Source organism: Podarcis erhardii (genome assembly GCF_964252035.2).
Source record: "Podarcis erhardii genome assembly, chromosome: 9".
Lineage (NCBI taxonomy): Eukaryota > Metazoa > Chordata > Lepidosauria > Squamata > Lacertidae > Podarcis > Podarcis erhardii.
The window spans coordinates 78,501,146-78,631,810 of NC_138512.1; the positions used below are offsets into that span (position 1 = coordinate 78,501,146).

A 130,665-nucleotide genomic window follows, 5' to 3' on the forward strand; every position below is an offset into this window, starting at 1 on the left:
GGTACCACCAGCCTTGCTTCTGATGCTGATGGGACCGGGAGGAGGTGCCTACAAAGAAGTCGCTTCCCACAAAAACATATGTTTGTTATTAAGAAGAATAATTTAAAAAACCAACAGTAAAACTTTGCAAGACAAACAAGCAAACAATTTCAGTCCCAGTAGAGAAAAACTGGATGGGATTAGAAACTTCCAAGCCTTTAAAAGTCTTGCAAAAAGAAAAAGGGAGGAGGAGTTTGCAAAGGAAATGGTAAAGATGGTACCTACCTCAATATGCAGTGGCAGGGAGTTCCAAAGGTTGGTGCTGCTATAGTAAGTTTCCCCAATTTTTTTCAAGGAATCCGGGGACACTTTTCAACTCCGATGGATCTTGTACGGGGACTGATTTGTAAATCTGGGGATTGTCCCTGGGAAACGGAGACGTATGGTAACCTTAGGCTCTAGTCAAGGTCCAGTTCCTGCAAAACGGCCTTCTGGATATTTGCTTGTGGAAAACTCTGCAATTCCTGGGGGTGGGGGTGGCTATAGGGGTGTGTTAGCTTTTGTCCTGAGCTCATTTTGTCTTTTTGCCTGTGGGTCACGGAATCTGCGATTGGGGTTGACGGTTCACTTCCCTAAGGATGCTGAGCCTGCTTGCCCACTCCTCCTCCTCCTCTTCACCCCCCCCCCCATGAAGAAAATTGTTGGTATGGGCTTGGACATGTCAGCCCTTAGGACCCAGAGGGAACACTTCGGAGAAGTGTTTGGGCAAGGCGGTTCCCTACCCTGTGCAAGATCTTTTGTCGGGGAGAGAGAAGTCTCTTAACTGTGGCTCAACCTGCCTGTCTTCTTCCCCTCTCCTGCTCCCCTTTGTGCACCCCCTCTTTGTCTTCAGAGGCAGCCCGCTGCACCCCCTCGGAGCATGGCCCCTCGCTGACAGGGCTGGCCGAAGTTCAACGCAGAGCAAGCCGGAGGAACTTCTCCCTGGGTCAAATGGCGACTGCAAACAAGGGTGAGTGGCCGGTGTGTGGTACCCGAGTGGGGCTGGATGCCCGTTGCCACGGCGACCTGAGCATCCTGGGTGGTCTTGGGCTGCTTTGGCCCTTCCGTCGGGCATGTTCCTTGAGTGCAGGGTTCCTTGCTCTTAGTTTGAATGCCAGAGCTTCCCTGCTGGATCAGGCCGAGTCCAGGCAGCTGCAGTCCCTCAGCCTGCAACCTGGAGGGTTGCTAGCACAGCGTTCGCCAACCTGGTGCCCTCCAACTCTTTTGGATCCCAGCTCCCATCAGCTTCAGCCAGCGCAGGCCTACTTTGCAGGGTTGCACAGGACGCAGAGACGATGCAGAGCAGTCTGAGCACAAACGATCAGGATTGCGCTTGAAACGTTACGTGTTCTCTATTGCAAGTTTGGGGAGGTTGCGGTGGTCCTGTGCTGGGCGAAATTCCTGCCCACACTAACCCAATGCCCTCCAGAGATTTTGGACTACGACTGCTGTGCTGGCTGGGGCTTCTGGGAGTCGTACAGTGGTACCTCAGGTTAAGTACTTAATTCGTTCCAGAGGTCCATTCTTAACCTGAAACTGTTCTTAACCTGAAGCACCACTTTACCTAATGGGGCCTCCTGCTGCTGCCGTGCCGCTGCTGCACGATTTCTGTTCTCATCCTGAAGCAAAGTTCTTAACCTGAGGTACTATTTCTGGGTTAGCGGAGTCTGTAACCTGAAGCGTATGTAACCTGAGGTACCACTGTAGTCCAAAACCATGGCATTGCTCCAGGTTGTGCTATGCAAAGGCTGTGCTATGCCGACGTCGCACGAATTCTGTCTTGAGCCTTTTTGGTTGTGATATGTCCAAACGAACATCCATCACTGAACCCGGAGGTAGGAAAGGTGAGGGAATAATATTCTTTGCAAATAAGCCTTGTGCCCATCAAAGGGCAGTAGAGCTGTTCTCGGGCAAGGGGGCTGTTGTGTCCAAAACATACAGAACGGAGCTGGCTGAGATACCTGGCAGAGTTGCTCTATTTCTGCCTGCCTTTCTGTGTTTTGTATTCAGTCCTTGCCTCCCTTTAATAATCCGTTTCAGAAAGCGGATACAAATCTGTTCAGAACGTCTCCGGCGAGGAAAATCCGCATGCCGCAGCAAAACCTGAATGAAAGGGGTTTGAGCCAGTTTGGTGCAGAGGGCAGCGCCGTGACTGCCTGAACTGGGGACGGGTTCAAATCGCTATTGTCTCTGGCTTGGTGGGCAGAGGGCTGCGTCTCAGGCTTGCCTTCCTCGCAGGGTCGCTGGAGGGTCTAAGACTGGATAGCCCCTGAGCTCCTTGGAAGAAGGGAATGCTTCTATGCAGCTCACTGCCCCACAGGTGGTGGTGGCCCCAACCTGGATGGCCTTAAAAGATGAGTAGAGAGATTCCTAGAGGAGGAGACGGCTATTGATGGCTACTAGCCATGATAGATATAAAACAGCTCCACAGTCAAAGGCTGCAATGCTTCTGAATCCCAGATGCTGGAAGCCACAGGAGGGGAGAATAGCTCTTGTGCACGAATCCTGCTTACTGGTTTCCTATTTGGGCATCTGGCTGCCCATTGTGAGAACAGCATCCTGGACTAGACGGGCCATTGGCCTCATAGAATCATAGAATCATAGAGTTGGAAGAGACCACAAGGGCCATCGAGTCCAACCCCCTGCCAAGCAGGAAACACCATCAGAGCACTCCTGACATATGGTTGTCAAGCCTCTGCTTAAAGACCTCCAAAGAAGGAGACTCCACTACACTCCTTGGCAGCAAATTCCACTGTCGAACAGCTCTTACTGTCAGCAAGTTCTTCCTAATGTTTAGGTGGAATATTTTTTCTTGTAGTTTGGAACCATTGCTCCGTGTCCGCTTCTCTGGAGCAGCAGAAAACAACCTTTCTCCCTCCTCTATGTGACATCCTTTTATATATTTGAACATGGCTATCATATCACCCCTTAACCTCCTCTTCTCCAGGCTAAACATGCCCAGCTCCCTTAGCCGTTCCTCATAAGGCATCGTTTCCAGGCCTTTGACCATTTTGGTTGCCCTCCTCTGGACACGTTCCAGTTTGTCAGTGTCCTTCTTAACTGTGGTGCCCAGAACTGGACACAGTTCTCCAGGCGAGGTCTGACCAGAGCAGAATACAGTGGCACTATTACTTCCCTTGATCTAGATGCTATACTCCTATTGATGCAGCCCAGAATTGCATTGGCTTTTTTAGCTGCCGCGTCACACTGTTGGCTCATGTCAACTTTGTGGTCAACCAAGACTCCTAGATCCTTTTCACATGTACTGCTCTCAAGCCAGGTGTCACCCATCTTGTATTTGTGCCTCTCATTTTTTTTGCTCCCCCCCCCAATGTTTTTTTGTCATCCGGCAGACCCTTCTCACATTCTTACACGCTTATAAACTCAGTGACCAGATGCCTCAACAGACCAGCTCTGCAGCTTTGCAAGGCACGCCTGCCTTTTTTTGCAAAAAAAATATTAGCAGACGTCTGGAGTCTCCTAAGAATCGCTGCTTCTAATTCTCCTGCCTTCCACTGCTGAAACCTCTCTGCATTAACAACCCTTTTCTCCCCCAACTCCCAGTGGCCTCAACCCCCATTATTTGGCCTTATTGACAACACAGTCATGTACAGCGGTACCTTGGTTCTCGAACTTAATCCGTTCAGGAAGTCTCCTGAAACCATTCAAAAACCAAGACGCGGCTTCCGATTGGCTGCAGGAGTTTCCTGCCGTGTCGGACGTTCGGCTTCTGAAAAACATTCGGAAACCGGAACACACACTTCTGGGTTTTAGGTGTTCGGGAGCCGGTTTGTTTGACAGCTAAGCTGTTCGGGAACCAAGGTACCACTGTATCTCCTTGTCTCTTCAGAGGTAAGGGGCTTCTTGAGTTCAGTGGGGCAGAGGGAGGTTCATGTAGGATTGCATTTCAGGGGGGTTGGGATAGATGACCACTGCGGTTCCCTTCCAACTCTACAGTCCCATGATTGCAGCCTCAGTGGCTGATCCATGGCTAATGGGCAGAATTTGGAATGTGCTACCTCCCTCCTCTTTCCTATTCCTTATTTGCTGGACAGGAGTTTCTGGAAAGGCAAGTCCATGTACTTTGACCTGGGAGGGGGACGCGGAAAACCTTGCTGGACAGGAGGAGGGAAGCCTCCCAGAAGTTAGTCGCCTTGCTTGGGGCGTAATTGTAAACTCATCAGCACCAGAGGGGACTTCAGCCATTGCAGAATATGCTTTTTTATTGCACTGTATTTTATTGGGACCCTGAAATCCACCAACTGGCGTCTGGTATAGAAAGACATACGCTTAGGATTCAATAATTTTCAGCACAGGAGTGATTTTGAGGACCAGAACTGAATGGAGCCCAGCCCTTACACACACACACACACACACACACACACACACACACCATAAACATGGTCTGTCCTTTCCCCCAACTTTCTTCATTCCAGCTATGATATACTGTCAGTGGGTGAGTCATTTCTGTTGCAATTGCTGAACAACCGGGGAGTCAGGAATCCTTTGCTTACTCGGACATTAATACGAGGTTAGGAGAGAAAGGTGTAATAGTAAACAGCCAGCTGGGAGATCCGGGTTCAGATCTTTGCTTGCTGTCGTGAGTAGGCTGGAGTAGTGGTTAAGACTAGGACCTGGGAGACCAGGATTCAGATCCTGGCTCAGCTATGACTCTCACTGGCTGTGACCTTGGGCTGCCAGTCCACTGCCTTGCAGCTTAACCTACTTTGCAGCATTGGTGGGATTAAACCAGGCACAGGGCCTTCTCAGTGGTGGCACCCACCTCGAAACCCTCCCATCAGATGTCAAGGAGTTGAGTAGCTATATACCTTTTAGAAGACCTCTGAAGGCAGCCCTGTATAGGGAAGCTTTTTAAGGTTTGATGTTGTTTGCTGATGTTTACATATATGTTGGAAGCTTCCCAGAGTCGCTGGGGCAACCCGCTCAGATAGTCGGAGTATAATTAATAGAAATTATTCCTTGGATGAGCTCCTTGCAGAAGAAGGATGGGATTATAAGTGCAGTCACTAAATAGCGAATTGCTTCGCTTCTAAACTGTCTGCATTTCTGAATACAGTGAGCAAGTTAGAGGAAGCTTTTGGCTGCTGAAATAAACGACTGCTGTGTCTTGTATCTGCTGAACCGGCAGCCTCATATTCTTCCTCTGTCACTGGTGCCCCCAGATGCCCCACAAGGGGGTGGAGTGGCTCCTCTAGGGCCTTTTTAGTTTAGAGCAGGGTTTCCCCAACTTGGGTCTCCAGCTGTTTCAGAACTACAATTCCCATCATCCCTGACCACTGGTCCTGTATCCAGGGATGATGGGAGTTGTAGTCCCCAAAATAGCTGGAGACCCGAGTTTGGGAAACACTGGTTTAGAGAAAAGGTAAGAGGCCACATGATATTGTTGGCATCTGTCTTGAGAGACAAAAGAGGAGCGCTCCTTTTGGGGGTGAGGTCAATCAGTTGGAGAGTTGTAGCGCCTGCTGTGGCCGCAGAGACCAATAGGGGAGAGACATGTTTTGTTGCAGCTGGGGCAGATGAAGGCATCTGGTTTTGCCGCTGCAGATGCACCAAGGCTAGGGTTACCAGATGTCCCCGGTTCCCTGGGACAGTCTCTGGATTTGCAAATCTGTCCCGGGACAAATTCCATCTCTGGAATGTCCCCAGATTTGCAAAACCGAAACTTCTGGCAAGAAAAAATGGCGGGCGCCACAGCAGCAAGCAGCTCCTGAAGCCAGCCAGAGCCAACTGCGCTACCTGGCTGGCTCCGGGCTGCTGATTGCTGCTGCCGCTGCCAAAGGGGAACTGGGGGCGTCCGGCGGTACAGATCTCCTGCCTCCTTCCCCCTTTGTTTTGACTGATCAGGGGAGGGTCGGGAGTTGCGGGCGGGCAGCCGTTGCCCAGTTTTTAAAAAACTCTGCGCATTTATGTTTCACAAGGTGCGAAAGAAGGGCTTTGCACCTCACCATCCCCACTACTGACTCCCTGTTGCTGCTCGGCTTCAAAAAAAAAAAAAAAAAAAAAAAGAGAGAGAGAGAGAGAGAAAGAAAGTGTCCCCGGATTCATTGAAAAAAATCTGGTAACCATAACCAAGGCCTTTCTTCTCTCTGTGCTTCTTCCAGTGGTCATTTCTCCTCTGGTCACTGCTACAGATGCACAACCCGACAGTCTGTCTTCAGGCACTGCAGTTGCCTGCAAAGGGATTCCCACACGGTGTGGTTGATGTAGCCATCATCCGTGCCACTTTTGCACACATCTTTGTGTCACAGAGTTGGGCCTGGTGCCAGAAGCCAGGAGCACATCCTTGGGGATACGACAGGAGTTTATGATATGGTTCATGGCATGGAGAAACCTGAAAGGGGATTTCGTCTCGGTGAAAAACAGGCCCTATTCCTACAGTTTAACAGACGCAGCATAAAAGGAAAAGGCAACAAGGAGGGAGGAGAATGGGGGAAAGAGCAAATTTAGGGTACCTGTGCTTCAGGTTACAGAGCTCTTGCAGCGAGCAGCTAGGTTGGAAACAGTTCAGGGGAGCCTGATAGAATGGCTGTTGCTTGGGATCAGATGCAGGAGAGCCAAGGACAGCTGGCCTCTGCCTTTGGTGCAGCCTGATGGAAAGTTTGCTCCCAGGTTGCTGGGCTCAATGCTCTGCTAATGCTGAACCCCACCCTGGCGGTGGAGAGGACTTGACCACAGCTATGCAGCCCTCTCCCTCCAGCTATCAGCACCGCCTTCTTGTCTGGGCTTGCTGGGGCTCGTGTCCCTGACCTTTTGTTTTTTAAGCACCTGCCCAATATCATGTTTTCCGTCCATCAGATACGCAGTGACCCGTTGCTCTGAACTTTTCCGCATTTTTCAAGAAAATAACTGCGTGATGGGCTGATATGGGCTGTGAGTGGTGCTTGCTGGGTTGGTTTGGGGGATGGGGGAATCTGCACAGGTTTGGCTGTAGAGGCGATCAGGCTGGGTAAGGCAGTTTAGGACCTAGGCTAACAGTTTATTGTCGGTGCTCAGGTGTGGAAACGAAAGACTCCAGGCAGGCTTTTTATTTTATTTTATTTTTTCAAAATGATATTTTATTAATTTTTTAACAAAAAAAGAGTTACAAGACAATAAACAAAAAACACAAAAGTACAAAAATACAAAAAATTAAATTTAACATAAAAGGAAAAAGAAAAAAGAAAAATCCCTCTTTTTAATTTCTCACCGTTCATTAACTTGTTTTCCTGACTTCCATACACCTCCCTTTTTTGTATTCCATTTAAAAATTGGTTCAGCAAATTCATACCCTCTTGATTTATCCTTAATTATTTTCTTCACATATTATAACTTCAAATTTTCGTCTAATATCAATCCATTCTTGCATATTCTTATTTTACCTTATTACTAGAACCACTTCATTTCATTTCAACGTCATCAACATTCAAAAATTTTACAATGTTTCTGTAAATAAATTTTAAATTTCTTCCAATCTTCTTCCACCAACTCTTCTCCCTGGTCTCGGATTCTGCCCGTCATTTCCGCCATTTCCATGTAGTCCATTACTTGCATCTGCCATTCTTCCAAGGTGGGTAGGTCTTGTGTCTTCCAATGCTTTGCGATGAGTAATCTTGCTGCTGCTGTAGCGTACATAAAGAACGTTCTATCCTTCTTTTGCACCAATTGGCATCTTCAAAATAAATATATTTTTAAAATATAATTTGTTCCATTAGAAAATGTCTTTTTCTTCTTCCTTTGTCTCTTGGTCTTCTTCTCTGTCTTTGTCCTCTTCTTTGCCGTTGTCTTTGTCTTCTTCACTTTTCTTCGTAGCGGAGGCGCTTATCCAAAGTGGGCTCCCTGGAAACATTTATAAATAAGTTTCCGTGGCAGAAACCCTCTGCAAAAGGAAGAGCTGGATCTTTTCCACTTGACACGCCTCTGCTCATCAGTCGAACTGTGCACCCTTTTCACCGTCTCCTGAGCACCAAACTTATCTCTGCCATTTGGTGCATTGTTGTCTCTGAGAGCTGCAGCTGTTGCCTGTTGATAGCAAGCCCAATAAACGCACGAGACGAAACCGGCTGTGTTCTTAGATAAATAAGGTATACTATTCATAGTATCAAATTATAAATTTCAACGGAAGTAATTCATAAAGTTCAACATACGAACAAAGCAGAAGACCCAGTGGATCAGATCATTCTCTAGTCAGTTCATGCATAAGGTTGTTTATGGTTTTATATTACTTTTGCTGTAAAATGTGTGAGATCATGATATTGTATTTATTTGCATTACAAATAAATAATCACTGCAGATGGTGACAGCAGTCACGAAATTAAAAGACGCCTGCTTCTTGGGAGAAAAGCAATGACAAACCTAGACAGCATCTTAAAAAGCAGAGGCATCTCCTTGCCAACAAAGGTCCATATAGTTAAAGCTATGGTTTTCCCAGTAGTGATGTATGGAAGTGAGAGCTGGACCATCAAGAAGGCTGATCGCCGAAGAATGGATGCTTTTGAATTCTGGTGCTAGAGGAGACTGTTGAGAGTCCCATGGACTGCAAGAAGATCAAACCTCTCCATTCTGAAGGAAATCAGCCCTGAGTGCTCACTGGAAGGAGAGATCCTGAAGCTGAGGCTCCAAGACTTTGGCCACCTCATAAGAAGAGAAGACTCCCTGGAAAAGACCCTGATGTTGGGAAAGATGGAGGGCACAAGGAGAAGGGGACGACAGAGGACGAGATGGTGGGACAGTGTTCTCGAAGCTACCAGCATGAGTTTGACCAAACTGTGGGAGGCGGTGGAAGACAGGAGTGCCTGGCGTGCTCTGGTCCAGGGGGTCATGAAGAGTGGGACGCGACTAAACGACTAAACAACAACAGCATTACTTAGAGCTTTAAGTACTGATGAAGCCCAGGACGGCGAAACAAGGCCAATATTCTGGAAATCCTTGTCTAGACTGTGTAAGGATTTTGTGGAACTGTAACAACCTTTCATGTGGGCTTTTTGGACTTTACGGACAGACAGATGGAATAGGCACCATTATACAGATGGACCTGACTAAGGAATGATCTGATCCACTGGGTCTTCTTCTTTGTTCATTTGTTGAACTTTATTAATTACTTCCATTGAAATTTATAATTTGATACTATGAATAGTATACCTTATTTATCTAAAGAACACAGCCATTACGTCTCGTGTGTGTATTGAGTATGCTTTACGTGACCATAGGTCGTTGTTTTGCTAGTGTTGATAGCATGCCGGCATTGTGGTGAAAGCCTCTATAACCTCAGCTCCTTGGTGTCTTTTGTGCAAGCCTCTCTTCCCTTCCACCCACCCAAATGACTAATAATGATAGTAATAATAATTTATTTATACTGCTTTCCTTGCTTGGCTACAAGACCAGATGCTGAAAAGGAGGAGGAGGAGCAGCCTGGTGTGGCTTTTAGTGCAAAGCCAAATCTGGTTTTCTCAACCCAGCCTGAATGCTGGGCAGATCAAACTTGCCAATATTATACAAATAATAATAATTTATTATTTATACCCCACCCATCTGGCTGGGTTTCCCCAGCCACTCTGGGTGGCTTCCAACAAAATATTAAAATACCGTAATGCATCAAACATGAAAAGCTTCCCTAAAGAGGGCTGCCTTCAGATATCTTCTAAAAGTCAGGTAGTTGTTTGTTTCCTTGACATCTGGTGGGAGGGTGTTCCACAGGGCGGGTGCCACCACCAAGAAGGCCCTCGGCGCTGGACCTCAGTGTCTGGACTGAACGATTTGCAACATAGGGGTTTAATTCTTTGGTTACCTATTGTTGTACAATCCTATTGGGGCATCTGGTTATCCACTGCGAGAACAGGATACTGGGTTAGGTGGGCCTGATCCTGTGTTCACCCGACCAAGCCAGCTGTAAATCAGCAGCTCCAACTTCTGTCTAACGTTGCTAGTGGATTCCTCTTCCTGAAACTGGCACCTGATCCCTGTTTGGCTTTGATGCGTCTCCTCTAGGCACCAAGTCCAAAGTGGGAGGTGTCCGCTTCGCCCCACCTCAACCGGCAGAGGGGACTTCCAGCCATGTGCACTTTGACGAGAAGCTCCACGACTCCGTGGTCATGGTCACCCAGGAGAAAGATGGCAGTTTCTTGGTGAAGGTAAGAGTGCACTGTTGACTTACGTCATACTTGTGGTCCACTGAGACCCCTAGATCCATTTCACAAGTACTACTAGTTGGGATGCGGGTGGCGCTGTGGGTTAAACCACTGACCCTAGGGCTTGCCGATCAGAAGGTCGGCGGTTCGAATCCCTGCGACGGGGTGAGCTCCCGTTGCTCGGTCCCGGCTCCTGCCAACCTGGCAGTTCGAAAGCACATCAAAGTGCAAGTAGATAAATAGGTGCCGCTCTGGCGGGAAAGTAAACGGTGTTTCCGTGCGCTGCTCTGGTTCGCCAGAAGTGGCTTAGTCATGCTGGCTACATGACCCGAAAGCTGTACACCGGCTCCTTCGGCCAATAAAGCGAGATGAGCGCCGCAACCCCAGAGTCAGCCACAACTGGACCTAATGGTCAGGGGTTCCTTTACCTTTTACCTTACTAGTAGGCTAGGCGTCTGTTTTTGCATCTGGAGTCTAGAGGTGGGACTGCATGTTGGTGCTCCCATCATGTTGTTATTTAGTCGTTTAGTCGTTTCCTCCTCTTCGTGACCCCCTGGACCAGAGCACGCCAGGCATTCCTGCCTTCCACTGCCTCCCGCAGTTTGGTCAAACTCATGCTGGTAGCTTTGAGAACACTGTCCAACCACCTCATCCTCTGTCGTCCCCTTCTCCTTGTGCCCTCCATCTTTCCCAACATCAGGGTCTTTTCCAGGGAGTCTTCTCTTCTCATGAGGCGGCCAAAGTATTGGGAGCCTCAGCTTCAGGATCTGTCCTTCCAGTGAGCACTCAGGGCCGATTTCCTTCAGAATGGAGAAGTTTAATCTTCTTGCAGTCCATGGGACTCTCAAGAGTCTCCTCCAGCACCATAATTCAAAAGCATCAATTCTTTGGCGATCAGCCTTCTTTATGGTCCAGCTTTTACTTCCATACATACCCCATCATAGTCCCTCGCCTACCAGAAACCCTGCCTGTATGCTGCCGTCCCTATCTGTGCAGTATTTGTTTATTTCCATTCTCTTCCCTCCCCCTCCCCTTTTATGAAGATTACCCACTCTGAGACCCCACAGCTAATTCTCCCCTGGCCTCCTCGCTGGCCCAAGTAGGACCAATTCAGCCAGCTAGCCCTGGTGACTATCAAATGCTTATTAGATGGGTTTCCCCAAAATTGATTTCTGAACTTTGAATTTTATTGTTATTCATGTTTTCATACTGTGTTTTATGCTGCTTCTACAATTAAGTGTTTTAAATTTGTCGTTAGCTGCCCTGAGCCTGGTTTTCTGAACCGGGAAGGGCGGGGTGTAAATAAAAATTTATTAGTAGTAATATTAGTGAGGACTAGGAACACACTTTAAAAAATATAAAAAAATATTGAGTTTTACATAAGATATTTCAATTTACACATATGTTCACCATCGCATTTAGGATTCTCAGAATCCCTAGACCTCCCACCGCCCTCTGGTTCCCAATGTCAATCCCTTTTTCTTTCAGTTTATCCATTTTTCATCTCATTTGTTAACAATATTACTAACTTTTTCCATTGTTACGCTTTTTAAACCCCACAAACCTAGCAGCAGCAAAACGCTGAGCTCTTCTGAATGCAAAACTCTTCTGTGTCTAGCATCGCACCCTGTGTTTCTAATGAACTTTCTGCAAGAGGTTTTTTTCTCTCTCGACTTTATTCTTTGACCCCTATAACTGAGGTCCTTCCAGGTTCCCAGAGGGGACCCTCGCTCCCAACAATGCTCTTTCCAGGAAGGGCGAGCTATATATAAACCCTATGTGTCCAGATTCTGCCTTGATGATAGCATATTGAAATTAGCAAGTCCTTTTCGTAGCTCAGGGAATTACCGGTTTAATTCGCTTTTGCCCTTGGTGCTTGGAAGCCGTCCAAGCAAGGGGGATCAGGCAAGATTTTCAGCCTGGTAGCGTTGATGGCTTAGTTGCTGTTGACTCAGAGCTTACCCAAATTAGCACCAATTTACCAGGACTTCCCCTGCTTCCTTCTCCTGCTTTGGCTAACAAATTGTCAGGAGACGGAAAGCATCCAGTTCTTTGTAACTCTTGAAGCAGGGGCAATAAACAACTATTTTACTTTTAAAAGACAACTGAAGGCGGCCCTTAATAATAATAATAATAATAATAATAATTTATTATTTGTACCCCGCCCATCTGGCTGGGTTTCCCCAGCCACTCTGGGCAGCTTCCATAGAAACCAAAAATACACTAAAATATCACAGATTAAAAACTTCCCTGAACAGGGCTGCCTTAAGATGTCTTCTGAATGTCAGGTAGTTATTTATCGCTTTGACATCTGATGGGAGGGCATTCCACAGGGCAGGCGCCACTACCGAGAAGGCCCTCTGCCTGGTTCCCTGTAGCTTTGCTTCTCGCAATGAGGGAACTGCCAGAAGGCCCTCGGCGCTGGACCTCAGCGTCCGGGCAGAACGATGGGGGTGGAGACGCTCCTTCAGGTATACTGGGCCAAGGCCGTTTAGGGCTTTAAAGGTCAACACCAGCACTTTGAATTGTGCTCGGAAACGTACTGGGAGCCAATGTAGGTCTTTCAAGACCGGTGTTATGTGGTCTCGGCGGCCGCCCCCAGTCACCAGTCTGGCTGCCGCATTCTGGATTAGTTGTAGTTTCCGAGTCACCTTCAAAGGTAGCCCCACGTAGAGCGCATTGCAGTAGTCCAAGCGGGAGATAGCTAGAGCATGCACCACTCTGGTGAGACAGTCCGCAGGCAGGTAGGGTCTCAGTCTGCGTACCAGGTGGAGTTGGTAGACAGCTGCCCTGGATACAGAATTGACCTACGCCTCCATGGACAGCTGTGAGTCCAAAATGACTCCCAGGCTGCGCACCTGGTCCTTCAGGGGCACAGTTACCCTATTCAGGACCAGGGAGTCCTCCACACCAGCCCGCCCCCTGTCCCCCAAAAACAGTACTTCTGTCTTGAATGGATTCAGCCTCAATCCATTAGCCGCCATCCATCCTCCAACCGCCTCCAGACACTCACACAGGACCTTCACCGCCTTCACTGGTTCTGATTTGAAAGAGAGGTAGAGCTGGGTATCATCTGCATATTGATGGACACCCAGTCCAAACCCCCTGATGATCTCTCCCAGCGGCTTCATATAGATGTTAAAAGGCATGGGGGAGAGGACGGAACCCTGAGGTACCCCACAGGTGAGGGCCCAGGGGTCTGAACACTCATCCCCCACCACCACTTTCTGAACACGGCCCAGGAGGAAGGAGCGAAACCACTGTATGACAGTGCCCCCAGCTCCCAGCCCCTCTAGACAGTCCAGAAGGATATTATGGTCAATTGTCTCAAAGGCCGCTGAGAGATCCAGCAGAACTAGGAAACAACTCTCACCTTTGTCCCTAGCTCGCCGGAGATCATCAACCAGCACGACCAAGGAGGTTTTTAATGTCTGACGCTGTATTTTTTTTCATATTCAGTTGGAAGCCGCCCAGAGTGGCTGGAGAAACCCAGCCAGATGGGCGGGGTAGAAATAATAAATTATTATTATTATATACAGGTGAAACTCAGAAAATTAGAATATTGTGGAAAAGTTCATTTATTTCAGTAATTCAACGTAACCACGATATTCAAATTTTCCGAGTTTCACCTGTATTATTTTCACTGTGGGTGTCGGAGGACATTGAGACACAGCAGATCAGGAGGTTTGTGTCGTGCAGAAAGCTTCAAAATGGAGAGGCTGGGAGCCTTGCTTCGGGGTGGGGCTCAAGGCCTTCTCAATGCGCTGGCTCTGGGATGCTCTCGTGAGATTTCACGACGGCGCATGAATCCCCACGAGAATCCCTGGCTTCTCCCGCTAGCTAAGGGGTCGGATGTGCACAGTTTTCCTGTATACGCGAAACTCCTGGTGCCAAACCCCCTGGCTAAGATGCTCTCACACTGGGATCGATAAAATAAACACTCCGAGGGCACCACCTTGGCCACCCCTGCTTGGGGTTCCCTCTGTGAGACTTAATCCATGCGCAGACACCTGCTGCTCCCCCTATCTCTTCACCCACACCACCGGCTCCCAGCTGCTCCAGATGCCTGCAATGGCTGTTTCCTTTATGCAAAAGGGAATCAGCCCGTTTTTTGTTGTTTTTTTTTAAATTAACAGTCCTCAGTGTAGACTTCAAGGAGGCCCCCCGCTCCCCATCCCACTGCCAAGAACTTTGGATCCTATTCTGGAAGCAGTTATCCCTCTCGTTTTCATTCTCTTGCCAACATTTTGTCCCCCTGAAGCACAATCACATCTGGGGAAGAGACGGGATGTCAGGCTGGTGGAAAGCCGCATGTGCGGAGAGATCTGTCGCCTGGCTTGTGGCGTTGCTTCCTCAGGTGTGGGGGTCTCTTCCTTCCACAGCACCAGGTTTTGCGAGCAAACCCAGTGGGAGTGGGAGTGGGTGAGGGTAGGTGGTTTTTGCAGTGTAGAGGTAAAGGGGCCACTGACTATTAGGTCCAGTCGTGACCGACTCTGGGGTTGCCAGCGCTCATCTCGCTTTATTGGCCGAGGGAGCCGGTGTACAGCTTCCGGGTCATGTGGGCAGCATGACTAAGCCGCTTCTGGCGAACCAGAGCAGCGCACGGAAACGCCCTAGGCTCTGTGGTTTAAGCCACAGCACCACCCGCGTCCCTTTTACAGTGTGGGGCCCTTCTAATCCCTATTACGTTTCCCGCTCTCAGAGCAGCCATAGATGGAGTCTTTGGCCTGGTTCAGACTTAGCAGCAAGCCGTGGTTTCCCTGGTAAAATCACACAACCAAGTTTTGGGGTGCCACGGCCCAGTGTATTCACCCTCTCATCAATCAGCCCTGAGTGCTCACTGGAAGGACAGATCCTGAAGCTGAGGCTCCAAGACTTTGGCCACCTCATGAGAAGAGAAGACTCCCTGGAAAAGACCCTGATGTTGGGGAAGATGGAGGGCACAAGTAGAAGGGGACGACAGAGGGCGAGGTGGCGGGACAGTGTTCTGGAAGCTACCAGCATGAGTTTGACCAAACTGCGGGAGGCAGTGGAAGACAGGAGTGCCTGGCATGCTCTGGTCCATGGGGCCACAAAGAGTCGGACACGACTAAATGACTAAACAACAACAATCATATCTCCTCTCAGTCTCCTCTTTTCCTGGCTAAACACACCCAGCTCCTTCAACCGTTCCTCGTAAGGCTTGGTTTCCAGACCCTTGATCATCTTGGTCGCCCTCCTCTGCACACCTTCCAGCTTATCAACATCCTTCTGAAATTGTGGTACCCAGAATTGGACATGGCATTCCAGGTGTGGTCTGACCAAGGCAGAATAGAGTATTGTTAGAGTACATCTCCTCTCAGCCCTGGCCAAATCTGGCGGTGCTACATGTTGGATACCCCCCTTGTTGCATCCTCTTAGTTGTGTAAGGATATTTACATTGTGTGTTAGATGTGCTGCGGCCTTCAGAGGCAGCTGGGTGTTTGTATGGCACACACCCACACAAAGGTGCATGCCTAGCTAAAGGAACTCAAATCTCAAAACTGCCTTCGGTCTTTGAGCCTCCACGGGTCTCTGAGCATGGGCAGAGCGTCTCCTCAAACACAAAGGGCCACGCCTGCTGACATGAGGGTTTTGGGAAGTCGGGGCCCTGCCTGCGAGGTGGCGAGGCTGAGGCTGCTTGACTTGCAGCATTTTTGGGAGGCCTGCAATTACGAGATGGCATCAAGCTCCCTTTCCCCCCATCTCTGCCAGGCCTTCCCATTTTTATCTGTGCGGCACTCCCGCCAAGCCTAATTACTTCTGGCATTTTGGACATAAAAACCAATTATCCAAGTTTCATTCCAGGAACAGCCTGATTACAGCAGCCTCTTCCGCCTCTGCGTTCTTATTCTTCCCTTGCTAGGCGTGAAACCAACAGGGTGGAAAAAGTGAAATTGGAGCTAGTTGCTGGGTATTACCTCATTCCTTGCTCTCTAGTTCTCCAGTAACGTACGGAGGATGGGCTTTTTCACTTGGTCGTTGGGTGTGTTTTTTAAGGTTATAATCCCTCTCAGCCCCCCAATCCCAGAGCTTTCGATCCTAATTTCCTTCTGCTCAGAGAAAGCTATTGCAGCTACTATTCTGTCTCAGGCAGGATTAAATGCCGTTTCAAGGGCACTAAAATATTTATCGGTATAGATCTTGCCTGCTGGCACAACTACGAAGCTGCCTTTATTGGAGGACTATTTGGCGGTGGGTTGGGGGAGCGGCACCTGTAGCCCTCCAGATATTATCAAATTCCTTGGCTCCCGTCAGCCCCACCTAAATTGGCCAGTGGTCAAAGAAGGCAGGTGGCCCTGTGGGGCCTGTTTGGATAGCCAGCTGCTCTCCAAGTCCATAGTTGCTTCGAGCACCACTCTCCAAATTCCCTTTTTTGCTGAAGGAGCGTCTCCACCTCCATCGTTCAGCCCAGACACTGAGGTCCAGCGCCCTGTGGAACGCCCTCCCATCAGATGTCAAGGAAATAAGCAGCTACCCTATTTTTAAAAGACATCTGAAGGCAGCCCTCTTTAGGGAAGCTTTTAATGTTTGATGCATTACTGTATTTTAATATTTTGTTGGAGGCCGCCCAGAGTGGCTGGGGAAGGCCAGCCAGATGGGTGGGGTATAAATAATAAATTATTATTATTATTATTATTATTATTATTATTATTATTATTAGCCAGAGGTTCTGTGTGTTCAGCCTGGGGCCTCCTGTGTTCAAAGCACTTGAGTTATCTCTCTGCACAATGCCACTGAATTCTTTTTATGATGGATATAGGAAGCCCCAGGTTAGGCTAGGCTGCCTTGGAGCGCCACCCTAAACCATGGCAGAGAGAAGTGAATCAGCCTAGTCCCCTCCTCCCGAGTTAACTGTGATACGTTATGTGGCCCAGATTGACAGACAGTCTGTCTTTAATTGCGGTTAGCTTAAAGCAGGCCAGTGCCATTTCACAGTTTCTGAAGCCTGTTAACTAACTATAGTTAGATAGCCATTGCTCTGGGTTTCGATAGCACAGGAAACTGTGGCTTGCCGAAAGCGAAACGAAAGATTCTGAACTCCCCCCATGGCTTGCTAAACTATGGTTTATTTAGCATGTTGCCTGTTCATGCCCACTTTATCTGCTCTGAGTGTTAGTGGCTCTCCTTGGTCTTAAGTGAAGTGAGGTTTTAACTGGAGCTGCTAGGACTGAACACGGGGCCATCAGCATGCCAGATACTTGCTCTGCCCACTGAGCTAGAGTCCCGTGACGTATGGAGTGTGTGATCTACGTCGGTTGCAAAATGACACTTGACTTGGGCAGGATCTGGGCTGCTTGAGTGCAGCCTCCCTTCATCAAGGCTCTTATTAAGCAGACCTAAGTGTTATCGCAGCAAAGCATTTATTGGGAAGGCCTGTGAAGTACATCTTATTATTAGTATTATTAAACTGCTTTTAGTCTTCAGCCACTTTCTCAACCTGGACGGAGGCGTTTCTGCAGAAGCAGATCTGCTTCCCAACGAGTCGCCCAGATTACTCCCCCCCCCCTTTCTGGGCTCTTTTCAGGCACCGAATCTCATTTACTGATGCGCGCCGTTGCTAACACATTAAGGCCTCGCCGCGATCAAAGAAACTGCGAAAGCAGCCAGGCTGGTGCAGCTTAACGGCTGCCGACGTGCAGCTGGAAATGTTTTGGAACATTCGCAAAGCAGTTTTCGCCGTCCTCATCTTTGCTTGTTCGTAATTGGAGCAGGAAACTGTATGAATCTGGCATCATGAGAGAGAGAGAGTGATGGAGAGAGAGAGAGATATTTGCTCCAGGTCTGGCCGTTGCCACATCTGGCTCAGAGCAGGGGGGTGCTTTAGTACCTTAAGGGTAGCATTCCCTGGTGTGCCACTTTTGGGGTGGGGGCACATGGCACTGTTGGGTGGGGCAGAGGCATCTTATGTGAAGACGTGGCTCAGGCTGGAAAGGGTTTCGCCAACCCTGATTGGGACCCACGTTGGACCCACGTACCTACGGGACCGCCTCTCCTGGTCTGCCCCGTGTAGGACCTTAAGGTCCACAAATGACAACATTTTGGAGGTCCCAAGTCGCAAGGTGGTTAGATTGGTCTCAACTAGGGCCCAGGGCCTTTTCAGTACTGGCCCCGACTTGGTGGAACGCTCTGGCACAAGAGACTAGGGCCCTGCGGGACTTGACATCTTTCCACAGGGCCTGCAAGGCGGAGCTGTTCCGCCTGGCCTTTGGTTTGGACTCGGTCTGACCCTTATGTTGCCCTCCCCTTATGGTTTTGACTTTTAAAATGAGGCTGCATTTTAAATTGCATTTTAACCTGTTTTTTAAATTGTTTTTTTTCTTTTTTTCTTATTATGTTTTTACTTAAATTTTACTGGTGTTAGCCACCCTGAACCCGGCTCTGGCCGGGAGGGCAGGGTATAAATAATAATAATTATTATTTGTACATGCTTTGAGTGGCTTGTTAGGAAATGGAGGACCCAACCGCCCTGGTCCCAGCCATAAAACCATAAAATAGTTGGAAGGGACCACCAGTGGACATCTATTCCAACCCCTCAATCCAGGAATCACAGTCAAAAAATCTTGGACAGATACCCAGCCAACTTCTCCAGTGAAGGAGACTCTGCCACCTTCCACCCCCCCAAGGGCAGTCAGTCTCATTCACTGCCAGTCTGCTCTTGCCGTTAGAAAGTTCTTCCTACTGTTTAGTCTGAATCTCCTTTTGTGTACAGTGGTCCCTTGGTTCTCAAACTTAATCCGTCCCAGAAGTCCGTTCCAAAACCAAAGCTTTCCCAAAGCAAGGCGCGCTTTCCCATAGAAAGTAATGCAAAATGGATGAATCCATTCCAGACTTTTAAAAACAACCCCTAAAACAGCAATTTAACATGGATTTTACTATCTAACGAAACCATTGATCCATAAAATGAAAGCAATAATCAAATGTTCTGTGCTATAAAATAAAGAAGACAGTATTGTAGATAATTAAACTTAATTTTTTTTTCTTACCTGCGCTGATTATAGTCATTGTTTGGATGGGGGGCTTTTATACATTTCCGCAGTCACACAATCAATCAATCGATCATAAAACGAAAAACAAGCCATAGACACAAAAATGAAAAAGCCACACAAACAAAAACGCAAGAAATAGCAAAAACAAATGCACTGAATATCACCTCAGAACATTGCAATCAGAAGTGGAAGGCTTGAATTATGATGGGGACGGACGGATTAAAATTAGCTGCTTAAGGGTAAAACGGGAGCAAATAAGCCTTAATTAGGGTTGGGGGAGGAATGACTTAAATTTGCCGCTTAAGGGTAGAAACGGGAGCAAATAAGCCTTAATTACTATGCGGGGGACTCAAATTTCCTGCGCAACAGGAAAAATGGAAGCTCAGGAGCATGTTCAGCTTCCGGGACAAAGTTTGAAAACCAGGACACCTACTTCCGGGTTTGCAGTGTTTGCGTTCTGAGTTATTAGGGAACTAAGCTGTTCGAAATCCGAGTCACCACTGTAATTTGAATCCATTGATTTAGGTCCTCTGGAGCAGCAGAAAGCCAGCTTGCTCCATCTTCCATGGATCCAGCCCTTCAGATATTTGAAGATGCCTGTCCTATTTCCTCTCAGTCTCCACTTTTCGATACTATACGATACGATATCTTTATTGTCATTGTCCCTTGCGGAACAATGAAATTGAAAAACTACATAAAACTACATAAAAACTACATAAAACTACCACAAAACTACATAAAACTACATAAAAACTACATAAAACATTCAAAAACCCCTACAAAACTCTAAAACCCCATTTTAAAATACACTATACTACAGAGACCCCTTATGCTGTGTTTAGAACCAGAATTGCATTAGCATAGAAACTGTTTTTCAGACGGCTAGTCCTGGTCTTTATAACCCTATACCTTCTTCCAGAAGGCAGAAGCTGAAAGAGATCATTTCCGGGGTGCGTACTATCATGTGCTATCTCTGCCGCTTTCTTATGGCACCTGGCAGTATAGATTTGATCTAAAGTGGGAAGAGTGCACCCAATAATTCTCTGCAGTCTTTACAACCCTGGATAGCATTGTTTTTCCCCTGACCGTGCAGCTCCCAAACCACACGCACAGACCATAAGTTAGTACGCTCTCCACAGTGCAATGGTAAAATGCCATCAACAGGTCCTTTGAGAGATTGTTTTTCCGGAGGATTCTCAGAAAATATAACCTCTGCTGTGCTCTCTTCATCAGGTCTTTGCTGTTCTCTCCCCAGGTTAGGTCGTCTCTCAACTCCATTCCCAGAAATTGAAACACTGAGACCTGTTCCACGCACTTCCTCTCAATAATAAGTGGCTGAATATTCAATTTACATTTCCTAAAGTCCACAATGATCTCTTTTGTTTTCTTTAAGTTAAGCAGTAAGTTGTTTTTCCTGCACCACTCCCCCAACTGCTCAACTTCCTTCCTATACGCCGTCTCCCCCTCTCCAGCCGTAATTAAACCAACCACCGTTGTATCATCTGCGAACTTAATGATCTTATTACTGGGGTAATAAGCTAAACACTCCCAACTCCTTCAGCCCTTCCTCAAAAGCCTTGGTTTCCGGACTTTTTATGCAGGAACCAGCTTTCAGCGGCCTTAACCAGGCCTGCGTCTGATTCACATCCTATGTCTGGGTAGCGCAGTTGGTTAGAGCATGGCACTGATAACGCCAAGGTTGCAGGTTCGATCCCTGTAAGGAACAGCTGCATAATTCTGCATAGCAGGGAGTTGGACTAGATGATCCTCAGTGTCCCCCGTTGGGGGTTCCTGGCTGAAGATGCCCGCTCTCTGCCAGCCTGGTGCCCTCCAGATATTTAGCTCCCATTGGCACTACAGTGGACCCTCTGGATATGCGACTTTTGGTTTATGAATGCGGCAAAGCATGCACACATGCGCAGAAGTGCTCTGCGCACCGTGCACGTACACAGAAGTGCTCAATCGCGATGTACGTGTGTGCAGAAGCGGCACCTCTGCCGACGGACTTTTCGGGTTGTGGACGGACCCCTGAAATGAATTTAATTCGTATCCGGAGGGTCCATTGTACTTTGTGTTCTCATCGCCTGCCGTTCATTTTAAAAAAGGACCACATGAGTCTTCCCGCGGCCCAAGACGTCTTCGTCCCCTTTCCCGCTGCCTCAAATCATTTGCCCTGGGAAGCCAAGCTCTGCGCTCGAAGCAATTATATAAATTATGCTTAATTTCTGCCTTTCGGATGTAATTGCGCGATTACGCCTAATGTGCCGTGCATCCAGGTCTCTCCACCTGCCATAACCGGGTGATTTGTTTCCGCTCCAAGGCAAGCAGGGAGGGCTGCCAGCCTTACACCCTCCCAGGCTGGCTCTCACACTGACCCTGTTTCCAGTCCGCCTCTTTCATCAGGGGCCTCAAATCTGGGCGTAAACTTCTTGCCAATGGCCTTCAGCAAAAGGCTGTCCCGTATAACGCAACCCGCATGCCCCGGTTTAATCCCGGTTCACCGTTTCCCCTGAAAATCTCATCAGGAAGAAAAGTCAGTGGAAATGGTAAAATCCAGATTTGTACAAGACGACGGTGTTTTGTTGACGGTGGTGTTTTGCGGGGGTGCCGCAGAAAACATTGGTGTGCACGAGTCGCAGAGGGTTGACAGCCAACCGCTGTGTGGGCGTCCCTGAAAACATTGTGCGTCAGGATAAATTGTTGCCGAGTCCTTCAGGGCCGTTAAAACAAAAAGAGATTGTGGAGAGCTCTAGAAGGGCCTCTCCAAACGGAACAAATGGGTGGAAAAGCAGGAAATGATGTTTCATGTCAACAAGGGCACAGCGTTGCAGGTCGGGGCAATGAATCTTAATTTTGCATATTTGCTCAAGGGGTCTGAACTGGCGATGATGGACCAGGAACGAGACCTTGGGGGCCCTAGTGGATAGCTCAATGAAGATGTAGACCCACTGGGGGGGGGGGGCTGTGAAAAAGACAGACTCCACTCTAGGGATTACAGTGGTACCTCGGGTTACAGACGCTTCAAGTTACAGACTCCGCTAACCCAGAAATATTATCTCGGGTTAAGAACTTTGCTTCAGGATGAGAGCAGAAATCGTACGGTGGCGGCACGGCAGCGGCGGGAGGCCCCATTAGCTAAGATGGTACCTCAGGTTAAGAACAGTTTCAGGTTAAGAACGGACCTCCAGAACTAATTAACCCGAGGTACCACTGTATAAAAAGGGACGCGGGTGGCGCTGTGGGTTAAACCACAGAGCCTAGGACTTGCCGATCAGAAGGTTGGCGGTTCAAATCCCCGTGCCGGGGTGAGCTCCCGTTGCTCGGTCCCTGCTCCTGCTAACCTTGCAGTTCGAAAGCACGTCAAAGTGCAAGTAGATAAATAGGTACCGCTCCGGCGGGAAGGTAACTGGCATTTCCGTGTGCTGCTCTGGTTCGCCAGAAGCGGCTTAGTCATGCAGGCCACATGACCCGGAAGCTGTACGCCGGCTTCCTCGGCCAATAAAGCAAGATGAGCGCCGCAACCCCAGAGTCGGCCACGACTGGACCTAATGGTCAGGGGTCCCTTTACCCTTTACCTTACCACTGTGTAAAGAAAGGAATTTGAAGTATAACTTGACAATATCATAATGGCATTAGACACCCCCTGATTTGTGTGGGGGTTGCATTCTGGGTCATCTTGTGGAGTGCCCCCCCTTTCCTGTCACTTCTGAGTTTGTGGCAATGCACTTGTGCAATTGTTGTTGTTGTTGTTGTTATTATTATTATTATTATTATTATTATTATTATTATTAAAGTGGTACCTTGTTTCTCTTGCCCCTTCTCCTTCTCCAGGTTGGGTTCTTGAAGATCCTGCACAAGTACGAGATCACTTTCCACCTGCCCTTCGTGCAGCGGCTGGGGCACGATGTCTGTGCCGCTCAGCTGGCCAACCTGAATCTCCGCGTGACCAGCATAGCGCCTGCAACCGAAGGTAAAAGCTTTCAGCCTTGCGTCACCTTGCGAGACGATGGGTATATCTGAAGGGAACCCTTTCCAGCGGTTTTGAGATTCTCCATTTCCAAAAATGCTCTTCCTTATGTCCTAAAAACCCTGTTTTATTTTAATTTTTTTCAAAAGAAATTATTCATTTTATGACACAAATAAACAACACAAACAGAAAAAGAAACAATACAAACAGATTCTTGTCTTATCCTTATTTTTTTCTAAACATTGTTAGGTGGGCTTCCCCAAATCCCCCCTATCTGATTTTCATTTTGCCTCATCTTTAGCAGTTTACATATCATAATTTCTAACCATTTTTTTTATCGCACTTACTTTAACCATAAAAATCTTCACATTTTATCACTTACAAATGATACTGTTTTAAAATACACCAACTTCTACTTCTAACCCTACAGCCTAAATCCAGTTCCAAAGCTGTTGTAAGATTTAAATATTAACATATTTTTTCAAATATTCCTTAAACTTCTTCCAGTCTTCTTCCACCTGTTTTATTGATCCTCTTAAACACACACACACACACACACACACACACACACACCCCCAGTGTTTCCCCTCTTGGTTCTGACTTCGCCTCTGAATGAATCTGTGCTACAATCGCATTTGGAATATGCAAGGTACAGTTCTGGCTGCCTTGCCTCCAAAGGGATGTTGTGTAGCTCAAAAAGGCTCAGGGCAACCTGGAAAACAGCTACTAAAATGACCAAGGAGGTGGAGCGATTCCTCTCTAGGACTTTCTGCTTTGGAGAAAAGGCAAGAGGCAACTTGAGAGCGGTTTATAAGATTAAGCAGGGCACTGGGGATGAGTTCATGGAGCCAAGCAGGCGGTGGGTGCCCTGAAAAGAATTGGCGGCAACTGGTACAAGCAGTACTGACCAGTGGTCTGACTCGGTCAGAGAGAACGCTGGGAATCACAAGTGGGGAGAGTGTTCTTGTTCTTGGATTTTCCTTGTGGGCTTCCCCTAATGGGCATCTGGTTGGCCACTCGTAAGAAGAGGATGTCCATACCTCATAGAATCTCAGAGCTGGAAGGGACCCGAGGGTCATCTAGTCCAACCCCCTGCAGTACAGAAATCTAAGCTCAAGCATCCATGGGAGATGGCCACCCAACCTCTGCTTAAAATCGCCCAAGGAAGGAGAATCCATCACCTTCTTAGGGAAACTGTTTCACTGTTCCTGAAGTTCTTCCTGATGTTCAGTCGAAATCTCCTTTCTTGTGCAGTGGTACCTCGGGTTACAGATGCTTCAGGTTACAGATGCTTCAGGTTACAGATGCTTCAGGTTACAGACTCCGCTAACCCAGAAATAGTACCTCGGGTTAAGAACTTTGCTTCGGGATGAGAACAAAAATCGCATGGCAGTGGGAGGCCCCATTAGCTAAAGTACCTCAGGATAAGAACAGTTTCAGGTTCAAAAATGTCAGATAGACTAAGAGAAAAAGACAACAGAGACTTTGAAAAAGATTGGGATCCATTCATATTATATTTGAAGAAACAAAGAAAGTCAACAGACTTGATGGCAGGATTTAAATAAGCATTCACATTACAGTGGTACCTCGGGTTACGAACTCAATTCGTTCCGGAGAGCCGTTCTTAACCTGAAACTGTTCTTAACCTGAAGCATCACTTTAGCTAATGGGGCCTCATCCTGAAGTAAAGTTCTTAACCCAAGGTACTATTTCTGGGTTAGCGGAGTCTGTAACCTGAGGTACCACTGTATTAGCATTAGAAATTGTTTAGAAGATAGTGAAATATGATGGTGTATTTACTGTTATTTTTATGTCTTTAGGCTTGAAGTTATGTTATTAATAACTTTTTCTGTTAAGAGATAGCAAAGTGGGTGAAAATAGAAACAAACCAGAAGCGGAAGTTGGGGGAAGCCTTGGAGGGGAGGGAGGGAGGAATATATAGTAAATGTTAAGAATTTGAGATGTATGTGATGAATGAAAAAGAAAAATGAATAATATATACCGTATTTTTCGCCCTATAGGACGCACTTTTTCCCCTCCAAAAATGAAGGGGAAATGTGTGTGCGTCCTATGGGGCGAATGCAGGCTTTCGCTGAAGCCTGGAGTGCGAGAGGGGTCGGTGCGCACCGACCCCTCTCGCTCTGCAGGCTTCGCGGACCTCTCCGCAAGCAGCGGGAGCGCTCCCGCTGCTTGCGGAGAGTTGCCTGCATGCCGAAGCCTGCGCGCACTGAGCTCAGCGCATCCAGGCTTCGGACCTCTCCTCAAGCAGCGGGAGCGTTCCCGCTGCTTGCGGAGAGTGCTTGCATGCAGAAGCCTGCGCGCGCTGAGCTCAGCACGTCCAGGCTTCGCGGACCTCTCCGCAAGCAGCGGGAGCCAGCGCTGGGCTCCCACCACTTGCAGAAAGCTGCCTGTTTGGGGGCTGGGGCGGGGGAAGCTCAGGCCTCCCCCGCCCCAGCCCCGCACCTGGGGGGGGGGGGAAATATTTTTTTCCCCTCCAAAAAAACTAGGTGCGCCTTATGGGACGGTGCGTCCTATAGGGCGAAAAATACGGTATATATTTTTAAAGAACAGCTTCAGGTTAAGAACGGACCTCCAGAATGAATTAAGTTCTTAACCCGAGGTACCACTGTAACTTGAATTCACTGGTTCGAGTCCTACACCCCCACCCCCGCGAGCAGGAGAAGACAAGCTTGCTCCATCTTCCTTTGAGATACTTGCAGATGGCTCACATATCTCCTCTCAGCCTCCTCTTTTCCAGGCAAAACATACCCAGCTCCTTCAAGCGCTCCTCATAAGGCTGGGTTTCCAGACCAAGGCAACCAGGCTACAGTGGTACCTCGGGTTACATACGCTTCAGGTTACATACACTTCAGGTTACACACTCCACTAAGCCAGAAATAGTGCCTCAGGTTAAGAACTTTGCTTCAGGATGAGAACAGAAATCGCGCTCTGGTGATGTAGCAGCAGCAGCAGGAGGCCCCATTAGCTAAAGTGGTGCTTCAGGTTAAGAACAGTTCCAGGTTAAGAAAGGACCTCCAGAATGAATTAAGTTCTTAACCCGAGGTACCACTGTATAAGGCAACTTCCTAAGAGGCCAGACTCTGCTCACAACAGGTTTGGGGGCCTTTCAGACTGGTTTGCAACCTCCCACATTGCAAGCACTGTTATCCCCGGGACATTATTTCCTACGGGTTGCTCTCGCCTGCCTCTTCCTGGGGAGGAACAACACAAGATTCGCTTTCTTTGGCATTTTGCAAGAGAGACACAGCTGGGGGTCTTACTTCTCCTCAGTGAGAAGTTGTGTTGCTGTGTTGAAGCCTACGATTTTAGGCGTGCTGTGCCCCCAGGAGACCGGATGCGGGAAACATGCAGCCTCTGAGAAAGCTGTGCAGGGTGAAGGGACACGATGATGGATGTGAGCGATCAGCTGCCCACTTGTTTTCTCCAGCCGGTTGGAAAACAGGGAGGTTTGATCTGGGAAGCGCAAGCTGCCCTGCAGAATCCGGCTGGGAAGAAAGAGCCTTGTCTTCCTGTTTGGGATCATCTCTTGCTTGAAACAGGGTGTAGGTCGGGGTTTGTGGGGATAGCAGGTGTGCATCTCCACCCCCATCCAGCTCCGAGGGCCTTCTGTAATTTGCTTTACGCGGGGCTGCCCTTGAAGCTGTCCCAGAAACTCCAGCGGGTGCAGAATGCTGTTTTTCCAGTGCTTTTCCAGCTGCACTGGCTCCCGGTGGAGTACAGGGTCAGATTTAAGGTGCTGGTTTTGACCTTTAAAGCCTTTTACGGCCTAGGACCCTCATACCTATGGGACCACCTCTCCCAGTATGCCCCACGGAGGACCTTAAGGTCCATAAATAGCAATACCCTAGAGGTCCCAGGCCCTAAGGAAGTTAGATTAGCCTCAGGCAGAGCCAGAACCTTTTCAACACTGGCCCCAGCCTGGTGGAACGCTCTGTCTCATGAGACCAGGGCCCTGCAGGATCTGATTTATATCCGCAGGGCCTGTAAGACAGAGTTGTTCCGCCTGGCCTTTGGCTTGGAATCAAGTTGACCCCCTTCCCCTCTTTTTCCTTTCTCCTTCTGTGATGGGACCCCTATTTGGGGACTTCCCTGGCTTTTCTGTCTTACAGGCCCTGCAGAAAGAAATCAGATCCTGCAGGGCCCTGGTCTCATGAGACAGCTCCCCCGAAGTGCACTCCCTTGAGAGATGGAAGCCATCAACGAGACACAACCCAGCAAGGCCACATCCGGTGCCATTTGAACCCACTTCGCTGTCTTGTGGCCACCTGTCAGAGATTCCTTCACAGTGATTCTTGCATTGCAGGGGTTTGGTCTAGATGACCCTTGGGGTCCCTTCCAGCTCTACAATCCTATGATCCATCTCTATGAGTCTGTACTGGTGCCCTCCCTTTGTCTTCAGGATGGGACAGGCTGTGCATTTAACTAAGTCAGCAACATAAGGAACCCGGGACGTCCCTTGAACCGGATTTGGCTGATGAAGGCACACCTCTCTCGCCCTGACCTCGCCACTGTGATCCACGCGACGGTCACCTCCAGGCTTGATTGTTGTAACTCGCTCTACCTGGGGCTGCCCTTGAGTCTGACCCAGAAACTCCAGCGGGTGCAGAATGTCGAGGCGAGACTCCTTACGGGGTCCTTGCTGTGAGATCACATTCACCAGGTGCTATACCAGCTGCACTGGCTCCCGGTGGAGTACAGGATCAGGTTTAAGGTGCTGGTTTTAACCTTCAAAGCCCTATACGGCCTAGGACCCTTGTACCTACGGGACCGCCTTTCCTGGTATGCCCCACGGAGGACCTTATGGTCTTCAAACAAAAACATCTCAGAGGTCCCGGGTCACAGAGAGGTTAGGTTGGCCTCGACCAGAATCAGGGCTTTTTCGGCCATGGCCCCGATCTGGTGGAACGCTCTGTCACAAGAGACTAGGGCCCTGCAGGACTTGACATCTTTCCTCAGGGCCTGCAAGACAGAGGTGTTCCACCAGGCCTTTGGCCAAGGCACAGCCTGACCCCCTCTTTTGGTAATCCTCACAGAACTCTAGCCCAATTGTTGCCATTAATTTGATTTTGAATTGATTTTAGAATGAATTGATTTTAGAATACTGTGTTACTTTTATTGTTGTTAGCCGCTCTGAGCCCGGCTTCGGCTGGGGAGGGCGGGATATAAATAAAATTGTATGACTACTATTATTATGATTATGATTATTATTATTATTAAGTTCCTTTGTAGCATCCTGCTGCCTTCCAGATGTTTGGGGCTATAGCTCCCATCGCCCCCAGCCAGCACAGCTTAGAGCAGCAGCCGCAAACATCTGGTTGGGAAAGACTACTCTTTTGGGTCTAAGAACCATAGAATCATAGAATCATAGAGTTGGAAGAGACCCCAAGGGCCATCGAGTCCAACCCGCTGCCAAGCAGGAAACACCATCAGAGCACTCCTGACATATGGTTGTCAAGCCTCTGCTTAAAGACCTCCAAAGAAGGAGACTCCACCACACTCCTTGGAAGCAAATTCCACTGTCAAACAGCTCTTACTGTCAGGAGGTTCCTCCTAATGTTTAGGTGGAATCTTCTTTCTTGTAGTTTGGAACCATTGCTCCGTGTCCGCTTCTCTGGAGCAGCAGAAAACAACCTTTCTCCCTCCTCTATGTGACATCCTTTTATAAGAACATAAGAAGAGGCTACTGGATGAGGCCATTGGCCCCATCTAGTCCAGCATCCCATTCTCAGAGTGACCAACTGTAGGAAACCCGCAAGAGGGATCCGAGCACAATAGCAACTCTCCCTTCTTCCCACTGGAATGGGAAGAAACTGGAAGAAATCTCCAGCAATTGGGATTCAGAATCATTCCTGCCTTGAACTGTGGAGGCAGCGCAGAGCCATCTAGCGATTTGTGCTCTGCAAAACTGTCTCTTTCCAACCCCAATTTCCTTGAGATGCTTCTAATTATCAAGGGATCCTGCCGTGCGCCGTGAAAGGAAGGCCACTTGGGTGCGCAAGTTTTAATGTGACAAGATGAGTCATCGGTTTGCATGTTTACTCTCTGCAGCTGCTGGCAAAACGGCTCGGCTCGCATCTCTCCCTGCTGTTGCAGCGGCTGAAACAGGGTGCAGGTCCGCTCTCTGCACAGAATTGGATAATTAGATCATTTCTGCAATCTTTGCTGTGGCTTTGGCTGCATCATCCGTGGCAGGTTGGATGTGTTGTGATCCCAGAAGTGCCCAAGATGTGCTCTTCCAGCCCCTCTGGAATTGCCAGATCTCTGTGGAGTAATCAGTCACTCGGCTAATTTTCTCTCTCTCGCTCGCTCTCCCCTTCCATTTTCTCTTGCCAAAATATATGGGGCCGGCTTTGCCGTTATGCAAATTGCACATTTTGCCCAGTTGGGGGCACCTGATGCTTTGAGCAAGGGGGTTGTGTCGCTTGCTATCTTTTTACTGTAAAGCTTTCTGCTTTGTTTTATAAAGGGCATAAAACGGAGAGAACAATTAGAGCAACAGACAAAAAGCAAAAGGTTAAAAGCAAATCCATAAAAGAGGAGTGCAGGATGAGTGCACACGGGTTAAAACAACTAGGCTGCCCGCGCTGTCAGATTATCAGGTCTTGTTCTGGACCTGCCAGGCCTTGTGACGAGGGCTGCCTCAAAAATGGCGGTTCCGCTGTGTGAGTCACAAAAGATGGCCAAATCAGATAAAAGGCGCCTGGGGGTTCTAGTCCTTGTCGAAGCCTCAAATTACGTTTTCATGCTTTATTGTGCATTTTGCTCAGCTAGGGGTACCTGGTGCTTTGTGCCAGACAAGGCCAAGGGGATTGTGTTGTTGAGTAGTTCTTTGTATTCCTGTCTGCACCTGGAAGAGCCATCAAGAGATGCTCAGGTGGCCTTTTCTGGAGGGTGGAAGCGATTTGTTTTCGAGGCCAATGGTTGACTGTTTGGATCTAGGGAGGAGGGGGCACAGTCAGATTTGGGAAGGCAATACCATACTTCAGGGTAGCTAACTCCCAAGATACTGTTATACTCACAGAGCTAAAAACTGGCAGTGATATACCTCCTTTTTGGGAGTTCAGGTCAAAGTTGTTGAGTTTTTGTTAGGAAGGAAAGCCCCATTTTTTAGGGGTGCAGGGAAAAGTTGTTGAGGTAAAAAAAGTTGTTTTTTTAGGGGAGCCAAAGTTGTGGAGCTTCTTTGGGGGAGCCAGTGATCTACCGCAGACGTCCAGTGATCTGCTGGTAGATAGATACCTGCTATACATCGTCCTTTAAGGGTGTAAAGGGGGACGCGAGTGGCGCTGTGGGTTAAACTACAGAGCCTAGGACTTGCCGATCAGGTCGGCGGTTCGAATCCCCATGATGGGATGAGCTGCCATTGCTTGGTCCCTGCTCCTGCCAACCTAGCAGTTCGAAAGCATGTCAAAGTACAAGTAGATAAATAGGTACCACTCCGGCGGGAAGGTAAACGGTGTTTCCGTGCGTTGCTCTGGTTGTGCCAGAAGCGGTTTCTTCATGCTGGCCACATGACCCGGAAGCTGTACGCCGGCTCCCTCGGCCAATAAAGCAAGATGAGCTCCACAACCCCAGAGTCGTCCGCGACTCGACCTAATGGTCAGGGGTCCCTTTAACTTTACCTAAGGGTGTAAAGCTGCCCTTGCCATCCCGGTACCCTCCTGATGTTGTTGAACTACAACTCCCATCAGCCCCAGCCAGTATAGACTCAATGTTTTCTTGTCTTCAATGTCTTCTTCCAGCCTCTGGTTGTGATCACCTCTATTTTCTGTTCTTGGTGCCTTCGTTTTTTCAGTCTTTGCCTCCACCTTGAAACAAACCGAATGAATGATTCAGCTGTTGGGGCCTTGCCTTGTTTTCACGCGCAAAAACACACGCAGTCCCAGTGTGGCAAAGCAGAACCCACCTGCCTTCTGATTCAGTGCATCTTTTAAAATATGTACTGGAAGCCGCCCAGAGTGGCTGAGGAAACTCAGTCAGATGGGCAAAGGTATAGATAATAAAGTTAGTATTATTCTGTGTAACTCACGAAGGGGTGAGGAATTTGATTCGATTTGCGTGGAAAGGGGGGCCTTACATAATCGGCTCTTCACAAAACAAGATGTAAGGTGTGACCCTCCTTCGAAACTTTTGCATCTCTCAACATTGCAATACACTTCTCCAGCCAAGTCATATTGAGTATATGAGTGGAAAGGGCAGATATCGGATGCTGGTTCCCTTCTGGGGTCTTCTTTTTAGAAAGAATAATAATAATTTTATCATTTATAACCCGCCCATCTAACTGGGTTGCCCCATCCACTCTGGGCGGTTTCCAAAACATATAAAAACGTTATAAAGCATTAAACATTTTCTTTTTAAAAACCCCTTCCCTATACAGGAAGCAAGCAGCAATGTCTGCAAGGGACCCCATGAAAGTGTAACATGATAAAAGATTAGATCAATGTATATTAGTGTTGCCATATTTCAAGAAGCGAAAATCCGGACACAAAAGTTGTTGGGTTTGGGGGTCTAGGGTTGTTTTTTTTTTTAAGCTGCTTTTCAGAAATTCACCCCAAAAATCAACACTTTCGAGATGAGCTGCCATACTCCCAGTTTCTCTCCCCCCCCGATATTTTAATTAACTTCCGAAAATTCCGCCCGGATGCCAGCTATGTCCCGAAAATCCTGATTGGATCGCAGCCCTAACCTATATGCCGAATCCCGCTTTGCTTATTTCCCAATTACCCCCTAGAAAAAAAGAGTGGCCGTCTGGCTCTGGGAGAAAGCATTCGTTGACAAAACAGGAGAAGCTTCCATTTGTGGAGGTTTCTCTTCAGTCGTGACTCAAACGGGGTAGAAGGATTCAAGATCGTGAAGCCTTCTGGCTTCTATGCAATGAGTCTGTCTGGTGGATCCAGTCCAGGAACTCCTGAGTTTGTTTTTATATTTAGCCTCGGAGGGTGACTAATGATACGCTACATGGAAGAGGATTGTGATGACAGGAAATTTGGCGGCATGTTGAGATACACCCAGCAGCTCACAGCCGCTAAACACAGCCGCCCCTCCCAGGCTTCTCATTCCCTGAAAGAGTTGCTGCCAGAGGTGTGCTCAGAGAAGCCTTCGCCAATCTGGTGCCCTCCAGGCATTTGAAGAACATAAGAGGGGTCTCCTGGATCAGGCCAGTGGGCCGTGTAGTCCAGCATCCTGTTCTCACCGTGGCTGAGCGCTTGCCCCGGTGGGAAACTCGCAAGCAGGACTCGAACCCAGAGCGCTGTCTCCTCCTTTGGTTTCAGAAGCATTGCTGCCTTGGACTGTGGAGGGCAAAGCATGGCTAGGAGCCATGACTAGCCGTCCCTTCCAAGAATGTGTCTAAGCCACTTTTAAAACCATCCAAGTCGGAGACTCTTGAGAGTCCCATGGACTGCAAGAAGATCAAACCTCTCCATTCTTAAGGAAATCAGCCCTGAGTGCTCACTGGAAGGACAGATCCTGAAGCTGAGGCTCCAATACAGTGGTACCTCGGGATGCGAATGGGCTCTGTTCTGGAGCCCCGTTCACACCCTGAATAGAACGTAAGACGCGACTGCGTGTGTGGGTCGCGTTTTGCTGCTTCCACGTATACACGCTACGTCATTTTGAGCGTCTGCGCATGTGCGAGCGGCGAAACCTGGAAGTAACACGCTCCGTTACTTCCGGGTTGCTGCGGAGCGTAACTTGCAAACGCTCAACCTGAAGCACATTCAACCGAGGTATGACTGTACTTTGGCCACCTCAGGAGAAGAGAAGACTCCCTGGAAAAGACCCTGATGTTGGGAAAGATGGAGGGCACAAGGAGAAGGGGACGGCAGAGGACGAGATGGTGGGACAGTGTTCTCGGAGCTACCAGCATGAGTTTGACCAAACTGCGGGAGGCGGTGGAAGACAGGAGGGCCTGGCGTGCTCTGGTCCAGGGGGTCACGAAGAGTCGGACATGACTAAACGACTAAACAACTACAAAGTCAGTGCCCATCAATGCCTCCTGTGGCAGCTAGTTCCACGGTTTAGCTGTATGCAGCGTAAAGAAGCTGGCATCTGCCTGCCTCGAGAGACAATGGAGTGTGCCTCCAGGGGTGAAGTCACAGAGGCAACGTCCTGGTTGGGGGGGGGGGAAGCCTGGGCAGTGTGTCTCTTTTTTCTGAAAGGGGGAGCAAGGAAGAGCCCCCTCCGACTCCTAAGCTCAAACTGCTGGGGGGTGGGACTAGAATAGATGCCCCCTCTGGCCCATTCCACCTCTACCATGCATTGATTCAAACATTGCTGCTCCTTTTATCTCTTTGCAGTTTTCCTTGGCTGCCTCCCCCCCGCCCTGTGGCTTCTTGCAGCAGGAAAACAAAGCGCATGCATTTCTACCCCTTCTGAGATGGATTAAGGGTGCGCCGTACATTTCACCTGCCGCACAGGGCTACATCTGATTGGCACAGAGAGGCAGCCCTCTGGCATTTGAGTCAAGGCATTGATCTTCTTGCAGAGTGTTCCGGACGTGCCAGGAATACTTTGCTCGGCGATGCGCTGCCCTTTTCAGAAGGCTGGCTTGCAGCAGGCGGCAACGCCTTTCTCCACCCCACCCCCCATTTTGGAGATGGCGCAAGGCTGCAGTTGGGCACCCCTCCTGGTGGCAACAGCTTCAAGCTGGCAGCCAGCTCCTCCAAGGCTGGGGAGGGTCCTTCTGGCCTGCCAAGCAAGGGGCTGAGATGCACCGATGGGGCACCCCGTAAATGTCCTTGCGATACGTACATTCTCCTCCGCAGGCACCCCAGCCGACCTAACGGTGGGCATGTTGCTGTAATTACGGCTTGCGACAGTCAGTAGTATGATGCAGCAGAAAAAGTCTGCTGCGAATAAAGGCTGCGTCTGCAGAAGTCTAGTGTCCAGATCAAAGGAAACAGTAGTTCCTCTCTGTATTCTGACTCTATTCTGCGGTACCATGTCCAGTTCTGGGCTCCACTGTTTAAGGAGGATATTGACTGTTAAGTCAGTACAGTGGACACTTGGGTTGTGAACGGGATCCGTGCGGGAGGCACGTTTGCAAGCCGCAGCACCACATCTGCGCACGCGCGGGTCACGATTCAGTGCCTCTGTACATGCGCAAAGCGCAATTTAGTGTTTCTGTGCATGCGTGAGCACCGAAATCCGGAAACAACCCGTTCCGGTACTTCCGGGTTTTGGCGCGTCCGTAACCCGAAAACGTGCAACCTGTAACCTGAGGTATGACTGTATTAGCCAAAATGCTGTGCTATTGAGTTTGTTACGCAAACTGCGAATACACTGCAGGATCCGTAAATGTGCTGATGCTTCTTGGTATCAGTCGCTGTGATGTTTGGGCAGAAGAAAGCTTTTGACGCTCCCGAACAATCGACCAGGAGGGAGAGAACATGCCAGCTTGGGCATGTGTCTCTGCCAGGGTCCTACACGAGAGTAGGACGCTCCTGACATTGACAAGCTGTGCAGAGAAGGGCAACCGAGATGATAAAGGGCAGACTTGTGGGCTGGGGTGTTTTGTTTCATAGAATCATTGAGCTGGAAGGGACCACCAGAGTCATCGAGTCCAACCCCGCACAATGCAGGAATCTCAGCTAACGCGTCTGTGACAGACGGCCACCCAACCTCTGCTTAAAAACCTTCAAGCAAGGAGAGTTTGTGTGCTGTCTTTATTTTAGCTGTGATGGATATGGAAAGTGTTGAGTTTGGTTGTGTGTTTTTATTTTTAATTTCCTTATGTTTCAGTTGTGTATTTTTTTCCCATGTTTGCAACTCAACATCAGGAAGAACCTTCTGACAGTAAGAGCTGCTTGACAGGGAACGGACTCCCTTGGAAGGTGGTGGACTCTCCTTCCTTGGAGGTCTTTAAGCAGAGGTTAGATGTGTTGGGATGCTGCCGGGAGACGGGGGCAATTGGCAGGCCCCCAGCTGACTCCAGCCCACCGGCAAAACTCCGGTTCTCGGAACAGCATCAAAACTGCGACTGAAGCCTCAGAAACCTTTAGAGATTGAGCACCACAATCCAGCAGAGATAAGAACTCTTTGCAGCAGAAGTAGTGGACAGAGACATGTGTAAGCATATTTGGAGCATTTATTCAGCAGCGGGACAAAGGAAAAACATGTCTGCTTCCCTTTGTGTCCAAGCAAAACAGCAGCATAGCAAAAGCAATATACAACGGAAGTTCCCAGCAAACTGTGCTGGAAGTAAACAGACATGTGACATACAACAACTCCACATATCTGTTCCTCTTAAGGCGGAAGGGAACATCAATATCCTAAAAGGATGGCCATCTGTCATGGATGCTTGGATGCTTGAGCTGAGATTCCTGCATTGCAGGGGGTTAGACTAGATGAATCTCCAGGGTCTGTTTCATCTCTACAATTCCATGCATTCCCATCATCCAGGATCCCTGGCCTGGAAGATTATTATTATTATTATTATTATTATTATTATTATTATTATTATTATTATTTATTTATTTATACCCTGCCCTTCCCAGTTCAAAAACTGGCTAACAGGGTGGCTAACAACAAATTTAAAACACTTAATTATAAAAGCAGCATAAAATACGGTATAAAAACATGAATAACAATAAAATTCAAAAATCAATTAGATAATCCCCAGGGCTAGCTGACTGAATTGATCCTACTTGGGCCAGCGAGGAGCCCAGGGGAGAATTAGCTGTGGGGTCTCAGAGCGGGTAATTTCCATAAAAGGGGAGGGGGAGGGAAGAGAAGGGAAATAAAAGATCAGGCTGAATTCTAATTAAAGGCCAGGCGGAATAGCTCTGTCTTACAGGCCAGACAGAAGGAGGTTAAATCCTGCAGGGCCCTAGTCTCATGGGACAGAGCATTCCACCAGGTCGGAGCCATCACCGAAAAGGCCCTGGCCCTGGTGGAGGACTTCCCTAGGGCCCGGGACCTCTAAACTATGGTTGTCCTCTGGGGGGCATACCAGGAGAGGCGGTCCCGTAAATACGAGGGCCCCCTAAGCCACAAAGGGCTGGTGTGGGTTGGCGGCTGCAGGACCCCCATTACTATTTAAGTTCCCCTGGCAGGGGGGGTCTTATACCTTAGCGCACAGGAGGAGAGTAGAAGGCTTGAAGGAACTGCTGTCCTTGAGCGTAGAGGTAAATTGAATAGCTGGTAGCTGCCCAAAGGCAATTAATCCAAATATCAAAAATTCCCTGGACTTTTTAACATGCCAGAAGGAAAAGCTAGGTTTGGTTTATTAAAAAACCCACATCGTATAAGGTGTAATAACCATTATAGTGAGATCCTTCCCTCTACCAAAGACCTCTATATTCCAAACCTCAGTTCCCTATTGAAAGCCGGCCTCTATATTTAGGCAAACCCCATTACCTCGCTCCCCAAATTAATGTGTTCTTTAATGGCTTATAGTTTTAAGTACACCCCTCCAGCTTTGCAGATTTAACACGTAGGAGGCGAGTCATTTGTGAAAAATTTCAAAGCGCTGTTCCCACGCCCAGCAAGTCCCGTCATTGTTCAGGTGCGGAAATTAGGCATTTTTCCTGATCGTTGGAAGCCTTCCCCCCACCCCTTGAATGCACCAAATTATTATGCTCCTCCCCAGATGAATGACTGTGTTTATCTTCCTCTGAGTCAAGCGAAATTATTAGCGGTGGCAAAAAAATAAAAAAGGTTTTGCTCTGCTGAAAAGCTTGGTGTGTGTGTGTGTGAGAGAGAGAGAGAGAGAGAGAGAGAGATTCCCCCCCCCCCAATTGCTGGAGATTTTTTTTGGGGGGGGGGCTTCATTCCCAATTGTGCCCCCCTCCCCGCCTATGTGGGCCGAGTGCTTGAATTAGGAAGCATATTTTATTAAAAGTGTTTGATGGCTTTTTAGGAAAGGCACCTGGCTTTGCACCTGTATCAGCTAGAAGAGGCGCCCCCCCCTTTCTCTCTCTAAAGAAGTGGGGTCTGTAATTTGGGGGGGTCGGCCTGGATCTGCCGCTTTGACCAGAGCGCTGTAGCATCAGTTAAGAGTGCCGGACGAAGACCTGGGAAGAGACTTCAGTTCGAATCCTCCCATGAAGCTTGCTGGGTGTGAGCTCTGGCCGGTCCCTGCCTCTCTGAGCCTAACCTACCTCCCAGGGTTGTTGTGTGGATTAAATGGGGGGGGGGGAAAGCCGTGTTTAAACCATTGTTTAATGTTTTATTGTGTTTTCATATATGTGTAGGTAAGCTTTTAATGTTTGATGCATTACTGTATTTCAGTATTTTGTTGGAAGCTGCCCAGAGTGGCTGGGGAAGCCCAGCCAGATGGGCAGGGTATAAATAATAAATTATTATTATTATTATTATTATTATTATTATTATTATTATTATTATTATGTTGGAAGCTGCCCAGAGCGGCTGGGGCAGCCCAGCCAGATGGGTGGGGTACAAATACAGACGTACCTTAGTTTTCGAACAGCTTAGTTCTCAAACGTTTTGGCTCTCGAACGTTGCAACCCGGAAGTGACATTTCAAGTTTGCGAACAATTTTTGGAAGCCGAACGTCTGACGGGGCTTCCGATTGGCTGCAGGAGCTTCCTGCAACCAATCATAAACCGTGCTTTGGTTTCTGAACATTTTGGAAGTCGAACGGACTTCCGGAACGGATTCCGTTCGACTTCCGAGGTACGACTGTAATAAAATTATTGGTGTTATCTTCACCAGCATCATTATTATAATTATGCATGACAACATGAGCTCCTTGGAGGAAAGGGGTACAATATAAATACGTGGTTCTCAAGTAGGGCACATGCCCTATGGGGGGGAGCAATTTGGTTTTTAAGGGGGGGCAATTCGAGAATGAATTATTAACAGAGAATGGCTTTTTCCTTTCTATTTTACTATTCCCCAGTATTCCTGAGCTAAGCATTTCTCTATTCACTTCTATCTTAACCTGAAATACATCAGAAATAACCTTTATAATCTTTTTCCAATATTCCTTTACACACATACACTCCCACCACATATGTGCATATACCCCTAACTCTTGACCACAATACCAACACTTAAGACTCAATCCTTTAACTATATATGCCAGTTGCACCCGGGTTGTATACCTGTGTGCTTCCTTTCTGACGTCACAGTACCGCTGCAATTTTTTGCCTGAAGCAAAACCAAAGCTGTCGCCTAGTCCCAGGGCATGTGCAGAGTTGCAGCTGAGCTGAGCTTCTGCGTAACAGTGGCAGGGAGTTCCCCGGGTTAATGACCTGCCGTGTCAAGGAAATGCTTCCCTCTGCCTCTTTGTCTGCTGTTTCTGTGATCCTCGCGGGGGGTTTATATGATGACGCTTGCCTCTCTTGTCTCCCCCAACCCCTCAGGTTACAACATCAAATGCGAGTACACCGCCCACAAAGAAGGGGTCCTCCGGGAGGAGATGGTACTGCACAGCCAGGCCAATGACAAAGTCTCCATCAAGGTGGTTGTGCAAGCCAGGGTGATGGGTAAGTGTCCGTCTTCCTCAAGCCTACATTTTTTTGGGGGGGGGGAGCTGGGGAAGCCGTCGGAGGACCTGAAGACTCCCACCACTTTCCCACCTAAACATTAGGAAGAACTTCCTGACAGTAAGAGCTGTTTGACAGTGGAATTTGCCGCCAAGGAGTGTGGTGGAGTCTCCTTCTTTGGAGGGCTTTAAGCAGAGGCTTGACAACCATATGTCAGGAGTGCTCTGATGGTGTTTCCTGCTTGGCAGGGGGTTGGACTCAATGGCCCTTGTGGTCTCTTCCAACTCTATGATTCTAGGATTCTATGATTTTCCATGAAAGAGAAAGACCTACATTGGCTCCCAGGACGTTTCCGAGCACAATTCAAAGTGTTGGTGCTGAGCGTTAAAGCCCCAAACGGCCTCGGCCCTGTAAACCTGAAGGAGCGTCTCCACCCCCATTGTTCTGCCCGGACACTGAGGTCCAGCTCCGAGGGCCTTCTGGTGGTTCCCTTGCTGCGAGAAGTGAGGTTACAGGGAACCAAGCAGAGGGCCTTCTCGGTAGTGGCACCTGCCCTGTGGAACGCCCTCCCACCAGATGTCAAAGAGAAAAACAACTATATGACATTTAGAAGACACCTGAAGGCAGTGAAGTTTTTAATGTGTGACATTTTAATGTATTTTTAATCTTTGTTGGAGGCCGCCCAGAGTGGCTGGGGAAACCCAGCCAGATGGGCGGGGTACAAATAATAAATTACTATTACTTACTACTACTCCTTCAAGCAGCACATAGTTAAACTGTGGAACTCCCTGCCTCAGGAGGTGGCTGCCAACTTTGAAAGGAGGCGGAGCAAATTCCAGGAGGAGAGGGCTGTTCATCGCTGGCGGTCAGAATGGCTGTGCTCTGGAGGCAGTAATGTGTCATGGACTGGTTGGGGGAGTGGGGGGGGACACCAGCTAGGGAACCCCCAAGGGCACCCCCAGGGGGAGAAGGCTCAGAGCCAGGGGAGCGGTGATGGGACGACGATGAGTGGTCAGAGGGAGAAGACTGGGAAGAGGGGAGTGGCGGAAGATGAAGAGGTAACAGGGCTCTGTGAGCGGGGAGAGTTGGTGGCAGAGAGCAGTTCAGAATCAGGAACAAGAGAACCCGCAGAGGGGGCATAGAAGGGACTTGAGAGCCTCAGATATTAGAACACCCGATTGATGGATAGGACACAATGGTGTAAGGACTGACATCATCCGAAACCAGGAAGAAGGGACATTGGATAAAATCAGAATGAGAATTTCTTTTTTATAAATCTTTTTTTTTTTTTTAATTAGTGTAATACTAATGAAATACTAAAATGTGCTAGAAAGGAAGTAATTGGCTTTAGCAAAAAGGTTTGAAGGAGTTAAGTTTAAATATGGTTTAAATTTTGAAATTTTAATGTTTCGAAGGTATGATAAGGTTATAGAAATTAATGGTAAATTGAATTGTAAAATTTTCAAAGGTTAATGATGTTGAAATGAAATGAAGTGGTTCTAGTTATAAGGTAAAATAAGAACTTGTAAGAATGGACTGATATTAGATGAAAATCTGAAGTTATTACATATGAGGATAAACAGTTAAGGGTAAATTAAGAGGATATGAATTTGCTGAACCAACTTTTAAATGGAATACAAAAAGGGAGGTGAGAGGAAGTCAGGAAAATAAGTAAATGAATGGTAAGAAACTGAAAAGAGAGATTTTTATTTTTTCTTTTTCTTTTTCTGTGTTAAATTTTTGGCTTTTGTATTTCTCTTGTGTTTTTTTGGGTTGCCGTTCTGTGGCTTTTTTCTTGTTAAAATCTAATAAAATATCATTTTTTAAAAAAGGAAAAGAAAAAGATAAATAAACTTTTGTTTCAAAAAAAAAAAAAAAAAAAGAGAGAGAGAGAGAGAGAGAGAGAGAGCAGTTCAGAATCAGAGGCAGAAGATGAAGCGGGAGAGGAGGGGGACCAGGAGGCAGAGAGGAGTCTGGCTGAGGAAGACTCCTGGGTGTCTCCCCCTCCTGCTGAGATAAGCTCCCATCTCCCAGGACCAGAAGAGGCATGAAAAGGGCAGAGGAAAGGTTTAGCCTACAGGTAGGCACAGTCTCCGATTGCCTGGGGAAAACCCTGGAGAGAAGGGGACTTACACAACTGTGGAGAGTCAGGGACTTTTAGTCTCATGGGGGCAAGACCTGCTGGAGATGAGGGGCTGTGCTCATTAGGCCTGACTCTCCTGTGCAGATCCTTCTTTTGCTAATAAAGAATCAGCTCCAAATGGCCTGGTGTGATTGAGCTTGCTCCTTTCACAGTGCTTCTGAATCCCAGTTGCTGGAAACCGCAGAAGGGGAGAATTGCCCTTGTGTTCGAATCCTGCTTGTGGGTTTCCCATCTGGTTGGCCATTATGAGAAGAGGTTGCTGGACTAAGTGGGCCATTGGCCTGATCCAGCAACCAGCTCTTCTTATGTTCCTGGTTAAGTGTCCCCTTTCCCACAATCCATCCTGAGCTTTGCACATCCCTGGATGACCAACTTTTCTGGGACCCTTCAGCTGTGAATCCCGCATTGCAGGGGGTTGGGCTGGATGACCCTTTGGGTCCCTTGCAGCTCTGCAGCTCTGTGATTCTGTGACTTTTTTTGTGGTGCAAAGTCGCAGCAATTTTGTGGTGCAAAAATTCAGCTCTTCGGCTGTGCACAGAGAGTCCTGCTATCTGCTTGGACTACTGCCATGCGCTCTCCGTGGGGCTACCTTTGAAGGTGCCCCAGAAACTACAACTAATCCAGAATGCGGCAGCTAGACTGGGGACTGGGAGCGGCTGCCAGGACCACATAACACCAGTCCTGAAAGACCTACACTGGCTCCCAGTACGTTTCTGAGCACAATTCAAAGTGTTGGTGCTGACCTTGAAAGCCCTAAACGACCTCAGCCCAGTATACCTGAAGGAGCGTCTCCACCTCCATCATTCTGCCCGGACACTGAGGTCCAGCGCCGAGGGCCTTCTGGTGGTTCCCTCCCTGCAAGAAGCCAAGCTACAGGGAACCAGGCAGAGGGCCTTCTCGGTGGTGGCGCTCGCCCTGTGGAACGCCCTCCCACCAGATGTCAAAGAGAACAACAACTACCAGACTTTTAGAAGACATCTGAAGGCAGCCCAGTTCAGGGAAGCTTTTAATGTTTAACAGACCACTGTATTTTAATACTTTGTTGGAAGCCGCCCAGAGTGGCTGGGGAAACCCAGCCAGATGGGCGGGGTATAAATAATAAATTTTATTTTATTCTATTCTATTCTGCTGTGACGTTGCATGGGATCCTTAGGCATCCTCTCTCGGCAAGCGTTGGTGGATCAGCCCTGGCCTCCTGCCCTCCCCCATTTCAACACATAAATCTCCTGTTTAACTGCACCCACACACCGGCCGGGTGCCCCTGGGACATGCCAACTTTCGGCATCTGAGCCCATATATCCCCAAATTAATATCCTCCTCTGGCGCAGAGCCTCTGCTGCTCAGGAAATTAAACTCGCTTGCTGTGTGTTGGAATATTTATCTCTCAGGTTAATGAGTGTTTGCTGGAGGGGGGGGCGTCAGCGATAAGGACCCCGAACGCTGCTCTCCATCCCTTGACTGCAGGAGATCAAAGCAAAGATTGCAGAGGGCGAAATGACTGGCGCTGTTTTTAATAAGCACAGGAAAGGAGATGAAATAATAAAAGGGAATTGCTAGAATGGGTTTCATGATGGCTATAACTGCCCCCTCGAGGTAGGGGCATGAAGTTATTTCCCAGCTACCCAAAATAACTTTTCTTTTACAAAAGGCATGATAGGTAGTTCTGCCTACCGACGATTTTTGCAGACCCTTTATAATGATGATGATGATGATGATGATGATGATGATAATTTATTATTTATACCCCGCCCATCTGGCTGGGCTTCCCCAGCCACTCTGGGCGGCTTCCAACACAATATTAAAATACCACAATACATCAAACATTAAAAGCTTCCCTAAACCCTTCCCTGTGCGGCTTGGCTCGCTTGCGTGAGTCGCCTCAACAGTTTCCTCTCTGCTTTCTGGCTGCCGCTGCCTTGCATAACAGGCCAGAATTAGGAGGTAGGTCCGGTCTCCCCTTAGCTCCCCTGAGCAGTGTTTCTTTCTTTCTCCAACACCGCCTCTCTGCTTTGCCTTGCAGACCGCCACCACGGGACCCCCATGCTGCTGGAAGGGGTGAAGTGTATCGGAGCTGAGGTGGAGTACGACTCGGAGCAGAGTGAGTGGCACGGCTTCGACTAGGCCTGCCCCCCAACCCACCGCCTCCTCTTCCTCCTCCTCCTCTTCTTCGAACCCCGCTCGTCCTTCGAAGGCTTTTCTATGTATAAATATTTTCCGGTTATAAAGAGCTTGAAACGAGAATGCCCACCCCAACCGTTCGCTGGCTGCCTGACGCAGATCGTGCTTGTTTTGTGCCCGCCCCCATGGCGCTTGTCTTGTGGGTTTTTGGGGGTGCTGCGCTTTATCCCACCCATCCACCCTCCCGCCGGTTTCGAAAAGGCAGTTCTGTGGCTTAAGGCGAGAGCCGTCTCTCCGGCCTTCAAACTGCGTCTGTGGATGTGTGGCTTTTTGTCGAAAAGACCGTGCGCACCCCAATTTTTGCAAGCGGGTGCACATGCGCGGGGGACCCCCAGAGACCAGTTGTATGTGTGTTGATTTTCCTCCAGGTTTTAGCATCGTCTCGCTGCCTGCAAAAGCGCTTCCCATGGCCGCCCTTTCGCGAGCCTCAGTTTCCCAAGGGTTGCGCAGCGGCCGAGCGCATCAGCAGCCATCTCTAAACAGCCAGCAACTGGCTGCTCCCAAACAGCTGTTTCGGCTGGCTGCTCGAAGGGAGAGAAACCTGTGTTCCTTCAGGCGTTCGGATAACTTAAGGTTTCCCTGCCTTGCTGTAGATAGGTCAGGATTAGTTAGAGAGCCTTTGCCAAGACGGCGCCTTCCTGATGTTTTCGGACCGCAACTCCTGGCTGATGGGAATTCTAGTCCAAAACATCTGGAGAGTGCCGGCTTGGCGAGGCGCTGACTTAGGGCTGCATCAGTTGCTGGGGACCAATTTTACACAGCCCCCCTGCCTTTGGGCTGGGTGCTCTTATTTTCTTTCGCCTCCCCCTTCCCCAACCTCAGGGCAAACAAGCCTTCAAGGCGATACTTTCCTGGGAAGGTTCCCCCACGCAGATCAGCCTCTGGCCAGAGCCAAACAAGGCAGCCCATTATTACGGTAAAGGTGGGGCAGCCCCCAAAGGAGGAAAAAGTTGCCCGGTTGCCCTGCAAGAGTGTGTCTCTCCACCCCCCAAAAAACTCCTGTTTCTTCTTTGCTGTAGCCTGGGAAGGTTTGTTCCTTCCCAAGGCTTGAACCCTCCGTTGCCTTTCCAGAGATGCCCCGAGCGAATCTCTTTTTCTTGCAAGCCATACGGTGTCTTGAAACCCCCGCGTCACAGAAAACGTGTGTTTTGTTCTCTCTTCCTTCCTGCTGCAGTTTGTTTGCTTTTTAACGTCTTTTTCATGTTCAAGATTCGGAACCTCCGCTCCCGACACGATCTACCTACGGTCATTAGGATGAGGCGGCGTGGCTTAAGAGGCCAGGTTGAAGAGCTTTGACTTTTGGATTTCGCCCCCCAACCCCAAAGCAGTCCCCTGCAACTGGAAAAGTAGCTCTTCAGGGAGCTAGACTGCCACAGACTGATGTGCTAGATTTTTTACTTTCTTCTCCTTTCTCTTTTAAATTTTAAGTTTTCCACTTCCTGCAGCAGAACCTCCTGATTTTGAAATTTAAAAATCTGCTCCGGCGGTAGGAGGGAGGCAGTCTGATGTGCTCCTGCCTCGGCAACCCCATAACTAGACCACTGCCCTCTCTGGAGCAGCAGGGAGGTGAGGGCGCAGGATGAGACCCAAGGCTCATCCATTCTTCATGGCTGACACCTGTTTCATCTGTCTGAGGTGGGCACCCCTCCAGTGTTGCTCAACTCCCATTGTCCCTAACTATTGGGCCACGCCGTCTCAGGCTGCTGGGAGCTGAAGCCCATCGACATCTGGAGAGCTGCAGATGTTCTGTTCACTTGTTGGAGCCTTGTCTTTAAACACGGCGCTTCCTCTCCCAGATGTGTTTTCTTAACCATTCTCTTTTCTCTCTCACTTTTTTTTTCTTTTTTCAAAAAAGATTCATAGTTCAAAGACCAGGAATGTGATATAGTTAAGAAAGAAACCAATGGGTTTTTTATGTGCCTATATACATATACATATATACATAAATATATATATTCAAATAAACTTGTGTGTTTTGGGGGTTTTTTAAAAGCAAAAAAATCTCTAAAGGAAAACAATAAACTTCAGTTGGAACAAAAAAACCTCCTCTGCTGTCCTGTGTGGAATGACTGGGGATGAGGTTGGGGTTTTAAGTTTTCTCTTTTGCAATGAGGTCTTTTGTCCTGTGCACCCGGCTACCTCCAGCCTGTGGCCTTCCAGGTGGACTACAACTCACATCAGGCTGTGCTCCCATCAGTACTGCAAAGCGCCTGAAGGGGGCGCCCCGTTGGCAAAGTCTGAATCTTGTGGGTGGGAGGCCAGGAGTTGCTCTGCTGCCACCTACAGGCTGGAGCCCAGTCCAGCGTCTCTTCTGGAGCCTCGTCTAGGTCCCCAAACTGGGTGGCACTGCCCCCTGCAGGTGGGAGGGTGTGTGGTTTCCCCCTTGTTTTAATCATGCATTTTGCGTTTTATATTTTATTTTTATGTTGCGAGCCATCCTGAGATCTACAGATGAAGGGCAGCACACACATTAAATAAATAAGGTGAGGGGACATGATTAGCAGACCTTGAAAAGCCAGTATCGCTGGGTCATCTATTACTACTGGAAATTTATTTATACCTTGCCTTCTTCCCTGATGGGGCTCAAGGCGGCTTACAGATAAAAACCAAGAATTGCCAAAACATAGAAACAAACAAACGAACAGTGCAAAACAGTTTATCCTTAGCAGAGTAATTAAAACTATACGCACAGCTAAGTTTGCTGAAATAAGCAAACTGGCTTCAACTGGGCTTTGAGTAAATGCTGCAATTAATGGTTGTGGTTTCAGATGTTTACTGTGCGCGATTATCTTCCTCCATGGGTTGCGCAAACTGCTATTTCGGACCATGCTTTTCGCAGTGGAGGCCCTGGGGGTGCGGAACCAAGATGGCCGTGGCCTCCAAAACTTGGGGGACCCCGGTCTAGTTTGTTCAGGGTCAGGCAGCAAGAGAGCAATTTTACCTGTTGTTATTCCCCACCTATCCAGCAGAATTCAGTTGACTGGCGTCACTTCACTGCCCCCAGAATCACTCCTGTATATGTGAAATTGCTTTTCTGCAAATTGCTGGCCCCCCAAGCCAAACTCCCTCTGGATAATGGAGGCTCCCCAGTAATGGAAAGTCTCCCCCAGCCATCCTCTGCCTGCATCCTTTTAGCTCACCTGCTGGGGATCCTTTAACTACAGTTCCTTTTTAAATAATAATAATAATTGTTTATTTATTTATATGCCACTCATCTGACAAGCTTGCCCCTGCCACTCTGGGCAGCTTCTGACAAATTAAAACATCCACCTTTACTGCTGTTCCATGGCAGGTGAGTAAAGGTACAGGTTGAGCGGAGGAGTGCTGGGACGCTAGTCCAGAACCCTTTTAAAAATAATTGCTTTAGTGCATTCCAGGCTCTCTCTCTCCTAGGACTGCAGGAGGAAGTGGGAGGGTGGTGGCAACAATTCCTGGAGAGTTAGACCCATGGAAAGCAGGGCTGTTGCAATGCAGTTGGGCAACAAAGGGCGTGTGAGAAGCTCTCAGAGGCGGCCAGAGATCAGGGGGAAATGCATCTTTCAAAATGTGACGGAACCTTTTAATATATGTTCAAATAAAATTGGGAAAGGTCCAAGAGATTATACATCTTCTCATCGCTGATATTAGAATTTTTTGTCATATTGATGCAAAACTTAAAGCTTCTACTAGGAGATAATGATCCTTTCACAATGTGCTGCAGACTGGAATCCAGAGGGGTAGCTTACTAGGCAGCCATTTGTCTAAAATTTACATTACAAAACCCACAATAAGGTTTATTTCCTAAACCTTGAATCTTTTGAAGGAGGTGGCAGTGTCTGAAGAATGATCACAGGCAGCGATGTAGGTTTTCCAGGAAATTTGAACGGGCTCACTTAGAGAAATCAGAAATGCATTATAGTGATATAAAGGGGGGGAAATGAAATTGCCAGCTTGTCTAACACTTATTTTTTTTATTTTGTTTTGACTATGGCAGACCAACACGGCTACCTACCTGTAACTTATTTGTAATTGACATTCACAGTTACTAATTAATCTGTGAAGCAGAACATTTTCCACAGAAAAAAGGGGATCCTTTAACTCCAGTTCCTGCATTGCAGGGGGTTGGACTAGATGACCCTCGGGTCCCTTCCAGTCTTCGAGGTCTGCAATTCAGGAAGCCAAGAGCTGATCTGCCTGCCAAGCATTCCTCCTGCCTGACAAGGAATTGTAGAGTTGGAAGGAAAACCCCCCAAGGGGAATCACAGCTGAAGCCTCCATGCCCACTCACATCTGGGCCCCACACACTCATCTCACAGAAGAGAAAAGCAAAAATCACTTCCGTTTATTTTTCTCTAATAAAGCCACATTGGCCGCAACAAACTCATGAATGTCCACCCGTTCTCCCGAGGGAGAGAAAGAGAGAGTGAGAGTGCGGGTTTATACACAATATAGAAAAATAAAATTTTGGGTGGGTTCCTACAAAGCGACATATTACAAGCATTAAGAAGTGGAGGCAGAACAGAGGCTCCAAGGACAGGCCAGAAAAGCTTTTTATCACAGTTTGGAAGGGGCAGGGTGGCGATGTGGACAGTTTATTCAGCCAGATCTTCCAGAGAATGGTGCAATCCTGCCTGGCTAGTTGGAGGGCAAAGATGGTTGGTGGAGCAGTGAGCAGGCCGGTTAAAGGGACTCTGAGCTGTTGAGGGTGGGGTGTCACTGGAGGCAGTCAACTTATTCTGATTTCCTCCCCATCCTTTTCCTTTGCAAAGATGCAATAGACACAAGCAGTTCTCAAGACTTGAGCATCAGTTGTTTAAAAGCCCAGACTCTGAAGAGACAAGCTGGACACTTAGAAAAAAACTCCCATTTCCAGGAAGCAACATCCAAAACCAAGATCAGGGGTCAGCCACCTATTTCAACAGGGGGCCGGTCCACTGTCCCTCAGACCTTGTGGGGGGCCGGACTATATTTTGAAAAAGAATACAAACGAATTCCTATGCCCCACAAATAACCCAGAGATGCATTTTAAATAAAAGGGCATATTCTACTCATGTAAAAACACGCTGATTCCTGGACCGTCCACAAGCCGGTTTTAGAAGGTGATTGGGCCGGATCCGGCCCCCGGGTCTTAGTTTGCCCACCCATGACCCAGATATACCTGTGATATCCACCCCCCTCCAGTTCTGCTTACATCAAGAGAACTAGACGGAAAAGACCAACAAGGAGCCGCTCACTGAAATGACTTCTAAAAAGTGAATATAGCTCTGAGGGGCTCAAGACGGCTGGGCTACAGCTTTGGGTTTGGGGGAGCAGGCAAAATATTGCCCTAGTGACCAGCCTCTCCCCTTGCCCCCAGCTGAATGAATCTCGCCCTTCCGCTCTGGGCAGGCTGGTGAAAGCTGAGCTGGGCTTTTATTTGGATTAAGGCACGATAAGTAGAGAAACTGCTCCACCTGCCGTTCACACTGGTACCCACTGGATGCTGCCGATGGGATTGGCAGTCCAAGACAGAGGTTGGGGAGACCCAGATAAAGCCATGCCAGTCTTCCTCTAAAATGGAAGGTAGGTCGAAATATACATACAGTGGTACCTCAGGTTACATACGCTTCAGGTTACATATGCTTCAGGTTACAGATTCCGCTAACCCAGAAATAGTGCTTCAGGTTAAGAACTTTGCTTCAGGATGAGAACAAAAATCGTGCTCCGGCGGCGCGGCGGCAGTGGGAGGCCCCATTAGCTAAAGTGGTGCTTCAGGTTAAGAACAGTTTCAGGTTAAGAACGGACCTCCGGAACGAATTAAGTACTTAACCCGAGGTACCTCTGTACTTCAGACATGCATTGTTATTCACCGTTGCCTTAAATGCCTGTCCTGTTCCCCATGCAAAAGCACAGAATCTTTCCATTTTTTGCTCATGCAGTTGCTTTAATTATCCAACACCTTGTGCATTGAGATGCTTCATTTGTGTGTGTGTGTGTGTGTGTGTGTGTGTGTGAACCCAACAATATTTAAGGATATTATTTTGTAAACACTTCATGTTTCCAGAAGGCATCGCTTTGTCCTTGATCTTAGGCAAGACAATTGAAAAATTGTGGTGTTTTTTGGTGTTTTTGTAAAAAAGAATAAGAAGCTTAACAACTCTGGGGTTTTCCAGAATGTCCTAGTTTTTACTTTTTGAAATATGGCAATTCTAGGAGTGGGGGAGTTGCATGGAATGGAATGTGGATACAGTGGTACCTCGGGTTACATACACTTCAGGTTACAGACTCCGCTAACCCAGAAATAGTGCTTCAGGTTAAGAACTTTGCTTCAGGATGAGAACAGAAATCGGGCTCTGGCGGCGCGGCGGCAGCAGGAGGCCCCATTAGCTAAAGTGGTGCTTCAGGTTAAGAACAGTTTCAGGTTAAGAAAGGACCTCCAGAACGAATTAAGTACTTAACCCGAGGTACCACTGTATTGTATTTCATCTTCCCATGGTGACACTGCTAGGTGAAATTTCCAGCTCCCCAGCTAGTTCAATTATGGTCTTGAATGAAGGACTGCTGCTGCTGCATCCTGGACCATTCCATCTGCAAGGCCCATCATTGGACGCAAATTTGTCTCTCCAAAACCTGAAGGAAAATGGAAGGGAAGGTTATGGGACCAACCTCTTCTGTGGAATTTCTCTCCTTGGAGTTTTTTTACCGCTGGCCTGCAAAGCTGCCCACTCTTTTGCTCTCTTCTAGAGTCCTGAGAAGATAATATACGACTGTGATCCAGTTGCCACCACCAAAGACCAAGACTAATGATGGGAAAGATGAAAGGGTCCACCTGGTATTCCAGCTTGCCTTTCTTTGGCGAGTTGAAGCAAAGAGGATGTGTTTCTGGAGCCTGACCTGTGCTGGATTTCTTCCCAAGTCTGACATGACTCAACCAGAAAAATCCACAGAGGAGAGGAGGAGGAGGAGGACCTTAGCCAAACCCTTTCCTCCTCCTCCTCCTCCTCCTCCAAGGCCTCAAATGTCCAGGGCATCAGTTGGAAAGGAAATCGATGGAAGCTCTCACGGTCTTTGACGTCTGGACGTCCATGGCTGCCACCTTGATCTCAGTGTCTCCAAACTGCATGCTGGCTCGGATCTCCCTCCTGTTCTTCTTTGGAGAGCTGGGCTCCTCCAACTCATCCAGGTCCAGGCTGATGGTACCGCATTTCCTGACCCCGGGGTCGGTGATGTAGACCACGTCGTCGGTGCCACAGCAGTAGATGTTGATGATGATCTTCCGCTGCCCCACACGCGCGGGGCAGTAGCTCCTCTGCACCACCTCGCCCAGGGCCACGGACTGGTCCACGGAGACAAACTTCTCAAAGATGTCGGTGCACCAGTTCTTCCCTTCCTTGACCAGCAGCTTCTCCCTGGGGTGCTTGCCCTCCACAAACTTGTTGAGCACCCCCACACCGTAGGTTAGAGGGGAGCGCCTCACGCGGACGATGGTGGGGTCCAGGCCGAAGAGCACCGCGCCTTTCAGGATGGTCAGGCCCACGTCCTGCGGGATGATGACCCGGCAGACGGCGCTGAAGGCCGACTGGACCGCGTACTGCAGCATCGAGGACTCGGCAAAACCTCCCACCAGGAAGAGGAACTTGATATCTTTGACTTCCGGCTTCTTCATGAGGTCACCTGAAGGGAGAGAGGGGACAGTGGAGGGAGGTGGATAGGGGCAAAAGGAGGGTGGAAAAACTTGGCAAGGTTCCATTTGGAGCCAGTAACTGTCAATAATAATCATAATCATAATCATAATAATAATAATAATAATAATAATAATAATAATAATAATTTATACCCCGCCCATCTGGCTGGGTTTCCCCAGCCACTCTGGGCGGCTTCCAACAAAATACTAAAATACAATAACCTTTTAAACATTAAAAGCTTCCCTAAACAGGGCTGCCTTCAGATGTCTTCTAAAAGTCTGGTAGTTGTTGTTCTCTTTGACATCTGGTGGGAGGGCATTACACAAGGCGGGCGCCACTCTGCCTGGTTCCCTGTAACTTGGCTTCATGCAGTGAGGGAACCACCAGAAGGCCCTCGACGCTGGACCTCCGTGTCCGGGCTGAATGATGGTGGTGGAGACGCTCCTTCAGGTATACAGGACCAAGGCCATTTTGGGCTTTAAATGTCATCACCAACACTTTGAATTGTGCTCGGAAACGTACAGGGAGCCAATGTAGGTCTCTCAGGACCGGTGTTATATGGTCCCGGTGGGCACTCCCAGTCACCAGTCTAGCTGCAGCATTCTGGATTAGTTGCAGTTTCCGGGTCACCTTCAAAGGTAGCCCCACGTAGAGCGCATTGCAGTAGTCCAAGCAGGAGATAACCAGAGCATGCACCACTCTGGCGAGACTGTCTGCGGGCAGGAAGGGCCACAGCCTGTGTACCAGATGGAGCTGGTAGACAGCAGCCCTGGACACAGAATTGACCTGCACCTCCATGGACAGCTGTGAGTCCAAAATGACTCCCAGGCTGCGCACCTGGTCCTTCGGGGGCACAGTTACCCCATTCAGGACCAGGGAGTCCTCCACACCCGCCCGCCCCCTGTCCCCCCAAAACAGTACTTCTGTCAAGGCTCCGGGACAGAGCTGAGGCTTTTCTGACCCTCCACACCTGTCAGGTAGGCTCACTGTCAGCAGAAAGAACCTACGAGGTTCCCTGCAGGATCAGGGCAACATCCTATCTGGTCCAGCATCCTCTTCTCACAGTGGCCAGCCAGATGTCTGTGGGAAACCAGCAAGCAGGATTTGAACACAAGACCTCTCCCCGCTCCTGCAGTTTCCAGCAACTGGGATTCAGAAGCATTGCTGCCCCCAACTGTATACCCTCCAATGTTTCTCTGGTGAAAATTGGAACGTCCTGTTCCATGAGAATAATAATTTTATTACTTGTATGAAACAATCCAACTGGGCAGCTTCCAACATACAGTGGTACCTTGGTTCTCAAAAGGCTGAGTTGCCGAACAAATCGACTCCCGAACGCCGCAAACTCAGACGTAATTGTTCCAGTTTGTGGACGTTTTTCGGAAGCTGAACGTCTGACGCGGTTTCCGCTTGAGTGCAGGAAGCTCCTGCAGCCAATCAGAAGCCACATCTTGGTTTTCGAACGGTTTCGGGAGTCGAATGGACCCCTGGAACAGATTAAGTTCGAGAGTACCACTGAATATAAAAATATAAAGGTAGAAGGTAAAGGGACCCCTGACCATTAGGTCCAGTCGTGGACGACTCTGGAGTTGTGGCGCTCATCTCGCTTTATTGGCCGAGGGAGCCGGCGTACAGCTTCCGGGTCATGTGGCCACCAGTACTAAGCCGCTTCTGGCGAAACCATAGCAGCACATGGAAATGCCGTTTACCTTCCCGCTGGAGCGATACCTATTTATCTACTTGCACTTTGCCGTGCTTTCGAACTGCTAGCTTGGCAGGAGCAGGGACCGAGCAACGGGAGCTCACCCCATTGTGGGGATTTGAACCGCCAACCTTCTGATCGGCAAGTCCTAGGCTCTGTGATTTAACCCACAGCACCACCCGCGTCCCTTATATAAAAATATAATAAAGCATTAAACATTTAAAAAAACGCCTTCCCTATACAAGACTGCCTTCTAAGAGTGTCTTCTAAAAGTTGTATACTTGCCTATCTCCTTGGCTTGAGGGTCGCATAACTCCATACCCACCAAGAGATCTCTGATGAAAATAGGGAGGTCCAAGTGGGACATTTTGGGATCAAATCAGAAACCGAGGTGGCTTCTGTAAGTCCGAGACTGTCCCTGGAAAATAAGGACACTTGGAGGGTAGCAAGACCACAGGAGAGGGGGATCCTGGGAGTCTCACACTTGGACGATGCGGCCGTCCACAGGATCAGGCTGCAAGCTGGTGGAACTGACCAGCAAAACGATACAAATACAGAATTAGACGGGACTCTGAGGATCATCTGGTCCAACCCCTGCAAGGCAGGAATCTTCTGCCCAGTGCGGGACTTGAACTCACAGCACTTGAGTTTAAGCGGTTCATTCTCTACCAACGAAGCTATCCACACTCACAAACTGACACACTTCCCCCCCCCTTTTGCCCATTTCAGGGCATTGCCCACAGGGGGAAGAAGGTTGGCATTGAGTGGCTGCATGCAGCCGAGCTCTCCAACTGGGGGACTCACCGATGTGTGTGATAATCTGGCTGATGGTTGGCTGGAAGAGCTCGTTCATGGCTTCAGAGGACATGCGCAACATCCCTTGCGAGGACCACTTCACCAGGTTCACGCTGGAGATGCCAGAAAAGAGATTACTTATACATTTTTATTTTTATTTTTATTTGTTTTGTTTTTTTGCTGTTTATTTATTTATTGGTTTTCACATATTACATTACAATACAGACGTACCAAAACCAACACCATTTCCTCCCCATTACATTTATATTTCTTCAATTCATCATATTATTCTTTTCTCCCTCCTCCCACTTCCCTCCGCCCCCACTCGATTTCCTCCACATTATACAATTTACAATAATCTTTGCATTCTACAGTCTTCTCAAATCATCTACATATTCTTATTATCTTTCCTTACTAATTTTTCTTCCATACAGTACTTCACATTTTAATCTAGGCATATTAGCGTATCTTTTTTTCAGCAATATTTTGCCATATATTCATCAAAACATTTCCACTGTGGTGTAGTGGTTAAGAGCGGTGGACTCGTAATCTGGTGAACCGGGTTCGCGTCTCCACTCCTCCACATGCAGCTGCTGGGTGACCCTGGGCTGGTCAGACTTCTTTGAAGTCTCTCAGCCCCTCTCACCTCACAGAGTGTTTGTTGTGGTCGAGGAAGGGAAAGGAGAATGTTAGCCGCTTTGAGACTCCTTCGGGTAGTGATAAAGCGGGATATCAAATCCAAACTCTTCTTCTTCACTCCTTTTAAAATTTTTGATTTGACTGATTTCTTATTATAGCAGTTAATTTTGCCAAAATTAAATACTCATTTGGTTTACAAATCTATTACTCATTTGTGGGTATAGTTTGTGACTTCCACCTAGCAGCAATCACTATTCTAGCAGTTGTACTTGCATATAGAAAAATTCTTTCTTCCCCTTGTGGTATCTCTTCATCTATCAGTCCAAGGGGATATGTCTCTGGTTTCTTTGTTATTGATATTTTCAACATCTTCTTTAGTTCTTCATGTACTACTATCCAGAATTTCTTAATTTCCTCACACCTCCACCACATATGTATTGTTGTTCCTGTTTCTCCACCACATCTCCAACAGAGGTTGGATTTCAATTTATATATCTTTGCCAACTTAACTGGCGTTAAGTACCACATATAGAACATCTTTACAAAATTTTCTTTAATTGTATATGAGGCAGTAAATCGTATATCCTCTCACCAGAGTTTCTCCCATTGCTCTAGATGGATAGTGTTAAGTTGTGGGTGAATGTTTCAGACGACACAGCGATTCTTCAAACAGCTCTTGTTTATTCACAGGCCAGAACAGAACTGAACTGAAGGGTTCAGCCAGCCTGCTTATATAGAGCTCCAGTACAACGCAACTGTAACAACTTTCTGTAACTATCCAATCACTGAACGTCACTTTTGATCCCTTATTTGCATATGTGGGTCTGAGTGAAAACTATCTACAGTATCCCCTTGCTGGCCCAGGGTGAGAACTTCAGTAAATAACAGATAGTATGTCCAAGATCCTGAGACCATTCAATCTTTCTGCTTCATTTTATGCTGTTTTAGTCTAATTGCAGTGTCCAATCTACACTGCCCTGATGGAGTTCTACTGAAAGAAAGCCTCAAATTTTTAACAAAAGGGGAAAGAACTTGGGGTGGGGCAGTGGAATTGTGATCCTTTTATCCCTGCCAGGGCCAAGGTCGTCCTTGGGACTCCAAATGTCATCTATCCCAACCTCCATTTTCATCCAACCCTCTGGGACCCTCACCTGCTGCGCTTCAGAGCCATCTCCACGTTCTGTCCCCGGTGCTTCCGGTAAAAGTCAATGAAGGAGAAGGGCAGGGAGATGTTGAGGGAGTTGGCGCGGTGCGGGGCAGCCGTCCGCTTGCGGGCCTCGAACGCGATGGTCAGGTCGACCCAGGCTGCTGGGCGCTTGGCCTTGAAGGTGGCGATGAAGTCCTCGCCAAAGATCTGGCAGAGAAGTTTCTCGAAGGCCAAGTCCACCCCCACGGCCCCGTAAGGACCTCCTGGAAGGCAGTGATGGGAGAGGGAAGGTCAAAGGAGCAAGGGAGAGGGGCAGCGCGGCACAATGGCTAGCGGGTCAAATTAGGGCTTCAGGGGACCAGGGTACGAATCTCCGCTTGGCATGCAGTTCACTAATTGGGACCTTGGGCTGCCTCTCAGCCTAGGCTGCTTTGCAGGGTTGTTGTGGGACAGAATGAGGAGATGGGAAACCATGTGTGCCTTCTTGAGCTCCTTGGAGGAAAAAGGTGGGCTAATAATAATAATAATAATAATAATAATAATGGCATGAAGGATATGGGGCTTTCAGGGCCTATGAGAAGCTCCTCTCTCTCTGTGTTTTCTGCCCTCCCAAAGGTCAGGGTACATCAACAATACAGAACAGCAAACCCCTGTGTTGCAAACCTAACACAACAAACAATACAAGCAACACGCAGGCCAGTATACTAGATAGTATTCTGTAATTCTTATTGCATAATATACATGATTTAGTAACAAAAACAAAACGTGTGCACTTGTAAATTCTCTAATATGTTTGAAATCAAATGAACGCACGCCTGTCAATCTTTGAAAGTAAGTAAGTGAATAACGTATTGCATATCCACACGACCACTGCTCCTTGTGCATTTTTCTAATCTATGGGTTGTGCTGAAGAAGATTCCAGCGAAACAGTCAGATTATTCGGGATCACTGTCCGTTGTTATTCACCTACTACTTCGGCACCATGAACGCCTAAAAAAAGTTTTACCGCTTAGCCCACAGGATAGCATCTATTACTTTGTTTCAACTATAGACTTATTATACTTCTGCGGACTTTCAAAGATTGACAGACATGTGTTCAGTTCAAATATATTGGAGAATTTACAAGTGCACACATTTTTGTTGTTGTTACTAAATCATGTATATTATGCAATAAGAATTACAGTGCTATCTAGTATACTGGTCTGTATGTTGCTTGTATTGTTCGTTGTTCTCCCAACGGTCAGGGCACTGTCTAGGGTGGCCCCCTGAACTGAGGAATGCACTTCCTTAATGTGTTGTTGCAAATATGAACAACCTATCCGAAGAATGCAGTGAGTCCCAGACATTTGCATTTCCACCTTCAAGCAAAGGCTTTGATTTTCCTTCTTATTTTGCTTCTAGCTTGCTATTTCAGTTTCAGCCACTGGGTGGAACTCTAACATCAGAACACCAAAAGGGGAGGCCAGCTTCAGACAACCCTGGAAACCCAGGAATGGCCGTTCTAGCCAAAGAGCTGGGTGGGAGACAAACTTGGGCACAGCCTTACAAAGCTGCAAAACTGCACGGCTTACATGAAAGTTCAGGGCTGCGGTCATACTTGTGTGGAATTTTGCCAAAGACAGTTGTACCTTGGGTCCTGAACGCCCTGGAACTCGGACGTTTTGGCTCCTGAACACCCCAAAAAGTGACTGTTCTGGTTTGCGAACATTCTTTTGGAACCCGAATGTCCAACGGGGCTTCCGTGGCTTCTGATTGGCTGCAGGAGCTTCTTGCAGCCAATCAGAAGATGTGATTTGGTTTTCAAACGTTTTGGAAGTCAAATGGACTTCCGTTCGACTTCCAAGGTACGACTGTATGCACATTTCTGCAAAGCAGTTTCCCCCAGTATGAAGCGCTTCTTAATGTCGTTTTCACTAGCAGTGTGATGGCCTGGGAATCGGATTCAGAGGCTGAACCTGAGGAATCCCAGCCTGCACAGGAGTCCCCGCCTCCAGGGCCGGCTTCGCCGGGGCAGGGCCTTGAACCTGAAGGGCCCTCACCTGTGCCAGATCCTCAGGAGCAGACACCAGCTGAATCCGCTCTGGCTCCGGAGGTGATTGAGGACCCACTGCCTGCAGGTGCTCCACTCTCAGCCCCGTCAGGGGAAGCTGAGGTTGCCTCTGGGTCCAGTAACCCTCCAGCCTCTCCGGAGCTGCAGAGGCTTAGGGCAGAGAGGCGGAGGGAACTAAGTTCTCGCAGGAGGAGTGCTCACCTCCAGGCCAGGAGAGGCGAGTCACCTGTGGACTGGGACCGCCCTATGCCTCAGAGGAGATAAAAGCCAGCCAGCCCAGTCCCAGGTTGCGGGAGCAACATCGTTGGTTACCTGTTCCTGCCAGCACCCTGTCCTGCTTTCTGCCAGAGTTCCTGACCACGCCCGATTCCCTGCCTTGGACCCCACTTCAGACTCGGACCGGACACGGACCTCACCGCACGGTAACCCCCCCTCCCCCCGGGACCAGCACAAGCAGATTCCTTTCCCATGCTCTCCTTACCATAGTTATATGCAGTTTTATCCACGCTTTACCACAGTCACGTGCATTCTTGCACGCATTGTTTTGCCGGAGAACTGCACCGCAAAATTCGGAGAAGTATGAATTCTGTGTTTCCACAGGGTTTCGGAAAGCGTGAATGAGATAAGTTTGCCTTTCTCCTCCACCTGCAGCCCTGGACCTCCTTGCAGGTGGCCTTGCTCTGTGGACTCTCCCCAGCCCCCCCCTCACCTGACGCTTTGTAGAGCTCCTTGAGGGTCCCCTGCGGTTGCTCAATCTGGTGCACGGTCAGATCCACCGTCCCTCCGCCACAGTCGGCCACGATGTAGCGGTCCCCTGCGGGATGAAGAAAAGAAGGTGTGATGCCAGGTTCGGGAAAGGAATCACAGAATCACAGAGTTGGAAGGGATACCTGAGGGTCATCTAGTCCAACCCCGTGCAAGGCAAGAATCTCAGCTGAAGCATCCATGACAGAGGGCCACCCAATCTCTGCTAAGAAACCTCCAAGGAAGGAGAGTCCAGATGTATGCAACAACGGCCGCGAGAGTCCTAATAGCACAAGGATGGAAGACTGAAGAAACCCCAACTATAAAGAATCATGGCAAGAAAAATGGATGGACTATGCAGAACTGGCAAAACTGACATACAAGCTATGGGACAAGGATGAGACTTCAAAGATGAAAGGGAACCCTTTACAAAGTATTTGAAGATGCAACAAAGCGAACTGGACTTGGCTGGCTTTGAATAAACATTCACAAACTTTTTATTGATGATAATCAGCTAAATAGTTTGAGGATCTATACAGCTGTGTAACATGCAGAAAACAGATCATGGCCACTGGTCCCATCACCTCCTGGCAAGTAGGAGGGGAAGAAATGGAGGCAGTGAGAGATTTTACTTTCTTGGGCTCCATGATCACTGCAGATGGTGACAGCAGTCACGAAATTAAAAGACGCCTGCTTCTTGGGAGAAAAGCAATGACAAACCTAGACAGCATCTTAAAAAGCAGAGACATCACCTTGCCAACAAAGGTCCATATAGTTAAAGCTATGGTTTTCCCAGTAGTGATGTATGGAAGTGAGAGCTGGACTATAAAGAAGGCTGATCACCGAAGAATTGATGCTTTTGAATTATGGTGCTGGAGGAGATTCTTGAGAGTCCCATGGACTGCAAGAAGATCAAACCTCTCCATTCTGAAGGGAATCAGCCCTGAGTGCTCACTGGAAGGACAGATCCTGAAGCTGAGACTCCAAGACTTTGGTCACCTCATGAGAAGAGAAGACTCCCTGGAAAAGACCCTGATGTTGGGAAAGATGGAGGGCACAAGGAGAAGCGGACGACAGAGGATGAGATGGTGGGACAGTGTTCTTGAAGCTACCAGCATGAGTTTGACCAACTGCGGGAGGCAGTGGAAGACAGGAGTGCCTGGTTGGACACGACTAAACAACAAGAAGTTAAGATCCATTTCTGTTCCTGTATATAGTAACACAGCACATGATATCATGGGCTATCCCCTGAGACCGCTAGATGACATCGCAAGGGATCATTGCCTTAGGAGAGCGAGAAAAATTCCAGCAGGCTAAAAAACAGTTTCTATCCATGGGCTGTTAGGCTGCTGAATGGAAAATAATATGTTGTTGTTGTTGTTGTTTAGTCGTTTAGTCGTGTTCGACTCTTTGTGACCCCATGGACCAGAGCACGCCAGGCATTCCTGTCTTCATTATTATTATTGTTGTTGTTGATATTTTAGGGATGTTTAAATGAATACAGTCATACCTCAGGTTACAGACGCTGCAGGTTGCGTTTTTCCGGGTTACGGATCCGCCGAAACCCGGAAGTACCGGAATGGGTTATTTCCAGGTTTTGGTGCTCACGCATGCGCAGAAACACCAAATCGCAACCCACGCACGTGCAGACGCGCCGCTGCAGGTTGCCAACGCTGGGGGTTGCGAACATGCATCCCGCATGGATCACGTTTGCAACCCGAGCCTCCACTGCATTCTAAATTGTAAAACAGAAAATTCAATAAAAAATATTAAATATATATATATATATATTATAAAAAAGGAAAAAAGGAAACTCTTGAATCCTGATTTTCTTTTCTTTATGGGAAAGCACGTCTTGGTTTAAGTCCGCTTTGGTTTAAGACCGGACTTCCGGAATGGATTAAGGTTGTAAACCAAGATACCACTGTAATCAATCCATCAGTCCTGCAAACTGCAGAATATTTTGCTCCACACACACACACATCCCAGCTGACTTGTGAATTCTTCGTAAAAAAAATATCAGTTGAATTTCCCTTTTTACCTCGCCTTTGAATTACCCCACTGGCTTCTGTATGCCACAACAGCTGTGAGAATATTACTAGCGAAGAATTTGAAGAAACAAGATTTACCAACTATCGAAGAATGGCAGATGAAGATGATGGACTATATGGAACTTGCCGAACTGACTGGGAGACTCCGAGACCAGAGAGAAGAGACGGTGGAAGAAAATTGGAAGAAGTTTAAAGGAATATTTGAAAAAATATGTTAATATTTAAATCTCAGAATAGCTTTGGAAGTGGATATAGGCTGTAGGGTGAGAAGTAGAAGAAAGTGTATTTTTAAAATAGTATTGTTTGTAAGTGATAAAATGTGAAGATTTTTATGGTAAAAGTAAGCGTGATTCTTAAAAAGGTTAAAAATTATGATATATGTAAACTGCTAAAGATGAGGTAAAATGAAAATCAGATGGGGAAAATCAGACTTGGGGAAGCTCACCTAACAATATTTAGAAAAAATAAGGATAAGACAAGAATTTGTTTGCGTTGTTTGTTTTTTCTGTTTGTGTTGTTTAGTTGTGTTATAAAATGAATTAAAAAAAGGAACTTTTTACCACATGTGGTGGACCTGTCCCAAGGTGAAAGACTTCTGGGAAAAGATTTATAATGAGTTGAAAAAAATGTTGAAATATACATTTATAAAGAAACCAGAGGCCTTTTTTCTTGGAATAACAGGTCTGGAACTGCCCAAGAAAGATGTTAAATTATTTTTGTATGCCACAACTGCTGCTCGAATTTTACTAGCTAAAAAGTGGAAAATGCAAGAACTACCTACGGTGGAAGAATGGCAGATGAAGATGATGGATTTCTTGGAGCTAGCCAACCTAACTGGAAGAGTCCGCGACCAGAAGGAGGAGGTGTATCAGGAAGAATGGACAAAATTTAATGATTATTTAGTTAAATATGTTAAGTTAAACTAATTGGGAAAAGCTTGCAGGTACTTGATTGGCTTAGGATTTTACATAAGTTAAGTTAAGAATTCACATGTTTAATCTAGAAACGGAAAGAATCAAGGATGTTAATTGTTCAAGTTAAATTTGTAAGAACTTTATTTGGAAAACCGTTAAAAGGCTATACATTGAAATTCAACCAAGGGGAAACGAGGAAGTCAATTAACAATGTTAATAAGTGTAACTTTAATAAGGTTATGATTTATGTTTGTTTGTTTGTTTATAATTGTGTGAAAATCAATAAAAAAAATGGGGGGGGATTTGGAGGGGGGGAAATGAATTGCCCCACTGGCTCTTCCTACCTGTCTGCATTTCGGACCAGAGCTCTCCCATCCCGGATTCTACTAGGAAGGTGCGGCTGTGTCTGGAACGGCGGAGTTGTTCTCGGGCTGCAGGGAGACGAATCGGAAAGTAAGGCAGGAGCAAGATGGGGAAAACACACACACACACACACACACAGAGAGAGAGAGAGAGAGAGAGAGAGAGAGAGAGAGAGGGAGAGGGAGAGGGAGGGGGAATGGAATAATCCCTTTGTTGTTTTGTTTTATAATCATAGAATGGACCCTGAGGATCTTCAATGCCCTGCAATGCAGGAATATGCGATTGTCCCACACAGGGATTGAAGCTAAAATCTTGGCATTATCAGTACCACACTCATAACCGACTGAGCTAAAGGTAAAGGTAAAGGGACCCCTGACCATTAGATCCAGTCATGCAACAGGAGCTCACCCCGTCGCGGGGACTCGAACCACCGACCTTCTGATCGGCAAGTCCTACGCTCTGTGGTTTAACCCACAGCGCCACCCGTATCCCTATTCTTTTATTTTATTTATTATTTATTTATATCCCGCCGTTCCTCCAAGCAGCACAAGGTGGCGTATGGCTCTCCACCTCCCTATGTCATCTTCAGAACAAACCTGGGAGGTTGGGCTGAGAGCGAGTAGCTGGCCCACAGTCACCCAGGGAGTTTCAGTTGGACTAGTTGTAGGTGAAAGTACAAGGTGCAAGCTTCCAGATCACACTGAACTCTTCGGCGGGGGAGCTAGGACCCTCGTACCTACAGGACCGCCTCTCCCGGTATGCCCCACAGAGGACCTTAAGGTCCATAAATAGCAACACCCTAGAGGTCCCGGACCCTAAGGAAGTCAGATTAGCCTCAACCAGAGGCAGGGCCTTTTCAACACTGGCCCCGGCCTGGTGGAACGCTCTGTCTCATGAGACCAGGGCCCTGCGGGATCTGATTTCTTTCCGCAGTGCCTGTAAGACAGAGTTGTTCCGCCTGGCCTTTGGCTTGGAATCAACTTGATCCCCACCCCCTCTTTCCTTTTTCCTTTCTCCTTCTGTGACGGAACTCCTATTTGGGGACTTCCTTGGCTTTTTTCTGGCCCACATAGGACCAGTCTGGATAGTTGGCCTTGGTGAAGACTTGACGTTTTTATCCCCCCAAAAGTTTTTGATTTGAGTTTCCACTGAAATGAGGCTGCATTTTAATGTTGTATTTTAATCTTGTTTTTAAGTTGTATTTCAATCAATTGCTTTTATACCTGGTGTTAGCCGCTCTGAGCCCGGTCTTGGCTGGGGAGGGCGGGGTATAAATAAATATTATTAGTATTAGTATTAGTATTAGTATTAGTATTAGTATTAGTATTAGTATTAGTATTAGTATTTATTATTATAGTTGAAGGTAAACAATAATTGAAAGCTGAAAGAAAACACAGTGTGTGTCCAGGTATGGTTTTAACTGGACTCTTGGGCTGGCATTTCACACAGTTCAGCTTAGCTGTAACTCCAGTGCTCCAAAGGGTCCTAGAATTCTAGAGTCGGAAGGGCACCCAAAGGCCATCTAGTCTGGCCCCCTGCAATGCAGGAACTCTGCCTCTGGCCTTGGGCACCATCTTATTAGGAAGGGTACAGAAGGGAGCTGGAGAGAAGCAGACACACAGAGGGGTGTTCTTGCCTTCAGAAACCTCTCGGGCTTAGAATCATAGAACCACTGCTTTTTTCCTAAAAAATATATATATACTCTCATTTTGACTCAGGAAAAAACCAACATTTTATAATTCAAATCGGGAAAAATAAATACAGTAAATGGACAAAGGTACAAAGATACAGAAAATGTTTAGGGGGGTGCGTACCCCTGTGTCCCCCCCTGGGAAAAAGCGCTGCATGGAACTGTAGAAATGGAAGGGCCCCCCCAAGAGTCTCGGTAGTGGCACCCGCCCTGTGGAACTCCCTCCCACCAGATGTCAAAGAGAACAACAACCACCAGACTTTAAGAAGACATCTGAAGGCAGCCCTCTTTAGGGAGGCTTTTAATGTTTAACAGACCACTATATTTTAATACTCTGTTGGAAGCCGCCCAGAGTGGCTGGGGAAGCCCAGCCAGATGGGCAGGGTATAAATAATAAATTCTATTCTATCCTATTCTACTCTATTAAATCCACATCGTTTGATGCATTACTGTATTTTAATATTTTGTTGGAAGCCGCACAGAGTGGCTGGGGAAGCCCAGCCAGATGGGTGGTGTATAAATAATAAATTGTTGTTGTTGTTGTTGTTGTTGTTGTTGTTGTTGTTGTTGTTGTTGTTGTTGTTTTTAAGTCCAACCCCCTGCAATGCAGGAATCACAGCTAACACGCCTAATAAATGAGGTAGAGATTCAAGACCTGCGATTGGGAACACTCCCAAGAAGTCCAGGAGCAATGCTCAGCAATCTGGAGTTGTTCTGGAGTTGCCACGAGCAAGATCTGGAGCGCCTTGGGTAAAAGCAGCATTGCAGTGCAGGCCGGATGGTCCATGGTGGGGCTGAGGGCAGTTAGCCTTCCCACACCCACCCCCCCAAGGCTAAACAGATGTAGGGAAGCTCCCTGACCTGGCCAAGGTTTCAGGAAACAGGCCATTTCCCCACAACTTCCCTCTTGAGAGTCTCCTGCCTTCCGGCTTCCCTACCTTGGCTTCAAGACGGAAGCCTTCCTTTAGAATTACGGACCTTGCCTCTCGCACAAGCATGCACAGATCTAAAAGCAGCCTTCAGATTAGCACCTCAGAGTCACTTTTGGAGAAGACAGCATTTGAAAACCAAAATCCCTCTGATCTCTTTCAGCTTCTGCCTTCTGGAAGAAGGTCCAGGGTTATAAAGACTAGGACTAGCCGCCTAAGAAACAGTTTCTACCCAAATGCGATTTTGGTTTTAAACACAGTGTAAGGTAGTCTCTATGGGAGTACATTGTATTTAATTATGGGGTATCAGAGTTTTTAGGGTGCTAACCAGGTTGGGATAGCTGGGATAGCAGGCTTGTTGGGTTTTGAATGTGTTATGTAGATTTTCAATTTCGTTGTTCTGTATGGGACAATGACAATAAAGATTATCGTATCGTATTGTAACTCGGAAGGTGTATCACCTGAGCCACTCAGCCTGAGCCACAAAGAGAAATGTTTTGCCTCAGCTCACACCTACGGAGGGCTTAGCTTTGTTCTGGCCCTTTGGGCCCAGTGCCTCTGAACATGTACAAAGTGTAGTGTAACGGTTAGACCAGTGTTCTGGGCCACAACCCTGCTTGGTTCCATAAACTCAGCCCCAGCGCCTCCTTGCTCAAAACAGCAGTTTGCACGACCCATGGAGGAAGATAATAATAATACAGTAACAACAACAACAACAACAACAACAACAACAACAACAACAACAACTTATTTGTACCCCACCCATCTGGCTGGGCTTCCCCAGCCACTCTGGGCGGCTTCCAACAAAGATTAAAAATACACCAAAATGTCACACATTAAAAGCTTCCCTAAACAGGGCTGCCTTCAGATGTCTTCTAAAAGTCTGGTAGTTGTTCTTCTGTTTGACATCTAGTGGGATGGTGTTCCACAGGCGGGCGCCACCACCGAGAAGGGGATAGACAGGAAGTCTAGTGTGTTGGTATGTATATGATTTTTTTTTGGGGGGGGGAATTGTTTTTGTTTTTTCTCTTTGTTCTTTCTTTAGTTTCATTTTCTTTCTAGGTATATAAAATTTGTATATAATTTTTGTATGGATGTTGGAAATTATATTATAGTAAGTCCTGTAATGTAATATGAAAACGTTTACCAATGTAATATAAGAATGTTAACAAATAAATAAAATTCAAATTTAAAAAAAAGATAAAGAAAGATATAATGTCACGATAAATGAATCCCAGAATCATAGAGTTGGAAGGGACCCTGAGGGACATCTAGTCCAACCCCCTGCAATGCTGGAATATCAGCTCAAGCATTCGTGACAGATGGCCATCCAACCTCTGCTTAAAAACCTCCCCGCTTCCTTGCAAGACGGTCACAGGGGGCTTTGTCAAACGCCTTGCTGAAGTCAAGATACGCTATGTCCGCAGCATTCCCCTGATCCACCAAGCTTGTAACTCCATCAAAAAAAGAAAGAAATGAGATTCGTGTGACATGACTTGTTTTTGAGAAGCCCATGGGGTTTTTTTAGTAATCGTATGTACAATACTCCCTTCCTGAGCATGTGCAGAATGCCTTTGCTTTGTGAGGCAGACCAGGTTTTGTGTTCAGAAAGGGTCCTAAGGTTGTTGATCTGAGAGAGGGGTTGAATACTTCTGCTTAGAAGGAGAGGGAGGGGCATTGTGATTCAAATCCTGGAAACTTCAGGTGTGGCACTCGCTGGCTCCCTCAGCTCTCCTTCCTACAGGCAGAGCTGCAGAAGACTCTGCAAAGCTGTTTGCAGTGAGACGGGTTCTTTATTAACTGTGGTTTGTTCTGCTAATAAAATCAAATGAAGACCAGATGCGTGGAAACCTTAATTTAAACCACTGTCTTCTGATGCTTTCCCCTTTTTCTTACTGTTTTTAAAACGGCTCCGTCAGAGAATAGGCGGCCCAAGAGGGAAAACTGGGTGGAGCTGGGTAGAAGATGCACATACCACCTGCGGAACTCAGTGCCACAAGATATTCTCCCATCTCTTGCGGGGGCGCAATTAGTGCCAGCACCGTCCGTTAAGAGTTTGGGTGTAATCTTCGACACCTCCCTTTCCATGGAGGCGCAGATTGCAGCTATAACAAAGGCGGCATTTTTTCATCTCCGCCAAGCTAAGCAGTTGGCTCTTTACCTCTCTCGCCCTGACCTAGCCACTGTGATCCACGCGACAGTCACCTCCAGACTGGATTATTGTAACTCGCTCTATGTGGGGCTGCCCTTGAGTCTGACCCAGAAACTCCAGCGGGTGCAGAATGCTGCAGCGAGACTCCATACGGGGTCCTTGCTGTGAGATCACATTCATCCGGTGCTATACCAGCTGCACTGGCTCCCGGTGGAGTACAGGATCAGGTTTAAGGTGCTGTTTTTAAGCTTTAAAGCCCTATACGGCCTAGGACCCTCGTACCTACGGGACCACCTCTCCTGGTATGTCCCACAGAGGACCTTACGGTCTTCAAACAAAAACATCTTGGAGGTCCCGGGCCACAGTGAGCCAGGGCTTTTTCGGCCGTGGCCCCGATCTGGTGGAACGCTCTGTCACAAGAGACTAGGGCCCTGCGGGACTTGACATCTTTCCTCAGGGCCTGCAAGACAGAACTGTTCCACCAGGCCTTTGGCCAAGGCACAGCCTGACCCCCTCCTTTGGTAATCCTCACAGAACTCTGGCCCAATGGTTGCCATTAATTTGATTTTAGAATGAATTGATTTTAGAATGCTGTATTATTTTACTGTTGTTAGCCGCTCTGAGTCCGGCTTTGGCTGGGGAGGGTGGGATATAAATAAAATTGTATTATTATTATTATTATTATTATTATTATTATTATTATCATTATTATTGCAAAGGCAACTGACCGCATGGGTATCAGCCCATCTCACATTGGCTTAATGTGGATTGTGCTTCCTTTTAATTCCCCCAGCTACTGCTCCCCCCCAACCTTTCTCATCCCTATGCAGTCAGTGGCCTAGTGCGTATCTAGAATCATAGAATCCTAGAATCCTAGAATCCTAGAATCCTAGAATCCTAGAATCCTAGAATCCTAGAATCCTAGAGTTGGAAGAGACCACAAGGGCCATCGAGTCCAACCCCCCTGCCAAGCAGGAAACACCATCAGAGCACTCCTGACATATGGTTGTCAAGCCTCTGCTTAAAGACCTCCAAAGAAGGAGACTCCACCACACTCCTTGGCAGCAAATTCCACTGTTGAGCAGCTCTTACTGTCAGGAAGTTCTTCCTAATGTTTAGGTGGAATCTTCTTTCTTGTAGTTTGGAACCATTGCTCCGTGTCCGCTTCTCTGGAGCAGCAGAAAACAACCTTTCTCCCTCCTCTATGTGACATCCTTTTATATATTTGAACATGGCTATCATATCACCACTCCTCTTCTCCAGGCTAAACATGCCCAGCTCCCTTAGTCGTTCCTCATAAGGCATCGTTTCCAGGCCTTTGACCATTTTGGTTGCCCTACTCTGGACACGTTCCAGTTTGTCAGTGTCCTTCTTGAACTGTGGTGCCCAGAACTGGACACAGTACTCCAGGTGAGGTCTGACCAGAGCAGAATACAGTGGCACTATTACTTCCCTTGATCTAGATGCTATACTCCTATTGATGCAGCCCAGAATTGCATTGGCATTTTTAGCTGCTGCGTCACACTGTTGGCTCATGTCAACATTTAGGGAGGGTGCCACACCGACGAGGGGGTATTGAAGGAGGCTAAAAGGGTCGTGATACGAATTACGAAGAGGTCACCATGATTTAAGAAGGATGTTGACAAACTGGAAGGTGTGCAGAGGAGGGTGACCAACATGACCAGGGGTCTGGAAACGGAGCCTGATGAGGAACAGTCGAAGGAGATGGCTATTTTATTTTATTTTATAAATAGTTTTTATTGATTTTTACATTTTTATCTTCATCACAAGAACATCATCTCAGATATGAATCCAACCCAAATACCCCCCTCCCCCCTATGACTTCCCTCAGCTTCCTCCTCTGGTTTGTTGCATAATAATTTCCCTGCTTTTTGGTTATACCACAGTACTGTATTCTCTAAATTAGGCCATTTCTTTATTCTGGGGCTACCTTTGAAGGTGACCCGGAAACTGCAATTAAGCCAGAATGCAGCAGCTAGACTGGTGACTGGGGGCGGCCGCTGAGACCACATAACACCGGTCCTGAAAGACCTACATTGGCTCCCAGTATGTTTCTGAGCACAATTCAAAGTGTTGGTGCTGACCTTGAAAGCCCTAAACGGCCCAGTAGACCTGAAGGAGCATCTGCACCCCCATCGTTCTGCCTGGACACTAAGGTCCAGCTCTGAGGGCCTTCTGGCGGTTCCCTCATTGCGAGAAGCAAAGCTACAGGGAACCAGGCAGAGGGCCTTTTCAGTAGTGGTGCCTGCCCTGTGGAATGCCCTTCCAGCAGATGTGAAGGAAATAAGCAGCTATCTTATCTTTAAAAAACATCTGAAGGCAGCCCTGTTTAGGGAAGTTTTTAATATTTAATGCTATATTGTTTTAACACTCGATTGGGAGCCGCCCAGAGTGGCTGGGGAAACTCAGCCAGATGGGCGTGGTATAAATAAATAAATTATTATTATTATTATTATTATTATTATTATTATTATTATTATCATCATCATCATCATCATCATCATTATCATTATTAATAATAATATTATTATTGCTAGTTGTAAGTCTTTAGTCAAATCCTGCTATGGAGCTCATTTCTTTACAATATTTCTGTAAGTACATCGTAAGGAGCTGGGTATTTTTAGCCTGGATGAGAGGAGATATGATAGCCATAACCTCTGGAGGTTATGGACTCTCCATCCCTGGAGGTCTTAAAGCAGAGTTTGGATGGCCATCTGCCATGGATGCTTTAGCTCTGATTCCTGCATTGCAAGGGATTGGCCAAGAAGACACCAACCAATTTGACCTCCACTGGTCCTTTTTCAAAACCACCGAAAGGCCATCACCGTACACGGGTCTGACTCAGTAGGAGCAGCTCCCTAAAAGCTAGGTACTCTGTGTCTTTACACAAAACAAATGAAATACCGTGAAAACCCCTGAAACGAGAAGTAATCGACTAATTACCTTATAAAGGTAAAGGGACCCCTGACCATTAGGTCCAGTCGTGACCAACTATGGGCTTGCGGCGCTCATCTCGCTTTACTGGGCGAGTCAAGCTTCTGGGTCAAGTGGCCAGCATGACTAAGCCGCTTCTGGCAAACCAGAGCAGCGCATGAAAACGCCGTTTGCCTTCCCTCCGGAGCAGTACCTATTGATCTACTTGCACTTTGACGTGCTTTCGAATTGCTAGGTTGGCAGGAGCAGGGACCGAGCAACAGGAGCTCACCCCGTCGCGGGAATTCAAACCGCTGACCTTCTGATCAGCAAGCCCTAGGCTCTGTGGTTTAACCCACAGCGCTACCTGCGTCCCTTAATTATAGAAATAAACTAAATAATAAAAAACAAAAAGTTTAAGGAAAAAATTAGAAAAACATAGAATTGTACAAAGCCTTAATGAGATGCCGGCTACAAACCTCATTTTACTGAACTATTCAGTTTCCTCAGAAGGAAATAGAAAAATCATAAACCTTATATGACCAAAATTCAAAAAAGGGGGTTAAAACTCCCAAAAATTCTGATGTATTATAATCCTAGCTCAACTTAGGTGAAGCAAAGCGCAGTAATAAAGGATTAAGGACTCAAAGGTACAGTTTCTAATCCTAAATTTACAAAAAAGGTTTGAAAACCTAAATGGCAAGTTTTAGACACAGCCCAAAGCCAAACGCAGTAATGATCTGCCCTTTTGCTCGCTCCAGAGCGCAGGATCCGTGCGCCTTACCCTGCCTGAAGCTGGAGTCGATGGGCAGATCCGACATGAGTCCATTGGCCTGGGGCTTGTAGCTCAGGTCGATCAGCTGGTTGAGGCGGAGCTTGCGGCAGTAGATGGAGGCCGCTTCCGGCTCCAGGGCGATCAGAAGCTGCTCAGGGTTTTCCGAAGGAACCAGCCCAGCCTGGAGGAAGGAAAAGAAAGGAAGTCACTGGGAGGAAGGAGTCGTTGCAGAAGACAGCCCCCAAATCTCTCTGGAGAGCCCGTGGCAAGACCCACTCCTGATTAACATCATTCATAGAAATATACAGTGCAGAATTCACTAGGGCAAGGCAGTTTGCATGCCCTCCAACATTTCATATATATATATATTATATTATATGTGTGTGTGTGTGTGTGTGTGTGTGTAATTTTCAACAATTATTAAACATACTTTTATATCTTATACAATTTTTTGACTTGCATCAATCACATCTGAAAATTTTGCAATCTTTTCACTTAATTTACATTTCTTACTTTCACTATTACATTTAAATCTCGTAACTAATGTCTCTCTTTGTTATGTACTGAGTTGAATAGGATCCAAAATGCAGCAGTCTGATTGGTCCTAGAACAATAGGATCCAGAATGCAGCAGTCTGATTGGTCCGCAGGAGCCACCCAATCCAGCTCCAGGTGGAAGTGAATCCGTAACCTGATTGGCCTACAGGAGAATCCCAGAATTAGCCAATCACTTGGGGCCCATTGTGTAAATAATGCACAGTGGTACCTCGGGTTAAGTACTTAATTCGTTCCGGAGGTCCGTTCTTAATCTGAAACTGTTCTTAACCTGAAGCACCACTTTAGCTAATGGGGCCTCCCGCTGCCGCCACGCCGCCGGAGCCCTATTTCTGTTCTTATCCTGAAGCAAAGTTCTTAACCTGAAGCACTATTTCTGGGTTAGTGGAGTCTGTAACCTGAAGCGTATGTAACCCGAGGTACCACTGTAAATAAAGCAGACATTTTGGGGAAACTTCCATTCCTCACTACTCTGAGCTGAATAAAGAGCATGAAATCCACACTTGACTCCGAGTATATTTCACTCTTCTTTCTCTTCTTTGCAATATTTCATATATTTCTCCTTACAAAACTTCTTGTAATCCTACTAGCGTAATTTGTTGATTACAGTTGCTCTTCAAATAGTTCGTATACTTCTTCCAGTCTTCTGTAAATCTCTGGTCCTGCAGGTTTCGAATCCTTCCTGTCACTTTATCCAATTCTGTGTAGTCCATTAATTTTGTCTGCCATTCTTCTTTCGTCAGAATTTCTTCTTGCTTCCATTTCGGGAGCAACAATACTCTTGCCACCCTCCAACATTTCTCTGATGAAAATAAGGACGTCCTATTCCATAACAGCAGTTTTACTATTTATACCTCTTCCATCTGACTGGGTTGCCCCAGCCACTCTGGGCAAATTCCAACATATATAAAAACATAATAAAACATTAAACATTAAAAAAACCTTCCCTATACAAGGCTTCCTTCAGATGGCTCGGAGGTCTGACAACTCCATACCTTCCAACATTTCTCCAATGAAAATAGGGACATCCTAAGACATCACCTTGCCAACAAAGATCCGTATAGTTAAAGCTATGGTTTTCCCAGTAGTGATGTATGCAAGTGATGCCCGAAAGTGAAGGCCTTTTGGGAGATGATTCATAATGAACTAAAAAAGGTACTTAGATATACCTTACCTAAGAAACCGGAGGCCTTTCTTCTGGGCATTGTGGACCAGAGAGTACTTAAGAAAGATAGAACTTTTTTTATGTATGCTACCACAGCAGCAAGGATCCTGATTGCTAAGCATTGGAAGACACAAGATTTACCCACGCTGGAGGAATGGCAGACGCAGTTGATGGACTATATGGAACTGGCTGAAATGACTGGCAGAATCCGAGACTTGGGAGAAGAAACAATCGAGGAGGATTGGAAAAAATTCAAAGACTATTTGAAAAAACATTACAAGTTGTATGAATGTTAAAAAATGCTCTTTTCAGAAATTTTTGCTTCAGCATTGGTAAACTAATGAAATGGAAATTAAGGTACAAGAATTTAAAGGTGGAATAATAAAATAACTTTATTATGTTTAAGTCAAAACATATAAGATTTGAATTACAACAGCTTGGAAATTAGGAAACATGATAAAATGAAAGATACAATAAGTTTGGAAATAAGTTAACAAATTGCTGATATTCTGTATTACAGAGAATGCAGGGTTTGGAGGATGTGGGGAAGTCCAATAGATGGAAAAAAGGATTATGGAAATTTGTAATCCCTCTATTGTATTTTTCTCTCTATGACTTTATTTCTTTTTTCTGTACTTTATAAACTTAATAAAAATATTATATATAAAAAAAAGTGATGTATGCAAGTGAGAGCTGGACCATAAAGAAGGCTGATCACCGAAGAATTGATGTTTTTGAATTATGGTGCTGGAGGAGACTCTTGAGAGTCCCATGGACTGCAAGAAGATCAAACCTCTCCATTCTGAAGGAAATCAGCCCTGAATGCTCACTGGAAGGACAGATCCTGAAGCTGAGGCTCCAAGATTTTGGCCACCTCATGAGAAGAGAAGACTCCCTGGAAAAGACCCTGATGTTGGGAAAGATGGAGGGCACAAGGAGAAGGGGATGACAGAGGACGAGATGGCTGGACATTGTTCTCGAAGCTACCAACATGAGTTTGACCAAACTGCGGGAGGCAGTAGAAGACAGGAGTGCCTGGCGTGCTCTGGTCCAGGGGGTCACGAAGTGTCAGACACCACTAAACGACTAAACAACAAAGGAAAAGGGGGACATTCCAAGATAAAATCAGAACCTGAGACAGCTTATGTAAATCAAGGATGTCCCTGGAAAATAGTGAAACTTTGAGGGTCTGAGTTGGAGCATATTACAGCAGTAAGAATGTTATTTGCCCAAAAATGGGAAGAAGAAGAAGTCCTAAGGAAAGAAGAATGGATGCAAAAACTTATGGAATATGCAGAAATGGCGAAACTTACCGGAAAAATAAGAAATCAAGATAACAAACTTTTTTATAAAAGAATGGAAATGGTTCATTGAATATCTACAAACAAATTGTAAACAGATAAGGACATTGGCAGGGTTATTGTAACAACCTGCAGTTATACAAGAGTATATAATTAAAGTAGTTTAATAAAAGAATAACTTAAGTTAATTTAGAATATGCAGGAAATGATAAAAATAAATTTAAGGAACTACAGAAAGAGGAGGAAGGAAGTCGTGTTTTGAAATGTTAAAATGACTGCAAAACTATTGAAATGTACTGTATATAACTGAAAACCATATTTTTTTTTAAAAAAAGAAAGAAAAAACAGCTCAATGGCAGCCAAAACCACAGAGGGGGGGTGTGAGTCTCACAGGCACCTGACATCCTGAATTTATTGTGTGAACGCCAGACTCCTGACCTGAAACACTTGGTCTTGCTGCAAGACAGACCCCAAAGAGAAAATAACAGAGCACCACTAGTAATCACATACAGTGGTACCTCGGGTTACATACGCTTCAGGTTACATACACTTCAGGTTACAGACTCCGCTAACCCAGAAATAGTGCTTCAGGTTAAGAACTTTGCTTCAGGATGAGAACAGGAATCATGGTCCGGCGGCGCGGCGGCAGCAGGAGGCCCCATTAGCTAAAGTGGTGCTTCAGGTTAAGAACAGTTTCAGGTTAAGAACAGACCTCCAGAACAAATTAAGTACTTAACCCGAGGTACCACTGTACAGCTCCCAAGTTAAAACAGTTCAGTGCATCATCAGAAATTTACAACATCTCCTAGACAATGACAGTTCTCTTTCTCAAGCTCTGGGAGGAAGACCTTTCATTGCCTACAGACAGCCACCCAATCTTAAACAGCTCCTCACCCACAATAATACAACAACCAGAGTTAACATGGACACTGGTACCAGAGCCTGCAATAAACCCAGATGCTAACTTTGCTGCCACATACACCCAGACAACACCATCGTTGGACCCAACAACATCTATAACAATACCATCTCAGGCCTATTTAATGGCTCATCTTCTAATGTTTATTCGGAATCCCCTTTCTTGTAACTTGAAGCCACAGGTTCAGGTCCTACCCTCCAGAGCAGGAGAAGACAATCTTGCCCCACCTTCCATGTGAGGGCCCTTTAGATATGTGAAGATGGCTGTCATATCTCCTCGCAGTCTCCTCTATTCCAGCCTAAACGTACCCAGCTCCTTCAACCATTCCTCATAAGGCTTGGCTTCTAGACCCTTGATCATCCTGCTCGTCAACATCCTTCTCAAATTGTGGTGCCCAGAACTGGACACAGGAGGACTCCAGGTGTGGTCTGACCAAGGCAGAAGAGAGCAGGACTATGTCTTCCTTTGATCAGGACACTAGACTTCTGTTGGTGCAGCCTAGAAGAGCATTGGCTTTTTCACTCACCAGGTAGGCAGCCTCCCTCATGAACTGCTTGGCAGGCTGTTTCCAGATGGCCGGCACAGTGATCACCCACCGGATAGCATCTTTCTCTGGCAAGGCTGGGCACTGGTCCTTGAGTTCCTGGAAGTCACAGGGAACAAAGCAGGAGGCATTGACTCTCCACTGGCTCCAAGAAATGGAGGACGAAGGGAGCAGCCATAGGAAGGAGAGGCAAACTTATTCACTGTCATGGCTAAAAAATGGCCGCTGTTTCTTTAATGCTAAAAGAACTAAGTCAGCATGAGTCAGTGGCCTACAATGACTCATGCAACCTTTCACCAAATTGTAACGGTATATATAGAGTGGTCAATGTTAGTGTTGGGTGTTGGGTTGGTTGGTTGGATGGATGATAGAAAGCTGGTTGCATTTGGTGTTTGTAAAAGCTGTCAGTCGTGGTTGGAGAGGAAGACTTTTCAAGAATAAAAGGAGCAATACTCTGCAAGAATACTCTTTCTCAAAGACTCTTTTGTGCCAACTAAGATCTGAGGACTAGGCAAAGGGGTAAAAAGGAGATCAGAACCTTTTCCTTTTCCAAGCACTGACATTCACTGCTACTTCTAACTGGAAGGAATGCAGATTGTTGCAAGGTAACATGCAGATAGCTGCCTGGCAGCCAGGTCCCAGGCCAGCCCATGATATTTTGCTGCCTGAAGTGGAGCCCAAATGCTGCCTCTTCCACACAATTTGGACCACCACCTTCAAGGTCCTCCTGTGACATCCAAACACCAATTCTTCTCTCTTCTCCGCCCACCTCTCCCTGGCACTGCCTGAATCCAGTCACTCTTCTGTGCTGCACCAGCCCTGGAAACTGCCATATTGTGGGTACCTCCCAAATCTGTTTGGAGAGGGAGATATCGGAGATGTGGGGCCATCACTGAAAAGGCTGCTTATCCAGTTGGCACCTACCTCAGCTTGGAGAAGGGTCTGTGTAGCTGATTGAGCTTCGTGATCAGGCAAGCTTATGGGGAGAAGGTGGCTACTCTGGTCCCAAGCTGTGTATGTGTGTGTGTGTCTCCATGCACAGGGGGCCTGCAAACCCATCCCACAGTGTCTCTCCCTCACCTTGCTGTTCCCTGCTTGCATTAGAACGGGAAAAAGGCTTTCTATTGCAACAAAGGGCTTTTTCCAAGCCTAATTGCAGCACACAAGTAATTGGGGGGGTGTGAGCTGCAATATAGGGCATGGATGCCCCTCAAGAGGGCAACAGTGCAATAACATTGGGGGAAGCACTGCAGAAGAACTAATAAAGCAGAATGATGAACTGGCTAGATTAACAGAGGCAATTAGAGACCACACTAGACAAGAATTTCAAAAAGCATGGGGGAAATGCAGAGAATACTTCACAAAACAGTGCCCTAAAATTCATACCAGCACTTGTTTTGATTAATTTCTGCTGGAGACTTTGTGGATATTTAAGTTATAATTAGAAAAATCTTAATAATTATTCATAGAGGAAACAGCTTATAAGTATTTACTTCTTATAAGGAGACCAGATACAGGATAAAGGAAGTCTTTTATTTGGTTGTTTGTATTGTTGTATGTTATGCTTATTGTTTGTTATGTTTGTGTTTAATGAGGGAGGATTTCTGTTTATGTTATGTTGTAAATAAAATTTCCAATAAAAATTAAAAATTAAAAATATAATAAAGCAGAATAATGTCCGGTGTATAAACCCACCTCAAATGCACTATTATTGCATCAGTAACATGTTTCAGAAAACCCCTGCAAAGGAACTGCCATCTACAGGGGCCCCAAGTCGGCGAAGAAGAAATATTAGCAAAAGAAGGGTCTCTGAGTGGAAAAGAAACTGTGGGAGAGGCTAAAAAGGAGACTGCAACAAATTATTACAGTGGAGGAGAAACACCAGCTGGTCAAATGCCTTCTCCAGACAAGTGCAGAAAGTTATTTCATGACCAGCCGAATTTTGTCTCTGTGTGACTTCTCTGCATGACGGACATGCACCTCTGGGTGTCTCCCCCCCCCTTCCCTTACCTGCAGTGCTTGTCGCTTAAAGAAGTGGAGAGCATGGGCAAAGACCTGCAGAGCCTGCACTTTCTTCCCATTCACTGCTTCCAGTTCGGTTTTCATGGTTAAGTCCTAGCAAAAGAGGAGGGAAACAGAGATGGATTGCCCTCAGTTCATTCAATAGCCCCCGTCTTGGTCAAGATGGAGCTGTTCCACCATGCCTTTGGCTGAGGCACAGTCTGCCCCCCCCTTCTGTAATTCTCATAGGGGTTAGAAATCTAGCTCAATGGTTGCCATTAATTTGACTCTGAACTGATTTTAGAATGAATTGATTTTAGAATGTATTTCAATTAATTGATTGTGATTTTATGTAAACTTTGTTATTTTTACTGTTGTTAGGCCCTCTGAGCCCGGCTTTGGCTGGGGAGGGCAGGATATAAATAAATTATTATTATTATTATTATTATTATTATTAGTGGCAGCAGCTCTCCAGGATTCCAGGCAGGAGTCTCCTCTAACCCTATGGGAGATGCCAGGAATTGAACCTGGGAACCTTCTGCTTGTAAGGCAAACACTCTACCACTGAGCCATGGTCCTTCCATGGTGAAACCCTCTCAGCTTCAGGGCTATGAAGTCCCACTCTTGGCTTTGGACACCCAGGGAAGCAAGCTTGTCCTTTGTTTATTCCCTTGTAGGCTTTCTCCACGGGGAACTGACCAGGGTCCTGAACTTTTCCCATCGACACGCCCTGCCCCCTTGTTACACCTCACCTGGACTCCTGCTGGCTTCTAGCCTCAAGGGGACATACACATGCCCCTTGAGCTTCTCATAAATATTCCCTTCTCCACCTGCATGCTTCCACCTAGACCACCACCCCGTGACAGACTGCCAGGTTTCCCAAGGGCATTGCAACTCCATTTTTAAGCTAGCCTTAAGGATGTCTTTGTAACCGAATAGTCCTTTTCAGCCTGCCTGAGCAAAGCTGCTCTGTTACTCTTCAAGAAGTATTCTGAGTGAGTAAATGTAATTTTACCTTGTTTTTGATTGTTATTTTAAGAGGGGGAGATGGAGTAATGCTAGGAGAACCCAGTCTGCCTTAAAGCATCCCGAATTCCTAATGTCTCAACAAATGAAACTGATCTGTAAAAATGTTACATGGGGGAAAAAACACAAGAGAGACATTGCAAACACTTTTGTAAAACAAGAAAATCTTTAATAAAAAAAAGCTTATCAATTCAGTATATTTTCTTTTAATTGTTAAATAATTCTGTGTACATTGCGCAGCCTTTGGCTATGTGCAATAAAACTGACTGAGACTGGGACTAATAAAAAAGCAAACAAAAATTAAACGCTAAAACTAGCCTACCTAAGCTGCCCTTTTAAGATGGAAAGGGATACCATTCTGCTGAACTCACAAACATGAGGGAGGAAGGACAGTATCTAATAAATATATCTTCTCTTAGCATCTATCCATATTCCAACATGACCATCAGCTGCAAATTGCACATGGGAGTTTGAAGATCACCTGGGAGATTATCTGTCTCATGGCCCAATGGAACAGACAGAATCTCCCTGAAGGCAAACGGGTTTCCTCTTAAGTAGCTTAATTCAAAGTGTTCACATGGCATTCTTAACAAAACAGATGTGCACAAACAGGTTAGAATCACCAACTCCTGCCTTTAGGTTATCAGAACCTGCCTAACTTGTTCCTGGTCATCTCTGAGAGCTCAGAGTTTGAGATATCAACACCAATCATCACACCTCTCTTTGCAAAGGAAAAAAAAACCAAACAACTGAGAGAGGCTGCTTTTATTTTGGATAAAGAGCACCCAGCGTCCAGGAGAGGCTTGTGGGCGACTGAAAACTGAAGGTCACTTTTGTTGCGTTGTTCTCAACGAAGAATGCAACAAACATCTTGCAAAATAAATACAGCAGAATAGATGGAAGCCTCGTGGATACAAATTGCACAAATTGCTTTCCTTCACTGGAGGTTTTTAAGCAGAGATTGGGTGGGCATCTGTTCGGGATTCTTTAGCTAGGATCCCTGCATTGCAGGGGCCATCTAGTCCAACCCCTGCAATGCAGGAATCTCAGCTAAAGCATCCCTGAGAGAGGGCCACCCAACCTCTGCTTAAAAACCTCCAAGGAAGGAGGGTGTGATGGCCTGGGACTCGGGCTCGGAGCTGGAGGAGTCTCAGTCTGCACCAGATCCTTTGCCTCAGGAGGCATCTGAACCGAGTCTGGGGCCTGATTCTGAAGAGCCCCAGTCTGTACAGGTTCCCCTGCAAGCACCAGCTGGGCCGAGTCAGGGGCCTGAGCCTGCCCTGGCTCCGGATGCGGAGATGACCTCCTTGCCTTCAGCTGGGCCATCACTTACAGCTGCTCCACTACCTGTTGGGTCAGGGGAGGCTGAGGCGGCCCCTGGGTCTAGTAACCCACCAACATCTCCCGAGCTGCAGAGACTCAGGTTTGAGAGAAGGAGAGACCTGAGTACTCGCAGGAGGAGTGCTCGCCTTTGGGCGAGACAGGGAGGTGAGTCACCGGGGGATCAGGACCGGCCGTTACCCCGTCAGGGATAAAAGGCTCCCGGACCCCCGTCCCAGGTTGCAGGAGCAACAATGCTGTGTGCTAGAACCTGCCTGAGACCCTGTGCCTGACTTAGCCTGGTTTCCTGCCTTGGCCCTGTCGGACTGACTCCTCATGGAATCCTTGGATTTGGGACTGGACCTGCACTGCGTTGCTTGGGTTAACCCCCGGGCCCAGCACAGAGAGTCCAGAACCTCCTGGGGCTCGACCATTCCACCTTCAAACAGTCCTTGTGAGCTCAAATATTGAGCCTCAGGGCTGAGAGGAATTTGTTGGCTGCCCTGAAACTGCTTCCATATCCCATCAGTCGGGGATACTGTGCCTTCCATGGCCCCCAAAGGAGGCTTCAGCCGCTGAACTCACGCTAGTGCTGTGGATCTTCATTTTGAACTTCTCAAAGTACAGCCAGTCGCGAGCTTCGTCGGGATCCAGGTCGTGGTAGTAGTCCCTGGCGGTGTAGCCAAAGCTGTGGAAACTGCCATCTGGAGTCAGGAGGAGGCTGGTGGGGGTCTTCTGGTGGGCTACTCCTGGGTCTCCGCCTTCCCATTTCCTGGAAGGAGGGTTCAGAAAGTGGGTTGACTTGTCTGTATCCTAAACAGTTGTGGGGAACCACAGATGCAATGGCTGGGTAGTGTCCACCCAGGCCCCTCTATTCAGCCTACGGACTCACTGAAAGAGGTTGCACATCCCCTTCCCAGTCCACTTCACTCACTGGTCCACAACCTGCTGCACAACTAGGGCATCCACAGGCAGGGGAGCCGTAAGTGCAGTTGTCCCTCCACCAATAAACCCAGGTAATAATAATAATAATAATAATAATAATAATAATAATAATAATAATAATAATTTAATCATAATAATAAAATTATTTATACCCCATCCTTCCCGGTTCAAAAACCGGGCTAACAACAAATTTAAAACACTTAATTGTAGAAGCAGCATAAAATACAGTATAAAAACATGAATAACAATAAAATTCAAAGTTCAGAAATCAATTTAGGGGAAATCCATCTAATAAGCATTAGATAATCCCCAGGGCTAGCTGGCTGAATTAGTCCTACTTGGGCCAGCGAGGAGCCCAGGGGAGAATTAGCTGTGGGGTCTCAGAGCGGGTAATCTTCATAAAAGGGGAGGGGGAGGGAAGAGAAGAGAAATAAAAGATCAGGCTGAATTCAAATTAAAGGCCAGGCAGAATAGCTCTTTCTTACAGGCCCAACAGAAGGCGGTTAAATCCTGTAGGGCCCTGGTCTCATGGGACAGAGCATTCCACCAGTTTGGAGCCATCACTGAAAAGGTCCTGGCCCTGGTGGAGGACTTCCCTAGGGCCCGGGACCTCTAAACTATGGTTGTCCTCTGGGGGGCATACCAGGAGAGGCGGTCCCGTAAATACGAGGACCCTAAGCCACAAAGGGCTTTAAAGGTCAAGACCAGCACCTTGAACCTGACCCTGTACTCCACCAGGAGCCAGTGCAACTGGTAAAGCACTGGATGAATATGCTCCCATGGCAGGGACCCCGTGAAGAGCCTCGCTGCAGCATTCTGCACCCGCTGGAGTTTGTGGGACAGCTTCAAGGGCAGCCCCGCATAGAGCGAATTACAGTAGTCAAGCCTGGAGATGACCGTCGCATGGATCACTGTAGCCAGATCAGGGCGGGAAAGGTAAGGGACCATCTGCTTGATGCGGTGAAGGTGGAAAAATGTCGCCTTGGCTGTTGCTGTAACTTGCGCCTCCATGGAAAGGGAGGTGTCAAGGATTACACCCAAACTCTTAACGGAAGGCACTGGCACTAATTGGGCCCCCGCAAGAGAAGGTACAGGTAAAATTCATGTCAGGGACTGGGCATGGTGGGGACCACCTTCCCAGCCTGACCCTTCCAGAGAAGAAGACGACAGTTCAGAATTTGAGGGAGGTCACAGCTCAGAGGCAGATGAGGGGGAAAGCTGGGAAATAATGGGAGGGGATGAGGAAGAAGCACAGCTGATGGACGCAAAGTCTTTGGAAAGCATTCCAGACCTTCCCTCTCCCAGAACCCGGCGGGCCTTGAAAGTAGGAGAGCAAAGAGCTCAAAGAGAGAGCTGTCAACATTTCCCTTTTCTTGCGAGGAATCCTATTCGGAATAAGGGAATGCACTTTTCAGCACCCGTAGCGATGGCGCATGAGAGAGCGAGCGGGTGGAGACTCACTCAGGGCAACGCCATTCTTCCCAGAGGCGGCATTCCCAAGCCTCTCTCTGTGAATATTGAATAAAAAGCAGTTGGTAAGAACTTTTCCTTGTCTTATCTATTCCTGGCGACCAGCCCTGGGGGTTGGATCCTGTGCCGCCTGACAGTTCACCCTTCATCCTCACAGAGGGGGATTTTAAGAAGGTGAATGTTTAACGCAGGGCGAGGCTTGCAGGGAATTCATTTTGACCCTCTTGTATCCGTAGAATCGTAGAGGACCCCAAAGGCCATCTAGTCAAACCCCCCTGCGATGCAGGACTCTTCTTCGCGGCAATGCCACGCACCTCATCATGTGGATGGCCTCTGGGTCACTGGCAAAACTGAAGGCGTAGCCGCTGGACGTCGTCCCAAAGTCAATGGCTACCACCACAGAGAAGGGAGTGGTTTGGCGCATCCGGATTTCATTCCTCTGGAAACAAAAGGCAGAAGATTCAGATCCTGGAGGGCAATTTCACCACACCTGGCTAAGAATGTGTGGGCTTAGTGGTGCCTTTGCCCCCCCCCCCCCGATGATTTGGACAACAACTTCCATCAGTCCCAGACCAGGGCTGATAGGATTTGTAGTCCGAACCCTTTGGAGGGCACCCGAACGGTGAAGACTGGCTTAACCCATTTCTCAGAGTGAGATGGTGGAATCCCAGATTGTTCCACTGCAGGCTAGATGGGGGAGGATTGCTTTAGCATTGTAGACTTGGAAGGGACCCCAAGGGCCATCTAGATCAAGCCCCTGAAATGCAGGAATCTGAATATTTAACTTTTAAACAATGCTTCCCATCTAAGTAAATAAAACTGGGAGAAAGGGGGAAAGAGACAGAAAACTGTTGTAGGCAGCAGGCTTAAGACAAGCGAAAACGACGTGTTTCGCACACTGCAGGTGGCCTCTGGGACTCACTGCCACAAGATGCTGTGACAACCGCTTTTTAAACAAGGCCAGATGAATACTCAAGGGGACATGGCAGGCAATAGACTGAACTTAGGCTATTTAGGATGGGGGGCAGGGATTCTCACCCTCACACCCTGCCTGTGAACCTCCCCAGGGCACTGCTCTGAATTGGGTCGGTTTTTGGTTCACATGCCCTTCTCCCCGCTTACCGGCGACTGGGACGGCGTCAGAGGGGCGATGCTGCAGCTTTCGTTGTGGAGTCTGGGAGAGTTTTGGGGAGACGGGGTGCGGGATCGCTCTCCGTTTGCACCTGGCGGATAAGAAGAGATAGCAAGGGAAGTAGGTTTGCGAAAGCCCCTGTCCTGGTCACCAAGAATGAGTGGGAATCTCCCTCGAAGTGACTAGGAAGGGAAGCATTTATTTTTAATCATATCAGCTCTTTGCTTTGTGTCAGGCTCCTCATTTGCAGGGCTGAAAGGGAAGTATGAAAGGAATAAAGGAAGCTGCCACAGATACAGAGCCAGCCCATTGGTTGATCTAGGAAGAATCACACCGTTCAAAGCACATTTGATGCCAGTTTAAAGCACATGAACTTCATCCAAAGAATCCAGGGAATTTAACCCTTATTAAAAACTACCCTTAATCTAGGTAGTTTAACCCTGACAGAGTTACAGTTCCTACCACCCTTAGCAAATTACAGCTTCCAGGATTCTTTGGGAGGAAGTTGTTGTGCGTTTTAGTATTGCCTGCACACTGACGCCAAGGTCTCAAGCAGGGGCTTTTTAGCCCTAACTGTAGATGCCACCAGGGATGATGATGATGTTAATAATAATAATAACAGTGGTAGTAATAATAATAATTTATTTATTTATACCCCACCCATCTACTGTAGCTGGGTTTCCCCAGTCACTCTGGCCGGCTCCCAACAGAATATTAAAAACACAATAAAACATCACACATAAAAACTTCCCTAAACAGGGTTGCCTTCAGACGTCTTCTAAAAGTCAGATGGTTGCTTATCTCCTTGACATCTGATGGGAGGGCATTCCATGAGTGGCTCAGGTGACACACCTTCCGAGTTACGATACGATACGATAATCTTTATTGTCATTGTCCCATACAGAACAAGGAAATTGAAAAAATCTACATCAGACATTCAAAACCCAACAAGCCTGCTATCCCAGCTATCCCAGCCTGGTTAACCCCCTAAAAACTCTGACACCCCATAATTAAATACAATATACTCCCATAGAGACTACCTTACACTGCATTTAAAACCAAAATCTCATTTGGATAAAAACTGTTTCTCAGGCGGCTAGTCCTAGTCTTTATAAATCTGGACCTTCTTCCTGAAGGCAGAAGAGATCATTTCTGGGTTGCGCACTATCCTGTGCTATCTCTGCAGCTTTCTTATGGCATCTGGAAGCATAGATTTGATCCAAGGTGGGAAGAGTGCACCCAATTATTCTCTCCGCAGTCTTTACAACCCTGGACAGCATTGTTTTTTCCCTGACCGTGCAGCTCACACACACAGATCATAAGTTAATACACTCTCCACAGTACAATGCGCACCTGGTCCTTCAGAGGCACAGGTACCCCAATCAGGACCAGGGATTCCTCCACACCTGCCCACCCCCTGTCCCCCCAAAACAATACTTCTGTCTTGTCAGGATTCAACTTCAAAATACTTTATCCCTGAGCAAGTATGGATAGCAGCACTCTGTATTGCCCTAGAATGAACACAATGGTTCAAACTCCAAAACTTCTGTCATCTTCCAAAAGACTTTGGAGCTTTTGGAAATAAGGGCTCGCCCATACTGTTCTTTAATGTGGATAGTAAGCCTCCTATACCTCCACGGGGGTGTTAGGGGAGTGGTAGTACCTCTGGTGAGGGACTCATCCTGCTCCTTCTGAGGTATTTTGTCCACATTTGGTTGCCACCCTGCACTCAGCTCTTACCTTTGGCTCCTAGAAGATTTCAGCATGTGACAGTGGCCACACCTTGAGAATGGCCAAACTGGGTAGCCAATGGGTTTCAAACCCTTAGGACAGTGGTTTTCTTTTTTTAAAAAAACAACATAATTTTTTATTTGATTTTACAAGTATAAAATTATAAAGATAACATAACACATATCCACAGTTAAGAGATTTCTCTGAATCTCTGGACTTCCCACCATCCCTTCCATGGGTTCTGTTATTAAATCTTTTCTTTTTCTATACTCCATATTTTATATATATATAAAAACTTCATTATCTGCATAATACCCATTACATTACAAGTGTTATTGCAATTCTGCTAATGTTTTCATCTGTTTACAGTGGTCTCCAAGACAAATTACAACCCCCCTCCCATTCCTTGTTAAAGTTTTGGTCTTCTCGGTTCCTGAGCTTTCCGGTCAATTTTGCCATTTCGGCAGAGTCCAACAGTTTGATTTGCCATTCTTCTCTAGTAGGGGCTTTATCTTCTTTCCACCTCTGGGCTAATAGCATCCATGCTGCTGTCGTTGCATACATAAAAAGTTTTTTTTCTACTCCCTTGGACTATCAGCACCTAGAATTCCTACTAGAATGATGGTGCCTTGAACGCTGGCCAGGGGTTCAATGGGCAACACTGGCCTCTGTCCCTCTTTCCTTCCCTCCTTCCCTCCTTCCTCTGATGCCCTCTTCCATCTCTGCCACACAAAGGCTTGCACGGCTGTTTGTTGCAGCAGCCCTGCCAAGCTCCCGAGGCGAATGGTGCCTCTGGGGCTGGCCAGCGGGTGCTGGTTGCCAGGAGCAAAGACAACTCAGAGTAAGCAAGCAAGTGGCTTGAGGGACCCGAGCCAGCCAGTCTGCCAAAGCCACTTCCACCCTGCAAAGGAGGTGGCGTTGCGGGCGTCACACCCCCACCACACCTGCGGCGGCTGGAGCTCAGCCTCTGCGCGATTGAGGGAATCCCTGACCGTGTCACCCCCTGGCTGGCCAATCGGCTGGCTTGGGGGGGCGTGGCCTGCCCTATTTAAGGCAGGCATGGCTGTAGAGCAGCGGTTCTCAACCTGTGGGTCCCCAGATGTTGTTGGACTACAACTCCCATCATCCCTGAGCTCTGGCCTTGCTAGATAGGGGTGATGGGAGTTGTAGTTCAACATCTGGGGACCCACATCTTGGAGGTCCTGGGCCACAGGGAGGTTAGGCTGGCCTCAACCAGAGCCAGGGCTTTTTCGGCTGTGGCCCCGATCTGGTGGAACGCTCTGTCACAAGAGACTAGAGCCCTGCGGGACTTGACATCTTTCCGCAGGGCCTGCAAGACAGAGCTGTTCCACCAGGCCTTTGGCCAAGGCACAGTCTGACCCCCTCCTTTGGTAATCCTCACAGAACTCTAGCCCAATGGTTGCCATTAATTTGATTTTGAATAGATTTTAGAATGAATTGATTTTAGAATGCATGTCAATTAATTGATTGTGATTTTATGTAAACAGTGTTACTTTTATTGTTGTTAGCCACTCTGAGCCAGGCTTCGGCTGGGGAGGGCAGAATATAAATAAATTATTATTATTATTATTATTATTATTATTATTATTATTATTATTATTTGCCACTTGGATGCCCCAAATGTGCAAACTGGTTCTTTTGCTCTGTTGAAATCAATAGGACTCAAGCTGCAATTAAGAAACCTCAAGCCTGGAAAAAAGGAGGGACCTCTCTCTCTCTCTCTCTCTCTCTCTCTCTCTCTCTCTCTCTCTCTCTCTCCCTCTCTCTCTCTCTGGTGTGTGTGTGTGTGTGTGTGGTGTTGCAGACTGCAATTTTCCAAGAAGGGGACTCTGCTCCAGCCCAAGAGAGGCGGGTATCGTTCTCTACGCTATCTGAAGCAAACATGCCTCTGGCTTTGCTGTCAACTTTTCCCTTTTCTTGTGAGGAATCCTATTCGGAATAAGGGAATTCCCTTAACAAAAGGGGGGACATTGACAGCTATGCGTGGTGTTCGTGCGGATTGGAGCCCTGGGTGTGCTGGACGCCTCGTCTCGCCCACGCAATGTGCGCTTAATGAGGCAGACATGTCTCCGTCCCGTCGGCGCATAGACCGCACTCCCCTGCGCCGCAGATGGTTCCAATTAGGGGATGGAGTTAATTGCTCCCCCCCCATCACTGCTGCCCCATTCCAGGCCAGAAGTATGGCTTCTTGGCTGACACGATCCAGCTGTTGGTTCAGGGGAGAGGAGGAGAAGGAGGAGGTGGTGGAGGACAGTCACTTTATCTGCAAGGCATCTGAGACCCCTAGCAGCGAGGGCCTCTCTCAGAGCTGGAAGGGGGCTGGGGGGCACTGGTTCAGATCTCAAGGCCTCCTTTGAGCAAGGCTGGTCTGCCCAGGTACTTGCCAAACACACCCTAAGAGGAGCGCGGCTGGATCAGGCCAAGCGGCCAATCTTGCCTGGCATCCTGTCCTGGCAGGGGCCACAGGGTGTGTAGCCCAAAACTATGCAAGAAGAGCCTGCAAGATCAAGCCAATGGCCTCTCTAATTCGGCATCCCTCCAACATTTCTCCAGTGACAAAAGGGACATCCAAAGGAAAAGCGGGACGTTCTGGGATCAAATCAGAAACCGCTTCTGTAAATCCAGGACTGTCCCTGGGAAATAGGGACACCAACCACATGCCTCAAAGGGAAACCCGCAAGCAGGATTCGAACACAAGAGCCCTCTAACTTCCCATGGTTTCCAGCAACTGGAATTCAGGAGCATTGCTGTCTCTGTGGAGGCAGAGCGGAGCCATCCTAGCTAGGAGCCATTGATAGCCCTCTCCTCCTCCATGTATTTGTCTAATCCTCTTCTAAAGCCATCCAAGTTGGTGACCATCACTGCCTCCTGTGACAGGGAGTTCCACAGTCTATCTGCTCTGAGTGAGGAAATATTTCATTTGGTCTGCCCTGAATGTCCCAACATTCAGCTCCATCCGACGCCCACGAGTTCCTGTGTTATGAGAGAGGGAGAAAACCCCTTTGTTGTCCAACTTCCTCTAGACATGTATATGCAGCTAGACTGGTGACTGGGAACGGCTGCTGAGACCACGTAACACCGGTCTTGAAAGACCTACATTGGCTCCCACTACATTTCTGAGCACAATTCAAAGTGTTGGTGCTGACCTTTAAAGCCCTAAACGGCCTTGGCCCAGTAGACCTGAAGGAGTGTCTCCACCCCTATCGTTCTACCCGGATACTGAGATCCAGCGCTGAGGGCCTTCTGGCGGTTCCCTCCCTGTGAGAAGCCAAGTTACAGGGAACCAGGCAGAGGGCCTTCTTGGTAGTGGCACCCGCCCTGTGGAATGCGCTCCCATCAGATGTCTAGGCAATAAACAACTACCAGACTTTTAGAAGACATCTGAAAACAGCCGTCTTTAGAGAAGCTTTTAATGTTTGATGCATTACTGTATTTTAATATTTTGTTGGAAGCTGCCCAGAGTGGCTGGGGAAGCCCAGCCAGATGGGCGGGGTATAAATAATAAATTATTATTATTATTATTATTATTATTATTATTATTATTATTATTATTATTATTTCGCCTCTCACTCGCCTTTTCTCCAAAAAGTCCCCAAACTTCAACCTTTTCCCCTACAGGAGTAGCTCCATTTCCTTGACCATTCTGGTTGCTCCACATTGGCAAAGGCAGAGACAGACAGTATTTTCTTTATATACGGTATAACCAAAGATTACCATCCCTTTAAAGTAGGCCCCCTCTATCCTTCCCAGACCACCAACATCCCGAGAAGGACAACTTTTCAGAGAGTTACTCCATCGCAGCTCCTGGCTGAACGTCTGGAGAAGCAAGTTGTTTTAAAGGCTTGGATTTTATGAGCCTGTCAAAGATGGGTGTTTTTTTGTCCCTTTCCAAATACAGCTCCAGAGATTAGTCGCAGCAACTCTCGCTGTGAAGAATCAGCGACTGGAGAGACACGACACCAGACCCTTCTCTCCGATTCCCTAAGTGGCTTTTTCTGTCTCGGGTGCCTGTCATGTTAATATTTCATCTGGTACAAAAAATAGACAGAAACCAGCCAGGATTTTGAAATGAAACCAACATGTTCTCAGAGAAGGCTCTTTACCCAGATCTTCTTACTTGAGCGTATTGGGGGGGGGGGGTGGAAGGGAAGAAATGAAAGAGGCACTCTGCCGGAATGAAAACAAATAGCTGCTTTGGGATCAAAGCCGCTGGAACTGAGCTCACGCAGCAAACAGGATGCCTCGCAAAACGGTACACAAATTCTTAGGAAACAATAACATCACGGGTGTAAATTATAAATCATGCCACAGGTAAGTTGAAACACTCAGGAGCGTGCCCTCAGCCTCCTCTGCGCGAAAGGAATTGCAATTATGTACACAGGCAATCCAAACACATCCCCAAGAAAAGTGGAACGGTCACGGGCATAAGAAGAGCCTGCAGGATCAGGCCAATGGCTCTTCTAGTCCAGCATCCTGACCTCACAGATGCCTGTGAGAAACCTGCAAGCAGGATTCTAGCGCAAGAGCCACTCTCCCCTCTGGTGGTTTCTACCCCTGCTACCTCCAGCTGTGGGGGCACAGCAGAGCCATCATGGTTAGTAACCATCCATCGCCCTCTCCTCCTCCATGAACATGTCTAATCCTCTTCAAAAGCCACCCCAGTTGGCGGCCATCCCTGCATCCTGTGGCAGGGAGTTCCACAGTTTAACGATATGCTGCATGAAGAACGGTGGCTACATTCTGCGTCTCCTGTCAGAGGATCTGAGCTTCCCATTGGGGCAGCTGGTTGGCCACAGTGAGAAGGTAGAAAAGGAAAAAGGTAAAGGACCCCTGAGTGGTTAAGTCCCGTGAAATGCACTCAGAGTCGAGTGTGAATTTCATGCTCTTTATTCAGTTCATAGTAGCAATGAATGAAACTTTCCCCAAAATGTTTAGCTCTATATACATTATTTACACAATGGGCCCCTCATGATTGGCTAATTCAGAGCTGCTCCTGCAGGCCAATCAGGTTGCGGATTCACCTCCTCCAGAGGCCTGATTGGCTGCTCCTGCAAGCCAATCAGTTTCCTGATTCACTTCCACCTGGAGCTGGATTGGGTGGCTCCTGCAGACCAATCAGACTGCTGCATTCTGGATCCTATTGTTCTAGGATTCAGCTCAGTACATAACATCCCGTTAAAGGCGACTCTGGGGTTGCAGGGCTCATCTTGCTTTCAGATCATGCTGGCGTCTGTCCACAGACAGCTTTCCGGGTCATGTGGCCAGCAGGACTAAACTGCTTCTGGCACAATGGGTCACCGTGACGAATGCCAGAGCGCACGGAGATGCCGTTTACCTTCCCGCCACAGCAGTACCTATTTATCTACTTGCACTGGTGTGCTTTCAAACTGCTAGGTTGGCAGGAGCTGGGACAGGGCAATGGGAGCTCACCCTGTTGCACGGATTCAAACCGCCAATTTTCTGATCGGCAAGCCCAAGAGGCTCTGTGGTTTAGACCACAATGCCACGTGTGCCCCTTTTCCCATAGTGAGAACAGGAGGCTGGGCTAGATTACATGATCCAGAAGCACTCTGCTTCCACAGGAATTCCATAAGGTGCCTAAAATATGCAAATAAGTGTCACTTCTTTAATTTTGGATATTTTTTTCTGCTTTTGCTGATCATGGGGAGCGGGCAAGGTCAGAGCGCTTATTGCCTCATACTCTCTGACACATGGAAATCCATTTTGACGCCTCTTTAACTTCTGAGATATCAGGATGGGCTTCCTGCACTCTGAGCAAATCTGAGCTTTTATATAGGCTAGAATATAAAAAAAGGATTTTTAAAAAACATATGAATTCTAAAAAAGGTCTGTATAGTTAAAACTATGGTTTTCCTTGTAGTGATATATGGAAGTGAGAGCTGGACCATAAAGAAGGTTGATTGCCGAAGAATTTATGCTTTTGAATTATGGTGCTGGAGGAGACTCTTGAGAGACCCATGGACTGCAAGAAGACCAAACCTCTCCATTCTGAAGGAAATCAGCCCTGAGTGCTCACTGGAAGAACAGATCCTGAAGCTGAGGCTCCAAGACTTTGGCCACCTCATGAGAAGAGAAGACTCCCTGGAAAAGACCCTGATGTTGGGAAAGATGGAGGGCACAAGGAGAAGGGGACGACAGAGGACCAGATGGTTGGACAGTGTTTTGGAAGCTACCAGCATGAGTTTGACCAAACTGCAGGAGGCAGTGGCAGACAGGAGTGCCTGGCGTGCTCTGGTCCAGGGGGTCACGAAGAGGCGGACACAACTAAACAACTAAACAACAACAACATGAATTCTGATTTGGATTGTGTAGTTCTTCAAGAGGACTGGTTCCCTCTCTGTCTGTCTCACTCTCTCACACACTGCCAACACAAAGACCACAATCTGGATCAAGACCCTAGGTGTAAACAGAAGGGCTTTGCACCTTTGTCCATCTTTGCTCCCCCAGCAAAAAGATCAAATTGAAATCCCTGGAGTTGTGTTTTTATTGTTTTTTTTTTTAGGAAAGGAGCCTGATAAAAAGTGGGAAGGTGGGTTGATATTCTCTCAACACATTCTGAAGCGCCGCCTACGAAGCAACTTCTCTGTTTTGCCTCTGGCTATTCTGCAGTAATCCCCAATCCCAACATCATTGTAGAAGTGACATTTATCAATTCCTCAGAAAGTTCAGGAACGCAACACAGCTAAGGCTGCCAATTTAAAACATGTTCGAAACAACAACATGTTATCTTTCCTTTTTCCTTGGCCTTGGTAAGTAACAGCGAGGTAATGTAAGATTACCAGGTCTAGTGTCTACTGCCCTCTGAGGCAGTAGAGAAATTGTCTTCACCCTCTTCAGAGATTTGGAAAGTGGTACCCAGGTCATCTGCCCATCACCCACCTTCTTTTATTTTTTCAGGCTGAATATGCCCAGTTTTCCCATATCACTGATTATCTTCCAGTATTTCTTACCGATCTGGAGAGTGTGCATTGCTGGTTCCACAAGCGTTGACATCTTCACATCCCTTTTCTGGCTGAAAGACAGACAGAACATCCCAATCAAATTGCCCTCTGGTTTATTTATTTTAAAAGATTTTATTGAAGTAAATAAAGCAAACCAATTTAATAAAAACAATAGAAGTACAAACAGGCAGCACAGCATATACAAAAATGATTTAATATTAGGTGGGTGAAGTACTTGAAACCGTCAAGGAAGCCAAATTTCATGTTGTGCTGTGGAGAGGTTGTCCTGTGTGCATTTCTTGTAGATAAGATAAAATCCCAACAAGCAGCAATGAATTTTTCAGGGTTCTCCAAGCCTTTATTTTTTCCAGCTAATGCTAAACTCCACACATGGACTACTGCAACGCGCTCTACGTGGGGCTACCTTTGAAGGTGACCCGGAAACTGCAATTAATCCAGAATGCGGCAGCTAGACTGGTGACTGGGAGTGGCCGCCGGGACCACATAACACCAGTTTTGAGAGATCTGCATTGGCTCCCAGTACGTTTCCGAGCACAATTCAAAGTGTTGGTGCTGACCTTTAAAGCCCTAAATGGCCTCGGTCCTGTATACCTGAAGGAGCGTCTCCACCCCTATCGTTCTGCCCAGACACTGAGGTCCAGCACCGAGGGCCTTCTGGCGGTTCCCTCATTGCGAGAAGTAAGGTCACAGGGAACCAGACAGAGGGCCTTCTCGGTAGTGGCGCCTGCCCTGTGGAACACCCTCCCACCAGATGTCAAGGCAATAAACAACTATTTTACTTTTAAAAGACATCTGAAGGCAGCCCTCTTTAGGGAAGTTTTTAATGTCTGATGCTGTACTGTTTTTAATATTCAGTTGGAAGCCGGCCAGAGTGGCTGGGGAAACCCAGCCAGATGGGCGGGGTATAAATTATTATTATTATTATTATTATTATTATTATTATTATTATTATTATTATATTTTACACCATGCATCAGTTGCCCAGACTGAAAGTCCCCGTCTCCCCACAGCCGTGTAAGTCCCCTCCTTTCCAGGGCTTTTCCCAAGCCTGTGTGCAGCCAACCGCTCCTCCACCCTCTTCACGCCTCTCCTGGTTCTGGGAGACCAAGAGGGAGGGGAGCTGGTCACAAGAGAGGGGGAGACACCTTGATGACTTCTTCAGCAGCCTGACTCCTCTCTGCCTCTTGGCCTCCCTCCTCTCCTGCTTCAGCTTCTGCCTCTGGTTCTGGGCTTCTCTCTGCCACAGAGTCTCCCTGCTCACAGAGCCCTGTTATCCCTTCAGCTTCTGATACCTCCTCTTCCCAGTCTTCTCTCTCATCTCCATCGGACCACTCATCATCGTCCCACTACCAATCCCCAGGCTCTGAGCCTTGTTCCCTTGGTGGTTCCTCAGCTGGTTCCTTCCTCCCACCATTTGTCTGTGTCCAGCCAGTCCATGGCATCTGATGATGATGATGATGATATTCATACATACATACATACATACATACATACATACATACATACATACCCTGCCCATCTGGCTAGGTTTCCCCCGCCCCTCCATGTGGCTCCCAACAGAATATTAAAAACACAATAAAACACCAAACATTAGAAACTTCCCTAAACACGGCTGCCTTCAGATGTCTTCTAAATGTCAGATTGTTGTTTATTTCCTTGAAATCTGGTAGGAGGGCATTCCACAGGGCAGGTGCCACCACCAAGAAGGCCCTCTGCCTGATTCCCTGTAGCTTCACTTCTTGCATGGAGGGAACCGCCAGAAGGCCCTTCGAAGCTGGAGCTAAGTGTCTGGGCTGAACGATGGGGCTGAAGATGCTCCTTCAGGATGGTAATGTTGCTGAGATGCTATTATGCTGGCAGACCTCTCTGAACACCCCACTGCCCGCCCTCAGAAGGCCATATCACGCCAAGCCCATCAATATGTGTTGCTTGCTGGCAAATGCGTATTATTTTTCGTCACAGCCCATGCACTCCATACACAGCATATTTCAGAACGCTCTATTCATGCTGCAATGGTCTGAAGACTCCTAGTGTTGGTAACCTCAAGGTGCTCTATGTGGGGCTGTCACTGAGTTTGGTTCGGAAGCTCCAGCTGGTGCAGAATGCTGCAGCCAAATTGCTGACGGGGGCAGCTGACCAACAACATGTGTTGCCATTGTGAAAACAGCTGCCCACTTCCAGTCATGCCACGTTCAAGGTCCTTCTCTTAATTTACAACGCCCTGAACAACTTGGGTCCAGGGATTTCCTGAGCCTTTTCATCCCAGAGCGAATCCTGAGATTCTCTGCAGGAGCGTCACTGGCCATCCCTCAAGCAAGGCTCGTTTGACAGCAAGAAGAAACCAAGACTTTAGTGCCATCACCTCAGAGTTGTGGAATACTCTGCAAATAGAGATTTGGAAGGCACCTTCTGTTTAAAATTCTAAATTGCATGTTGACAATTTTTCTATTCTGCTAGGCCCATGCAGGCAATTAAGGAAACATATTTCCACAAAGGCTAATTGACGTCTGTTTTTAACTTCTAAAATATGTTTTTATCGTGTGGTTTTAATTTGGAATATTGTTTATGAAAGACATATTTTTAACAACATATAAAATGTAATAAACTGAAGTCCAACAGAATATGATGCACACCGGAAAGAGCTTTGGTGATTAGCAGCCATTGCGAAAGGTGGGTGAGATGTGATATTGAACATCTGTCTCAGGTGGGGATGTGCATTGACCACAAAATTTGGTCCTTTTTCTTCTTTGGCAATCACTTGTAGCTGAGTAAGATTGTCTTCCTTGAACACGGTTTTAACCATGGGTAAGCAAAGTAAGGCCCGGGGGCTGGATGCGGCCCAATTGCCTTCTAAATCCGTCCCATGGACGGTCTGGGAATCAGTGTGTTTTTACATGATTAGAATGTGTGCTTTTATTTAAAATGCATCTCTGGGTTATTTGTGGAGCATAGGAATTTGTTTATTTATTTATTTTCAAAATATAGTCCAGCCCCCCACAAGGTCTGAGGGACAGTGGACCAGCCCCCGGCTGAAAAATTTGCTGACCCCTGGTCTTAACAGTAAGTCTGTAAGTGACTGTGGAGGCCAATTCTGGATCCACACATCCTTCCGCAGTGGGGACATTGGTTTCTGGGCGGGAGTTGACCACAGTGTGGATTTGCCAAGCGTGCCTTCCTCTTAGCACGTTTCTCCCTTTTGTCCCGAGTTCGAGCATACAGTGCATACCCTTAAGAGAAATTGCTTGCCAAAGTAGGAACAAGAATGTGTGTGAACGTTCAAGTCCACTTGAACTTGGGGCAAGCCAAACTGAAGAGTAGAAAAACGAGGCAGCAGAGCCACACATTTAAAGCACATCCAATACACACTTGAAGCACATGATTTCCCCCTGTAGGGTGCTGGGGACTGCAGTTCTGTGTGACTGAAACTACAGGAGCTGATCTATCACCAAACACGCCTCAATGATCAGAATCGATATGCCGGATACTGGGCACAAACAACAGGAGCAGGCTATCAGAGGAGGGGCCACACCCCGTGTTCCAAACGGGCCGCTCTAAACCCCGGAAGTCCCGAGAGGAAAGATCTCATTCTGAAACTGCAGCTGCCCAGCTCTTCCTGACCAGGAACACATTTCCGTAACTGCGGCGCCTATAAATAGAGACGCAGGAATGGGTGGGAAGGGGATGGAGAATGACTCCAGTGATATTAGCTGTGGAGATCTATAAAGCTGGTTTAAAGAGCACACCCACTGCATTAGAGACCAGGGGCGCCAATCAAACTGATGCCAGGGCCTCGTCTGCCTGGCCCTTGTGAGAACAAGATGTAGGGCAAGACGGGATGCTGGCCCGATCCAACAGCCTCTGATTATGTTCTTATGCAGAGAAGTTAAAGGTGGTCCATAATTTGGCAGTCTGTCAACCCACTAACTTTGGGCTTTGGGGCGATCCCTGTTCACATCTGAACACATCTTGTCTGCCTCCACTATTTGAGGCATCATATTAAAAGTGCTTCCAGTGCATTTATAGTTTTAATCCTAACAACAGCCCTATAAAGTAAACAGGGATTATTATTCCCATATTGTAGATGGAAGGGTCAAGGCTGAGAGTGGGTTTGACTTACACTACCTAGTGAGTTCATGGCAGGTGTGAGATTTGAACCAAAGGCCTCCTGATTCAACAGTCTCTACACTAGCTCTCTAATCAGAGTAGAATAAAGGGAACCAAATCGATTTGTTAAATATAGGGTTCATAGTGCCCTGGTTCACCTTTTTACTAGTTTTTTCACTATTCTGTTCTAAATTTGCTATTCTCCATTTAAAGTATCATTATGGGACGTGAGTGGCGCTGTGGGTTAAACCACCAAGCCTAGGACTTGCCGATCAGAAGGTCGGCGGTTCGAATCCCCACGACAAGGTGAGCTCCCGTTGCTTGGTCCCTGCTCCTGCCAACCTAGCAGTTCAAAAGCAGGTCAAAGTGCAAGTAGATAAATAGGTACCGCTCTGGCGGGAAGGTAAACGGCGTTTCCGTGCGCTGCTCTGGTTCGCCAGAAGCGGCTTAGTCCTGCTGGCCACATGACCCGGAAGCTGTACGCCGGCTCCCTCGACCAAGAAAGCGAGATGAGCACTGCAACCCCAGAGTCGGCCGCGACTGGACCTAATGGTCAGGGGTCCCTTTACCTTTACTACTGAACAGACATGGAGAACCCTGGGAATTGTAGTTTGCTGGTGGGTGCCAGAAACTGCAGCTCCTTGAGGTCAGTCAGCAGCCTTAACAAACAGCAGTTCCTAGGATTCTCCATGACTGCTAAAGTGGTTATAGAAATAGATTGAAACGAATGGTTTGGATTTGACCAAGTTAGTCATCTCCCGAAAGGCTTGCTGGCCATTTTGCTTACAAAACCTTAGATCTCAGTTTTCAGGCAGTTTCTAGCATTTCAGGAGCAAAGCAATTGCAGATATGCCATTGGAACTAAGCTGTTGTAATTCAGGTTCTGCAAGGCTTGTCTCAACTTGCGGCTGAGCAGTCTTAAGATTATCATCATCACCAAGGGCAATTTATTTACAGAGCTGCCAGTGTTTCATACAGTGCGGTGTGCAGGTTTTAATTTGCAAGCTGCTTTGGGGTTTTTCTTTTGAATGGAAGGACCGGACAGTTATTTGGGTTTTCTTGATAAATTGTTTATCTGAATTCAGTCATAAGGATTACTGAACTCATGGACATGGAGGTTTGGAGTACTCTGCAATGCTACTTTTAGACTCTGGATTTAACCATCTTATTTCCACCCCACCCCACTTTTTAGATGGGAATGTGTGTGGTGGCAAAGCTGGGGGAGAAGAAACTTTGGGAACCTGGTTTTCCTTTTACAAAGCATCCTCAGGTGCTCATATTTTTGATTTCTTTAGAACTAGTCATCCAATAATAGATCACTAGAAAAAGGAGGGCCGTCAGGATGACAGACAGAGATATTATTACAAAAGGAATAGGCAGGTGTGGCCCTCAAACCATTTATGAGTGCCAGAGCATTGGTAATAAGAAGAAAAGGGCCCCTGAGCATATACAGAGTGCCTTTTCTTCAACAAGAACTACTCTGACACAGTTGGATTCATAGGCACGGAAGGAGCTTTGAGTCTCAAGTAGAACTAGCACTTTTCATTTTAGGAATTGCTGGAGATCCTTCTCTGGGCTTATAGAATCATAGAATTGTAGTGTTGGAATGGGGACCCCAAGGATCATCAAGTCCACCCCCGCCCCCGGTGATGCCGGAATAATTTAAGGTATGCGGTCTACGCACCAGTCCCAACACAGTATTTGGGTTTAAGTATTTCCAAAACATGGAGAGAACATCCGATCCAGCGATTGCACCAACAATTCTCCCTCTCTCCTGCCTTGCATATGTTTGCTTCTCTGCCCTGACTTCTGGTAGTGAAAGTATTTTGTTTCCTATGATGTAAAAGGCAAAGCATACATAAGATTATAATTTCCATCTGTGGGATCAAAGGGCACGGCTACAGAAAGAACCACAAGCGTTTGATTGGCTGCAGTGGCGTTGTCCCCGCACGCACCTCCTCTTGCAAAAAGAGAGAGAGAGAGAGAAAAATACAACTTTGAGCAGAAGCCAAGCGAGAGCAACCACCAAGAGGCTATCATAATTTGCTTCCGAAGCAGTTTTCAGTGTGCAAAAAGGGCTCTGCAAAACATTGTGCCTTTTCTCACAATCAGCCTTGAGAAACTGTTGGCTCACTCGGCCTGCTTTCTGGATAAAGGAGCACTGAAAGCGTTTGTTGTCTACAGCAGACTAGTCAAGGGGGGGCGGGTCTGGTGGCACATTTTTCGGCAACAAATCAAGAGCCACTAAGTGCAGGAAATCTCCCGGGGTGCTGCCCATTGAGACAGGGTCACCAAAGTGGACAGCCAGTTGGTTCCTTCTGAGGGACTGAGGGGAGGCAGGTGGAGAGAAACATAGCGAATTCTTAGAACAGGGGACCCTCCCTTTGTTAGATTCCGGAATAAACACTTATGCAGAGCAGGAATTCAAGAGCATTTCTTTCCAACTTTGCTAATGGTTAAAGTCTGCGAGCCCATTGTGAAAACGAACAAAAAACGAACCAAGGGCAGTTTGCAGGATCAGACCAAGCCTCTCCAAATGTGATGCCTTGGACTACAATTTTCATTAGACCCAGCCAACGCAGCCTCATGGGAGTTGTAGTCCTAAATATCTGGAGAGTGCTAGGTTGGAGAAGCCTAGTTTAAGCTGAAATTGAGGGCTTATCCATATTGTTGTTTAAGGTGGGTCAGAACATAAGAAGAGCTGGCTGCTGGATCAGACCAATGGCCCATCTAGTCCAGCATCTTCTTTTCACAGTGGACAGCCAGATGACCGTGGGACACCTGCAAACAGGATCTCTCTTCCACTGTTTGTCATCACATCACAGTGCTAATAGAAGCTTAGAGATTTGCAGTTCATGGTCTTGTTCCATCTTTTGGCTGTTCTGTTTACAGGAGGGAAGAGGAAGAAAAAAAAGGTCTGCACCTCCAGATATCCTCCTCATCAGGCTCTCCTTCCATCTTCCTCTTCTCGCACAGATCATGGGAAATTAATTTCGAAGAAGTACCACCACCCTGCTCCACACTCAAAGTCCTTGAATGGTTAAAATGAGTTTGACTTCTTATTTTCTCATCTTGGAACAAGTTTAGGTATGGAGATCAAGAGCCCAGAAAGAAGTTTTTCTTTGAGACTTTTGAGTCTAAACCAAGAAATTTGAGCAGCCCACGGGGACATGGACATTTGTCAGGGAGCACTGCACCATGGGACACGGAGTGTTTTCAAAGCATTTTCCAGGCTGTTACTCGTTTCACAACTATCTCCCCTGTTAAACACAAGTGTGTCTTCTTGTAAAGGTGAGTGGGGAGAAATATACCCTTCCCAAACCCTGATTCTGAATATCATGGGATGGTTAAAGAAGGTGGGGAATTATACATCGGTCCCTGTTGTCTCAGGCCAATATTCTTCCCTGTATACACTTATTTGCTTCCGAGAGCTGTTCCCACCCTTTTTACCTACTGGACTTCTTTCATACTCTTTCCAGCTGCAGGGATGAGACTCAGAAATTTTGGGAATCATAATCAACAAAAAAAGCCCCACCCCGACCCCTCTCACACGCTCATAAGTTCATCTGTTCCAAGAGGCTCTGTAGACCTCATTCAATACCAAGGCAACCCTTAACTATTTTCCGGATGGGAACTTAAACTGTTCTAGGCCCATGTTTCTGCAAGGGTCGTCTGCCTATTATTATTATTATTATTATTATTATTATTATTCCCCATCCATCTGACTGGGCTGCCTTCAGATGTCTTCTAAAGGCTGTATAGTTACTCATCTCCTTGACAGTGGTGGGAGCCTGGTTCCCACCACTGCCTGGTTCCCTTTCCAGTTGCTGACCAGGAAAAGCTTTTACCCAGTACTGAGAAGTCGTGATTCGAAGAAACTTTCATGCCACTATTATAGAGCAGGTGTAGAACATTTTGACCCCCAGGTAAGAAGAGTTATGATGCCACTGCAAGTCCAAGTTTTTTCTCCAATATTTTTTAGCTATGCAAACCTGGAAGCTCCAGAAGTTTCAGGTGTCTACTCCTGGAACTGGGACTCAGGGCTCAGACCTCATGAGAGCCGGTGTGGTGTATTTATTCTTTATTCCTTATTTAATGTATTTTTTTTTTAAAAAAAAATCTCAAGTGGTTTACGTAAAACAAATAAGCAGATAACAATAAAATGTATTGGCTAGAGGGCTGGACTCAGGACTTGAGAGGGTCCGGATTCAAATCCCTCCTCTGCTATGAAACTCACAGGATGACCCTGGGCCTTATTACCTCACATTGTTGCTAAGGGTATAAAATGCAGAGCTGGGGAACTGCATTCAGCATCTTGAACCCCTTGGAGGAAAGAAGGAGAGATAGAGCATTGAATTAGGGGACTTGGAGGCCTGGGTTCAAATCCTGTATACTTATGGAATTGGCTTACCCCAAATAGGCCCACTCATTACAGCCTGGGTAGCTCAGTTGGATAGAGAGTGGTGCTGATAACATCAAGATTGCAGGTTTGATCCCCATATGAGACAGATCACAGTCCTGCAATGCTGCATATTTCTGCATTGGGCAGGCTGGACTAGATGATCCTCAGGGTCCCTTCCAACTTGACAATTCTATTATTCTGTGACGTCTCTGAACTGCGGAACCAGCCCTGCTACAGAGGCCATGTCACACTCACCCACACTTGTAAGAAATCAATATTTTAGCGAGGCAGCACCTACGTACACTTTGGAACTCGCTGCCTGTTGACGCCACGCAGGTGCCTTTACTGTGTTCTTTAATAATACGCTAATAATAATATATTTATACCCCGCCCATCTGGCTGGGTTTCCAGCATCTGCTTAAAACATTTTTGTTTAGGCAAGCCTCCCCAGACATGAACAACTTAACGGCCTCAGCCCAGTATACCTGTAGGAGCATCTCCATCCCCACCGTTCTGCCCAGACACTGAGGTCCAGCGCCGAGGGCCTTCTAGAAGTTCCCTCACTGCAAGAAGTGAGGTTTCCGGGAAGCAGGCAGAGGGCCTTCTCAGTGGTGGTGCCCTCCCTGTGGAACTCCCTCCCACCAGATGTCAAAGAGAACAACAACTACCAGACTTTTAGAAGACATCTGAAGGCAGCCCTGTTTAGGGAAGCTTTTAATGTTTAATAGACTATTGTACAGTATTTTAATATTTTGTTGGAAGCTGCCCAGAGTGGCTGGGGAAACCCAGCCAGATGGGCGGGGTATAAATAATAATTATTATTATTATTATTATTATTATTATTATTATTATTATTTGCATTTTATCCTGTTTTAGCTACTGTTTAATCATCTTTTGGTTGTTTTCCAAATCCTGTTTTAACTGTTTCTATTGACAATTTCAAATATTTTACTTTAAAAAAACCAAAATAGGTTTGGTGGGTGGTGGTTGTTCTTACAATAAAGTGGGGTGTAAACTTCGTTAAACAGATTTATTTATTTTTAATGCACCTGATAATCCATACGTAAATCAAAGACGACCTGCAGTCTTACCCCAAGCTAGTCCCCCAGCCCTCCCACATTGCTTGGGGTAGTTTTTGCAGTCTTGGGTAACTCACAACCTACCCGTATCTCCATTTATCTTCACAACAACCTTACGAGGTGGTCTCTTGCCCAGAAAGTCTGGCTCAGAGGCCAGGAGCCAGCCAGTCAGCAAGCAAGCAAGCAAGCTTCTGGGTCGCCTGAGCAGGGGTGAGACCCAACTTCTTTTTCCTCCCCGACTCCAAGGCCACCCCACCACCCACCCCACCCTCCCCTCCCCTGGCATGAAGGGCTAGGAGAGATGCCACCTAATCTCCAACCTCCTTCCACCCTGCATCCTACGTTCGCCACAAGCCGCCACCCCCGACCCCAACCTTGGCATTGCCCATGGCTTTCTAGAACTGCCTGTCTCCTTCTTCCAAAACTCTTCTCGCCCGAAAGGATTTGCCGAGAAGGGAGCCTCACCTCTTCTTCACGGGCGGTGCCAGCGAACCGCAGATGGCGCGGCCGGGACAAAGCCCCCCAAGTCCAGCTGACCTTCCTGCTTCCCTTGAGGCCACCTCTTCTTCTGGACCTTGCAAGACCTGAAGACCATGCCCAGAGAGAGTCCTTTGGTCTGCTTGGTCCTCAGTCTCTCTCTGCCTCTCCTCCTGATTTCCTCCAGGCCTCCCTCTCCTCCCCACCCCCTTATCCTGGCCCAGCCCAGACCTGGCTCTGGTTCAAATTGCAAGCCCAGCTGCAGATGTGCTGCATGGGACGGTGGGGTGGGAGGAAGAAGGGGGGCAGGCTCAGCCTACCCCACCCCTGCGGGACAGAGACCCCCCAACACCTCCCTCCTCCTCCTCTCTCCTTTGCCTGGGCGGCGCGGGAGCCCTTGCCAAAACAAATCACCCCCTTCTAAATGTAGGGAGGCTCCCCCCCCCCGGATTCCTTTGCAGGAATGTGCAAGATGTGGAGGGCAGACACAACATGTGGGGAGGGGGGAGGGCGGGGAGGAAAGACCCTCCCCTTCTCCAGCACAGATTCTTCGAGAGAGAGAGAGAGGCCTGGGGTGGAGAATTGCAGGAGGCCAAGAAAAATAGAGAGAGGAAAGAGGGGAAAGGTTAACTGTGCCTCATATATAGCCCGCCTTTCAAGATCTGTTTTCTTTTCCTTTTTGGAGGGAGGGGGCGTTTCAAACGTGCATAGGAAGCAACAGACGGGACCTCAGAGAGCATCTTCTGCATCACCTAGCCAGAGTCTTATCACCTAGCCCAGGGGAGGGTTACTGAGCACAGTGGCTAGTCGGAGGCAGGAACGCTTTTGAATCCCAGTTGCTGGAAATTGCAGGAGCGGAGAGGGTAATAATAATAATAATTTATTTATACTCCACCCATCTGGCTGGGTTTCCCCAGCCACTCTGGGCAGCACCCAACAGAATGCAGTAGTACCTCGGGTTAAGAGCTTGATTCGTTCTGGAGGTCTGTTCTTAACCTGAAACTGTTCTTAACCTGAAGCACCACTTTAGCTAATGAGGCCTCCTGCTGCTGCCGCACCCCCGGAGCACGATTTCTGTTCTCATCCTGAAGCAAAGTTCTTAACCTGAAGCACTATTTCTGGGTTAGTGAAGTCTGTAACCTGAAGCGTCTGTAACCCGAGGTACCACTGTTTTAAAAACACAATAAAACATCAAACATTCCCTAAACAGGGCTGCCTTCAGATGTCTTCTGAAAGTCAGATTGCTTATTTCCTTGACATCTGATGGGAGGGCATTACACAGGGCGGGTGCCACCACCTAGAAGGCCCTCTGCCTGGTTCCCTGTAACCTCACTTCTTGCAGGGAGGGAACTGCCAGAAGCTGGACCTCAGTGTCCAGGCTGGACGATGGGGATGGGGACGCTCCTTCAGGTATACTGGACCGATGGCTTTAGGAGAGGATTGGATAAAATCAGTGGAAGAGAAGGTTTTTGATGGCTACTAGCCAGGATGTCACTGTCAGAAGCAGTTTGCTGGAACCCACAGAAAGGGAGTGTTGCTGCTGAACTCAGGTTCTGCTTACAGGCTGACCGTCGTGCCATCTGATTGGCCCCTGTGAGAACAGGATGCTGGACCAGATGGTCCCCCTTTGGCCTGATCCTGCAAGGTTCTTCTTCTGTTCTTACAGGGCTGAAACAAAATAGTTGAAGAGAAGGATTGTTTGCCCCATGGTTTGTATATGAACTCCTGTGTTTTGTTCCATTGTCACCTCTGACCAAACAGATTTGGCAGACTTTCAGAACAAGGCTGGAACTCATATTACCTGTTTACCAGAGGTGAAAGTGAGATCACTGTGTTAAGGATGGGCAAACTTGTCAGGTTTTTTCTCTCTCAGTTCATAGTTTTCTCAGTTCTCCATATGTGCATTTTTTTGAAAGTCTGTGTGAAAATTCTGAATTTTTGGATGCTGTTTTAACTAATATACATGTCTTTTACAAGCACTGTCCCACAATAGAATGCATTTTTGTATGTTATTTTCACTCATATGGGCGTTATCTATGCACACCCCTTATTACATCTGCGTTTTTGTGCGTTAGAGAACGGCATCACAAAATTCAGAGATGTGTGAATTTTGCAGGATATTCTGTTTCAGTTCACGTCTCAATCTAAGATGTAAGAAGGAGGTAGTTTTTCATAAAAAATACAAACAAAGATCAGTTTGCTGCAAGGCACTCTATGTGGGCCTGGTTTGGTGCAGAATGCTGCAGTCAGATTGCTGACAGGAGCATCCGAACCGAGATCATGTGATAGCATTATGATAACGGTTGCGTTGGCTGCCCACTTACGACCAATCCAGGTTGAAGCTCCTGTTTGACTGTGGAACGAATGACCTTAGAATGTGGTGCAACCCCCTCCCCCATTCACTGGAAGTCCTCTGGTTCTATGATTCTAGGACAGATTCCAGTGACATGCTTCCAAGAGAGCAAAACGTTGAGGTCATCATGTCACGAAAGACTCAACAGATTGGGAGAGCGTTTCATCAGGGCTTCCAAGAAAGCCACTTCCGCCCTGCAGAGGAGGTGGGATTACAGGCGTCACAGCCCCACCATGTGCGCGGTGGCTGGAGCCCAGCCCCCGTGCGATTGGGGGAATCCCCAGCCGTGTCACACCCTGGCCAGCCAATCGTCTGGCTTTGGGGGTGTGGCCTGCCTGATTTAAATGCAGGCGCGGCTGGGGATCTCCCTCTTTTGCCGCCTACCAGCTGTTCTTGCTTTTCCCACCCTCTCGCCCTAAAGGTTTTCATTTCTTGACCTTGCTATGGACCTTGGTTGGTTGCCGTTAAGGGGCCAAATTTTTCCACTTGGCAAATTGGCACCAGCCACTTGGTTTTTGCCTACCTCGTAGCAAATCGTCACAACTTTCTTGGTATTGGCGGTTAGGCATTGGTACTGAGTCTGACCAAAACATGAGTCTGACCAAACTGCGGGAAAAACAAAACAAATTCCTTCCAGTAGCACCTTAAAAGACCAACTAAGTCAGTTCTTGGTATGAGCTTTCGTGTGCATGCACACTTCTTCAGATACACTGAAACAGAAGTTTCCAGACCCTTCTATATAGTGAGAAGGTGGGGAGGGGTATTACTCAGAAGGGTGGTGGGATTGGGTGATTGGCAGATAGCTGTGATGAGCCTGTTGACGACTCTTAACGACCTTCTCACTATATAGAAGGGTCTGGAAACTTCTGTTTCAGTGTATCTGAAGAAGTGTGCATGCACACGAAAGCTCATACCAAGAACTGACTTAGTTGGTCTTTAAGGTGCTACTGGAAGGAATTTGTTTTGTTTTGACTATGGCAGACCAACACGGCTACCTATCTGTAACTCAAACTGCGGGAGGCAGTGGAAGACAGGAGTGCCTGGCGTGCTCTGGTCCATGGGGTCACGAAGAGTCGGACACGACTAAACGACTAAACAACAAAATTGGTATTGCTCTGTAGTTGGAAGAGGGGAGGAAGTGCCATCACTTGCCCCGCATATTGAAGGGTAGTCTGATAAAGGATTCCGGGGGGGGGGGGTGGCCCTGTCTGAAGCCTAGGGAGGTGAGGGTCTAAGGCACGCCCCCATCGATGACCCCAGGGGAGTTCCTAGTTGATGTGCATCAGCAGGACTCCCCTACTGGTGATTAACCCTTCCCGGACTTCAAGCAGATGGGCTGAAGCCGGATATAGTCGGTTAGGACCAATGCCTAACCAATACCGCTCATCACCTGTAACCAATAAAGTTGTGGCCTTATTTAGCCCATGAACCTTAATAATTGTGTCATGTGTCTTTATTTCCACTGGGGGGGGCAGGAACTCACCATGCAAGCACCACCCTTGAGGTCCTTCCTGACTTGTTCTGAGTTACGTTCTAGATCCTGACCTTTCCGCAGGGTCAGGCCTCCACTGGCACGCCTGAATTCCCAGGGTGGCGGCTGCCCTCCGGGACACTGCTTATCTCTCAGCTCACTGCCCTGCCTCGTCCAGGGGCATGTTTTTGTCTGAGAGAGAGCGAGAGCCAAATCGTGGACTGCAGACCGAACACACCCTGCTTGGGAAGGGCTGGCTTGCTTCCTGATTCACAATAGAGGCCGGGTTACTAAATCCCATCTGAAAGGTCTTTTGCCAGGTCCTAGAATAAATAACCCAAGTGGGACAAGGTCATTGTAAAGACTGAGTCATGGGTGTGGCCTTTGGGGGGGCCTCCCCTAGACATCCCGTGAGTCAGGAATGCTCCCTTGGAGGAGAACATGGGCTCAGACAGAACCCTTTGCAGTGTGATGGCCTGGGGCTCGGGCTTGGACTCGGAACCAGAGGAGTCTCAGTCCGCACCGGATCCTTTGTCTCAGGCATCATCTGAACCAAGTCTGGGGCCTGATCCTGAAGAGCCCCAGTCTGCACAGGTTCCCCTGCAACAAGCACCAGCTGAGCTGAGTCAGGGGCCTGAGCCTGCCCTGGCTCCAGATGCAGGGATGACCTGGTTGCCTCCAGCTGGGCCATCGCTTACAGCTGCTCCACTACCAGTTGGGTCAGGGGAGGCTGAGGTGGCCCCAGGGTCTGGTAACCCACCGACATCTCCTGAGCTGCAGAGACTGAGGTCTGAGAGAAGGAGAGACCTGAGTCCTCGCAGGAGGAGTGCTCACCTTCGGGCGAGACAGGGAGGTGAGTTGCTGGGGGATCAGGACCGGCCGCTGCCCTGACAAAGATAAAAGGCTGTTGGACCCTGCCCCAGGTTGCGGGAGCAACATTGCTGTATGCTAGACCCTGTGTCTGACCCTGCCTGGTTTCCTGCCTCGTGTCCTGCCTTGGCCCTGTCGGACTGACTCCTAGCAGAACCTCCGGATTCTGGGCTGGTCCTGGACCGCATTTTACAGGTTACCCCCGGGCCCAGCTCATGCAGAAGCTCAGGGAGGAATAGAAGGGTTAATTTGGTATCATTCACCCTCTTCAAGAAACTGTGGGGCAGAGCTGGATTACCCCACAGGCAGACTAAGCCTGTGGCTTGATTCTACAAAAGGCTACATGGGGAGACACAAAGCCTCAAACTCTGGGGAGGGGCAGGGGTCCTACCAGGCAAATGGCAGCTCATATATGCAAGGGGTTGGACTAGATGACCCTTGTGGTCCCTTCCAACCCTAAAATCCTGTACTCTGCCAGAGAAAAGCATGCCTACTCTTGGTAGAGATTTCCAGGTGATACAGACTGCCGTGTCCTGAACCAGGCTGCCAACTCCTCTGCAGGGCTTATCGGCTGCTGAGTACGAATCAGGCTAATCAGTAAATGCTTATTAGTGTTGATTTGTGCTTTAATTGCACATAAAATGCCCAGGCACTCCCTGCTCCCCTGTCTCTTCCTCTCAGCCTCTCTCTTGCCTGTTATGTCTTTGTCTTCTCCTTGTCTCCCTTCTGAGCACAGTAACAGGCCTGGGATTATTGCAATCTACGCGACGCCAAAAAGCTTTTAGCCGGGCCTGTCTCCTTGCCATCTTGGTGTTATGCTTTAATAGCTCCTTAATGTTTTGACTGAGCGGTTTAATTCCAAGGCTCCCTGTTCCAGCCGCGCCGAGAGGGAGCTCAACATGTCTTCCCATTTGCCTGATGTGATTGACCCTGGCAGCAAGAGGTGTGACCCCGTGTACCACTGAGAAGGCAGGTTTCGGGTACATCCTAGCAATTGGCTTGAACAGCAGATTGGTGCTGGGGTGAAGGGAGATTTCTCAATGCTTTTCAATAAACTGAGAATATTGTCCCTTGGTGGAGGATAGAGAAGGGTACAAATGGTTCCTGCGGCCGCCTTTGGAACTGTGTCCAGTTCTGGTTGCCTCGCCTCAAAAAGGATATTGTAGAGTTCGGAAAGTTTCTAAAAAGTGCAACTTAAATGATCAAGGGGATGGAGAGATAGTCCTATGAAAAAAAAGAGTGCAGCGTTTGGGACTTTTTAGCTTAGAGAAAAGGCAACATGATAGAAATTTATAAAATTATGTGTGGCTTGGAGATAGTGGATAGAGAAACTTTTATTTCTTTGTTCTCTCGTAGGATCGGAACTTGTGGACATCTGAAGCTGAATGTTGGAAGGTTCAGGCCAGGAAAAAGAAAGCCCTCCTTCACACAACGCAGTGTTAACCTATGGAACTCACTTCCACAGGATCTTCAGGAAGGGACTGTGGCCACCTGTAGTTCTATGGTTTACCACATGGGGCAGCTGCACCCCAATCAAGCCAGGCAAGGAGGAATCCTGGGCCAGCAGGAATGCAAAGCAAAGGACCAGCTGGCCTGTAAGCCTTTATCCTATCAGGGCCCAGTCAAAAGAAGCCTGGGTGGGGCTGAGAAAGCAATCCTGCTAACAAACAGAGCCCTCTAGTGGTAATGGCCGGAAACCCTCCCTGACACCCCTTAGATAAGCACCTGGTTCTTAGAGACAAATTGGGGGATATCAGTGCTCAGTTCTATGACCCAAGACCTCAAGTCCCCAAGATGGCTGACACCTAGAAACCTGTGTCCAGTTCTGGGCCCCACAATTTAAGAAGGGTGATGCCTTATGAGGAACGGCTAAAGGAGCTGGGCATGTTTAGCCTGGAGAAGAGGAGGTTAAGGGGTGATATGATAGCCATGTTCAAATATATAAAAGGATGTCACATAGAGGAGGGAGAAAGGTTGTTTTCTGCTGCTCCAGAGAAGCGGACACGGAGCAATGGATCCAAACTACAAGAAAGAAGATTCCACCTAAACATTAGGAAGAACTTCCTGACAGTAAGAGCTGTTCGACAGTGGAATTTGCTGCCAAGGAGTGTGGTGGAGTCTCCTTCTTTGGAGGTCTTTAAGCAGAGGCTTGACAGCCATATGTCAGGAGTGCTCTGATGGTGTTTCCTGCTTGGCAGGGGGTTGGACTCAATGGCCCTTGTGGGCTCTTCCAACTCTAGGATTCTATGATTCTATAATTCTACAAGCTAGAAAGTGTGCAGAGGAGGGAGACCAAGAGGATCAAGGGTCTGGGGCCGAAGTGAAGAAAGATCTCGATATATGGTCAAGATTGAGACTTTCCTTGTTAGGCCGAATTGCTGTTATCAAGATGAATGTATTGCCGAGATTGTTGTTTCTGTTCCAGACATTGCAAATTTTAGATAAGATGGACTGTTTCAAGAAGTGGCAGAAAGATATATCTAAATTTGTCTGGCAGGGCAAAAAACCCAGAATAAAATTTAAGATTTTGACTGATGCAAAGGATAGAGGGGGCTTTGCCCTGCCGGACTTAAAACTTTATTATGAAGCAGCGGCTTTTTGCTGGCTGAAACCATGGCTACTTCTTGAGAATACAGACATTCTGGACCTGGAAGGTTATGATAATAGTTTTGGTTGGCATGCATATTTATGGTATGACAAGGTAAAGGTACATAGAAATTTTAAAAACCATATTGTTAGGAAAGCATTGTATAATGTATGGAACCGATATAAAGATTTGCTTGAAAGTAAAACCCCCAGGTGGTTGTCACCAATGGAAGCTAAGGCGGTAAAAAGACTGAACATGGATACAGAGTGGCCAAAATATAGTGAAATTATAGAATATGATGGTGAAAAGTTGAAACTACAGAGTTTTGAGAAATTGAAACCCAAAGTTCGAGATTGGTTACATTATTTCCAGATCAATGAAACTTTTAAGCAGGACAGAAAACTAGGATTTCAGAAGGAGAGGTCAAAGTTAGAAACAGAATTGCTAGAACCCAATACCAAGAATCTGTCTAGAATGTATAATCTGCTGCTAAAATGGAATACACAGGATGAAACGGTTAAATCAGCTATGATTAAGTGGGCACAGGATATTGGTCATGATATTATGTTTGCTGACTGGGAGCAGTTATGGACCACAGGTATTAAATTTACGGCATGCAGTGCCCTGAAAGAGAACATAATGAAAATGATCTATAGGTGGTACATGACTCCAGTCAAGCTTGCAAAGATATATCATTTGCCCAATAACAATTGTTGGAAGTGCAATGAATGTGAAGGAACTTTTTATCACCTTTGGTGGACCTGCCCAAAGATTAAGGCCTACTGGGAAATGATCTATAATGAAATTAAGAAAATCCTTAAGTGGACATTTGTAAAGAAACCGGAGGCTTTTCTCCTGGGCATGGTCGGCCAATTGGTACCAAAGAAAGATAGGACCTTTTTTATGTATGCAACAACAGCAGCAAGAATCCTTTTGGCGAAGTATTGGAAGACTAAAGAATTACCTACTCTGGAAGAATGGCAGACCAAGGTGACTGAATTTATGGGATTGGCAGAGATGACCGGCAGAATTCGTGACCAGAAGAAAGAGACAGTGGAGGAGGACTGGAAAAAATTTAAAATCTATCTTAAAAATTGTTGTAAAATTTCGGAATGTTAAGATGTCAAGGGATTGGATACAAAGAATTACAGCTATAAATTGAAATTTATAAAATAGAATTCTTTTAAAGAGAATTAAATATAAAAATGGGATGAAGAATTGCTAAAAATTTTTAAAATTTGGATGCAGGGAAGGGGAGGTTTGGGGAAGTCGTGTTATGTCTATTTGTTTTTTGTTTATGTTGTAAAATCAATAAAAATTATTTTAAAAAAAAAAAAAGAGGATCAAGGGTCTGGAAACCAAGCCGTATGAGGAGCAGTTGAAGGAGCTGAGTGTGTTTAGCCTGGAAAAGAGGAGACTGAGAGGAGATATAATTTGTTGTTGTTCTTTAGTCATTAGACGTGTCCAACTCTTTGTGACCCCCTGGACCAGAGCACACCAGGCCCTCCTGTCTTCCACTGCCTCCCACAGTTTGGTCAAACTCATGCTAGTAGCTTCAAGAACGCTGTCCAACCATCTCGTCCTTTGTCATCCCCTTCTCCTTGCGCCCTCAATCTTTCCCAGCATCAGGGTCTTTTCCAGGGAGTCTTCTCTTCTCATGAGGTGGCCAAAGTCTTGGAGCCTCAGCTTCAGGACCTGTCCTTCCAGTGAGCACTAAGGGCTGATTTCCATCAGAATGAAGAGGTTTGATCTTCTTGCAGTCCATGGGACTCTCAAGAGTCTCCTCCAGCACCAGAATTCAAAAGTATCAAACCGATGTCTTCAAGTGACAAGGAAGGAGATTCTGACTAAATACAGTCGTACCTTGGTTTTCGAACAGCTTAGTTCTCGAACGTTTTGGCTCCCGAACGCGGAAGTGACTGTTCCAGTTTATGAACTATTTTTGGAAGCCGAACGTCCGGCGTGGCTTCTGCAGCTTCCAATTGGCTGCAGGAGCTTCCTGCAGCCAATCAGAAGCCGCGCTTTGGTTTCTGAACGTTTTGGAAGTCGAATGGACTTCCGGAACAGATTCTGTTCGACTTCCAAGGTACGATTGTTATCAGGAAGAACTTTCTGACAGTAGGAGCTGTTTGACAGTGGAACAGTCTCCCTCAGGAGGTTTTTAAGCACAAATTGGATGGCCATCTGTCATGGATGCTTTAGTTTAGATTTCTGCCTGGCAAGGGGTTGGAGAAGATGACGTCTGGTTTCCCTTCCAACTTTACAATTCTATGATTCGGTACCTAGAGCAGGAAGGCCCAGTGGCAAGACCTCTTCCGCTCACTATCCCGGCAACCATTGCCCAGAGCCCCGTGTGACCCTCATGGAAACACAGGACCTGGGCAAGAGTGGGGTGGGGTCTTTGCAGGAGAAGCTCCTGCTGGGTTGCACCCCGTGGGTCAGTTCTGCACCTGCCACCGCCAGAGGCACTGAAACCCGCCATCTGAAGTTTCCTCTTCGCCTTACCTTACAGCGGGGGAGCTGCCCGCATCCGCCGGCACTCGTCGTAGGAGATCGTTCCTGACGTGGCTGCCCTAATCTTGCTCTTAAACACTGTGTTCACATTAGACAGGGACATTATATCCCTCCCACCTTCCCTCTTGGCGTGTCCCTCCACGGCCCGGAGAAACGGAGACGGCGAAATGCCAGGGAGTCGGGGGCTTGAGCAGCGATGGCACCTTGTGTCTTTGTCACAAGGATTTAGGCTCCTGAGCCTTGAGGGACAAGAAGATGCCACGCTCCCTTTGCTGGATAAATGGATACAGTGTCTTGCTATTAAGGCATGTCTTGTTCTATCAAGGCTCCCTTACCGTATTGCTCACGTTCGCTGCTCTTTTGTTTCCAGATCTCTCTCCTTTCACTCTCGCCCCGAGCCATTAGCGACTGATGGAAAAGTGCGAGAAGGGGGCAGACTTTGCTGGAAACTTTGGTGCTGACCTGCTAATAAACTGGGTTCGGTCACAGAATCATGGGGCAGGATCAGGCCCCAAGGGGATCTGTCTCTGTCTGTTTATCTAAGGGACTGTTAGCATTTGGCAAAAAAGTGAGGAAGAAGAAATACATACAATATGATACGATAAGATAATCTTTATTGTCATTGTCCTATACAGAGCAACAAAATTGGAAAAATCTACATCAGACATTCAGAAACCAACAAGCCTGCTATCCCAGCTATCCCAGCCTGGTTAGACTCCTTACACTGCATTTAAAACCAAAATCGCATTTGAATAGAAACTATTTCTCAGGCGGCTACTCCTAGTCTTTATAACCCTGTACCTTCTTCCAGACTCCTGCCAACCTAGCATGTCAAGTGCAAGTAGATAAATAGGTACTGCTCCGGCGGGAAGGTAAACGGCGTTTCTGTGCGCTGCTCTGGTTCGCTAGAAGCAGCTTAGTCATGCTGGCCACATGACCCGGAAGCTGTCTGCAGACAAATGTTGGCTCCCTCGGCCAATAAAGCAAGATGAGCGCCGCAACCCCAGAGCTGGTCACGACTGGATCTAATGGTCAGGGGTCCCTTTACCTTTACCTTCTTCCAGAAGGCAGAAGCTGAAAGAGATTATTTCCGGGGTGTGCACTATCCTGCTCTATCTCTGCAGCTTTCTTATGGCACCTGGAAGCGTAGATTTGACCCAAGGTGGGAAGAGTGCACCCAATTATTCTCTCTGCAGTCTTTACAACCCTGGACAGCATTGTTTCTTCCCTGACCGTGCAGCTCCCAAACCACACACACAGACCATAACTTAATACACTCTCAACAGTCCAATGGTAGAATGCCATCAACAGGTCCTTTGAGAGATTGTTTTTCCAGAGGATTCTCAGAAAATATAACCTCCGCTGTGCTCTCTTCTTCAGGTCTTTGCTGTTTCCTCCCCAGGTTAGGTCATCTCTCAACTCCATTGCCAGAAATCGAAACACTGAGACCTGTTCCACACACTTCCCCTCAATAATGCGTGGCTGAATATTCAATTTACATTTCCTAAAGTCCACAATAATCTCTTTTGTTTTCTTTGAATTAAGGAATAAGTTGTTTTTCCTGCCCATGGTATGGAGGAAGGGGGGAATTTGGGTATGCAGGAAGGAGTTAAGCTATGGGACTGCCAGTGACCACCACAAATCTGGGTGGCTTTAAAAGAGGATTAGACAAATTCATGGAGGCAGTGATGCTTCTGAATCCCAGTTTCTAGAAACCACAGGAGGCGAGGGTTACTCCTGTGCTCAGATCCTGCTTACAGGTTTCCCACTGGAGTATCTGCTTGGCCACTGTGAAAACGGGATGCTGTACTAGACAGGAGGGGATGTGGGTGGCGCTGTGGTCTAAACCACTGAGCCTCTTGGGCTTGCCGATCAGAAGGTCAGCGGTTCGGATCCGTTCTATGGTGGTGAGCTCCCGTCGCTCTGTTCCAGCTCCTGCCAACCTAGCTGTTCAAAAGCACACTAGTGCAAGTAGATAATTTTTTTTGGGGGGGGGGGATGCGGATGAGGAACCTTAAGTGGTCAACGAAGGACATCATCTTACGAAGAATCGTGTGTGTGTGTGTGTGTGTGTGTGTGTGTGTGTGTGTGTGTGAAATATCTTTATTGTTTTAAAATAGGTACATTCATGCCAGGAAAGCAAACCAACCAACCAACCAACCAACAAACATACGATCAAATAAACAAACTATAAATTGACAGACAATAACAATATATGAAACAACACAATTCTTATAACTAACATCATTTGTACTCCCAATGATGTGAACGATTGTAAAACTTATAAAGCAAGAAATTAAAAGTGACTTCCAATTAGTCTCGCTGTACTTTATCTGTTGATTATCTTATACCGCACAGTTATGTATTTCTTATATAGTTTCTGTTAACTTCCCTACAAACTTATATTTATACAATGCAAGGTTCAGTCTAATTCTGCCAAGAAGTTTCCTTTTATACTGTAATTTTTAAAGTATTTTTTTTATAATTCTCCAATTCTTATAGACTATTTGTCATATTAGGAAGAATATTGTCTGACCAGTTCAGCAACAAAACCTTCTATTAGGTAAAGGTAAAAGGTAAAGGACCCCTGGGTGGTTAAGTCCTGTCAAAGGCAACTATGGGGTTGTAGTCACAGGTAGGTAGCCGTGTTGGTCTGCCATAGTCGAAACAAAATTAAAAAATTCCTTTCAGTAGCACCTTAAAGGTAAAGGGACCCCTGACCATTAGGTCCAGTCATGACTGACTCTGGGGTTGTGGCGCTCATCTCGCTTTACTGGCCGAGGGAGCCGGCCTACAGCTTCCGGGTCATGTGGCCAGCAGGACTAAGCTGCTTCTGGCGAACCAGAGAAGCACACAGAAACGCCGTTTACCTTCCTGCCAGAGCGGTACCTATTTATCTACTTGCACTTTGACGTGCTTTTGAACTGCAAGGTTGGCAGGAGAAGGGACCGAGCAACGGGAGCTCACCCCCTCGTGGGGATTCAAACCGCCAACCTTCTGATAAGCAAGCCCTAGGCTCTGTGGTTTAACCCACAGCACCAGCCGCATCCCACAGTAGCACCTTAAAGGGAACCCTGACCATTAGGTCCAATCGTGACCGACTCTGGGATTGCGGCGCTCATCTCGCTTTACTGGCCGAGGGAGCCGGCGTACAGCTTCCGGGTCATGTGGCCAGCAGGACTGAGCCGCTTCTGGCGAACCAGAGCAGCGCACGGAAACGCCGTTTACCTTTCCACTGGAGCGGTACCTATTTATCTACTTGCACTTGACGTGCTTTCAAACTGCTATGTTGGCAGGAGCAGGGACCGAGCAATGGGAGCTCACCCCGTCGAGGGGATTCGAAATGCCGACCTTCTGATCGGCAAGTCCTAGGCTCTGTGGTTTAACCCACAGTGCCACCCGTGCCCCTTAGTAGCACCTTAGAGACCAACTAAGTTTGGGGTTGTGGCACTCATGTTGCTTTCAGACCATGCTGGCGTTTGTCCACAGACAGCTTTCTGGGTCATGTAGCCAGCAGGACTAAACCGCTTCTGGCGCAATGGGTCACCATGACGATCACCAGAGGACATGGAAATGCCGTTTACCTTCCTGGCACAGTGGTACCTACTTATCTACCTGCCTTTGAACTGCTAGGTTGGCAGGAGCTGGGACAGAGCAAGAGGGGCTCACCCCGTCGCACGGATTCGAACTGCTGACCTTCTGATTGGCAAGCCCAAGAGGCTCAGTGGTTTAGACAACAGCGCCACCCACTCCCTAATTATGTTCCAACCCTCCCAGGGGGGCAGGACCTCAAACACTGGAAGGAACTCAGGGCATCAGAGGATTGGAACCCAGAGAAAAGGTGGGATTAAAAAGCAATGCACAAAACAAACAAATCTTAAATCCTCCTCGTGTTATTCTGGGGCGTCATGGTGGCAGCGGGGTGTTGGTGACAACTACTAGGGAAACAGCATCTTAAAAAGTAGAGACATCACCTTGCCAACAAAGTTCCATATAGTAAAAGCTATGGTTTTCCCAGTGGTGATGTATGAAAGTGAGAGCTGGACCATAAAGAAGGCTGATCGCCAAAGAATGGATGCTTTTGAATTCTGGTGCTGAAGGAGACTCTTGAGAGTCCCATGGACTGCAAGAAGATCCAACCTCTCCATTCTGAAGGAAATCAGCCCTGAGTGCTCACTGGAAGGACAGATCCTGAAGCTGAGGCTCCAAAACTTTGGCCACCTCATGAGAAGAGAAGACTCCCTGGAAAAGACCCTGATGTTGGGAAAGATGGAGGGCACAAGGAGAAAGGGACGACGGAGGACGAGATGGTGGGACAGTGTTCTCGAAGCTACCAGCATGAGTTTGACCAAACTGTGGGAGGCAGTGGAAGAGAGGAGTGCCTGGCGTGCTGTGGTCCATGGGGTCATGAAGAGTCGGACACGACTAAATGACTAAACAACAACAACTAGAGAAGGGTGGCATTTTTGCAAGATAGCCTTCATTTTCCCAGGGAGTCAAGAAAAAGAAAGCCACCTCAGAAATTTTCTCAGAAAACCCTGCTTCCAAAACTTAAAATTTTTTGAGGGACAAGACCGGGGGTTGAGTTGGGGGGGGGGGGGCTTTGGACCTCAGGCTGCCCATGGCTGCTGAGTTCTGTCTCACTCCATCTGCATAAATGGCACGGAGGATGCAGGAAGTCTTAGCTAGAAATGCTATCTTTCCCCTGATTTTCTGAAAGCTGAGCATTACACCTTGTTCCCATTTCCTAATGCATCTCAGATTGTTAACTGTCATCTGATCTGCCTCTAGAACTGAACCAATGAAGCCTGTGCACATTGCGATGTAAGGAACTGATATTACAGATAGGGATCTCAAAGAAGAAGCAAAAGGAATTGCCAGGCGGGGGTGAGCCTTAACTTCCCCGGAGGACAGAAAAAGATCTGAGAGTAAAATCAAGATACTACGTCCCAAGGAAGGGAAGGGGTGGGGGTCTTTTCTCAGGACGAAGCATTTTGGGAGAGGGGTCCTGAGCCCTCCATGACTTTTCCAGAATGACTGGACATCCTCTTTCTGAATGATTCAAGGGTCTATAGCGACTCGAAAAACCCAGGATTCTGTCCTCTTTTGGAAGGGCCCAACCCACATACTAATCTTGCCCCTGCCTAAAATTTGTTTATTGGTGTGTGCTTTTGTTTTTGTAAATTTAGCAAAGAATAATAATAGTTTTAAAAAATCAGGATTACAGTGGGACCTCTGGTTACGAACTTAATTCGTTCCGGAGATCCGTTCTCAAGTCGAAACCATTCTTATCCTGAGGCATGCTTTCGCTAATGGCGCCTCTCGCTGTGCGTGCGCCTCTGGCGTGTGACGTCTGCTCGGATCCTGGGGCAAAGTTCGCAACCAGGAGCAACTACTTCCGGGTTAGCGGAGCTCGTAACCCAAAGAGTGAGTAACCAGAAGCGTTTGTAACCAGAGATACCACTGTAAGGGGTTTCCTCAAGGCAGTGGAGGGTTATGTGTGCTGTGAGCCATTGGTGGGACTCAGCTCGCCCTTCATCTGATAGGAAATAATAATAATAATAATAATAATAATAATAATAATAATAATAACAACAACAACAACAACAACAATAATAATAATAATAATATTTTTAAAAATTATACCCCGCCCATCTGGCTGGGTTTCCCAAGTCAGGTAGTTTATTTCCTTGACATCTGATGGGAGGGCATTCCACAGGGCAGGTGCCACCACCGAGAAGGCCCTCTGCTCTGCAACTGGAGGGGAATGGGGGTGTTGAAGGGGATCAGTTGGAGGGAGGGAGAAAGGTCCCTACCGTCATACCTTATGCTGAGTCCTTTTCAGGTCACGTCTTTTCAAGTTGTGCCCCACGGCAACCTGGAAGTACCGGAACGGTTACTTCCGGGTTTTGCCGCTTGCACATGTGCAGAAGTGCTAAATCACGGCGCACGCGCAGGTGCGGCGCTTCTGGATGCCAACGCTTTGAGTTGCGGACGTGCCTCTGGGATGGATTAGAATCATAGAATCATAGAGTTGGAAGAGACCACAAGGGCCATCGAGTCCAACCCCCTGCCAAGCAGGAAACACCCAATACCCCCAACTTGAAGCTCCACTGTACAGTGGTACCTCTGGTTGCAAACGGGATCCATTCCAGAGGCCTGTTCACAACACGAAAAGAACGCAACCCGCAGCGGCGCATCTGCGCACGCGTGGGTTGTGATTCGCCGCTTCTGAGCATGCGCGTGACATCATCTTGCGTGTCTGCGCATGCGCGAGCGGCGAAACCTGGAAGTAACCCTTTCTGGTACTTCCAGGTTGCCGCAGGATGTAACCTGAAAGAACGTAACATGAAGCGGACGTAACATTGAGGTATGACTGTATTTTTATCTGAGGAATGTTGGAGGGTGTGCCACGGAATAAGAACAAGAACATGAGAAGTGTCTTGCTGGATCAGCATCCTGTTCTCACAGTGGCCAACCAGATGCCCATTATGGGAAACCTGAAAGCAGAACATGAGTCCAAGAGGGCTCTCCAGTGTGGAGCCAGTGTGGCGTAGTGGTTAAGAGCAGTGGACTCGTAATCTGGTGAACTGGGTTCGCGTCTCCGCTCCTCCACATGCAGCTGCTGGGTGACGGTGGGCCAGTCACACTTCTTTGAAGTCTCTCAGCCCCACTCACCTCACAGAGTGTTTGTTGTGGGGGAGGAAGGGAAAGGAGAATGTTAGTCACTTTGAGACTCCTTAGAGTAGTGATAAAACAGGATATCAAATCCAAACTCCTCCTCCTCCTCCTCTTCTTCTTCTTCTTTTTCTTCTTCTTCTTCTTCTTCTTCTTCTTCTTCTTCTTCTTCTTCTTCTTCTCCTCTGCCCCCGTGGCTTAAAGCAACTGGGATTCAGATGCAGTGCTACTGCCAGCGGTAGAGGAAGAGCCATCGAGACCCCTCTCCCCCTCCACGAATTTGTCTAATCCTCTTTTAAAGCCATCCAAGTTGGGTGGCCATCTCTTGTGGGATGGAGAGCAGGAACACAGACCAGTTTAGCATTCACATCTCAGGGGCGGCTGGCGTCCTAACAGCCAGGGTCTGCTCTGAAGAAGAACCTCAGCAACGAGTCCCCATTCCCACCCATCCCTAACTCCTTTAGAAAAAGTTACAGATACGTAGCCGTGTTGGTCTGCCATAGTCAAAACAAAACAAATTCCTTCCAGTAGCACCTTAAAGACCAACTAGGTCAGTTCTTGGTATGAGCTTTCGTGTGCATGCACACGAAAGCTCATACCAAGAACTGACTTAGTTGGTCTTTAAGGTGCTATTGGAAGGAATTTGTTTCCTTTAGAAAAATTCAGCTTTGGAATGACACATTCCCATTCCCATACCCGGGCCCCATCCGAGGAAGAGGGGAGGCCCGGGGTGGCTGCAGAACCCGGAGAGGAAAGTGGACTTTTTTGGAAAGCTTACAATAAAAACCCTCCAGCTGTTCTGAGGTTTACGTCCATTTGATCTCGGAAAAGTCCTTTCTACCGACCAAACGGGGTGGGAGGGAGGGAGGGAGCCCCATGCATTGTTAGAAAGGAAATCCTGCTACATGCCAAAGGCATTAAGGGGGCTTGGGGGGGGGGGCTCCCTGCCAGAAGCGGAAGAAGAGGGAAACACTCTCCTCTCCTCTCCTCTCCTCTCCTCTCCTCTCCTCTCCTCTCCCCTCCTCTCCTCTCCCCTCCCCTCCCCTCCCCTCTCCTCTCCTCTCCTCTCCTCTCCTCTCCTCTCCTCTCCTGGTTTAAATTGGACCCCAACTATGTCTTGGCCTTTTCTACTGTTATGTACTGAGACTCTGAGTATATTTCATCTACCTACAGGCTGTTAGAGTGCTGGATGAGGAGACCAGGGTCCCAATCCCCCAATCAGTCACGAAGCCTGCTTTGGGGCTCTCACAGCTTCTCAGCTTCACCTACATTGCAGGGCTGTTGTGAGAACAAAGATGGAGAGGAGGAAAACCACTTAGAGCTCCCGGGGTGGGGTGGGGGACAGGATATACAGGTACCATTAAGTGACAATAAAATCCTTCACTTCCAGTTTTTGATTGGGTTCCTCATCCGTGGCCCTTGGGTGATTCTTGGGACCCCCTTAGATGGCTTGCACCAAAATGTTGGGTCCCCCCCCCTTAATCTTCAAGCTCCTCCTCCCCCATTTAGAAAAACCAACTCACATTATATTTGTGGAAAATATTGCAAGAAGAGCCACCATAGAAATAAAAATTTAATAATAATAATAATTTATTATTTATACCCCACCCATCTGGCAGGATTTCCCCAGCCACTCTGGGTGGCTCCCAACAGAATAATAATAATAATAATAATAATAATAATAATAATAATAAAAGCAATAAAAAATCAAACATTAAAAACTTCCCTAAACAGGGCTGCCTTCAGATGTCTTCTGAAAGTCAGATAGTTGTTTATTTCCTTGACATCTGGTGGGAGGGCGTTCCACAGGGCGGGCACCACCACCGAGAAGGCCCTCTGCCTGGTTCCCTGTAACCTCACTTCTTGCAGGGAGGGTACTGCCAGAAGGCCCTTGGAACTGGACCTCAGTGTCTGGGCTGAATGATGGGGGTGGAGACACTCCATCAGGTATACTGGGCCAAGGCTGTTTAAGGCTTTAAAGGTCAGCACCAACACTTTGAATTGTGCTCGGAAGCCAATGTAGCTCTTTAATATAGTCTCGGCGGCCACTCCCAGTCACCAGTCTAGCTGCCGCATTCTGGATTAGTTGTAGTTTCCGGGTCACCTTCAAAGGTAGCCCCACGTAGAGCGCATTGCAGTAGTTGAAGCCGGAGATAACTAGAACATGCACCACTCTGGCGAGACAGGCTGCGGGTGGAGAGGGTCTCATCCTGCGTACCAGATGGAGCTGGTAAACAGCTGCCCTGGACACGGATTTAACCTGTGCCTCCATGGAGAGCTGTGAGTACAAAATGACTCCCAGGCTGCGCACCTGGTCCTTCAGGGGCACAGTTACCCCATTCAGGACCAGGCAGTCCTCCACACCAGCCCGCCTCCTGTCCCCCAAAAACAGTACTTCTGTCTTGTCAGGATTCAGCCTCAATCCGTTAGCCGCCATCCATCCTCCAACCGCCTCCAGACACTCACACAGGACCTTCACCGCCTTCACTGGTTGTGATTTGAAAGAGAGGTAGAGCTGGGTATCATCCGCATATTGATGGACACCCAGCCTAAACCCCCTGGTGATCTCTCCCCGCGGCTTCATATCATGGAAACAAAATCTCTTTCTGCACTTTCCAAAATGCCCTATTCTGCCTTCCCCCAGGGCCCTTCCACAGGGCGCTGATCCTCCCCCCAAAACACACACACATTAAGGGGCCCGCAAGCTGTCTCTCGCTGAGTTGCAGGTGTCCCACCCCAGGTGGGAAACGGGGAGCCCCACCTCTGCGCTCAACCTCCTTCTCGCCCTGGCATGCGCCCTCGCTCGTCCCAGCCGCCTCCCGGCTCCCGGGCAGGGGCTGGGGTGTGCAGAGGGCGCCCAGTGGTGGCAGGGGATGTCGGCCCCCTCAGTATTGGGGGAGCTTGGCCCCCTGCCTCAAAATATAGAGGGGGCTGAAGCGCCTTGAGCCCCTATACCCGGCGCCCCTTTCCTTCTTGGCGCCTCTGTCTTTCCACGTCCTTAAAGATGTTTCTATATTGTGAGGAGGGGGGGACTGAGGAGTCTGTCCCGGTCCCCCGCCCCGCCTGTTCCTGCAGTAATAAGGTGCAGGTGGGCTCCACCGCGAAAGCTTTCAGCCTGGAAAATCTCAGCTGCAGACACATTAGCGGGCTTGACGCCGCTCAAGGGGGGGACGGATCAAGTTTCCACATGTTTGGGCTGGGAGGAAGAGGCACGTTACGGGCGTGTTTTGTGTTATACGGAAAGGGCTTTTAACATATACGCTGGGCTTTTCTTCTGCAAAGCAGGAAAGGGGAGGAGGGGAGAGAAAGCATGGAAGATGCAAGATGCAGAGATGGCCTCCCTGAAACAAACCCGTAGCTCTGAATTCTCTGGATGGCTTTAAGACCCAAAACCCAGGCAGCAGATATTTCAGAGCGTTGTGCCAAAATCACCCCCTGCTAGATGCTTGGATGCCTGAAGCAAAGGACACTAGACAACAGAAGTTCACAAAATCATGCACGACACGGATATATAGTCATAGAATCCTAGAATTGTAGAGCTGAAAGGGACACCCAGGGCTCATCCATTCCAACCCCCTGCAATGTAAGAATCACAGCTAATGCACCTCTGACTGATGGCCATCCAAACTCTGCTTAAAAACCTCCAATAGAACAAGGATAGAAAAAAGGCTATTCTTCCTCTCTCCCCATGCCAGAACTCACAGACATCCAGTGAAGCTGAACATTGAAAGTTTCAGGATAGATAAAGAAATGACTTCTTCATGCAGTGCATATGGAACTCACTCCCACTGGAGGCAGTCATGGCCACAGCCTTGAATGGCCTGGCCCATTTAGTCCAGCATCCTGTCTGCAGATGGTGAACAATCATAAACAGAAAAAGCTGTCCCCTGCCGAGTCAGATCTTCGGCCCATCCAGACCAGAGCTGCATGCCTTGACTGGCAGCATCTTTCGAAGTTCACAGATGGAGCCAGTTTTCAGCGCTGGCACCAGAGTTCTTCTTTAGGGGGAGACACCAAGACTTGAACCCGGGACTTTCTGCTTTCAAAGAATTTTCTCTTCCCCTTCTTCCCCATGTGGTTTTAATAAATACTTGACATTTGCACAAATTTATTAGTTGCTAGCACTCCCTTTAATAGTGAGCACGGGTGGTGAGTTCCGATAGACATGGAGCCAAAACAGGGCCATTGATAAATGAGAGCGAGGGATTGGTGTGATTGGGGGATTCTACATGTTTGCATTGGAGAGGGGGGCGACTTTCATAAGAAGCTAAGTGTGGGGGACGAGACAGAATAAGAAACATCCCAGGGTGGATCGAGCAAAATGTTGCATGATGGAATAGGAGGGAATTTGAAAACCAAGACATAAGAAAAGACTGCCCACTGCGAAGGAACGGTTGGCATAATAATAATAATAATAATAATAATAATAATAATAATAATAATTTATTATTTGTACTCCGCCCATCTGGCTGGGTTTTCCCAGCCACTCTGGGTGGCTTCCAACAAAGATTAAAAATACATCAAAATGTCACACATTACAAACTTCCCTGAACAGGGCTGCCTTCAGATGTCTTCTAAAAGTCAGGTAGTTGTTTATCTCTTTGACAGCTGATGGGAGGGCGTTCCACAGGGTGGGTGCCACTACTGAGAAGGCCCTCTGCCTGGTTCCCGGTAACTTGAGTTCTCGCAGTGAGGGAACCGCCAGAAGGCCCTCGGATCTGGACCTCAGTGTCCAGGTAGAACGATGGGGGTGGAGACGCTCCTTCAGGTATACAGGACAGAGGCCGTTTAGGGCTTTAAAGGTCAGCACCAACACTTTGAATTGTGCTCGGAAACATACTCAGAGCCAATTAGGTCTTTCAGGATCAGTGTTATGTGGTCCCGGTGGTTGCTCCCAGTCACCAGTCTAGCTGCTGCATTCTGGATTAGTTGTAGTTTCTGGGTCACCTTCAAAGGTAACCCCACATAGAGCGCATGGCAGTAGTCCAAGCGAGAGATAACTAGGTCATGCACCACTCTGGTGAGACAGTGCGCAGGTAGGGTCTCATCCTGCATACCAGATGGAGCTGGGAGACAGCTGCCCTGGACACAGAATTGACCTGCGCCTCCATGGACAGCTGTGAGTCCAAAATGACTCCCAGGCTGCACACCTGGTCCTTCAGGGGCACAGTTACCCTATTCAGGACCAAGGAACCCCCCACCTGCCCCCCGTCCCCCCAAAACACTTCTTCTGTCTTGTCAGGATTCAAGCTCTATCTTTTAGCCACCATCCATCCTCCAACTGCCTCCAGGCACTCACACATGCAGTCATCTTTGAGAATTCCTGGAGAACAGGCAAAGTCCCGGCAGACTGGAGGAGGGCAAATGTTGTCCCTATTTTCAAAAAGGGGAAAAGGGAGGACCCAAATAATTACCGCCCAGTCAGTCTGACATCAATACCAGGGAAGATTCTGGAGCAGATTATTAAGCAAACAGTCTGTGAGCACCCAGAAAGGAATGCTGTGATACCAATAGTCAGCATGGATTTCTGAAAAATAAGTCATGTCAGACTAACCTGATCTCGTTTTTTTGACAGAATTACAAGCCTGGTAGATGAAGGGAACGCAGTGGATGTAGCCTACCTTGATTTCAGCAAGGCATTTGACAAGGTGCCCCATGATATTCTTGCAAAGAAGCTGGTAAAATGCAGTCTTGACTATGCTACCACTCAGTGGATTTGTAACTGGCTGACTGACCGAACCCAAAGGGTGCTCATCAATGGTTCCTCTTCATCCTGGAGAAGAGTGACTAGTGGGGTGCCACAGGGTTCTGTCTTGGGCCCGGTCTTATTCAACATCTTTATCAACGACTTGGATGATGGACTCAAGGGCATCCTGATCAAATTTGCAGATGACACCAAACTGGGAGGGGTGGCTAACGCCCCAGAGGACAGGATCATACTTCAAAATGACCTTGACAGATTAGAGAACTGGGCCAAAACAAACAAGATGAATTTTAACAGGGAGAAATGTTGCACTTGGGCAAAAAAAATGAGAGGCACAAATACAAGATGGGTGACACCTGGCTTGACAGCAGTACGTGTGAAAAGGATCTAGGAGTCTTAGTTGACCACAAACTTGACATGAGCCAACAGTGTGACGCGGCAGCTAAAAAAGCCAATGCAATTCTGGGCTGCATCAATAGGAGTATAGCATCTAGATCAAGGGAAGTAATAGTGCCACTGTATTCTGCCCTGGTCAGACCTCACCTGGAGTACTGTGTCCAGTTCTGGGCACCACAGTTCAAGAAGGACACTGACAAACTGGAACGTGTCCAGAGGAGGGCAACCAAAATGGTCAAAGGCCTGGAAACGATGCCTTATGAGGAATGGCTAAGGGAGCTGGGCATGTTTAGCCTGGAGAAGAGGAGGTTAAGGGGTGATATGATAGCCATGTTCAAATATATAAAAGGATGTCACATAGAGGAGGGAGAAAGCTTGTTTTCTGCTGCTCCAGAGAAGCGGACATGGAGCAATGGTTCCAAACTACAAGAAAGAAGATTCCACCTAAACATTAGGAAGAACTTCCTGACTGTTTGACAGTGGAATTTTCTGCCAAGGAGTGTGGTGGAGTCTCCTTCTTTGGAGGTCTTTAAGCAGAGGCTTGACAACCATATGTCAGGAGTGCTCTGATGGTGTTTCCTGCTTGGCAGGGGGTTGGACTCGATGGCCCTTGTGGTCTCTTCCAACTCTAGGATTCTATGATTCTATGATTCACAGGACCTTCACCACCTTCACTGGTTCTGATTTGAAAGAGAGGTAGAGCTGGGTGTTAATGCTGCAAGCCCCTCCAACTTGTGCTCGGGTTTTATATGTATGTAAATACATATAAATACAAGATGAGGTTGAGATTAAACAATTTCTGGAAAAAAATGGGCTACCAAAATTGTCACAAGAAAATAGATTAATCCTGAACTGTAAAATAACACGACAAGAGATTGAACAAGCCATTCAGAACATGCAACTGGGCAAATCTCCAGGGCCAGATGGTCTGACCTCCAAGTATTATAAGACATTAAAAGACTATTTGATACAACCACTGATGGAGGTTAGCAATGAAATTATGGAGGGGAAGAGGGCGCCGGAATCGTGGAAGGAAGCCTTTATCACATTGATACCAAAATCGGAAGCTGAAAAGACACAACTTAAGAACTATCGTCCCATCTCTCTTTTAAATGTGGATTACAAAATATTTGCAGACATTTTGGCAAGCAGACTTAAAAAAGTTTTAAACGAAGTAATTCACAAGGACCAGGCAGGCTTTCTCCCAGGTAGACACTTGTTTGCTAATACAAGGAACATTATTGACATCTTGGAACTTTTGCAAACAGATATAAATACAAAAGCAGTGTTAATTTTTATAGATGCGGAGAAGGCCTTTGACAATATCTCCTGGAAATTTATGAAGGGAAATTTAAAAGAAATGGGAGTGGGACGGGGTTTTGAGAATGGGATTGATGCAATATATTCAGAACAAAAGGCTAAATTGATAGTCAACAATGTGGTTACAGAAGAGTTTAAAATCGAAAAAGGAACACGACAAAGCTGCCCTATTTCCCCTTTGCTATTTATTTCGGTTCTGGAGGTGCTCTTGAATATGATTAGAGGGGACCGGTTGGTGGAAGGAATTCAGGTCGGAGCGAAACAATATAAACTTAAAGCTTTTGCAGATGACCTAGTTTTGACCCCGCAGGAGCCAGAATCTAGTACGAAAAGAGTATTACAATTGATTCAAGACTTTGGTCGGGTGGCGGGATTTAAATTAAATAAACAGAAAACCAAGGTATTGGAAAAAAATTTGACAGATACAGAGTCAGAACGGTTTCAGAGAGAGACAGAACTAAATGTAGTTAAAAAAGTAAAGTACCTAGGGGTAAACATAACAGCAAAAAATCTGAGTCTTTTTAAGGACAATTATGAAAAATGTTGGTCAGAAATTAAGAGAGACTTAGATAGTTGGACAAAATTGAAACTTTCTTTGTTAGGCCGAATTGCTGCTATCAAGATGAATGTATTGCCAAAAATGTTGTTTTTGTTTCAAACACTACAGATTGTGGACAAGACGGAGTGCTTCCGGAAGTGGCAGAGAGACATTTCTAAGTTTGTCTGGCAGGGCAAAAAGCCCAGAATTAAGTTTAAGATACTAACTGATGCGAAAGAAAGAGGGGGCTTTGCCCTGCCAGACTTAAAGTTGTACTATGAGGCCGCAGCTTTCTGCTGGCTAAAAGATTGGCTACTTCTCGAAGACACTGATGTATTGGATCTGGAAGGTTTTAACAATGCTTTTGGTTGGCATGCATATTTATGGTATGACAAGGTTAAGATCAATAAGGCCTTTAAGAACCATATTGTCAGAAAAGCAGTGTTTAATGTCTGGACAAAATATAAAGACTTATTGGAAAATAAAACTCCAAGGTGGCTTTCACCGCTGGAAGCTAAGGCCCGAAAAAGACCCAATATGGAGGCCAAATGGCCAAAATATTGGGAAATATTAGAAAAAGATGGAGACAATTGGAAATTGCAGAGTTTGGAGAAAATGAAGGATAAAGTGTGAGACTGGTTACACTACGCTCAGATTAATGAAGTTTTTAAAAATGACAAAAAGTTAGGGTTCCAGGTGGAGAAATCGAAATTGGAAACAGAACTGTTAGAACCTAAGACTAAGGTACTTTCAAGAATGTATAACTTGCTGTTAAAATGGAATACACAAGATGAAATGGTTAAATCGGCTATGATAAAGTGGGCACAGGAAATAGGGCATAATATCATGTTTGAGGACTGGGAAAGGTTGTGGACCAATGGGCTGAACTTCACTGCATGTAATGCTTTGAAGGAAAATGTTATGAAAATGATATATAGATGGTACATGACCCCAGTTAAACTTGCCAAAATATACCATTTGTCTGATAACAAACGTTGGAAATGTAAAGAAAATGATGGAACATTCTTTCACCTCTGGTGGACTTGCCCTAGAGTGAAGGCCTTCTGGGAAATGATATATAATGAGCTGAAAAGGGTATTTAAGTATACCTTCACTAAGAAACCAGAGGCATTCCTTTTGGGTATTGTCGACCAGAAGGTGTTAAAGAAGGATCAAACATTTTTTATGTATGCAACAACGGCAGCAAGGATTCTCATTGCAAAAAACTGGAAAACTCAAGATCTACCCACACTGGAAGAGTGGCAGATGCAGCTGATGGACTATATGCAACTGGCCGAGATGACCGGCAGAATCCGAGACCTGGGAGAAGAGAAGGTTGAAGAAGATTGGAAGAAATTTAAGATTTATTTAAAAAAGCATTGTAATTTGGCTGAATGTTAAGTTGGAGGCTAGATCATAAATAATTGACCACAACTAAATTAGATGCAATTAGGATGATAAGTGAGATTAAGGAAAAATCATAAACCTTTGGGAGAGCTATTAGATTATATTTTAAAGGAATGGGACATAAGAATGTAAACAAGATGATAAATTGCGGGCAAGAATTGACAATGATGCAAGTGGGAGCGGAAGACGTGAGGGAATCCAAAGAAATTAAGAAATTATGTTATGATATATGTTACATTGTTTATTATATTTGCATTTGTGTTTAAAAATCTTAATAAAAATTTATTTTTTTAAAAAAATATATGTATGTAAATAAAACCATAAATCATAAAGACACTGCAGACTCCGCTGAGGTCCATTGCAAGGAAACCAAACCTTGGGTAAGTGTCGGGAACCTCTGTAGTCTCTCGCTGCCCAGAGATTGAGGTAGCATAAAGCTCTGAACACACTCTTGGAAACATATGTATGAGCTATATCCTATTGCCTTCCTAGGGGTGTGCCTTGAGCCTTTTGACGGAGAAGCAGGAGGAGGAATTCAGCTCTGCTGACCCACCTCTGGGCTGGAAGGGTCTCGCTGACCTCACAGATTCCTGGCTGGTGAGTTATGTCCTCTCACTGACAGTGGGTAAATATTTTCCCTGGCAGCCAAGCCTCCCTTGCAAGCCTGGCTTGGGAATGTCCCCTCCCCCCTCGGACGTTGCTGGAGGAGCCTTGGTTGCCTCTAAGGAGATGCCAGCTGATAAAGGGGTGCCAAAGAGCACCGCCCTCCTCCTGCAGGAGCCGCCCCCCCCCAAAAAAATTCCAAGTATTGTTATTAGGATTACAAATTGGTAAACAAATTTCTGTCACTGCAGATGGTGACAGCAGTCATGAAATTAAAAGATGCCTGCTTCTTGGGAGAAAAGCAATGACAAACCTAGACAGCATCTTAAAAAGAAGAGACATTACCTTGCCAACAAAGGTCCGTATAGTTAAAGCCATGGTTTTCCCAGTAGTGATGTATGGAAGTGGGAGCTGGACCATAAAGAAGGCTGATCACTGAAAAATTGATGCTTTTGAATTATGGTTCTGGAGGAGACTCTTGAGTCCCATGGACTGCAAGAAGATCAAACCTCTCCATTCTGAAGGATATCAGCCCTGAGTGCTCACTGGAAGGACAGATCCTGAAGCTGAGGATCCAATATTTTGGCCACCTCGTGAGAAGAGAAGACTCCCTGGAAAAGACCCTGATGTTGGGAAAGATTGAGGGCACAAGGAGAAAGGGATGACAGAGGACGAGATGGTTGGACAGTGTTCTCGAAGCTACCAGCAAGAGTTTGACCAAATTGCGGGAGGCAGAGGAAGACAGGAGGGCCTGGCGTGCTCTGGTCCAGGGGGTCACGAAGAGGCGGACACAACTAAACGACTAAACAACAGCAACAATATATATATCATGCTTTCAGTTCCAAAGTTCAGAATGCTCTCCTGGAAGAGAGAGTGCCTTAGATTCTGGAGATGCCTGTACAGAAAACACACCTTGCCCCTTATCAGAGAGGAATGCAAAGAGTTTCCAAGTGATGGTGGGGGAGAGAGTGAGTTTCATTCCTTCATTCTCCCTGCCAGCCTCCTGCAGTTTATAAATCATGGAGCTGCAGAATTGGAAGGTACCCAGAAAATTCATCTAGTCCAACCCCCTGGTTTGCAGGGGGGCAGCAGCCTTCCCCGAACTAGTGCCCTCCAGGTGCATTGGACTACAACTCCCGTGGGCACCTGGAGAGGACCGGCTTTCTGGAGGTTGGTGTTGATGCTTCCACCCACACTTCCTCTCCTCTCCTGCCACTTGTGACTTCCTGCTCTGGTTCCTTCGTATCACATGCTGCTGCAGGCTGGGGGGGGGGGACATGTAGGGGGGAGGCTGACTCAGCTGGCTTCACGTGCTGAGCTTGCTGAAACCAGCAGCGGGTCGAAAGAGCTCCCAGTTCCTGCATGTGGGAAGCGTGAAGATGTGATAATCTGCTCAGTTTCTTTTCCTGATAATGCAACATCTACTTCCGCTGGAGGAAAGTGAAAGAATGCGCTGAGTCCAGCAAAGCACAGAGACCAAAGACCTGAATGGCAGAAAAAAATGGGCGGAACCTTTAGATCAGTTTTGGTTCTTTGACTATGGTTGCCAGACTTCCCCGTTTCCTGGGGACAGTCCCTGGATTTAGAAATCTGTCCCCGGACAAAATCCATCTCCGGAATGTCCCCGGATTTCATTTAGTGTCCCCAGATTTATATTTTAAGTGTTGTAGATTTATTAGTAGGGAATGAATGTTGTGTGATTGGTTCAACGGCACAAGACACATCATATGGGGTCCAGTATACCTGAAGGAGCGTCTCCACCTCCATCATTCTGCCCGGACCCTGAGGTCCAGTGCTGAGGGTCTTCTGGCAGTTCCCTCACTGCCAGAAGCAAAGCTACAGGGAACCAAACAGAGGGCCTTCTTGGTAGTGGCACCCACCCTGTGGAACGCCCTCCCACCAGATGTCAAAGAGAACAACTACCAGACTTTTAGAAGACATCTGAAGGCAGCCCTCTTTAGGGAAGCTTTTAACGTTTGATGCATTACTGTATTTTAATATTTTGTTGAAAGCCGCCCAGAGTGGCTAGGGAAGCCGAGCCAGATGGGCCAGGTATAAATAATAAATTATTATTATTATTATTATTATTGTTATTATTATTATTATTATTATTATTATTTTATTATCCTGTGGTTTCCAGCAACTAGCATTCTGAAACACTGCTGCCTCCAACTGTTGAGGCAGAGCCGAGCCATCATGCCTAGTAGCAGGGTTTTTTTCCAGGAGGAACTTGCTGGAACTCAGTTCTGGCACCTCTCAGGTGGGTGCCATTGCCATTCTAAGAGACAGAGGGAGGCGTTCATGGTGACTTCTGGCACCTCTTTTTCTTTTTAAAAAAATTGCACTGGCTCGCTGCTAGCCTCTCTCCTCCTCCATGAGTTCAGACAATCCTCTTCCAAAGCTATCCAGGTTCGTGGCCATCCCTGTGGGAGGGAATTCCTTTCTTTTTTAAGAGAAGAATAATACTTTATTTAGAATTCAACAATAACAAAGGAAAAAACCCACAGTAATTGTTGCATCAATTCATTACAATTCACCGATTTTAACAATATATAAATAGTAGTAGAAAAATTACACAACATCACTTTTGACTTACTGGAAGTTTCCATATTACACTTTTATCTCTTTATCTCCTTTGTAACAAATCAAAAAGAGAAAGACCAAGAAAGGAGGCACACACAAAAAAAGAAAAGAGAAAAGGAAGAAGAAAAAGGGGAGGGAAGGGGGGGGGGAGGAAAAAAGAAAGAAGGGGAAAAGAAAAAACACACACAAAATAAACACATTTGACTTCCGATTAGACTCATTGTATTGTTATTTCTACTATTTTTCACACACAGTTCCAAATTATTGTATTACCCTGTGGGAGGGAATTCCGTGGATTATACGCTGCGTGGAGAAGCAGTGGTCTTCTGGGCTTTCGTGGGGGGGGGGCATCTCCCGATTCTATTTGAAGATCCCATCGGAGACTTCACCTGGGACATTCTGAATGTGGCAAAGATGCTCTGCCACTGCAGCACTTAAGAAACTGAGGCAATGGGTTTTATTTCTGCATTACACTGTTAAAGGAAGTTCAAAGTAGGACAAGGAAAAGAACCCAAGGAACATATCAACAACAAAAACCAGCAACGAAAACGTGCCCTCCTCTGGACACGTTCCAGAAGGACACTGACAAACTGGAACGTGTCCAGAGGAGGGCAACCAAAATGGTCAAAGGCCTGGAAACGATGCCTTATGAGGAACGGCTAAGGGAGCTGGGCATGTTTAGCCTGGAGAAGAGGAGGTTAAGGGGTGATATGATAGCCATGTTCAAATATATAAAAGGATGTCACATAGAGGAGGGAGAAAGGTTGTTTTCTGCTGCTCCAGAGAAGCGGACACGGAGCAATGGATCCAAACTACAAGAAAAAAGATTCCACCTAAACATTGGGAAGAACTTCCTGACAGTAAGAGCTGTTCGACAGTGGAATTTGCTGCCAAGGAGTGTGGTGGAGTCTCCTTCTTTGGAGGTCTTTAAGCAGAGGCTTGACAACCATATGTCAGGAGTGCTCTGATGGTGTTTCCTGCTTGGCAGGGGGTTGGACTCGATGGCCCTTGTGGTCTCTTCCAACTCTAAG

The 130,665-nt window shown here is 47.3% G+C and overlaps 2 protein-coding genes across 2 annotated transcripts; one reads left to right on the forward strand and one right to left on the reverse strand.

The window, feature by feature from the left end:
- Window positions 1-767: 767 nt before the first annotated feature.
- Window positions 768-46,817, forward strand: ADISSP (adipose secreted signaling protein). The gene is made up of 6 exons (XM_081877407.1): window positions 768-988; window positions 10,003-10,145; window positions 22,982-23,120; window positions 38,465-38,587; window positions 42,751-42,828; window positions 44,118-46,817. The coding sequence occupies exons 1-6, from the start codon at window positions 970-972 to the stop codon at window positions 44,159-44,161; spliced, it is 546 nt and encodes a 181-aa protein (XP_081733533.1). The 5' UTR covers window positions 768-969; the 3' UTR covers window positions 44,162-46,817.
- A 391-nt stretch (window positions 46,818-47,208) lies between these two features.
- HSPA12B (heat shock protein family A (Hsp70) member 12B) lies at window positions 47,209-100,818 on the reverse strand. Its single transcript, XM_081876852.1, has 13 exons — window positions 100,599-100,818; window positions 90,537-90,598; window positions 81,804-81,904; window positions 80,996-81,120; window positions 78,852-79,038; window positions 75,930-76,034; window positions 73,902-74,018; window positions 69,446-69,617; window positions 60,938-61,024; window positions 57,594-57,698; window positions 54,839-55,097; window positions 53,058-53,161; window positions 47,209-50,540 (listed from the first exon to the last, which is right to left on the reverse strand). The coding sequence occupies exons 2-13, from the start codon at window positions 90,577-90,579 to the stop codon at window positions 49,897-49,899; spliced, it is 2,049 nt and encodes a 682-aa protein (XP_081732978.1). The 5' UTR covers window positions 90,580-90,598; window positions 100,599-100,818; the 3' UTR covers window positions 47,209-49,896.
- Window positions 100,819-130,665: the final 29,847 nt, after the last annotated feature.

Bases quoted from the DNA above. Each gene is read 5' to 3' on its own strand.
- ADISSP (XM_081877407.1), top strand. The intron at 10,146-22,981 runs GTAAGAGTGCAC...CTCCTTCTCCAG, and splicing joins ATGGCAGTTTCTTGGTGAAG to GTTGGGTTCTTGAAGATCCT. The intron at 38,588-42,750 runs GTAAGTGTCCGT...TTTGCCTTGCAG, and splicing joins TGTGCAAGCCAGGGTGATGG to ACCGCCACCACGGGACCCCC.
- HSPA12B (XM_081876852.1), bottom strand. From the start codon at position 90,579: ATGTCAACGCTTGTGGAACCAGCAATGCACACTCTCCAGATCG. The intron at 74,019-75,929 runs GTAAGGGAAGGG...TGTGACTTCCAG, and splicing joins TTAAGCGACAAGCACTGCAG to GAACTCAAGGACCAGTGCCC. The intron at 50,541-53,057 runs GTGAGTCCCCCA...CTCTCCCTTCAG, and splicing joins CCAGATTATCACACACATCG to GTGACCTCATGAAGAAGCCG.